This window comes from Lepidochelys kempii, chromosome 5, assembly GCF_965140285.1.
Source record: "Lepidochelys kempii isolate rLepKem1 chromosome 5, rLepKem1.hap1, whole genome shotgun sequence".
Lineage (NCBI taxonomy): Eukaryota > Metazoa > Chordata > Testudines > Cheloniidae > Lepidochelys > Lepidochelys kempii.
Genome location: NC_136384.1, coordinates 64791716 through 64935894, shown reverse-complemented (window position 1 = coordinate 64935894; position 144179 = coordinate 64791716). Strand labels below are relative to the sequence as shown.

Here is a 144179-nt window from a genome sequence, read left to right as displayed (position 1 = left end):
TTGTGACCGCTCTGGAGAGCACTCTCAACTCGGATGTACTGGCCAGGTACACAGGAAAAGCCCAGTAAACTTTTGAATTTCATTTCCTGTTTGGCCACCGTGGCGTGACCACCCAGAGCTCATCAGCAGAGAAGACCATGGAGTCCCAGAATCGCAAAAGAGCTCCAGCATGGACCCAACGGGAGGCACTGGATCTGATTGCTGTATGGGGAGACGAATCTGTGCTATCAGAACTCCGTTCCAAAAGACGAAATGCCAAAATATTTGAAAAAATCTCGAGGGCATGAAGGACAGAGGTTATCACAAGGACCTGCAGCAGTGCCACATGAAACTTAAGGAGCTCAGGCAAGCCTACCAAAAAACCCAAGAGGCAAACTCAGGATCAGAGCCCCAGACATGCCGCTTCTATGATGAGCTGCATGAAATTCTAGGGGGTGCCCCATCAACTACCCCACGCCTGTACGTAGACTCCTGCAAGGGAGTCTCACACAACAGGGATGAGGATTTTGGGGATGGGGAAGATGATAGCGCACACCAGGCAAGTGGAGAAACCATTCTCCCCGACCGCCAGGAACTGTTTATCACCCTGGAGCCAATACCCCCCACCCCAACCCAGGCTCCTGGACCTTGAAGGCACCTCTGGTGAGTGTACCTTTATAAATATAATACACGGTTTAAAAGCAAGTGTGTTTAATAATTAATTTTCCCTGAAGACTTGGGATGCATTCGCGGCCAGTACAGCTACTGGAAAAGTCTGTTAACGTATCTGGGGATGGGGCGGAAATCCTCCAGGGACATCTCAATGAAGCTATCCTGGAGGTACTCCCAAAGCCTTTGCAAAAGGTTTCTGGGGAGGGCAGCCTTATTGCGTTCTCCATGGTAGGACACTTTACCACGGCAGGCCAGTAGCACGTAGTCTGGAATCATTGCATAAGAAAGCATGGCAGCGTGTAGTCCTGGTGTTTGCTGGCATTCAAGCAACATCCATTCTTTATCTCTCTGTGTTATCCTCAGGAGAGTGATATCATTCATGGTCACCTGGTTGAAATAGGGGAATTTTATTAAGGGGACATCAGAGGTGGCCATTCCTGCTGGGCTGTTTGCCTGTGTCTGAAAATAAATCATCCCCGCTGTTAGCCACACAGTGCGGGGAGGGGTGAAGCAATCATTCCAGAGAATTGTGTGTGTGGGCGGGGGAGGGGGAGGGATTAGTTGGGTTTGTGATACACATTAACCCGAAAACATCAGCCCCTCCTTTTAAATGGCCAATGTGTCTTTTTCAATTTTAAACTCCCTTTTTTTCCTCCCACAGCCGCAAATGTTTCACCACTGCGACTAGCATCTCCGTCCCAGAGGCTAGCACAGATAAGAAGGCGAAAAAAATGCACTCGTGATGAAATGTTCTCTGAGCTCATGCAGTACACTCAAACTGAAAGAGCCCAGCAGAATGCATGGAGGCAGACAATGGCAGAGTCCAGAAAAGCACAAAATGAACGCGAGGACAGGAGGGATGCACGAGAGGATAGATGGCTGGAGCAACAGGAGAGGTAGCAGGATCAATAGGAAAGGTGGCGGCAGCATGATGAAAGGAGGCAGGATGCAATGCTGAGGCTACTGGAGGATCAAACTGATATTCTCCGGCGTATGGTTGAGGTGCAGGAAAGGCACAGATTGCCACTGTAACCCCTGTGTAACCAACCACCCTCCTCCCCAAGTTCCATAACCTCCTCACCTAGATGCCCAAAACTGCGGGAGTGGGGGGCCCCCTTTGGGTTGGATTGGTTGGGTGCCCAGAGGACTACCCAAGCAACAGAAGGCGGGCATTCAATAAGTTTTTGAAGTGCAGTGTGGCCTTGTCCTTCCCTCCTCCCCCACCCCTCCTGGGCTAACTTGGCAGTTATCCCCCTATTTGTGTGACGAATTAATAAAGAATGCATGAATTTGAAACAACAATGACTTTATTGCCTCTGCAATCAAAGGAGGAGGGGAAGGTGGTTGGCTTTCAGGGAAGTAGAGTGAACCAAGGGGATGGGTTTTCATCAAGGAGAAACAAACAGAATTGTCACACTGTAGCCTGGTCAGCCATGAAACTGGTTTTCAAAGCTTCTCTGATGCGCAGCATGCCCTGTTGTGCTCTTCTAACCACCCTGGTGTCTGGCTGTGTATAATCAGCAGCCAGGCAATTTGCCTCAACTTCCCACCCCACCATAAACGTTTCCCCCTTACACTCACAGATATTGTGGAGCACACAGCAAGCAGTAATAATGGGAATATTCTTTTCGCTGAGGTCTAACCAAGTCAGTAAACTGCACCAGCATGCTTTTAAACATCCAAATACACATTCTACCACCATTCTGCACTTGCCCAGCCTATAGTTGAACAGCTCCTGACTACTGTCCAGGTTGCCTGGGTACGGCTTCATAAGCCATGGCATTAAGGGGTAGGCTGGGTCCCCAAGGATAACTATAGGCATTTCAACATCCCCAACACTTATTTTCTGGTCTGGAAAGTAAGTTGCTTGCTGCAGCTGTTGAAACAGACCAGAGTTCCTGAAGATGTGAGCATCATGTACCTTTCCCGGCCATCCCACGTTGATGTTGGTGAAACATCCCTTGTGATCCACCAGTGCTTGCAGCATCGTTGAAAAGTACCCCTTTTAGGTTTATGGACTGGCTGCCTTCGTGATCCGGTCCCAAGATAGGGATATGCGTTCTGTCTATTGCCCCACCACAGTTAGGGAATCCCATTGCAACAAAGCCATCCACTATGACCTGCACATTTCCCAGAGTCACTACCCTCGATAGCAGCAGCTCAGTGATTGCGTTGGCTACATGGATTACAGCAGCCCCCACAGTAGATTTGCCCACTCCAAATTGATTCCTGACTGACAGGTAGCTGTCTGGCATTGCGAGCTTCCAGAGGGCTATCACCACTCACTTGTGAACTGTGACGGCGGCTCTCATCTTGGTATTCTTGCACTTGAGGGCAGAGGAAAGCAAGTCACAAAGTTCCATGGAAAGTGCCCTTACGCATGTGAAAGTTTTGCAGCCACTGGGAATCATCCCAAACCTGCAACACTATGTGGTCCCACCACTCTGTGCTTGTTTCCCAGGCCCAGAATCAGCGTTTCATAGCATGAGCCTGCCACATTGCCACCAGGATGGCCAAATTTGTGGGACCCGTGCTTTAAGAGAAGTCTGTGTCCATATCCTCATCACTCTCGTTACCACGCTGCCATCGCCTTCTTGCCTACTTTTGCAGGTTCTGGTTTTGCATATACTGCATGATAATGTGTGAGGTGTTTACAATGCTCATAACTGCCACGGTGCTCTGAGCAGGCTCCATGCTTGCTGTGGTATGGCGTCTGCAGGAGAGCAGAGTTGCAGGGGAAGCGGTGGTTGGATGACCGGTTTTGCAGACCTACTGCATCGTCCGCTGCCAGGACACAGCAGCTGAGTGGGCTGCATGCTTGCTGTGGTATGGTGAGATAAGAGCAGCCGAGCAGAGTTGCAGCGGAAGCGGCCCTGCGTGACCAGCAGGAGAGTAGGGTTGCAGGGGAAGCAGTAGTTGGATGACTGGTTTTGCAGACCTACTGCACCGTCCGCTGCCAGGACACAGCAGCTGAGTGGGCTGCATGCTTGCCGTGGTATGGTGAGGTAAGAGCAGCCGAGCAGAGTTGCAGCATAAGTGGCCCTGCGAGACCACCAGGAGAGCAGAGTGGCAGCAGAAGTGGTGGATGACGATGACTGTTAGCAGTCCTACTGCACCGTCTGCTGAAAGCAGTATGGCGCCCGCACGGAAAAAAGGCGTGAAATGATTGTCTGCCGTTGCTTTCACAGAGGGAGGGGCGACTGACGACAGGTATGCAAAACCACCCGCGACAATGTTTTTGCCCCATCAGGCATTGGGAGCTTAACCCAGAATTCCAATGGGTGGCAGAGACTGCGGGAACTGAGATAGCTACCCACAGTGCAATGCTCCGAAAGTCGACGCTAGCCTTGGTATCGTGGATGCACTCCACCGACTTAATGCGCTTAGTGCATTAGTGTGGGGACATACGCAATAGACTGTATAAAATCGCTTTCTAAAAAAATCAACTTCTATAAATTCGACCTAATTTCGTAGTGTAGACATACCCTAATATCCTGGGACCAACACAGCTTCAGCAACACGGGACATGATGGAGGCAGTAAAATAACTGTATAGAAACGGTAATTCAGCAACTTATATTTATCCTTGATAATAGTAAAAGAATAAGAGGACCTCTAATAACATTGAAAAGTCATAAATTTAAAACTGATAAAAGGAAACACTTCTTTTCACAATGCATAAGTAATCTGTGGAACTCACTGCCCCAAGATACCACTGAAACCAAGAGCTTAGCACAATTCAAAAAAGGATTTGATATTTATACGAATAATTAGAACATCCACAGTTGCATTAGGAAGAAGGAAGAAGGAGGATCCTGGGAACTACAGACCAGTCAGCCTCACTTCAGTCCCCGGAAAAATCATGGAGCAGGTCCTCAAAGAATCAATCCTGAAGCACTTACATGAGAGGAAAGTGATCAGGAACAGTCAGCATGGATTCACCAAGGGAAGGTCATGCCTGACTAATCTAATCGCCTTCTATGATGAGATTACTGGTTCTGTGGATGAAGGGAAAGCAGTGGATGTATTGTATCTTGACTTTAGCAAAGCTTTTGACATGGTCTCCCACAGTATTCTTGTCAGCAAGTTAAAGAAGTACAGGCTGGATGAATGCACTATAAGGTGGGTAGAAAGTTGGCTAGATTGTCGGGCTCAACGGGTAGTGATCAATGGCTCCATGTCTAGTTGGCAGCCGGTGTCAAGTGGAGTGCCCCAGGGGTCGGTCCTGGGGCCGGTTTTGTTCAATATCTTCATAAATGATCTGGAGGATGGTGTGGATTGCACCTTCAGCAAGTTTGCAGATGACACTAAATTGGGAGGAGAGGTAGATACGCTGGTGGGTAGGGATAGGATACAGAGGGACCTAGACAAATTGGAGGATTGGGCCAAAAGAAATCTGATGAGGTTCAATAAGGATAAGTGCAGGGTCCTGCACTTAGGATGGAAGAACCCAATGCACAGCTACAGACTAGGGACCGAATGGCTAGGCAGCAGTTCTGCGGAAAAGGATCTAGGGGTGACAGTGGATGAGAAGCTGGATATGAGTCAGCAGTGTGCCCTTGTTGCCAAGAAGGCCAATGGCATTTTGGGATGTATAAGTAGGGGCATAGCGAGCAGATCGAGGGACGTGATCGTTCCCCTCTATTCGACATTGGTGAGGCCTCATCTGGAGTACTGTGTCCAGTTTTGGACCCCACACTACAAGAAGGATGTGGATAAATTGGAGAGAGTCCAGCGAAGGGCAACAAAAATGATTAGGGGTCTGGAACACATGAGTTATGAGGAGAGGCTGAGGGAACTGGGATTGTTTAGTCTGCGGAAGAGAAGAATGAGGGGGGATTTGATAGCTGCTTTCAACTACCTGAGAGGTGGTTCCAGAGAGGATGGTTCTAGACTATTCTCAGTGGTGGAAGAGGACAGGACAAGGAGTAATGATCTCAAGTTGCAGTGGGGGAGGTTTAGGTTGGATATTAGGAAAAACTTTTTCACTAGGAAGTGATGAAACACTGGAATGCATTGCCTAGGGAGGTGGTGGAATCTCCTTCCTTAGAAGTTTTTAAGGTCAGGCTTGACAAAGCCCTGGCTGGGATGATTTAATTGGGGACGGGTCCTGCTTTTGAGCAGGGGGTTGGACTAGATGACCTCCTGAGGTCCCTTCCAACCCTGATATTCCATGATTCTATGATTCTATGATTAGGGATTATAAGCCCTAGAGGAAAATGAACCATTATTTGTCTGGCCTATAGGAAGCAGCTTTTCTTGTGCCCAGGTTAATCCATAATTGGCCATTTTAAGGATTCTTGTATGTCGAAAGAATCTTGTGCTGGCCCCTATTGGAAACAGATAACTGGATTACACAGATCACTGGTCTCATCCCATATGACAGTTTGTATGTTCTTGGTTTTGCCTTTAGATGTGTATTAATCGAAGATTTTATCTATATCTATGAACAAATACCTGTAAAATATTATAGGTTATATTGATTTGCATTCAAATTTTTATTTTCCTGCTGTAGCTTAGGCCACTTCTTTTGCTTCAGCCAGGCTGGGGACATCAGAACAACACTATCTAGCCTCCATTATTAGTCCTGTTCCTGTACAGGTGCTCCCTTCGCTTTGGGATTGAAGCACACAGACAGGGTGATAGTGGGGAGCCATGCACAGCAGAGTTGTTTTTTCTGTGGATGGAGGACTTTGTTCTCTAGGGCTCTTAGCCTGACACCTTTCACAAGTACTTAATTCACTAAAACAAGAAAGAGAGAAGGAAACAAAACAAAAAAAATGGTGGGCGGAATCATGTTTTCAGATACTTTGGCATTTTTATCTTGATGAAATATGACACTTCAATTTCAGTTCAGACCCAGAGGATTTGTGAGTGAAATACATCAATTTAGCTCCGTTTAATATTTTTTCAAAGAAAACTGTTCAGTACATTGTAAGTGCATTAGCAGCTTCAGAGCTAGGCATTACTATGTAAAAAAGTGACATACGTGTGGGAAATAATCATCTTCGCTCCTTAGAGCCAACACATTTTTTTTAACGGTACCAAAAAACCCCAACACACACATGGCCTGGAAAACCACCAATATCTGGAATTTCAAGTGGCTTGAAAAATATTGGACAAAAAATGTATTGTTAGCCCCTTGTGTACCACCAATGATGTTGATTGAACTGAAGTAGAGATAAATATGGTATCTTAACTTTAACAATATGTAACAATCCTAACTGAAAATATATGGACTAAAATTCTGTTTTGGACCACTCACTGATTCTACTGCCACTCCCAGGTTTCCAGAAGGAGGATGGAGTGCACTCTCCTAACTCAGTCCATGACTACAGTAGGAATGTATGGCTGGTCTACCTAATTCACAGCCATGAAAAACACATCACAAACTGTGAAATCTGGTCTCCCCCCAGGAAATCTGGTCTTTTGTGTGCTTTTACCCTATCCTATACAGATTTCACGGGGGAGACAAAGCGTTTCTCAAACTGGGGATCCTGATCCAAAAGGGAGTTGCAGGGGGGTTGGAAGGTTATTTTAGGGGGGCTGTGGTATTGCCACCCTTCTGTGCTGCCTTCAGAGCTGGGCTCCCGGTCAGCAGCCACTGCTCCCCAGCTGCCCAGCTCTGAAGGCAGCGCTGCTACCTTCAGCAGCACAGAAGTAAGGGTAGCAGTATTGCAACCCCCTACAATAACCTTGCAACCACCTCACAACTCCTTTTTGGGTCAGGACCCCGACAATTACAACAATGTGAAATTTCAGATTTAAATAGCTGAAATCACATTTACAATTTTCAAAATCCTATGACCGTGAAATTGACCAAAATGGATCGTGAATTTGGTAGGGCTCTATATATCAGTAAAACACTCCTAGTGTAGAGACATCCTATACCGGCAAAACTGCGCTTTTCCTGGCATCACTTATTCCAGTGCCACCCATACATAATCACACCCCTGTCCAGGAGAAGTTTGTGATGTAGATCTGGCCTCAGAAATAGCAGAACTTTTGCTGGACAATTCTCCTCTTTTGTGCATTTTTATACTAAAAAGGATAATCTAGTTCACAGAAATTTAGGACAGAGAGAATTTAAAGGATATATAGCCATACAGCACAAACTACTACTTGTCAGTAGGTACCAGGTGTCCCCTTGTACTGGTATTTTTACATAAGTGAATGTCTCACCAAAACTTGTATTAACTAACTGCACCAGCTCCCTAAATGATTTGAGGGAGCTCTATGGAGACTTTTGATTAAAAAGCCATTTTGCAGCCCTACCTCTTTGCAGAGACCAGCAAGCAAAATCAAGAACAGCCATCTCCCTTTCCCTTTCCCTTGAATTCCACCTGAATTTCAACAATTTCCACCCCATCAACCTCAGCCTGGACCAGTCCACATAAGAAATCCACTTTCTGAACACTACAGTACAAATAAGTGATGGTCACATAAACATCACCCTATACCGGAAACCTACTGACCACTATACTTACCTATATGTCTCCAGCTTTCACCCAGACCACATCACATGATCCATTGTCTACAGCCAAGCCCTAAGATACAAACACATTTGTTCCTATCGCTCAGATGGAGACAAACACCTACAAGATCTTTATCAAGCATTCTTAAAACTACAATACCCACCTGGGGAAGTGAGGAAACAGATCGACAGAGCGAGAACGGGTACCCAGAAGTCACCTATTACATAACAGGCCCAACAAGGAAAATAACAGAACACCACTGGCCATCATGTACAGCCCCAAACTAAAAGCTCTCCAGCACATCATCAACCATCTACAACCTATCCTGGAAAACAATCCCTCACTCTCACAGACCTTGAGATGCAGGCCAGTCCTCGCTTACAGACAGCCCCCCAACCTGAAGCTAATACTCACCAGCAACTACACACCACACCACAAAAAGAAAAGGAGTACTTGTGGCACCTTAGAGACTAACCAATTTATCTGAGCATAAGCTTTTGTGAGCTACAGCTCACTTCATCGGATGCATACTGTGGAAAGTGTAGAAGATCTTTTTATACACACAAAGCATGAAAAAATACCTCTCCCCACCCCACTCTCCTGCTGATAATAGCTTATCTAAAGTGATCACTCTCCTTAAATAGGTTACCTTGCATAATGACTTAGCCACTCCCAGTCTCTATTCAAGCCTAAGTTAATTGTATCCAATTTGCAAATGAATTCCAATTCAACAGTCTCTCGCTGGAGTCTGGATTTGAAGTTTTTTTGTTGTAATATTGCAACTTTCATGTCTGTAATCGCATGACCAGAGAGATTGAAGTGTTCTCCGACTGGTTTATGAATGTTATAATTCTTGACATCTGATTTGTGTCCATTTATTCTTTTACGTAGAGACTGTCCAGTTTGACCAATGTACATGGCAGGGAGCATTGCTGGCACATGATGGCATATATCACATTGATGGATGTGCAGGTGAACGAGCCTCTGATAGTGTGGCTGATGTTATTAGGCCCTGTGATGGTGTCCCCTGAATAGATATGTGTGCACAGTTGGCAACGGGCTTTGTTGCAAGGATAGGTTTCTGGGTATAAGGAGAGCGATCACTTTAGATAAGCTATTACCAGCAGGAGAGTGGGGTGGGGGGAGGTATTTTTTCATGCTTTGTGTGTATAAAAAGATCTTCTACACTTTCCACAGTATGCATCCGATGAAGTGAGCTGTAGCTCACGAAAGCTTAATCTCAAATAAATTGGTTAGTCTCTAAGGTGCCACAAGTACTCCTTTTCTTTTTGCGAATACAGACTAACACGGCTGTTACTCTGAAACCTGACACCACACCACAGAAACACTAACCCAGAAACCAATCCCTACAACAAACCCCGTTGCCTACTCTGTTCCCGTATGTACTCTAGCGAGACCATCAGAAAACCCAACCACATCAGCCACACCATCAGGGACTCATTCATCTGCACATCAAGGGTGGTGAAGCACTGGAATGGGTTACCTAGGGAGGTGGTGGAATCTCCTTCCTTCAAGGTTTTTAAGGTCAGGCTTGACAAAGTCCTGGCTGGGATCATTTAGTTGGGGATTGGTCCTGCTTTGAGCAGGGGGTTGGCCTAGATGACCTTCTGAAGTCCCTTCCAACCCTGAGATTCTATGATTCTGTGATTGACTAATGTGATATATGCCATCATGTGCCAGCAATGCCCCTGTGCCATGTACATTGGCCAAACTAGGCAGTCGCTATGTAAAAGAATAAATGGACACAAATCAGACATCAGGAATGGTAATATACAAAAGCCAGTAGGAGAACGCGTTGATCTCCCTGGACATTCAATAACAGTTGTAAAAGTAGCCATCTTTCAACAAAAAAACTTCAGAAACAGACTTCAAAGAGAAACTGAAGAGCTACAATTCATTTGCAAACTTAACACCATTAATTTGGGCTTGAATAGGGACTGGGAGTGGCTGGCTCACTACAAAAGCAATTTTCCCTCTCTTGGTATTGACACCTCCTCATCAATTATTGGGTGTGGCCCACATCCACCCTGACTGAATTGGCCTTGTAAACACTGGTTCTCCACTTGTAAAGTTCCACATATAGGTCCTGGCCCTAAATTAATAATCCGCTAGCAAAAAAGCCACAGGACCAATGGCAGAGAATGTGAGAGTGGAAGAGGAGGACTAGGATCACAGAGCCAGGCAAAAAGAGTGTAACAGTCTTCACAGCTTTTTGTCTTGGATTGTGTTTTACCTCATTCTCTCTGTGAGAGCACTGATATAATTCCCTCATATTAAGAGGGGATCTAACATGGAATAAAGCGTAAAGTGCTTCATAGCACAAGTCCCAGTTCATCTCTCCCATTTTTAACATACTTTTTATTTGAGTAAAGGAACAATCAAAAAGAGGAAATAATTATCAGGCAACACATGTCCTTGGAACAACAGTGGCACAGGAAAATCTGTTCAGCAGCTCCAGGGAAAGATGCAGAAGCAACCCAACACCAATGATGCTATGCAGAACCAGAGGAAAAGAGGGCAGAAGAATGCTCCAGCTGATATTGAAGAAGCTGTAATGGTAAAAATAATTTGATGCATTAATTAAAAGCTTTGGCCCTAAAACAATAGCTGCCATCTTCTCCATCCATGACCCTACGATTGTTTTTTTTCTTCTTTGCCTGCAAACAATATAGCAGGAAATCAAAGAGCAAATGGAGGAGTCATAGAAAAGGTCTTCTGACCTAGAGAACAAAGTTGCATCTTCATCAGTCAGCAACAGCTCCATAAAGAATTAGGATGTGACATTGCTGTAATCAACAACTTGGCCAGCACTTTTCCTTTTTTTTCTTTTCTTTTTCTGTCACTTTATAGCATAGCAGCCTCAGCATGTGAGGCCATGACCACCACCTACTGGAGTTTTGGCATAAACAAAAATCTGTATTCTCTCACCCAGTCCTGTATCCTTAAAAAAAAAAAAATACTACCCCACTTTCCTGTTACTCTTACCAATCCTTTTAGACTGTATTCTTTCACCTTGAGACATCTCAGTTCTTCATAAAGAATCTTTGTTTCTTTGTGATTCTTCCTGCAATGCCAGAGCACATGGTCAATTATTTCTTGGACTTTGCATGTGTTGCACAACCTGTCTTTGTGCTTGTTTAGTAAATATGAATGTCCATTCAGGTCACAGTGACCTGTTAGCACTCTGAATATAGCTGCTTCACTTCTTCTATCATAGCTATTAAAAATACCATTATCCTCAAGTTTAGGACATATTTCATAGAACCTTTGTCCTTTTCTTCTCTTTGGTCCATAGTTCTTGCCAGTCCATCTTAAATTCTCTCTTAACCAAATTTTGAATTTCTGTTTACTCAGAGGAATCTTTATATCAACCTATTCATTCATTAAGGCATTATTTGTTGCTTTATCTGTTATTTCATTGCCTGGTATCCTGACGTGCACCAGATTCCACACAATTACTATATATATGCCTAATTGAACTATCTCTGTAGTTAAGAATATTTCATTGATTAAGTGATTCCTGCTTTCCGAGGCTCCCTTTCTAACTGCCATTATACCCCATAAAGAGTCAGAGACGGAAGCAGTCATAGTATGGCAGACATCCCTTATCCAGATCAGTGCCAACTGTATGCCCATCAATTCAGATCATAATGGCCATAAAATTGGTTAGTGTCATTGATCTCGTAACTCCAAATTCAGCTATACAAAAGACTGTTCCTACTCTACCTGTGTTGTCATTTCTAGACCTGTCAGTATACATTTGGCAATGATGACCCCATTTGTCATATACAAATGCATAAATCTTAGTCATCATATTTGATGGTCCTGCTCTTCCCTTTATCATATAATTCCAAATCCACAACTGAAGATACAACTGTACAGCTATAGTCTGATTTCCCATAACTAAAGATTTTAATTTCTTCCAGATTTTCCTTTTCACCTAAGTCTTTTACTCACTTTTGGACCCCGTTGGCATATGGGAGTTAGTGGCATCCAATTATCTCTTGTCTACTTAATTCCCAGCTGTCCTCATATATTCATTTAGAGCTCTTATCACTATTTCCATTAACTTTAGCTGAAAAGGTTAAATCTAACAATTTCATCCTTAAATTTATAGGCATTTCTCCAGTTGCTATCTACAGTGCACACAATGGAGTTGTGTTACTTGCACCACATGTGATTCACAGAGCTCGGGCTTGGATGGGATCTAATTTTTTTAGTGTTGATTTATAAGCTGAATGAAAGGCTTGTCATCCTTAATCTACCACTAGTCTTATTAATGCCCTATACAGCATCTTCAACGTGTTCTTATCTGCACCTCAATTGTTCCCAGCAATACTTTTAAGCAGATTCATCCTTTCTTTAACTTGGAAGGGTCATATAGATAATGTCAAGACTAAAGGTAGTTTGTTCTCATACATAACTCCTAAGAATGTAAAATTTTGCACTACCTGCATTTTTTCTGCATATGTGCCATTTTCCCAATCTTCCTTTTTGTGAAGACCGTTCCCTTTGTTTTAGCAAGTGAGAACTTAAATCCCCAAGTATCTCCCCATTCTGAAATCCCTCTAAACACATCATTGGTTCTCTCCACAGCTATCCTAAGTCTTCCATGTTTGACCCATATAGACTATATAAGATACCCACCTCATTCTAAAACTCATGAATTCTGCTGATATTTAAAAGTAGAGCTGGGCAGGAAACAGCTTTCCAATCCCATGAGAATTTTTGAGTTTTGAAAAAATTTCCCTTCCCAAATGGTGACAAAAGTTAAAATCTCAAAAATGTTCTCAAACTGCAAATCCCCCTCAAAAAAATTGCAGATTGTGTCATTCAAAACATTTTGCTGAGCTTGCAATCTCTTGTTATTGTTTCACATTTTTTTTACTATAAGTTGGGTTATAAATTTAGGAGACAAAGTCATTTGGAATTGAAAAAACGGGACATTCCTCTTCAAAAATGTTAGAACAGGATGCTTAGAACTTGATCATTTTGAAACTTTTTTTTTTTCAGAAGTCAAGATACTCTTTCCTGTTAACAATTTCTGGTTCAGCAAATCAACAATTTCTGACGAAAACATGTTTTGTTGAAACTTTCTTGGTCAGCTCTAATAAAAGGAGGTCATGTTCATATTGCTTTACTCCAGAAAATTAAACCAATCAGTTAGAGCACTCTAAGCATGAATGGGTGGAAAAGACATTGTCTTCGTTAACATGCAATAACAAATCTGGGTGCTGGTGGGTGAGGTTGTATACCAGGGGTCGGCAACCTATGGCACGTGTGCCAAAGACGGCACACAAGCTGATTTTTAATGGCACGCTGCTGCCTGCCAGGTCCCAGCCGCCGGCCCCGCTCAGCCCGCTAATGAAACCAGGCTGGTAACAGGCTGAGCGGGGTCGGTGGCCGGGACCCCAGCAGGCAGCAGTGTGCCATTAAAAATCCTGCCCGCCCCAGCCTGCTCTTCTCCACCTTCCCCTCCCCCGGGGCATGATAAAGAAGCTAAGTCCTGGCGGCTGCTGCTGCAGGGCAGGCAAGCTCACCTTCCCCTGCCTCTTCCCCCAGCGTGCTGGGTTCCTGCCCCTCCTCCTTTTCCTCCATGCGGCCGATCAGCTGATGGCCCTTGCCAGAGAGGGGGAGAACCGAAGCCGCAGCATGCTCGCTGCTCCATGGAGGAGGCGGAGAAGAGGTGAGGACGTGGCCTTGGGGAAAGCAGGTGGAATCAGGGCATATCCCCTCCAGCCCCTGCCGTGAGCCGCTCTGGGCAGGGGGCTGGGAGCACCCCCATGACCCCAGCCCACCCCCCCATCCCTCTGCCCTTACTCCAGCACCACCCACACATAACCATCCCCCCACACCTCATGCACTAACTGCTGCACCCCCCTCACATGCCCCAACTCTCTGCCCTGACTCATGTACCCCCCCACATTCCCACCCCCACCCTGAGCACCAAACAGGAGCTTCTGCACCCCCCACACATTCCCACCTGCACCCCTCACACCAAATGGGAGCTGCCCAGGTAAGCACTCCACACCCAAACCTCCTGCCCCAACCCTGAGCCCCCTCCCTCATTCTAGCTCCTGTCCAGACCCTGCACCCCAACCCCCAGCCTGCTCCTTCACCCCCAGACCTGTGCTCAGTGCACTCCCACCCTCAGCTCAGTGCAGACAGAGGAAGAGAATGGGCTAGAACCAGGGAGAAGGTAGGTACCCACTCTATGTGCGCAGGGCCGGGATCCCAGACCTGCAGCAGGCTTAGCGGAGCTGGCAGCTGGGACCCTGGCTGGCAGGAGCCCGCAGATGGAACCCCAGACCGGCCACGGGCTAAGTGGCGGTGGGCTGAGCCACTTAGCCCACTGCCGGTCTTGGGTCCTAGCCGCTGGCCCCGCTCAGCCCGCTGCCAGTCTGGGGTTCTGGCTGCCAGCCCCTTGCCAGCCGGGGTCCCGGCTGCAAGCCCTGCTCAGCCTGCTGCCAGCCTAGGTGAACGGAACCCCAGGCCGGCAGCAGGCTGAGCAGGCCGGTGGTGTAAGATCAGCATTTTAATTTAATTTTAAAAGAAGCTTCTTAAACATTTGGAAAACCTTGTTTACTTTACATACGATAATAGTTTCGTTATATAATATATAGACTTATAGAAAAAGACCATCTAAAAAACGTTAAAATGTATTACTGGCACACGAAACCTTAAATTAAAGTGAATACATGAAGACTTGGCACACCACTTCTGAAAGGGTACGGACCCCTGTTGTATACTAACCTCATATTTACAATATAATTACAATATAAAGATCTTTTTCAGATCCTGAATGGTGCAATAGTTATTGTTACAAGATATTTTATAGAAAGAGGCGATTTCCCCAATAACCCAGAAACAAAAGCTTTTAGTAGGATGTTATTCTTTTAAGCCCCTTGGCTCAGTGGGTATATTGTCATTTGGGGGTGAGTTTAACTGTGTGATACTCCAGTTCTAAGAGTATTAATAAGAGACCTTCACTAAGCTTCTCCTTTCACTAGTGGACTTGTAGACACTACTACATTTAAAGGATCATCTGTAAGCAGAGTCAGGATGAGCTCTACCCTGACATCTGGTGGTGAGTTGTGGTGGGATGTGGAAAAGAACTTCAGGGGCTGATCTTATTTGCATAGGCAAACCCACCCCGCCAAGATGCTCACTTTGGCTGCTTTGGGATCCCCAGTTTCTCTGTTATTGGGGCAGGAAGAATAAAGTGTTATTATCCTGATTATGTGAATCACTGACAGTGGAACTGTACTTGGCTTTTTGTTATGATGGAGGGACTCGCCATCAACGTAGTAGCACTCGCTAGGCCAGGGACACGGGTTCCAAAACTCAGTGACTAGAGAGAGGCTGGGGACAGGCATTTGTATCTTGTGCTATGGGTCCCTTCTGAGGGTCCTAAATGCCAACTGCACCTCCTCCCTCCACTGTGTAATAGCAGAGCTAATTTTGACTCTACTAGGAGTCTGGTTACAGATTGCAGAGCTGAATTCACTTTGGGCTAATGGTACACCAGCATTGGGGCTCCTCTACTATGAGCTAAGATCACTGAGTACTATGTTAAATGTTGGGGGGACTTGAAGATATATTGGTGAGCAGCTCCCAGGATGGCTACTGCAGAGAAGCAGCTGGTGGTGAAGGCTGCAGCAGAAACCCACGGAGAGGTAGGGCAGTCGGCTGTTGGAGCACGTAAGGTGCCCGTTTACTTCCACACACACACACCCATTTCCACACAGGCTGGGCGGGGGCGGGGGCGGCATTAAAACTCTGCAGATGAACTTTTGAACTCTGGACTCACCAAGGACAGAGACAGAGACTTTTGGGTTGCTGGACTCAAGAACCAAAGGGAAAGGACACAGCCCAATTTGGATGGGGTGGATTTTTGCTCATGGGTTGTGTTATGAATCCTGTTGGTGGTGTTTCCCCAACATAATGCCACATTGTTTCTCTCTGTTATTAAAAGGCTTTTGCTACACTCAGACTCTGTGCTTGCGAGAGGGGAAGTATTGCCTCTTAGAGGAGCCCAGGGGGGGAGGCGGGGGATATTTGTCCCAGGTCAGTGGGTAGGGGCTTGAGCCAGCTTTGCATTGTGTTATTGGAACGGAACCCCTAGTTACTGAACCCAGCCTTCGTTGCTGCCAACTCTGACGGCAGAAGGGTTACACATCAATATATCTTTTTGCCACATCCTAGAATTCTTTTTGACAGATAGACAATATTTCAAGCATGGGCCAAGAGGCTGATGCTGACACTGGCAGTATTCTTATTTCAAATCATGCCACAGTTTCAACTACTTTTGAATAAGTTCCAACTCCAAGGGAGCAAGAAGCTCTGGAAGGCAAACAGAGCTTTATTTGAAGCTTCCTTTCACAATTTGTTTAGAAAATGAATACAAACCACTTAATGAAGGCTTGTCTTCACTACTGGGGTAAGTCGACCTAAGTTACGCTACTCCAGCTACGTGAATAACATAGTTGGAGTCGACATAGCTTAGGTCAACTTACCCTGGTGTCTTCACTGTGCTGCGTCGATGGGAGACTCTCTCCGGTTGATTTCCCTTACTCTTCTCTGAGAGGTGGAGTACTGGGGTCGACCAGAGAGCGCTCTGCCATCAATTTAGTGGGTCTTCACTAGACCTGCTCTATTGACCCCTGCTGCATCGATTGAAGCAGCATCGATCTCCCCGTAGTGAAGACCAGCCTTCAAACCTCATTAATGATAGCTACACTTTATTCTGGAAGACTGCTACAAAAGCACTTTTTAGAGAATCTATAATCTCATACAGCCCTTCAAAATATAAAATAATTAATCAGGTGTTTGGACCTTGAGGATAGCATAAAAAAACTTGCGCCATCACTGCAGGTTGGAGGATAAATCTGGTTTAGATGCTGACAGGTGGGCATTTAATGTTCTGGTTGATGAAAGGGTTCAAACTCCATTGCAATTTTTAAAGTACAGAATGAGCCACTGCACCCCCAAAAGTGGACACAGCTGCCTGGAGAGGTGGTATGGTAAGGTGAGCTCAGATACAGTAAGTCAGTAGCACATGCCTGAGCAGCCTTCATTGGCAGGGCACTGATGGAGCTCTTACTGTATTTCTTCACCATCCTCTGTAAGAGAGGGTGACCATGCAAACATTGCCTGTCCTTTCCTGAAGTACAGCAGTCCCTTTAGGCACAGAGAGACACAAATTTGCACCTCTTTGCTCTAATGGGATAAACTGAGTCGATTGCATTTAGATCTTGAAGACTAGCAAGGATTTCTCTTCCATACCCCAAGTAATTTATTTCTGTCCTCTGTACCCTACTATTTCATGTACTTGTCAAGCTCAGTAACCAAAACTGCATTTAGTACTCTAGGGGTGGTTTCTCACCAGTGCCTGCTCAAAAGTACGTGCATAAATTTTCACACGTCCAATTTAGACATGGAGTTTGGGGTTTCTGTACATGACTAAGGTTGGTTCACAGGATTTGTATGTGTATTTTTACACATATCTTTTCGAAATGTGGCCCCCAAATGTGACTTCTAAGCGATGGAATTATTATTGCATAACCTGTTTTTCAGCTGAACAGGATTGACTTGGGTCCTGATTCTGAAATTGAATCCATGTGGGCAGATTCCATGGCCCAGGCAGAGCCCTATTGACTTTGATACATTCTGGTTAATTTGTGGGAGAAAGTCTCCTTTTCTTCTTAAATTATTTATACAGATGGGGGAAGCTTAACTAATGTTATGACTCCCGTCTGAGTGCTTCACAATGTTTAATATATGTAGCTTTACAACTGAAAGCCTAAGCAATAAAAAGCTAGGGATATATGCTGCTGATTTTTAAGCAATATTTGCCACTGAAATCAGTGAGGGAGTTTTGCTTAAAACGTGTTGGTATATGCCCCTCATTATTTGAAAGAAGGTTTTACATTGGATTCAATAACTTTCACCTGTCAAATCATGGCCAAAGATATCTCAATGGAGAGATCTTACCCTGACATACAAAGAATCAACTTGAAAATGAAATGTCTTAATACACAGAAAAATCATAATTCATACCCTCTTGAGTAAACTCACACAGAAAATTATAAAGGACAAGAACACCTTATCATCCGTGGGTGAATATTTTTCACAAAGTAATCACGCCATATCTGACCTCTCTGTCTTCATCCTCAAAGAAAACCTGCACAACGCCTTTAAATGACAACCCTGGGAACTTAAATTAATAACTGGGCTGGATACTGAAAACCATGGACTTAACAGAGAGGTTGGTTTTATGGCTCATTTCAACAATTGGTAATACTCCATACTGTCTGCCAAATAGTGCTTAATTTGTAATGAAAGAGGTGCTGGGGCTCAAGCAACTCTTTTACATTCATAACTGATGCAGCAAGCCCAGAAGTGCCAGGGTTATGAACTCCCAAGCCTAGAGGTACTGGGCCTAAGCCCTGACACAAATTAAACACTGCTGCCAACCCTTAATTGCCCATTTCATTTGAAGTGGCCTCCTACAGCATGTGTGAATACCTTCGGCTTAACAATCTGTCCCACCTTGTATTTAGCTTGGATACTCTGGTTACCTTCTCCAGATCTGAGGAAGAGCTCTGTAAAGTTTGAAAGCCTTCCACCAACAGAAGCTGGTCAATAAAAGATATTACCTCACCTATCTTCTCTCTCATAGCCTGGGACCAATATGGCTATAACAACACTGAAAACAAATTAGAAGCTTTATCAAACAAGGGGATTACCCTGGAAAGAGGAAGTTAGATTAAAGATGCTGTTATCAGACGTTCCCTATCCATCCAGCAGAGATCATAGAATCATAGAATATCAGGATTGGAAGGGACCTCAGGAGGTCATCTAGTCCAACCCCCTGCTCAAAGCAGGACCAATCCCCAATTTATGCCACAAATCCCTAAATGGCCCCCTCAGGGATTGAACTCACAACCCTGGGTTTAGCAGGCCAATGCTCAAACCACTGAGCTATTTAATAATATAAATAGTTGGAGTGTGCGTTGGCACCTGTGTGCTCCCTGTTGAAAATTAGAACAGTCCAAAGAAACCTGCATCACGTGATTCTATGCCTACCTCATGAGGCATTGCAGATCCTTCCCAAAGCACCCTGTGGTAAGTTGCACAGTGGGATAGCTACCACAAGGCACTGCTGTCTTTGCCGTTGCAAGAACTGCTAATGTGATGTGCTCCAGCATCACAAAGAGCATAGTGTGGACACGCAACAGTGGCTTAATTCCAGCATTTTAATAAAAATGATATAACTTGTGGCACAGAAACTTGCCAGTATAGACATACCCTTCGTATATGGCTATTTTGCACCACAGGAATGATATAAAACAACCAGTGAAGGCCAGATTTACTGTTCCAAAGCCACAACAACCACTTTCTTAACTCTTTTCATCTGATTTATTCTCTTGGCATAATTTTATTTTCAGTACCTACTTCTATGTACACAACAGTTCTGGAACAAAAACAAGGCAATTTGTGTGTTTAAATAAAAGCAGAAAACCTCCTCTTTTACTTGAAAGAATAAAGACACTGGATACAAACAGATTTGTGGAAGCCAAAATAAATACAATGGGTCTGAGTAGATGCAAAAAAGAACATAAATTAATTTGAACAGCTGCTTCCTTTTAAAGTATAATAGAAACAATAAAGTGAGATAGGAAGCTGTTAGATGGATGTTTAAAAAAGCAGCCTACACTAAGAATTAGTGTTGAACAACTCTAAAAAGACACCTAATAATGTAGATAAAGGAAGTCAACACTTACCTTTGTTGTAATTCAATGTATCTTCGGTTCAGAGAATAGATTAAAAACCTCTGAAAGATCCAGTGTGGAAGGTATGTATGATTGATTAGAACAAAACCTGGATCTTTGATATAAACTCATTTATAATCTCTTTTCTTTTAGCCTGAGACCTTGAAAACACAGTACCAAGAACTTTTCATCTCAACATTTGCAAAACTGCAATCCTATATCAAGCTTGATAATCAAATCACTTAGTAGAAAATTAGAATACATTTTAAATAATTAAATGAAATCAGAGGTGCATATCAGAAGAACCGTGAAGGTAATATTACAGAACCCTAAGATCATTCACTTTGCTAGTCTTCATGAGTAGAAGAAGCAACAGCCATGCCATCCATTTACAACTTAGGACTGAATTCTCCACTCCATTACATCAGTTTTATGCTGGTGTACTCCACAGACTTCAATGGAATTAACTGGCAGAACTCTAGTGTAATAGAACAAAGAAAACGGGCCTTTGTAGTAGCAATAGGGTTAGAAACAGAACCATAAAAATGGCTTCATGGAGTTTTATATTCAGTTGTGATTTTTATATAAAATTTGCTCAATCTACAAGTCACAATACAACTTTCTACTTCTCATCCTTCAAACCCAGCATAGGTATCTGAAAAATCAAGCTGTGCTTTTTTCCTCTTATATCATCCTTCACAAATAATAAATATTCTGGGCCAGGTCCTCAGCAGGTGAAAATTGACCTAACACTATGCAATTAATGGAGCTATGCCAATGCACATCAGTATGAAAACTGACTTTGTGTATTTATTCTGTAATAATTTAATATGCTAACTAAATGGCATCCCACTCACTCTTCCATATTCTTATTGGCTCTGGGGTGCTAGAAGCATGTAAAACATTGGTTTTGGTCAATAGGTGGGCAGACGAGTCATACTGAGTTAGAAGGTGCCATTTTATTACTAAGGAATCTTTTATTGCATTTTATATACAGTACCTTGAAATGGTCTTATGAAAAGCATTTTAGAAGTAGTTTTGCCTTTGCATTAAATCTTTTTTGCTTTACAATGAATTTATTTTCTCCAAAAATAATGCATTTTAATTTTTAAACCAAACTATTTTCCCTCATTTGTTTGTACCACAGTTGAATCCATATTGAAATAAACCTGTAGAAAAAGCATTTATATAATCTAAATAATTTTTATTTAAATAATCTTAAGCAAGCAAGTTTAACTTATACAGATTTCCTTGAAACAGAATATAGACACATATAACTGAAACTATATAACTATTGTGACCACTGCTGTATGTGTTCTATATCTTAAAATAATTAATAGAAAGAATCATGTTTACTGGAACTAAACATTAAATAAAGTCAGGTAATTTAATTCACAATTGTACTGCACTTATGTGGTTGATGAAATCCCTTTGCTCAAGATGGCATGTTTTCAATACAATCAGTGCATTAGTTATAGCATATAATATTAAGGTTGCAAACTCTCAGAAGTGAGGAAATGCTGAAAATATGGTTGTCCGTGATACCTTAATTCAGTCCCCTTGTGAGTACATATTATGATATAGTCTTTAATGATATGATCACATACTATTTCTGCCACAAGAAGTCTTGGACAACCTTAATAATACAGTCTACCAGCCCCGCCTACAATAATATTGTTAATTCTTTGGGGCAGAGACTGTAGCTCAGATTATCTGCTGTTACCAGTGGAAACTGGTGGCAGTGGAGGGAGAGCAGGGGGGGATTATTGGGGAACTGGTAACGTTTTCCTGATTCTCTGGCTTGTCCCATCCCCAGTGGAGTTTAGAACAGTCCATGGACCACTTTAAATTCTGCCAACTTATAATGGTCCCAAAGGACCATATTTCAGCTGGGGATTGAGGGAAAACAGTATGATCCAGGGATATCCACTTTACCCCTTTCTCCTTGAAAAGACAGGAATCCCCAGCTAGACAGATGTGACTTCTTTCCTTTCTCTTTGACCCTCCTGAAAAAAGTACACTACCATAGCTATAGTAGGTACATACCCATACTGTATTTTATTATGATATATTATGTTAACTGAAATTAATTTGTCTTAACATCCATTCTAAGATAAGATTTGCACTGTGATCAAAACTCTGTGATTCATTCAATAGAACAGTTCTAGGTCATTTTGGTTAACTGTATATTTCACTTATGTGCACATTCAGGGGTGATCATGTGGCTATGACCATGTAGGGAGTGCAAAAAACATCATTTTGTTGTGAAAAATTGTAACAATTTCCTCCAAGAAACAGCAAATGTTCAGACATTTGCCACTGTGCAAATAGACAATTCCCTTTCCCCCAAAAAGTATCCATTCAACAGTTTTTCCTATAAAAATATTTTTTGTTTGAAATGTTTGAGTGAAACCTCCAGATTTTTCACTATTGCAAAATGATATAAAACATCCTGGCCAAATTCTTTATCCCCACTTTAGCCCCTTTGCACGACTCCCATGCTGCAAATGGGCCAGAAAACTTGCCTAGGGAAATTCCCAGCTGGTTTACAACCAGCATAGCTAGTTCTGTGACACCAATTCCCAATATTATTGGTATAGAGGGCATGTTGCAGATGGTATGGCTGCAGTAGACTCCAGTCTAGCTATTCTTGCTGACATAATTGTGGCTCCTCTTACTTGTGCCAGAAGCTGAACTGGTACTTATATCAGTACCTATTTCTAGACTGGGATTTTCAAAAACATCTAAGGGAGTTAACTTCCACTGGTTGTTGAACTCCATTAAGTGCCTATGAAAATCACATATCAAGACAGATCATCTAATTATTGTTCTTTTTGGTGGTAGGGAAAAATATATACTTCTGGATTTCAATAAAAGAGGGGTATAACTTATTCAGATTTCCTGAGCTCTCTTACTAAAAATCCTTAACTACTAACAAAAATATTTCCGAAGAGATTTTGCAATGTTTCGTCTAACTGTGCTACTTACATTTAAATATATGAAATTATGTAGTGTAGGCAATGACATTTCATGTTCTGTTAAATGTCATGTTAAATGTCATAAAATGTCATAAATCATTATTGTTTCTAGTTTCAGAATAGTGAGCTGGATGGTTGATAGAGCTTTTGTTCAGAAATATTTTTCTCTAACGCAACAACAGAGCTGGCTTTGATTTTTCTTATCAAAAATATCACCCTGGTAAGTTTTCTGTTGAATGCAAAGCTTGTAAAATTGCAGATGAATTAAGCTCTAAGACTTTTTAAATGTATTTGTATCCATTCACAAATATATAATAAACAAGGGCTGCAGGGGATCCCCTTTTTAGCTGCTGCTTCTGGATTTTTGTTTTCAGTGCCTCAGAAGCAACTTGATGATGAGCCATTTTGCATCTTACAGGCATTAAAAATGTTTTAATTTTTCATTTATGAAGAACAAGAATATTGGATAAGAAAATATTAAATCCAAAAGGAAACAATTGCTTTGTGCTCATTGTAGCGCAGAAATAGCACCACATTTGTGAGCAGGTTTTGAGATCGAAATCAGTTTTTATTGTATCAGCTGAGGGGCTGCTCTAACTAATGCAACTGCCTTAGGGTCTCAACGTCTCAAAAAAAAAAAAATTCTGCCACATCCTTTCCCTACCTCTGACAGCCCTGTATTCTGGGGATGGGGACATCTGGTGCAGGAGCTGCCTCCACCAGCTTTACACCAGCCGGGAGTTTCCATACACCAGGGAAATTCCTGCTGCCCACTTATGGCCAGATTCCATCCCCTTTCTGCTGTTTGAGTGGTGCAAAAGGGATGAGTCTCAGTAGAAAGTCTGACCCTCCTTCTCTACAGGCCACCCAGAGATGGACTGTCATATGTGAGCAGCATACACGATTGACTCCAAAACAGCCAACAAAATGCTAGAATAACTGCCCTCAATTAACCATAGCCATTTTTTTAAATTATGGGCCATACACTCAGCTGCTATAAATTGCAATAGGGTCATTGAAGCCAATGGAGTGACACCAATTTACACCAGATAAGGATTGGACCCTATGTGATTAGAATAGATTTTATTCTGTTATACCAATGTAAATCTAGGTAGATCCACTTATTTCATGGAATCACTCCAACTTTACACTGGTGTAAATGAGAGAAAAATTTGGTCCCTAGTGCAGATTATACACCAATAGTTTTAAAAAAATGTGGAGAGTTATAGTTGATTTTCATGGGCCATTGAAAAGACATTTGGCCAAATACAGCAGTGATGTAAATGATTGTGTAAAATATGTATCTGATATAAAGTGGTCGGAAAATAGGAGTAAGAAGGTGTAACTTAGTTGCTCTTCCTGTACTCTCCCCCAACTTTTAACCCTCAACCACTAACGGAAGGCTGCGAGATACACCACCTCCTGTTTTGGGTGGAATTTTCCAAAGTACTTAAATGACTTAGGAGCACAAGTCCTATTAAAAGCCAATGGAATATATGTCTCTAAGTCACTTAGATGTATTTGAAAAATATACACTTTATGTCTATAACATTCTAAAAACATGGTCTCAGGGCTAATGTTTTCTGGATGTAGTCAGCACTGAAGTGAATTATTTTGGGTTTTGCCATTTTTGAGGTAAGTATGTGGAAAACTATCAGGCTTCACTTGTCAAGACTAAAATACAAATAAGCAGTTTTAAAAGGTTTTTGTTAAGGTGTTTTTGTACACAGATTATTCAAATACTGTATAGCTTTAAAACATCAGACTTGGCATAGATATTTGTGTATGATACTTAATGTGAGATACTGGTCAACCACAACTCTGATTGAAGCCAAAGGGAAATGGCGTAGATACTCAGAACCTGGCAGGATCGGGCTTGAATGAGGACTGGAGACTTTGCCTTGTTGAAGAATTTTTATTTGACATAGCTATGATATTGATTTTTTTTTTAACAAAACACACCGCAAATTATATATTTTATTTATTTATTTTTCTGGACTAGGTTCCTGTCAGATAAGGATATTTCTTCATTTGATGTTACTGGCTTGTTTATCTTCTTATATTCTGCACTGTCATTGTTTTCTGCACTGTCCAATGGGTAACATTTTGTAATGATTTTTGCCAGGGTGCGCTGTTATATTAGCACTGTTTGTTTATTTTTAATGTAACCCTTGTACATTAATAACCTGTTGTGTGGGATGGTAAGGTGAATGGTTAAAAAGTGTGCTGGGTGAGAATGCTGAGAACTGGCCAAGACGGATACAAATTTAAACCCAGACTGAGGGCCTGGTTCCACCTGCTTTTTATTTGGTTGGGCAGGAAGGGAAAAGGGCATAAAGAGCCATCTGAGGTGAAATCCTGGCCACACTGAGATAAACGGGAGTTCTGCCATGGACTCAATGGGGAAAGGATTTCATTCCTCTTTTGTGGCATGCATAAGGCCCAGGCAAATTTGCAGTCCCTGTTTTCTGTGGAGTGCAGAGGCTTCTCTCTCTCCACTCCTGTGGAAACTAATACCCAGAAAGGATGTGGGAGGAGGTGACTAGATCATGACTTTGATCCCCTTTATGCACTGGCAAGAGGGACTGGCCAGCCATATAAGGCAAAGTGAGTTGTGTCCCACAAAGGAGCGTGATAGCAGGTGCACTCACTTTGCATGCTTGGAAGCTTCAGAAGTTTTTCCAAATGATATGGTATAGCCCAGGGTTTCTCAACTGGCAGGTTGCAATCACATTGTTGGGGAGTCATAAAAGGTACGGAACATTTTATTATAATTCTAAAACAAAAATGAAAAACATTCACAGAATAACTTCTGGGAGGCCAAAACCTTCAAAGATTGTGATCTCAAATGTAGTAGTAGCTCCGCTCCTTTCATGTCTGCCCAGGAGACCCTGCCGCACTCTCTTGCCCCCCCACACCTTTCTGTGATGGGGTTTTTCCAATACGACCTGCTAGAGAAGAAATGAAAACCCAATTAGAGACATGCTGCATACCTGTGGGGTGATTGACTGATTGATTTCCTTCCATCTGTAGGAGGTAGAGATAGGTCATGAGCCATCGGTCACCTGAGTCTTGTAAGGAGCCTGAGTGAACTCAGTTCAGACCGTGTATGGGAGGAAGTCTGATGGTTTAAGGGTGGCTGTGACTAAGTGGTAGGAACAAAGTTAATTTCTGCAGTGGGCCCCTGGAACAAAGGTGAGCTGTCTAGGGAAGCAGTTTTGGGATCTGTGTTCTGGAAGGGGAAAAGAAAATAAGAGAGACCCACAGGGAGAGGGTAGACTCCTGTTGGGGGAAGTCCTGAGCTAGGATCTGTAAGGAATGGGGGACTGGAGAGAAGCATAGGAAGAACTGTGATCTGAGCCCAGGAGGGGTAAAGAGCCTTTTGTTTGTTTGGACTTTGAGTACCCTGGAAGGTGTTGAATTTTGTCATAGGGCTGGAGGGCTGAGCTGTGGAAGACCTAGAAAGAGGCAGATGGCCTGCAGGAGGTATTAGAGTTGAGGATACTAGTGATATTATGTGCTGATGCAGGGAAGTTTGCTCTAAAGGTGAATGTGCCTCATAACACCTTCCAGGCAATGCTTTGTTAATCTCTCAACACACACAATTAAACTTCTATAACCCTTTCAAAGTCAGATTCAAGGCTCACAGAATTTGTCAGACCACTCTGTTTATTAACAAAGCGCTTTGCCAATGCACCCAGATATGTGAGCTCTCTGCAAAAGCTCAAGCTAACTTATTTATACAGATAAGCCAAAGCCAATTTAACATAAGAGACAAAAGGAAGCAGAAACTGACAAATATACATACATATCTTATTTGCATACTAACATTTACCAATCTCCTAGCTCAATAGGAGCTCTAAGTTAGTTAGTTTGAGGACCCATTGTCTCACACTCCTTAATGTCGGATTTCCCCTGTTTCTTTGGCCAGGGCTCTTAAACTTTCTCTGGTTTCATTTGCCATTATTTCAACTACTGCTTGTAACCTTAGGAGCCTTTTTGCATGGTGTATTACTCCCCCTAATGGTATGAAGGAACCGCCAATGGCCTCTTCCCAGGTTAAGGGGCTTATGTTATTTACATAGTATTGGGCATCTGTTAAGTCCCTTCTTTTTCGCCTGAAATTGTGGAGGCATTCTCGAGGGAAGGTTCCTAGCACTCGGAATTGTGGGAAGAGTTGGGCGGGATAACAGATTCCTGACCAATTAGCTGGTAGTGCAGTATAAGCTCTGGTACCACACACCCAGTGATGGCCTATTAAGGCCGGGAAGGGTTGGTTGCACCCATTTGTCATATAGGTGTTTGCAAAGGAAGAGGAGTATCTCCCAAAGGGTACAGGGTAATTCTCCTTATGAGGAGTGGTGTTATTTGCATGACTGTAAGGGTAACATGAGATTGATTTCTCTGTTTGATCCCAAGGTGAGAAAAAAATTCATGTCTCCATACCCGGCCCGCCACTTTTTAGTTTTGTTTGAATAATCCCATACACCATTGGCCACAATATGCTGAAGGCAATGGCTTTTCCCCAGATCCAGCCCTTTCCCATTACACACCCAACACCAATGACCCTTTCCCTCCACCACACTTATCCATTTAGATGTATTTATTCCCACCGCTTCCCAAGTGTCATTGCTGTTCCATATTTTGTTAAACGGATGAGGCCCTCCAGTGAGGTCTGGGGACTTGAGTGGGAAGCCAGGACAGGAACACCAGATTGAGACTGGGCTGGGATGTGGCTGCAGACCCAGCAATTAGAAATATTAAGGATCTGAGATATCCACACCTGCTGCTGGATACAAGAATTGTCACTGTGGTCTCCCCAGACCGTAAGATACCAGCAGCCGAGGAACAGGCAGAGGTGCATGTTGGAGGCAAGGCTCTTCTGGTTCTGACAACCTCAACTGAGGGAACCGCAGTCACGGTTTTACGCCCACCAGGTTTTATTTTTTTTTCTCGTCTGCTTCTGGCAACCCTTACGAGAGTGCAGACTGTTCCTCTACGTCTTCTTCTGGAATCAAAATTGACTCTGTGTTGTCCTGAGGTGATGACTGGTTCTCTGGGGATGGTGCCTTCTTACACTGTGAAGCATGTATCCATGCTGCGATGCCAGATAGTTTAATAGCCATCTGTGTAGTAAGCAATATTGATGAGGACCCTTCCACCGGGGCTCCAAGGCATGTTTTCGATGATGGCACGTACGTAGACCCAATCACCTGGCTCGAGGTTGTGGCAAGCGTCGGAGGTGGGTTCCATATGCCAGGCGGCTCGAACCTGTGAATGGAAGTGACTTACAGCTTGCATTAGTCCCTTACAATACTGAAGGAGCGTACTGTGAGTCAAGTTCAAATCTGGAACGGGAGTAATGGTAGTCATAGCTCGCATAGGGCGTCCCATAACAATTTCAAAGGGACTTAATTTATGCCTTTGGGATGGAGTGGATCTCATGTCCATAAGGGCTAATGGTAAGGCTACTGGCCAGCTTAATCCTGTAGAGTCACAAATTTTAGCAAGCTTATTCTTAAGTACACCATTTCATCTTTCAACTGCACCTGCACTCTGTGGGTGGTAGGGACAGTGCAACAGGTGTTTGATATGCAATATATGGTCCAGGTGTTGAACAAGTTGTCCAGGAAAATGTGTACCCCAATCACTGGACAGAGTAGCAGGAATTCCCTTGGCAGGCATAATATAATTTAACAAACATTTAGCAACAGACAGTGAGTCAGCCTTGCAACAAGTAAAGGCTTCAATCCAACCAGAGAATAAACATACCATAATCAATATAAATTCATATTGTTGACACTTAGGCATTTGTACAAAATCAAGTTGCCAGTGCAAGAACGGTGCCAATATTATGGCTTTGGCAAATGGTACAGGCTGCACAGTGGCAGGCTGCAAAAGAGCTAAAATGGGGGGCCCACCATCCTGTCTTAGTTACAGCAGAGACTATCCCCTCCTTTCCGACATGAGAAACACCATGTAGCAGGGCGGTCAGAGATGGGTAGAGTTAAAAGGGGGCTACAAAGGCACCAGTAGGCGAGTGCCAAAGAGAATTGGAATGTAGAGAGCAACCTTGGGCAACCCAGGATTCTTTCTCGGTTTCTGGGGCAGAGTCTTGGAGCAGGGTGAGGTCAGTGAGGGACCAGCAGAGTAAGAGGAGAGCGGAGAACAAGGGAATCAGACATTTAGACTAGGCGCACTGCAGCAGCCACAGCACACAGGCAGGGGGGTAAGCCTTGGGCAACAGGGTCTAAAGTGGCAGCGAAATAAGCCACTGGGCAGTTCTTTTCTCCGTGCATCTGAGTGAGAACTCCAAGAGCACACCTAGATTGTTCGTGGCAGAAAAGGGTAAAAGGCTTAGAATAGTCAGGCAGCCCTAAGGCAGGGGCAGAAGCCAAACCCTGTTTGAAGGAAACAAAGGCAGAATTGGCCTCAGGGAGCCACAGCATGGGGTCAGGCACAGAGAATTGAGTGAGTTCCTGGAGAGGTTTTGCAAGGGAGGCATATTGGGGAATCCATTGTCTGCAAAATCCAGCCATGCCTAAAAACTTTGGGACCTGGCGTGTGGAGCGGGGTTGGGGAAAGCTAAGGATAGCTTGGACGCGGGTGGGAGAAAGTGCATGGGAACCCTGGGAGAGGAGAAAGCCAAGGTATGTGACAGAAGCTTGACAGAGTTGTAGTTTAGAGCGAGAAGCTTTGTGACCCTTATTTGCTAGGGCAGTAAGGAGCACTAAAGAGTCAGTTTCAGAGGCAGACAATGAAGGGGAACAGAGGAGTAGATCATCTACATATTGGACTAGTGTGGACCTGGACAGGAAAACAAGGTCAGCAAGGTCTCGGGCTAATGCTTGGGAAAAATATGATGGGCTTTCATTATACCCCTGGGGCAGTGTGGTCCATGTGTACTGTTGCCCCTTGAAAGAAGAGGCAAACAGGAACTGGGAGTCAGGGTGAACCGGGAGAGAAAAGAAAGCAGAGCACAAATCAACAACAGTAAAATGAGTTGCATCTGGTGGGATAGAAGTTAGAATCTTTGAGAGAGGCAAGTTTTGATTCTGTCCACCTATGATTTGCCTCTTCCCACCACTGCATGAAACAATCAACGTCTCCTTTTGCCAATTTAGTTTTAGGTTGGCCAAGTTTGTCTTTTAAGACGTCTACTCGGTCTTTGTCCCAAGATCCTAACTGAATTTTGGGATTCTCCTGAGTTAGCCTAGACCATTTTTCCAGCAATTTACAGGAGTCTGGACCCTTCCTAAAATACATAAAATGAGCCGGCATTCCTTTAGGGAACTGTCCTGACTTAGACGTCTGGTTACCCATACAGGAGGACTTTACACACCAATCACACAAGAAGGAAAGTCGGGTTCGTCAGAGCGATGCCTGGTGCAACACACAAAAGGAGCCCAGAGGCTACTGCCTCAATCACCCTTGCTTTCATACCAAGGGTTTTATCCAAGGCACAGTGTGGCTGCAATTGTGCAGATTTCACTCACTCAGACTGTGTGGACAGGAACCCTTTGGTCAGCCGATCCCCAGATGGAGACGGCACCCAGACTCAAACACACCACAGGGAGGACGGATAGACACAGAGACAAGACAGTCCTCAGTCTGGACAAAACACAGAAATAATTACCTGACCAGATTCCTGATGTCAGATCCCGGGATCCCTACCAGAACAGAGTGGGAATCAACAGGTTCGATGGCGTAGACTTCACTGTGGTCATGCACCCTTCCGTTCTGGCGGAGGACCGCTTGGGCCAAATGCCCAGGTGCCGGCTTGCCACAGCCGTCCTAAGAAAGGTCAGGAGTCACACGGCCCCAGTGAAGATGGTTGCCATCTCAGTGGGACCTCCAAATTGTCAAAGTCAGATTCAAGGCTCACAGAATTTGTCAGACCACTCTGTTTATTAACAAAGCGCTTTGCCAATGCACCCAGATATGCGAGCCCTCTGCAAAAGCTCAAGCTAACTTATTTATACAGATAAGCCAAAGCCAATTTAACATAAGAGACAAAAGGAAGCGGAAACTGACAAATATACATACATATCTTATTTGCATACTAACATTTACCAATCTCCTAGCTCAGCAGGAGCTCTAAGTTAATTAGTTTGAGGTCCCATTGTCTCACACTCCTTAATGTTTCTCTTCCTGACAACTTTATTTCAACAAACCCACCAGATGCATTTCTTTAATGAATTATAATTTCAATATAATTCATTCTACTTTCCCAACCCTTATCACTGATATTTATTCCTATATCGATACCATCTGTAATGGGATAAGTTCCCTTAATTGAAGCCCAAAAAAGGGTTGCTAACCTGAAAGTGATAAGAAACATTGGTCGAGTCCTGCGTCTCTGTTGCTGGAGTGAAAATGGCTCTTCCATTATACTTTATTTCTGCTTTGTATTTTGTGGCTTTCTTGAATTATAAATATTTTCTCTTCCTTTAAACACATAAAGGAAGTTATTGGCAAATGAACTTTGAGGCAGCTCTTCAGCTGGGGTAAATTATTATCGTTTCCTTGAAGTCAACAGAACTAATAGAGCTCACCTGATGAACAGGCCTCGAGTGGAATATTTTCCAAAACATCCTTCACTGTGTCTCGTAGTCTGAGATACCAAATTTCTTTCTCAGGAAGTAGCTTCCTGGTTGGGAGTTTTGTTAATACTTTTGTTAGTAAATATAGTGTTGAAGAGAACTGGAGGGTTAAGTTGATTGTATTGTGCAATCTGATGGCTGATTGGATAGTTGATAGTTTCAGTAACTTAAACTGAGTATTGAACATCTGGGAATGTCATTATTATGTGTTTGGGAATGTATTTTTAACAACTGTGGATGCTTACAGGTGGGGATGGATGCTTTTGTAATAAGAACATCTGACATTGTTCTTTTGTGAAGTTTTGATGGAAAACTAGATTTAACAAACTTTTACCCCAGAAAAAAACGCCTTTGCTCAAGGTCCAAAGTTTTTTGTCTTTGGGGGAAAAAAAAATACCCCCAAACTGACATTTTGGCCAAATACCAAAAAGTTTCAGTTTGGCAATGATACCACAGTGCCTTAGGGGAGTTGCAATTTAGCTGCCTCATGTCCTTATTCTCCTCTGTCAGCCAGATTCCCAAAGTGGACTAATTTGTTCTCATGCACCATAGCTAGGGACTCCTATGATGCACTGCAACACAATGGGGAGCCTGTGGTGCATCATGGAACACGCTGCCCAACCAAGGAGCCTGGATCATAGAGAGAGATTGGAGTGGGAGGGGGCAGGCACAAAGCATCCAAACTAAAACTCCCATGAGGCACTGTGGTGGGCTTTTCCAACTTGTAATTTTTCTGTTTAAACAAAAAGTCTTTGACTGAAATGCTTCAGTTTTTGGACAAAAGTGTGTGTGCACGCTCTTCCTTCTCCCCCCTCCCCTGCCCTTTGTTAAGGAAAAGTTAGCACATGTGACTCCATTTTGGTTTGGGGCCCACCATTGTCTAAAAGCAAGCACATCATGCACCAGGAGGAGTGTTCCTTAGATACTGCATTCCTGTGAAAATCCTCCTCCTTGTCTCCAGCCTTCCTTGACTCCCGGTATCTGTTCTTTGTCAGTCCCTAACAGGAGCCTTGACTCCTGGCCTTTGATGTGATTTGATGTGAGGCCTCCCATCCTGATAATAAAAGTTACTAATGCATGGCTTTAGGACCATGCTGTGTAATTAACATACTAGTTTAGCATGAGGAATGCACCAAGCAGGGATAGGTGGTAGATAAGAAAAGAGTTTGTTTATTGGCTAAGGTTTCCGATGCACGAGGGCAATATGCTTTGCTAAGAGGTATATAACTTTTGTATAATCTGTATTCGGGGTCCCCTCCTGGTTAGCAGGGGGGCACCACGCTCAAGCGTAATAAAGTTGGTGTTTTTTGGGAACTCGGCAGTTGTGGACTTTGTTTATGTGCCTCAGCCTAGATTCGAACTGTGCGTGTCCTACCAGGTGTAATTCGCAGCAGTTGTGTGCATGTCCTACCAGGTGTAATTCGCAGCAGTTGTGTGCATGTCCTATCAGGTGTAATTCGTAACACCTTGAAGACTTCCATGGAAATCTAACACAACATCTTCCTCAGGAAAATGTTTTTCCTAACTACCTCTTGTTTTGACCATTCAAATGGTCATGAGCTCTGGAGCTGCAGATCTAAAATGCTCATTCACATCTCACCTCTAAAATAGCTTTTTTCCCAAGAAAAATAGCTACAGAACAGTATTAACTAGACTGCATTAAATTTGCTTTACTGTCACATGAAAACATGTCAATTAACTTGTCATAACTATACATCCTCTGAAATAACTCAATGAATGGTGTGAAATAAAGGTTTCTTGTATATCCTAGTCCAAAAAATGAATAAGATAAATAGGATGATTTGCCTCCTCTTGCTTGCATCTGAAGCAGTAATGAACAGCCACGGTTTCTTTTTTCAAAGAATAGTTTTTCGTTACTATTAAGGTACCCAAATAACTCTTCCCTGTGGCACAGGGAAATCAAATATATGACAAACCTCTAATGTGCCCTTAAGCATCTGTTTCATTTCATATTGGGCCACAAACAGTAAAATACCTTAATCATACTTGTATGCTAATGGGTAGTATCATTACAGGGTTGTTAACGCTGTTAAGGAGTTAACTATGCATTTCCATACCTTGACATGTTTGGATTTCTTATGTGTCATCTTAATTCTAAATTTCCTGTTTCTAATGCTTGGTTTTTGGATAATTGCAATGTCTCTGTAATTGTTTTACCCCTCTTACATGCATCCAACCTTAACTCCATTTTAGTGTAGACTTTTTGTTTGGAATGTTATTAGTAACTGTTCCAGTTATAGAGTAGAAGCCGTGTTAGTCTGTGTTCACAAAAAGAAAAGGAGGACTCGTGGCACCTTAGAGACTAACCCATTTATTTGAGCATGAGCTTTCGTGAGCTACAGCTCACTTCATCGGATGCGTCCGATGAAGTAAGCTGTAGCTCATGAAAGCTTATGCTCAAATAAATTAAAGTGAGCTGTAGCTCACAAAAGCTTATGCTCAAATAAATGTGTTAGTCTCTAAGGTGCCACAAGTATTCTGTTTCTTGTTCCAGTTACAAAATCTTTTAACTTTTTTGGATGAAGCATGAGCTGAACTAGCACCCGCTCATTCTCTGTAGCTGTATTAGCTATGTAGTGCTAATAGAAGTGAGGTATGTATTTTAGTAAGTCTGAGTACATCCAGGGAGCAGATCAGTTGAATTGTCACTTTTACATAGGGCTTGGTTCTCCAGGGTTGAATGTAGCTTCCCAATTCAATGGGTGTACTTTAATTCACTGCTGACCAGCCAGCTACAGCAGCACACTCTGCCCTAGTCCTAACCCAGTCTGAAGGGGAGGCACTGGGCAAGGAGATATTGGAGAGCAGGCCTGTCTGACACTCACCTTGCAGCAATGGCTCCTGTCCCATGGGGCTGAGCCCAGCTCCCTGGTCTGGCTGTTGAAAGCTGGTGCACAAGGTTGCAATGCCACCCAGGTTTGGCTTGGCTGTCCCTCTGTCAAAGGGGTGACCAGGCTGAATCTGAGTGAATGGAGAATCACTGCTGTGATATGAGTGCAAGGTGGGCTTGTTCTCCAGCCTAAGGCCTCCCTGCTCTATCAGACCAGGACCAGAGTATGTTCACCTGTTTTTTGCACTCTTGGTTTCATGATTTCTGTGGGTGCAATTGAACCTGTGAGCACACACCAAAGCTGCCTCATTTGTCACTTACGTTGCTGTTATTTCATTCACTTCTTTAGTGGAGTTGTTCCTGATTTAAATCAGTGTCCTATAAGGTCTAATCTGAAGTCCACCTGAGTCTTTCCATACACTTTAATGGACTTTGGATCAGGCTTGTGGTCACTTTACTTTAAATTTTTGAACTTTTAGCTAGTAATTCTCTCTGCTGCCAAGATCAAATATCAAGATCAGACATAATTTTCCATTCACTTACACCAGTTTACATTGGAGTAATTCTACTGACATCAGCAGAGTTAGAATTATTCACATATAAATGAGAGGAGAAACAGGCCTCAAGTATCTTATTTCATCTTAAACATATCTGCCCTGTGAACACTTATTATAGTAATGCCCCAGAAATAAATGAGACTCTGGCAATTTTAAAACAATTGGCCTCTTTTACTCATGTTCAGACCAACTGGTAGTATACTAACTTTACTGCAAGTAGAAACTTATTTTTATATTTTCTTTTATAGAGCACTCCTGAAAAGGTAAAAATGTCATAGTTGTGAATCAGAAATAAAGTTGGCAAAGATTTAAAATTACACTTTTTTTGTTCCATTTGTGGTACACATGTTTCTTGTCGTGCAGTAAATCTGGAGACATCTGACAATTTTTAGCTCATAGAAGAAGCAGAGATTTAGAGGACATATGGCACTAAGGACAACTTCTGTTTTGAAAATCGAAATAGAACTTCATTTGGAAGTTGCATAAAAGCCTGTTTAAGCATAAATCTTTGAAACAACCAGTGATCTACTTTTTGTTTTGTATTGCATCAAAAATAGTGTCCTGGATGGACTAGATAGCGAACCTTCCAGTGGATCAGTCTGAGTCTGTGACTGAAAAAATAGAAGGGGATTTCTTTTTTAGTTATGAGATTATTGAAGCTGAAGAATAGAGGTGGGAGCCCTCCCTCCACATTTATATTACTATTTTAAATATTTTTTCAATATCTGAAAAAATAACTAACTGTGCATGTTATTCAGACTATAAGGCACCATCACATCAGTACGCATTTATTGGCCTGTAAACTATGGATATGGTATATCAGCCCATGAAATGATGGGGGGTGGGAGAGCAAATGCTGCTACTCAATGAATGGCAGGTGTGTGTGTGTGTGTGTGTATATATATATATACATTTTATTCCAACTGGTGAATCTATGAAATTCACAGGCCCAGAAACATGAATCCATAACTTCCCCTCCCCCAGCCATTCTCATCTGTGTGCTCCAAGGACTGGGCTGCAATTGACCTCAACTCTATAGTGTTCAGGGTTCATAAAGATCTCCTACAGGGCCTCTTCACCACTGCAATTTTGCATTGTGGCCCTCGTGAAGCTCTGGTGGCAGGGTAGCATTCACACATGTAATACACACAGGGACTTAACCTGAATACCACAGCTCAGTTTTTGTGTTCCCTTGGTGGCAGAAATTCCACCATAAGTAGGGGTACAGTAGTACAGGTGTCTCAAATCAGGCCCAGAACTTCCCAAAATCACTGAAAGGGTCTATATGGGAAAGGCCATATCAGCAAATCCTATGAAACCTGGAGCATCTTGGATGAGGTGATGGAGCAAGCATCCAGGAAGGATGCTCTAGGCTGCATTCTGGTGCCTTGCCCTCCCACCAGCTGAATCCCCTGACACACAACTTCCCAAACAGGCATGGTAGGGTCTGGTTTACACACTTGCACTTAGTGTGAATCTTGCCCTACAAGTGAATCTACTGTAAAGCACACTCTTTTAAAACTATGTTATCTTCTCTTACTGACCTGCCAAAGGTTCAGCGTTATCTGCTCAGAGGTCTCTATTTTTGCTGTGAGGATTGTTGCTGTCTCTGATACCTAAAGCAGCAGGATGTGTGGTTCCCTGCCTACTCCAGTGTAATCCTCTTTTCAGTACAAGCATGCAACTCTGAGTACAGATTTTGGCAGGTAAAGTTTTATTTTTAAAGCCATTCCCTTTTACTCTATATTTGCATAATATAAGGCGACACATGTACCATTACTAATTTTAGATTCTAACTGGAATTTTTGCATTTTTAAAATCATCTCTGTCTGCTCTTAAATATATCCAAAACATGTAAATGAAGCTGGAGAAAACCGAAATGTACACTTACCACTGAACTCTAGCCACAGTAGCTGTTATCTCGTGAAACTCCTCAGGTTCCATGTGACCATAAAATTCCCTGCTTGCAGCTAACGTGCTGTGGTGGTCCTGCAAGGAAACCTGAGACTGGGTGAGGCTATCCAGGGAAACTGCAGTCCCAAGCTCTAGATTGGCTTGCCCTTGGGGCCTTGGGAGTGGCAGGGATCTATGAAGCGTCCACATGGCACAGGCTCCACACAGGGGTTTGGGAGATCAAAATGGGCTACTGCCTTGATTTCGATCCACACATTTTAGGAGCAGCCCCTCTGCACATGTGGCCCATGCACTGTCTGTGAACTGGAGAGAATATGGAAGTTCCCATGTTTGTCTCAAACAGAACCCTTTTACCTCGATTACACACAGAGGAGAATTTCACCAGTGCTGATGAATGAGTCCCGCAACCCCTCTGATTTGCTTATGACAGCTAATCCATAGTTAAAACTTAATTACAGTTTATGGCAGGTGTGCCCATGAAAATATTGTTAATCTGGTGCCTGGAGATTAGTAACGTGAAAGAAGCCAACAGAAAATGGCCTTGGAAGCTAGAATCTGTTTTATATCTCTCAGTAGGCTTGGAAAGTAGGAGAGTGGCATTGCATTTTTTTTCTTATTTCTTTATTTTAAATGAATCTGGAGTTGCCACTACCTTTAAGATAACAATTGATAGGTGTCTTAATGGGAATTGTAAAAGCCCTATGAACAAGGCATAACTAACTGAGAAAATGGAGATGGTGATAACATTCCAACTGCACCTGCGATTACAGTTCCATTTACTGCTCAGTTGGACAAAAAGATGATCTTGACCAATTGTAAAATAATATTCAAGAAAAATCTTTGCTTAGCAAGAGAGCAGGCTTCATTTTTTTTCTACATATGCCAGAGCAAACACAGGCATGGTAATGGTAATGTATTGTAAATTCCCAACAGGAGTTCTTTACAAATTGTGCTTTGTCCTTGAGCTATCATGCAGCAAACTGATTTATAACCAATTGAGGACAAAAGTATTTTGATGGGCTGTAATTCAGCAAAACCCCTCTTAGGCTAAAATCATGTTGTTATTAGCACTCTGAAGGATTGGTTGATAAAATAGACCAAGGTACTGGAACAAAACATATCCAGAAAGATGGTTTGGGGCTCAATCTTACAGGGTGTTGAGCAGTCTGGATTGGATCCAATTAAGCAGATGGTAACTTAAGCATATGCATACTCCTATGACTACACCACATTTAAGATAAATGATTTTTCAGTATCCTGCAGGGTCAAACTTTAATGTCTTATTTTAGGTTGGACAGTCATTAAGCTTGTACATGCTCACTTTGGGTACATTTTGCTATGTCCACTATCTATTTTGAAACATTTTTTATTTCCATTGGCACAAACCAGTCCATGGTTAGACATTGCTTTGTACATTTATAAAGAGACCCAACAAAGAACTTTTTTTTTTTTTTTTTGCAGATACAAAGAAATGTAGGACTGGAAGGGACATCAATAGGTCATCTAGTCCAGTCTGCTGCACTAAGACAGGACTAAGTATTATCTAGACCATCCCTGACAGGTGTTTTTCTAACCTGTTCTTAAACTTCCAGTGATGGAGATTCCACAACTTTCCTAGGTAAAATGCTCTGGTGTTTATCTGTCCTTACAGTTAGGAAGCTTTTCCTAATGTCTAAATCTCCCCTTGCTGCAATGTAAACCCATTACTACTTGTCCTGTCCTAAGTCCTGTCCTAAGGAGAACAATTTTTATCACCTTCTTTTTATAACAATCTTTTATGTGCTTGAAAACTGTTCTCTTCTCCAGACTAAAAAAAAAAAAAAATTTTCAATCTTCCTTCATAGGTCATGTTTTCCAGACTTAATTATTCTTGTTGCTCTCCTCTGGACTTTCTCCAGTTCATTCACGTCTTTCCCAAAGTGTGGTATCTAGAACTGGACACACTACTCCAGTTGACGCCTTATCAGCACTGAATAGAATAGAAGAATTACTTCTCATGTCTTGCTTACAGTACTCCCATCAATACATCCCAGAATGTTTGCTTATTTGCAACTGTATTACATAGTTGACTTTCATTTAGCTTGTTATCTACTCGATTCCCAGATCCTTTTCTACAGTACTCCTTCCTAGATTGGCATTTCCCATTTTGTATTTGTGTAGTTGATTATTCCTTCCTAAGTGTAGTACTTTGCATTTGTCCTTATTGAATTTCATCCTGTTCATTTCAGATCACTTCTCGTTTGTCAAGATCACTTTGAATTTTAATCCTGTCCTCCAAAGTGCTTTCAACCCCTCCCAGCTTGGTATTGTCTGTCAACTTTATAAGTGTACTCTCTATGCGGCTATTCAAATAATTTATGAAGATATTGAATAGAACTGGACACAGGACCGATCCCTCTCAATTTGTCCTTTCAGTTTGATTGTGAATCACTGATAACTACTCCCTGGGAACAGTTTTCCAACCGGTTATGCACCCACCTTATAGTAGCTTCATCTCGGCTATATTTCTCTAGTCTGTTTGAGAAGGTCATATGAGACAGTATCAAAAGCCTTACTAAAGCTGAGATTGATGCATCACATTTACTGTTTTCCCCATCCACAAGACTTCTTTCTCTGTTGAAGAAGAAATCCTTCTTTGCAAACCCATGTTGATTATTACTTATCTTATTTTCTTCTAGGTACTTACAAATTGTTTTGCTCCATTATCCTCCTGGGTACTGAAGTTAAGCTGAGTGGCCTATAATTTCCTGGGTTGTCCTTATTTCCTCCTTATAGATAAGTACTACATGTGCCCTTTTCCAGTCCTTAGGTATTTCTCCCAGCCTCCATGAGTTCTCAAAGAAAATCTATAATGGCTGAAATCTCTTCAGTCAGCCCCTTAAATATTCTAGGATGTATTTCATCAGACCCTGCCAACTGAGATATCTGATTTGTCTAAGTGATTCCTCACTTGTTCTTTCCCTATGTTAGCCTCAGATCCTACCGCACTTAAACTGATGTTCACTGTTAAAAGTTAGCCATGACTGGAAACTTTGTTGTTGTTGTGAAAACTGAAATAAGCCATTTAACGCTTTGGCCATTGCTGTGTTTTCTGTTGTCTTCTCACCGCTCCCCACCCCTTGAGTAATGGGCCTACCCTCTCTTTGGTGTTTCTCTTGCTCCTCGTGTGTCTGTAAAATGTTTTTTTATGACCCTTTATGTCCCTGATGAGTTTAATCTCATATTTTGTCCATACATTTTTTGGGTTTCTTATATTCATCCTTTGTCATTTGACCTAGTTTCTCCTCTGTATGACTTTTTTTATTTATTATTTATTTGTGGAAGATCTCCTGATTAAGCCAGGGTGGTCTCTTACCATACTTTCTAGCTTTCCTACACATCAGGATAGTTTACTCTTGTACTCTTAAATTGCCAACTCTCCTGAATTCTCTTCCCTTAGATTTGCTTCCCATGGGATCTTACTATCCATTCTGAGTTTACTGAAGTCCTTTGTCTTTATTCTGCTGTTTTCCTTAGAATCACAAACTCATCATTTCACGATCACTCATAGAAGGTGTCTTCTACCTTCAGATTCTCAACAAGTTCTTTTTTCTCAGAATCAAATCTCGACCCTAGTCACTGTCTTCACCTTCTGTAATAAGTGGTCTCGATGTGTTCCAAGAATTTGTTGGATAAGCTTTTATCTGAGTAGCTGAAGTCTCCCATCACCACCAAGTCCTGTGTTTTGGATGATATTTTAGGGGTTTTTGTTTGTTTGTTTTTTAAAGCCTCATTCACCTCTTCATGGTTAGGTGGTCTATGGACACCTACCATGCAGCACCTTTTTTTTTTTTTTTTTTTTTGCCACTTTTATCCTTACCCAGAGACTTTCAATAGGTCAGACTCCCACTTCTATCTCAAACTCAGTGCAAGTGTATACATCTTTGATATAAAGGGAATACCTCCTTCCTGAACAGGTTGTACCCTTCTAAAACAATATTCCAATAATGTGAATTATCCCAGCAAGGGTCTCTGATGCCAGTTATGTTGTAAACTTAATTATTTGCTAGTATTTCTAGTTCTTCCTGCTTATGTAACAAGTATGGGGAAATCGTATGCAGACATTTAAGATGTTTGTTGATTTCCCCTCTTCAGTCCCTTTTGTCTCTCTTTCATCCCTACTCTGATTGCCCATGTTCCCGTAAGATTCCAACTCCATATTTTGGATTTACTTGTGGGCTTTTGTCTCCTGCCCCATCAAACATAGTTTAAAGCTTCTTCATCAAAACCTTGTCCTCCAGATACATGTTCTTTGCTTTTTGTCTATCTGTATTGAGTTAAATACTTTGCGTGTACGGTGTTTTCCTGCCTATTGACACAACACCCTTTGTCCTAGACATGTTTGCATCCTGTTGTGATTATCTTCACACTTATTGCAAACAAATCTGGCTTCTGTCAGTGGTTTACCCTTGTATTTTGTTTACCTTGGTGTGCACTCTTAGGTAGATGCACTTCATTTTTCTCTGCTAGCTAACACTTGCATTTGGGAAGCAGTTTTCACTAGTTCTGCAAATACCCACTGTGCTTTGAAGTGAAGTTCATTCCTCACAATAACCTTGCTTTGACCTGCTATACCACATACAATCTTTAACTAGTTTCCACTGGTCAATTTCATATTACTGTGCTTAGCTTTATTACACATGTCTATAACAAATGGTCTTCCTTGGCACCTTGTAAAGCTGTCTTTCCCAAATAACACTTTTTCATGGATCCAAGTATTCTTGAAACTTTTGAAAGACTTTGTGCTTCTAATGGAATGTAGTATAGCTCTCCTGTACTTATGGGGCTCTCACAGTTGTGTGGAGGACTTTCTCATCAGTATCGCTTGATTAAAGACAAACCTGAAAGCACTGCAACCAGCTCCTAATCTTCCCTCGCAGGGGACCTTCCAAAATGCAGGGATTCGGGTGGCTTAATTTTACTCCACTTTTGCCACAGATTCAGGCAAGAAGAGTTTTAATTTCATGGTTCCTGTCACATAACAAGGGGCAGGGTTAAATCCCCTGATACCTAGCAAAGGCTGCTAACCATTAATCCCAGTGGCTATTCTTACAAACCCCACTACAAGTTTGGAAACTTGACTCACAAAGGCCACTAAGGGATTTCTTGGGCATTTGTGGGGGCGGAGATTGTTTCTGGTGGAGGCCAGGGGAATTTTGCTCCCTTCTCTCCCTGGTTGAGTAAAGCAGTGGCACTCCCAAGACCCTTTTTTTGATCTGGTGCAGTGAGAGCTCCCCCTCTTGTTTCAATCTACTTTAACCACTGGCTGAGAGTACCAAATGCACAGGCACAGTCGTTACTTGTGCCTGTTAGCGCTGCAAGAGTGAAATGTGGTGGATATAGTGGTGCTTTAGCCTTGCTCCGGCAAGTGTAATTACATTAGTGGTGTGAATGCCTTTGCTGTTCAATGAAGCTTTGTGTGTAGACAGTGACACTTTAAAAGAGATGTTAGTGCATGCAACACAACCACGCTGTAGAATAGACAGACACGTGGCCAGATTCAGAGGCTCAGAGTTCTTATGGGGAAAATGCCACCTACCTGGGAAGCAATCTGATAGCTGTGTTCACATAACTGTCTGCTATGTCAGAGCTCTGGTCTCCAAGACCTGGTCCTGACATAACTTTCAGGTGCTGCCAGGCAGCTCTAAATTTCACCAATGGGAGATCATCCCAGAGCATCTGCTAAACTCTCAACACTACCTCCCCCTTGCCTGACACACTTCTTATGCTGGAGACCTAGTAGAGAGGCTGAGGTTTGGCATATCTACATCCTGCACTAGAGAAATTTTCTCCTGGAATTTGTGACCACATTACAACACTCTTGTGCTACCTGAGCAAAGTTGCAGGTGAGTCTAGTCCTGTATGTGGGCACAGGACTAGATTAATCAGATCACATTGAGCTTTTCATTAGCCTGGCCCAGAGATACAAACTCTCCCAATCCACAATCTGCCAACCCAGAATGCTGCCTTGGTAAGAGGCAATTTTCCTCTAGAAGTGCTTTTAGCTTCAGATTTGACCCTTTCTATGTAACTAAAACATAGTTACAGCCTGCAACACTATATGTGTATATACAAAAATAATTTTCCTTCACACAATGGAGTTTACTCCAAGCAAGGCTCAAAACTGTGATTTCAAGATCAAACATCCCTGTAACTTTAACATTAAAGTTCACATTATCCTACAGACTTGGTAAATCAAATTTGCCTTTCAGAGCACTTCACTGAACTAGCAGTGCTTTTATTGTGCTACTCCCTTGTATCAAACATATTTGTATTTGATTGTGTGACCATTTGCTTTTTAAAGAACACTAAAGTTCAAAGGTTCTCAGCAAAAGAAGATCTGTGGCCTTTATTTAATGAAAAGCATATCTGAAGAGTCAAAAGAAAAATGTTGTGAAGTTGATACAGTACTTACATTTCCTCAGATGAGAGAGCCTTAGCACTGAAAAGCTTCTAAGGGACTCCTGTAACTATGGCCAGTTTAAAACTTTGCATGCTTTCCTGAAGCCATCAGAATGGGGGTGGGGGTGGTGGAATGCAAGTAATAGAATTAGATCATTAATGCAATTTTTTAAATGGAATTTGTCACTTATTTTTGGAAACTTATTATTCAGAAATAACTTTCACTGCAACATATTTTGTAAAACTGGTTTTCTCTCCCATGATATTTAGCAACACGGTCTAAGTAGATATATCATGGGACTGAGAGTCAGGAGAGCTGGGGTAAAATCCTGGCTCCAATGAAGTCAATGGAAGTTTTGCGGTTGACTTCAGTGGATGCAGGACTCCACAGCTAGATTTTCTTCCCAGGTCTACCTCTGACCAGTTGTGACATTGGGCAAATGACTTCACCTCTCTGTACTGCTGCTTCCCCTCCTACCCTTTGTCTTTTCTAGTTAGAGTATAGACTCTGGGGCAGGCTTTTTTTCTTGATTTGTTTGTACAGTGCTTAGCCCAATGTGGCTCTGACCTCAGCTAGGGCCTCTAGGTGCTATTTTCATACAAAACCTAATAAAATGTAGCTTCTTTTTTTGAGAAAAGCAGAGGAAGGCAGGTGTGCATTGTACTCTGCCTACAGACACTTTTAAACAGTGGTAAATTAATTGACAGTTTAAAAAAAATAGAACATCTTCCAGGGCAATGAAAGCCCCCTGCTGTTTTCCTGAATTCAAACACAAAGCTTACTTTCCTTAATCCACAACATCAAACTGGGCTTCCTGCAGGGAAGCATTAGTTAAAGGAGAGGTCTCACTGAAGGACCATTTGATCATTAAAAAGAAAAGGAGAACTTGTGGCACTTTAGAGACTAACAAATTTATTTGAGCATAAGCTTTCGTGAGCTACAGCTCACTTCATCGGATGCATGAAGTGAGCTGTAGCTCACGAAAGCTTATGCTCAAATAAATTTGTTAGTCTCTAAGGTGCCACAAGTCCTCCTTTTCTTTTTGCGAATACAGACTAACACGGCTGCTACTCTGAAACTTGATAATTAAAATACAGTAGAATCCTACTAATCCACACACCTGATTCACCAAAAAGACTGTCAGTCTTGGTGGAAAAATAATGCAGTAAAGCTCTCACATTACTGCATTCTTATTATAGCATGCTTACAAAACGTACTACTCTGCATTTACTAGTAGTCTATGAAGTCTCAACTCCTGCACAATTCTTAAAATAAATGGGAAATTTTGAAATGTATCTTTCTTGATTTTATTTAGTCACTTGCAAAGGTGCAAAATGCAGACATTTAAGCTCATTTACAGTGCCGAGTGGTCTCTTACATCATGTTATCTGTTCCATCTTTATCTGTATTTGTCTGTGACAGGGTATAGTTTCCAGACTGGAAGAAGAGATCTGTACAAGCTGAAAAGCTTCTCTTTCACCAACAGAAGTCAGTCCAATGAAACATGTCACTCGTCTGGACTCTGACACTAAGCTCCACATAATATCCATAAAGGCAGTACATTTTCTCCTTCAGATCCTTATAACTTATGTCTGCCATGATGTCTAAGAACTGTTGTTTTGGAGTCAAGATGAATGAGCTAATCTCTTTTATTGGACCAACTTCAGTTGGTGAAAGCTTTTGAGATACACTGAGCTCTTCATGTCTGGGGAAAGGTACTCACCGTATCACAGCTAATACAAGTTGGAAGAGATTGTTTAACATAAGAAACTCATGTTCTAAGAGACCATTCAAGGTGTGGTGGCTTTTTAACACCTTTGCATTCATGGGACAAAAAAGGGGAGGGTATTAATGGGCTATAGGTTGTTGTAATAAGCCATAAATCCATTGTCTTTATTAAAACCATGATTTTTAGAGTGTAGCAAAATTATGAATTTAAATTCCCAGGCTCATCTTCTGAAGGTGTTGTGCAGGTTTCCTTTGAAGAGTGAGAGGTTAAATATGGAATGATCATTTTCTGAAAAGTGTTTGCACGGTGTGGTGGTTGGTGGTTTTTTTTTGGGGGGGGATGTTTGGTGGGAATCTATCTGAAAGCATAGTGATTGTCTGGTTTCACCAATGTGGTTGTTGGGCACTTATTGCACTGGCTTAGTTACACTACATATTGCAATAGGCACATGTAGGACCCATGGATCTTAAAAGGTATGTTGTTGGGGTGCTGATCATCCTAGAAGTAGAGATATGCCTGCATGTTTTTCATCTGTTATGGCTGGGTCTGGTGTTGCCTTGAGAAGGTGGGCCTTGGTCTGTGGAGAGCTTATAATAATGAGATTATATGGGGTTGTTTGAAGGCCAGAAGAAGGGGTTCAAGAAAGGCTTCTTTCAGGATACGGGTGGTCCCTACTGAATACAGGTTGTAACTGTTTAATGATAACCCCATCTGGGTGTGGGGTGATAGGTGACAAGAGGGTTTGACAGTTGATGTGATGAGACCACTGTTCATTGCAATAATCATAGCTTTGCTGTTGTCTTCCACCCATTAGCCAGGGGTGGGCAAACTTTTTTGGGCTGAGGGCCACATCTAGGTGGGGAAATTGTATGCAGGGCCGGGGCAGGGGGTTGGGGTGTGGGAGGGAGTGCGGGGTGTGGTAGGAGGTGCGGTGTGCAGGAACAGGCTCAGGGCAAGGGATTGGGGCAGTAGAGGGGTACGGGGTGTATGAGGAAGCTCAGGGAAGGAGGTTGGGGTGCAGAAGGGGTGCAGAGTGCAGGAGGGGGCTCAGGGCAGGAATGCCGGAGGTGGCTCAGGGCAGGGGATTGGGCGCAGGAGGGGTGCGAGGTGCAGGCAGGGTGCTTAGCACAGGGACTTGGGGGGCGGGAGCAGGAGGAGTTCGGGGTGCAGGCTCCCGCCCAGTGCCACTTACCTAAAGCAGGTCCAGGGTGGCAGCGGCGCACACCAGGGCCAGGGCAGGCTCCCTGCCAGCCCCGGTGCCATGCCGCTCCAGGAAGCGGCCGGCACTACGTCCCTGCGCAGCCGCTGGGTGGGGGGGACACAGGGCTCCACGCGCTGCCCTTGCCGCGCCTCCAGGTACCTCCCCCGAAGCTCCCATTGGCTGCAGTTTCCCATTCCCATGCCTTTGGATTTACAACTAGAAAGAAATGTGTCACAGGTACAGTTGTCAACTAGGTAATATTTAAAAACCGGAGACTCCAGCAGGAGTGCTGGAACCTCCCTTGCTCTCCTCTTGCCTCCCTCCTCTTCCCCCCAGGCTCCGTCCCTTCCACTCCTTCTCTTCTCCCCCGATTCCCCCATAGCTAGCTGCTTTTCCCTTCCCACCTCCCTGCCTGGGTCAGGAGGAACTCTCCATTGGGCAGCTGCCGCTCCCAGCCCTGGCTCCACAGAAGGTAGGAGGCAGCCCCAGAAGAGCAGAAGTGGCACAGGTGTTGACCCAGCACTTCACCTGCTGACAGTAACCTCACTTTGGGTGTCCAGTCAGTAGAACTGACCAGATACCATCAGGTCCCCTTTTTGGCCGGACTCTCTGGTTGAAAACTGGGCACCTGGTCACCCTAGTCACAGGGCTGATGGAATGGCCCCATATGCAGTCTGTGGATGTGGGGCCCTACAGTATGTGCATCCTGCAGGGGCAAACTCCTCAGAGGTAGATGGGTTGTCCAGGGATGGTGTAACCCTGCCTCTGCTCATGTGATCTTGCATGAACTGTGTGTGCAAAGTCACACAGGTGTGGGCAGAGCAGTGCACTCCATTATGGTGTCCATATCTGGGTTTGTCCAGTATCAGATGGGGATTTTGTCTCACTACCAGATGGAGGACAAACATTACAAAAGCAGGATTGTCCAGTTTAAAACTGAGTGGCCTGCCTATTGGTAGACGACATGTGGCTTCAGTAGTCTTAGACAAGTTTGCAAAACAAAATATAGGCATTCCCCCTCATACACAAAGACCTAACTGACCCCTGTCTGTTATGATCACCCCACTATGCACAGGGCCAGCCTGAGGATTTGGAGAAGGGTTAGTAAGATTATTTGGGATACATCCTAAATTTTACTAATTCGCTTATAAAATGCATGCATGGAGGAAGGAGGAAAATGTTTACTTCCTACTTCCCCAGCTGCAGATATGGAGGTCAGCTGCTTGTGCTGGGGTCTGTGTTTAGCATTTCAAGGAAAATAATCATGGATAATCTGGGCATGTGGAAGCTACTACATCTGCAGGCACTGGAGTCTTTTGGGTGGCACCCAGCCAAAAGTCTGGCATGCACAGGTGGTTCTCTACAAACAGCAACTGTTTAAGTTTCATAGCCTTCTTCCTGTGTGGTAGGCAAGTATTAACTCAGTTTTATAGCTGAGGGAACACAAAGGTCAAATATCTTGACCCAAGCTTCAGAGGGTGTTAGTTTCAGAGAGTGTGGCACTCCTTGTTTCCATTCTCATAATCTAGTCCCTGGTGCTGCTCTGTATCTGGAGTGTGCTCACCACACTTGCCCTAAAGGGGTTAATGTAGGCCAGGTGGGCCAGTTAACCTATTGGGCTGTAAACTGGGGGATATTTAGGTTGGATATTAGGAAAAACTTTTTCACTAGGAGGGTGGTGAAACACTGGAATGCGTTGCCTAGGGAGGTGGTGGAATCTCCTTCCTTAGAAGTTTTTAAGGTCAGGCTTGACAAAGCCCTGGCTGGGATGAATTAATTGGGGATTGGTCCTGCTTTTGAGCAGGGGGTTGGACTAGATGACCTCCTGAGGTCCCTTCCAACCCTGATATTCTATGATTCTATTATATTTAGGCTGAGAAAATTCCTAATTAGGGGAAGTTCACCTGTGCAGGAACAGGCAGGGTTTCTATAAAACCAGGAAGCTGTTGGCAGAGAGAGGGTTACAGTCACTCTCCCTGAGAGAAGTGAGTGAAAAATTTAGACCGAAACAAAAGGGTTCAGCTAGAAGGGTGGAGAATGCAAGCCTGGGATAGGCAAGGTAGGAAGGTAGTCCAGAGGAGTGGCAGAAAGGGTTGTGATTGCCTGGACCTTTGCTGCTGGAGATACCCCAGGGTGGGCCTGAATTCACCTACTGGCCATTGTGTGGCCCAATCTTGGCAGTGTACTTGAAGGCTGTCTCGGACCATGTGAGAGAGTGGTCCAGCCAGGGCAGTGGACTTAAGGACTGCCTAGGAAGACATTGATATTACCCTGGAAGGAGAGGACTCTTGTGTGTTGGCCATAGGAAAAAGCCACAAAGATGAGGCACTGCAACTCCTGAGGAGCAAGAGAGGGGCCGCAGACTGAATGTGAGATGATAGGCCAAGGAATTGCAGGAAGAGAGCATCCAGTTCAAAGAGCTAATCCTAGAGTGACCAGAAGCAGGTGCTCCTGAGTAGTGAGTAGCTGACCCCAATAATCTCTTGTGTCCAAAAGTGTCTCAGCTGCCCCACAGAGGTACTTACTGACTCTGCTGCAAGTCTCTGGCTGGGAGTGATCTTACGGCTGTCATAATGCTGTTAGACAACTAGGTGATGCTGCTCCCCATAGCTGCAAACTAACCTTGGTCCCCACCAAATCTGAGATCTGATGCCATGGTTTCCATGGAACTCAAAGGTTAGTCCAGAGCACTCCTAGCATAGACCTGGCCTAGATAACTCCTTACTACTCCTTAATCCAACTTTACACTAGGATGAGTGATCATGAAGAAACACCTCCACCCACCCACCCCTGAGGGGTGAGATGAACTATGTCAGCAAACATGTAATTTTGCTAGTATAGCTGGGTCTAAGCTACATACGTTTGCTGGCACAGCTGTGTTGGTCAGCAGTGCGATTGCTCACCAACATAGCTATGCTGCCAAGAGTTTGTAATGTAGTTCTGGCCATATAAGGACACATCTGGATCAGGGAAACTTGCTCTAGTCCAGAGGCTCCCAAACTCTTTATTTGTATGTGTGGTGTGGCTCCCTTCAGAGATCTTATGTCCCTTGCATGCCTGCCCCCTTTTAAGGCCACGTCTATACTACCTGCCGGATCAGTGGGTAGTGATCGATCGCTCTGCTGTCGACTCCGGAACTCCACCAGGGCAAGAGGCGGAAGCAGAGTCAACAGGGGAACGGTGGCCATCAATACCGTGCTGTGAGGACGCGAAGTAAGTGGTTCTAAATCTATCTAAGATATGTTGACTTCAGCTACACTATTCTCGTAGCTGAAGTTGCGTATCTTAGATCGATTTCCCGCCCTCCCCAGTGTAGACCAGGCCTTAGAAACATTATTTCTGTGGAAACCCAATTCAGCCAGCTGCTCCTGACCTGCAAGTGTCCTCTTACTGGGATGTGTTCCAGACAGGCAGCCCCACCAGGACATAGGTTGCACCCACTCTCCACGATCCCTAAGAACCCAGAATCCCTGACAGACCACAGGCTCTGACCTTGACACAATCCCTAGCATACATGCACAAAAGCCTGGGAGCACAGGGAGGAATTACCACTGTGGGGCCCATTTGCATCAACCTCTGGAGAGGTTAGTGAGCTGGAACGGGGTGCCCCCCCACCTCCTGTACAGGGTCTTCCTAGCTTCTTGTTCTTCCAACCTGGCAGCAGTGGCTAGAACAGGTGACTTGGTGGCAAGTGAAAGGAATTCTTATTTTATCAACAATAGCTTGACGAAACAAGAGAATTCTTAACCAGTAAGGTCCCTCTGCCCTCCCAGAAACTCATTGCTCTGCCCCCTGGGGATTGCACTGGACAGTTTGAATACCAATGCGTTAGTGTAACTATACTGAGTTACAGTGGTGCAGACCCCTAAAATAAATGCATTGTGGCACCAGAGCAAGCTCTGCCTTACACTTTTACAGTTCAGCTACAGCTTGGTATAGGTGCTGGAACTGGGGGTGCTACTGCTTGTGCTTGAAATGGTTTCCATTATATACAGGGTTTACAGTTTGGTTAAATGGCTCTCAGCACCCTCACTATACAAATTTCCAGCACCCCTGCAGCATGGGGGTGTCTGCACTGGTTTAGCTACACCAGTGCAAAAGAAATACACAAGCAAAACCTACTGGAATTTGACATCAACATTATGCTTTACTACAGCACTTCTGGGGGAGGGGAGGAAATTTCCACCACACAAGAAATTGCTGAGAAAGATTTGGCAATACATGTAAGTTTATTGCAATTCTGTGTTGATCCTGTGGCTGTTCTCTCAGACTGTCGCACATAAGTCATTGTACTTTAAGCACAAAAAAAGAGGGGAAATACATGCTTTTTATGAACCCGAAAACCAAAAATCAACATGACCTGCCCATACTTCATGTTCTATATGGTGGAATAAATGACAAAAAGTTTACTACAACTACTTTAATCCTTCTGCATATAGCAAAGCCATTCCTCTACACTACTAATGTGCAGTATTTAGCTATTTGAAATGCTAGTAATTTTAAAAATACAAAACAGGATTATGCTTCTGCTACAAGAAGAAAAAGATTACATATCAAATAGCTCCTCTAGCACAAACATGCTGAAGGACAAGGTTTAATGGGGGGGGGGGGAAGAAACACAGGGAGGCAATGTTTCCTCTCATTTTTGACAGGCTATGTGTGCAAAAAATTTCTTCTGTGCAAATTTTTTGTGCACGTGGTGTTTCGCCGGGTGCACGGGGTTTAGGATCTGTGTGCGCGCCCACAGCTTAGAGGGAACAGTGCAGGGAGGTGTTAAGATTGGTGTTTTGTTCAAAGTATTGTCTCCTGAACATCAACACTAAACAACGTAAACAATGATAGTGTTAACTTTATGTTTACCTGAAATTATCAAGGAAACTGATGATGCATATTGAATCATGTCTCTGGGGGTGGGGAATCTAACCATGAGAAGTACTTAAACTGCTCAAAGGATTAATCATTCATCTAAGATTTTTATTACATAACAAAAATAGAATGGTTTGTAGTAGCAAATGTGGTGTGTAAAACTAAATCCGTTATAAAGGGTTGAGCATATATGAATATCTCCCTCCTCAAGAACAGACATCCACCTTGCAGTACATGTAGTTACAAATTCAGAGATATATTTTAACATGGAGATTCTTGTTTAAAAAGTGACTGTGTGATAAAGCCCAGAGAACTAAATTTTTTTAGGTTTCAGAGTAACAGCCGTGTTAGTCTGTATTCACAAAAAGAAAAGGAGTACTTGTGGCACCTTAGAGACTAACCAATTTATTTGAGCGTAAGCTTTCGTGAGCTACAGCTCACTTCATCGGATGCATACTGTGGAAAGTGTAGAAGATCTTTTTATACACACAAAGCATGAAAAAATACCTCCCCCCACCCCACTCTGATTATTACCAGCAGGAGAGTGGGGTGGGGGGAGGTATTTTTTCATGCTTTGTGTGTATAAAAAGATCTTCTACACTTTCCACAGTATGCATCCAATGAAGTGAGCTGTAGCTCACGAAAGCTTACGCTCAAATAAATTGGTTAGTCTCTAAGGTGCCACAAGTACTCCTTTTCTTTTTGTAAATTTTTTTACTTTGACTTCAGTGGATTTATATTAGTTTAAATGAGAGAAGAATTTGACCACACAAGATTGTTTGGGGTTTTTTTTGGCACAGATGCGTAGAATGAAATGTATTTAATGGAAAAAGACTTAATATGGTTTAACAAATGCAAATATTTTCAGTCACTAAATGTATTCAGTACAAAGTTCAGCCTCTCTCATGAAGTCTGATGTTGGAATGAATTAGCGCACAAAAATGTGAACTGCTTAAATGCACAATTATTTGTAGCATTCACAATTTTTGCTTCTCCATTACCCCTCTGTGAAAAATCTTACTTATCTGCCATGAAATAAGATTTTTTTTTTCTGAGCATGTTTCTGGATTAGTATAACTAGACTATTTAATTCATGTTATAAACTATATTTGATATGAATTCTTTTTATGTAAATGTCAGTTTTTATTAAAAAAACAAACCATATAATTTCAAGGCATAATTTAGATAGCTTGTTACAGCTGTGAAGTGCGGTTGATGGCCCATTAAAGAAAGGTAATTGGTGAAGTACTAGATAAGAATTTCAAAATTCTTTATACAGTAAACTCCTTTTGTGTTGTAATAAACTGTCATTAGAAATGTACCACCTGGCTCAATTAACTATATGCCTCTGCTTATTACTTGACTACATATGAGAGCTAGCATACAACCTACACAAGAAGGGGAAACAGGGGCAGAGCATCCAGGTAGAGGGGTCTCCCCGCATACTCCTAGTGGGCCTTGAAGTAGAAGCTTAGAGGTAGGTGCTGAAGAGACTGACACACAAGTGCTTTGGATAATGGACTGGGCCAAGTTGAGGAGGGGCCAATAGTTCACATTTGAACTATTCCAGTGGCCAAAAAATCCCTGCATAGTGCATACAGACAGGCTGCAGTCTCCTAACCTGGAATAGCAGCCACAAAAAGGGGCCAAGGGGACTGATAGTACATTCCTTATGCAACGAGAACACCCGGTGATGTAACTGGAAGAAAAGGGATGTTGATAGTAATGAACGTAAATCAGAAGCTAGGAATTGTAGAATATTTGATATGGAAAGCAAAAGGGCATGAGAAATCTATGGCCAGCAGAGTTCAGAACAATAGGGAGTTTAATATTAAAGAAACCTAACAATGGTATTGGTCCATTATTAGCCAGTGGTAATGCAGAAAAGGCTGATGTATTCAAAAAAATTTTCTGTTCTGTATTTGGGGGGGGGGGCACTTTTCATTTTGCTATTATCTCTGGAGATTATTAAACAGAAGCTACTAATGTCATATTTTTAGATCAGCAGGTCCAGATAACTTGCATCCAAGTGTTTTTAAAAGAGCTGGCTCAGGAGCTTGCTGGACCATTAATGTTGTTGACTTTTTTTTCCAGTAAGTCTTGGAGCACTGGGAAAGTTCCAGAAGACTGGAAGAAAAGGAATTTGCCAATCTTTAAAAAGGGGTAAATAGGATGACCTGGGTAACTTAGACCTCTCAACCTGACATCAAACCTGGGCGAGATAGTGGAGTGGCTGAGATGGGAATTAATGCAAATCTACATGGGTTTATGGAAAACAGATCTTCCGTAACTTGATTTCTTTTCTTAAAGAGATAAGTTTGGCTGTAAGGAATAGTGCTGACATAAAATACTTTTGTATAGTGTTTTGACATGGTACCACATAACGTTTTGAGTAAAGAAAAATACATCATCATTAAATGGATTACTAACTGCTAAGACTCAAAATATAATTGTAAAGGGGGAATCACTGAGTGTTTCTTCTATAGGGTGCTACAAGTTCTTGGCCCTATGGTAGTTAACATATCAAGAACCTGGAACAAAATAAAATAACTGATAGTTTGCAGATGACCCACACACTTGTGGAGTAGGGTTGCCAACCCTCCGAGTCTCCCAGAATCAGGCCCTATCTCTCAGAGGCTACTGAAGCCAAATGAGGAGATTTTAGGCGCTAAAAGTCTGGCAACACTAAGGCAGGATCCCTGCCTACCCTGGCACCCACTGCTCCCAGAAGTGGCTGGCACATCCCTGCAGCCCTTGGGGTGGGGGAGATAGGGATTATCCAAATGCTACCCCCATCCTAAGTGCCAACTTTGCAGCTCCCGTTGGCCACAGGGACATGCCAACCGCTTCCAGAAATGGAGTGGGGCTAGGGTAGGCAGGGAGCCTGCCTTAGGCTATGTCTACATTATGCAGCTTTTAGTGACACAGCTGTGTCACTACAGTTGTGCTGCTAAAAGTTGCCCCATGTAGCTGCTGTTTGTCTGCTCTCCTGTGGACAAAAAACGTCCACCCCCAATGAGCAGTATTAGTGTTGTCGGCAGGCGAGTTATCCTGCTGACAAAGAGCTGTTCACACTGGCGCTTGTCAATGACAAAACTTTTTTCTTTTGGGGCGGAATTAACACCTCTGAAAGACAAAATTTTGTTGTTCGGTTACCAGTGTAGACATAGCCTTAACCCTGCTGCACCATCACCTGGGAGCTGCCCAAGGTAAGCACCTCCCTCCATGTCCTGACCTTACATCAGTCGGGATGCCCTTTGTCCAGATATTGGGACCGTCCAGACCACAGCTGCTGCTCACCGATTCCTGGGGCAGCTCCTGGTGCTCACCCACCGGCAGGAGCACCCATATGCAGGGGCAGGGCTTGCAGGTGCCGAGAGTGGGCAGAGAGACTTCTGCCCCCCACCACCTGACCCGTGACCCTAGGAACCAGAGGGACCTGCCGACTGGATGTTTCCTGGGATGGCAGCAGCCCCAGGTAAGCACCGCCGGGACTCCCCACCTCACCCCCTGGCAGGTCCCTCTAGCTCTTAGGGTTGGGGGGCTCAGCTTGCTGCCGGCGCCTGCAAGCCCCGCTCCGCAGCTCTGGCAGCTCCCATAGTAGCCTTGGAAGATCTCATCTCGTCAAGGTGAAGTGCTTTCTTACCTCTGTTACTTCTGTTCAGATGGAGACCATTATCTGTTGAGTCTGGGTTATCAGAGCAGTAGTACACCAGTTTTCTTTGCTGTTTGATTTAGTTCTCATTAATGTCACTGGTACAACTTCTGTTGACTTCAATGGGTGCTGGTTCTGGACTGGGCCCCTTCTGTAAATAAATATTAGAATTTGTAGATTATTGTAGAATGTAGCAAATGTTAGAGACCCTGCAACAAGAGGGCTTCAGTCACCCATGCAAATGTGTGGGAGAAGGTTCTGCTGCAGTGAGGGGCTGGGGGGACACCTCAGATTCTCATGAGGGAGCTTAGGTATGAAAATTGTAGAGCTCAGTCTTGGAGAAGAACAAATTAACACATTTTAAAAGGTGTGATCTAGGGAATTATAGACCAGCAAGCCTTACATCTGTACTTGGTCAATTGGTTGAAATAAAATAAAAAAAAATCTGCAAGATAATATGTGATAGGGTCTAATATGGTTTCTGCAAAGGAAAATTGTCACTAATCTCTGATGTTTTTGAATGTGTCAGACTAATGGTTAAAGAAGAACTGCTTGATGTAATTTTGGACTTTTTTTTTCCCCCAAAAGGCTTTTGACAAGATTCTTCACAAGATTCTTCAGAAACTAGCAAATTGTGGGATGAGAGACAAAGGTTTATCATGTATCAAGTGTAGGAATAAACAGTCAAGTTAACAGTGGGGTGCCTCAGTATTCTTCACTAGATCTGGAAAAGGGGGTGACTCGGGATGTAATAATTTGCAGATGTTTAAGATAAATAATTGTGTGCCAGTTGAGAAACAACTGAGAGAAACTTTGAAGGAACCTAAACAATGTAGATGAATGGGAAACATGACAAATGAACATTGTTGATTAAATGCAAAGTAATGTACAGTAAAGGAGGAAAAATAAATTACTCTATATGCATGATAGGTTTGTAAAAGGAACTTCACCCATCATCAAGTCCAGTCTCCTGAACATAAATCTATTAAGCTCCATCTTAAACCTAATTAGGTTGTTTGACCCCATAATTCCTAGGGGGAGGCTGTTTGCAGAACCTCACTCTGACAGTTAGAAATCTTCTGTTAAGTTCCAGCCTAAATGTATTCACAGCCAGTTTATACCCATTTGTTCTTGTGCCACTATTAAGCTAAAAGACAAAAAGCTATTCTGCCTGCCTGGGGTTGACTCCTCCCTCCCCACCCTCATGTATTTACCCGGTCAAGCTCCAGGAATTCCCCAAGCAGTTGTCAAAGTAACAGCCGTGTTAGTCTGTATTCGCAAAAAGAAAAGGAGTACTTGTGGCACCTTAGAGACTAACCAATTTATTTGAGCATAAGCTTTCGTGAGCTACAGCTCACTTCATTGACTTCACTTATAATGTCTTCTGCAGTTTCCACAGTATGCATCCAATGAAGTGAGCTGTAGCTCATGAAAGCTTATGCTCAAATAAATTGGTTAGTCTCTAAGGTGCCACAAGTACTCCTTTTCCCCATGCAGTTGATGTGTCAATTCTATTGAGAGAGAGCATAGCAGGGCCATAGGAGAGTAAATACAGCCCCAAGTGAGCCAGGTTTTGACTCACTTTTGATGGTCAAGTTTTACAATTTTCTACTGCCCATGTCTTTTTGTTTGGTCTCCCTCTACCCCAGCTTTACTGGGTATTAAAGGGCCACTATCCATTTAATACCAATTGTTCCTGCAGCAGTCTGATAGTAACAGCCTGTTGAGTGCCAACCCAGATAATAAGTATATACAATAAAATTGAGCAGAGTGGGCTAGGATTTAACTATAGCCTCCTAAAATCTTAGCAGCTGCTGTCCAGTAAGCCTCTAGTCCTGCAGTGGCTTATGCACATACTTAACTTTATGCATGCCAGTAGTCCTCCTGACTTTGATGGGACTACACACATGCATAAATCTTTGCACGATTAGGGCATAAACATGGTCAGTTAATGTTGTTTCCTCTTAAACCAACTCTAGCCTGCCAAGGTGTTGGATCATATTAAAGAAGTTCTGTATTAAAATCACAAATGAGTTTGATTCCCAATAGTTTAAATTCCAGGGTATTACTAATTAAGAGGTCTTTTGGCTTTTGGTACTGTTTCTCTCCCTCTCTGTGTGAAACTTGCAAGCTGCTAATTGTGTTAGTACATTCTAAGACAGAGTCTGTTCTCAAAGCAATTCTTTGTAACAGCTACTCACACAGAGAGAGACTCAAAGCAATACTCTTTAACAACAGAAACAGCACCCAGAGATTCTCCACCCTTTTGTTGTATCATCTCGCTTTGTTAACAATTGTGATTAAAAGAGAGATAGAGGATTTATGTGGATGGATGCTTGGTGTGGATAATAACTGAATGATCAGGGAGGTGCCAGCCTAAGAAGCCAGTGTCCATTGGCTGAAGAAGGCGTCAAGTGGAAATAACTAGAGGACCCCCAGAGGGCAGACTGGAATCCACCCAACAGCCTCAAGAATGGGAGAACCAAAGAACAAGATAACATCTGGCAGCATGGAGCCATCAGGAATGTGCCATCTGTTGATTGATTCAGCAACAGCATGATGAAGCAATTCCCATAGACTGGCATAGGAAGAAATTCCTATAAAAATGGACTCTAGAAAGTGAGAATTTTGGGGGTCTGATTCTGCAAACCAACTTCCAGGAGCATCAGATGAGCATCTGACAAGGCCCTGCTCCCTCCTCATGTCCAGGCCACCTGGCCAGTGGCTTGGCATGAGCAACTCTAAGGCTGGTAACTATGATAACAACCTTGCAGAACCTGTGTGTATGAATGAATATGTGAATAAATATGAAATTGAATGGAATGTTATAGCTATAACTAACTGCTTACTATGATTCTCTCTGTATTCACAATAAATGTGGTATTTTGCCTTTTTCCCTTTAATAAGATCCTGCTGGTTTTTACTTTATTGGTATAACAAAGGTACAAACGTGGGTGCAATTTGTGCTATCACTGCCCCTCCTTTAAAAAAAAAAGTCTCTCCTACTCTTCCCCCCTCCTTAAAAGGGAATGTATTTTCCTACTATCTCATTGCTGCAGGGTGCTTGAAGTGATTTTACTGAAAATTCCCTCTCCTTCCCCTTAAAAACAAGAAAATCAAGTCATACCATCAAGGGCCTGGTTGGGGACATTGGGTCAGGGTGTATTTGAAAAAATAAGTATTACAAAATAAATTGTTTTACACCCTTGTGCCAGCTGTAATAAACACCTTTTACCCGCATCAAAAAAAGGAGTACTAGTGGCACCTTGGAGACTAACCAATTTATTTGTCTCTAAGGTGCCACTAGTTACTCCTTTTCTTTTTGCGAATACAGACTAACATGGCTGCTACTCTGATACCTGCATCAAAGAAATTGCTAACCAACTGCAGAGAGGATGACTGAATTCATGCCAGGGGTCAGTGCCAAGCGCTAACGGGATTTGCGAGTAGCGCACTGACCCTAGCGGTGCATGCAGAATACGCAGCTGTCCCCTTGGGGTTGACGGCTCATGCCTCCAGCTGTAGTCAAAGAGGCGGGAAGGGGATCCTTAAGGACTTTTCTGCGGGGCGCTCCCTCGGCGCCCTCCCCAGCTCTAGCGCGTGCAGCAGCATTAAAGACGCTCGGGGCGCCGGGAAAGGCTTTTAAAGTTGGGGAGGCAGCAGTCCCCGCCCCCCACGCCACTTATTGGCCGGGCTGCGCTCATCGTTTCCCCGCCAGGGAAAGGGCGGGGCTAGCGACGCGGCGGAGCCTGGCGCAGGCTGCTGCTGCCGCCGCCGCCGCCTGCTCTGTACACGGGGAAGAAACGTGAGAGTCGCTGGCGAGCCAGAGAGAGCGGCGGCGCGTCGGTGCGCACACGGGCTCCGGGCGGCGCCAGGGGAGAGGCGAAGGACTTACTCCCCCAGCCGAGGAGCAGCAGCCGCCCTCGCCGCCGCCTGGGATTTCTGCCCGTAGCAGCCGCATCTCTGCCTGCTCCTTCTTTTTAATTTTTTTTTTGGCAAATTGGCGTAGAGTCTTTGTCTTTTGTGTGTGTGTGTTTGTTTGTTTGTTGCACGCCCCTGCCAAACAAAGAGACGGGGGGTGGCTGAGGGAGAAGACATGCGTTCCGTCAGGAAGAGGTGGACTATCTGCACGATAAGTATCCTCCTGATCTTTTATAAGACAAAAGAAATAGCACGAACTGAGGAGCACCAGGAAACGCAACTCACGGGGTAAATGCAAAGCCTTGACTTGTAAGGATTTGACAAAGGCAAAGCAGCGTGTGAAATTTAAATGACTCAGGCTCTTTCTTTCTCTGTCCACCCCTCCACTCCCCATTTCCTTAGGTTTATAGTCTAGCATCTATTTCAACTTTGCGTTTCTCAGCTTGGGGATTGCTTTCATGGTCAAATGACAAAAGCAACCATAACGGCAGAATTGTCTCGCAATAAAGAGTTTGTCTTTGATTTGAGATTTCAGGAGAAAAAGTAAAGTGTGATCTGAGGTTTGCTGAATACCCCCACGCCTCACAAATGGTTGCCTTTTTTGCTGCGGAAAGGGGCAGAAGGAAGCCAGTTACTTTTAAACAGGAAAGGGTTGATCAGTGTCGTGTAGTTTTGAAACGGGTGGCACGTTAGATTTGTTTGTTTGTGATCTAGGCAAGAACACATTTTCTAAGGTTAGATGGAAAAGGCTTTTTACTGAGGTCTTGGGGACACCTTTCTGGTGGTTGCACTGACCATAATAAAATCAAGTTATTTTTCATTTTGTGGTTTGAGTAATAACAAGGAGTTGTCTCTTTCTGCTTTTGTTGCTTTTGAAGTTTGTACAGCAGATTGCCATAACTTTGGTGATGGTGGTCATTGCGTGTACGCTGTTTCTCGGGGATCTGAGAATAGATGAGAAAATCCCCTTCACTCTTCAGACGCTTCCTCTTGCAAACCTCTTCTTGGGCAGACCACCGCCTGTTTGTTTCTTCTCCCGATCCGTGATTAAGACAAAAAACTAAAAGCTGCTTGCTGTCTTCCTCTTGGGTTTATTTTTTTCTCTGTGGTCACTCCAGTTTTTTTTTTTTTTAAACTTGAAACTAACGTGAAGAAGCTGGTTTCTTAGCCAAGTCTTTGTTTCCGTCCACCAGAGATGATTGTAGAATTTTTATTCTTCCATGATTTTCTTTTTAAAGAAATGCGATAATGCAGCGGAATTTTATTATTTTTTATTTATGTCACCAGAAGCGTAAAACTCGATTTTTTTGGAAGCGTTCACAGTGGGGGGGTTTATTCATTAATGTTTGCACAAGCCCAGAGCTCACTGGGGTTGGAGGCGCAATATAAAAGCAGCGTCACTTATTGTGAGGGTTCATTGGGAGTGGGGGGGGGGGGGGAGAGGGAGAGGAAGAATCGGAGATCCCCAGTGAATCATTTACAGGAATGAGAACTCCTTAAAGGGCTCATGGCAAACCTCTGCCCCGTACACGTGCCCCCTACGAAGGTGCCATGTGTGAACGCGGCGGGGCTGTGGAGGTATTACCTAGAGAAAGCATGGACCTCTCCGTATGTGCCTTTCTATTCATGCATACAATATGGTTCCGTTACCCATGTGCGGCTGGCGTGGCTGGGAAGGAGGGTGTGTGCAGGGAGAGCCAGCCGGTGGCTGGTGTGCGTCCTTCTGCTTGCTGCCAGCCTGCCAATGCCTCGGAGCGGTTTGGTCCAGCCGCTGGCGGGCACAGCTGTGCTAGTGTGAAGGAGGCGAGTGCATCGTTCCCCCCAAGCTCCTTTCTATGCTAGAGGGAGGCGAGTGCATCGACCCTTCTCCACCCTCATCTCTCGCATCCCGTTTCCAAGTTCCTTGACCGGTAGCTATGCTGGAAGGAAGCCGGTGCATCGCTTCCCCCTTGATCCCGACCACGACCAGGGTCCCTGACAAGCAGCTGTGCTGCTGGAAGGAGGGGCGGACCCCGCACCGCTGGAGCGCCTCGCCTGCTCCCCCTATGCCTGGTTGCTGTGACCATGACAAGCAGCTGTGCTCAGCTGGTAGAAAGGTTGCTGCCGGCGGGCTGGAGCAGCTGCAGCAGCAGCTCCGGGCAGGCTTTGTGGTTGCCTCGTGCGTCGTGCGTCTGAAAATTTGCATTGCGAGCGTTTGTCGACAGGAAAAGCGCTGACCATCTCTTTCAACCGCCGAGCCGAGCCGGAGCCTTTGTTAGCGAAGACAGGTTGCGAAAGGAGCACCCACAGTTCAGATAGCAGGGCTCCTCCTCCTTCATTAACGCCACTAATTACAGAGCTAGGGTGCCAGGCAGATTGTTCTGCGCCTGCCAGGCTGCAGCGAGCTTGTTCCTTCCTTGCCCTGCTTTTTTTTTCTCTCCCCCTAGCATAGAGTTAAGCGTGGGAGCCCCTTTGTATTTTGTATCACCTTTATAAAGGGACACATAACTGGGTGTAACTTTTTCTGTCTTGCTGCAATTTGGTATATTAAAATCTCAGGTTTAGTATAGTTTCTTTGCAAATATAGGTATTATAGATACACACTTCACTCCTTTCCCCATTTACACAGGATCAGGGGCATCCACAATTCCTCCACACTCCATTTGGGCCACTTGCAGTTCCTTTCTCTTCAAAAAGAACAGGAATACTTGTGGCACCTTAGAGATTAACAAATTTATATATTAAATTTGTTAGCCTCTAAGGTGCCACAAATACTCCTGTTCTTTTTGAGGATACAGACTAACACGGCTGCTACTCTGAAACCTTTCTCTTCAGACTTCTCTTGATGTGTGTTTGTATCTATATAAAGTTAAATGTTTTAGTCGTGTGCCCAAAAAGACATTTAAAACTAGTTAGGCTTCTTCCTCACTAGCTTATTAAAGATAAATGTCTCCTAATAAATACGTGTTTATATTTATAAAACATATCCTAATAAATGTGTTTTTGGGGCACATATAATACATAAAAATATTTAAAATAATTTAGAAAGTAGTCCCTAACTGTTGTTATAAGACATAAAACCGACATTTCCGAGTCCATGATTTTTAGTGTCTAGCAAACTTATGAATTTAAGATTCTAGGTTCGTCTCTTTGAAGATGGTGTGTAGGTTTCCTTTGAGGGTCAAGAACTGAGAGGTCCGATATGGAGTGATCATTTTATGAAAAGCATTTGCCCATGGGTGATATGGTGTCTTTTTGTCTTTTATCATTTTTCTGTGAGTTCATTTGAGAGTGAAGGGATTGTCTGTTTTCACCCACATAGTTGTTGTGGCATATGATGCTCTGCATGAGGTATACCAACATCTTATGATAGGCATATGTAGGACCTATGGAACTGGAAAGGTGTGTTGTTGCGGTGTTGATCATCATAGCAATGGAGATCTGTGTTCCGGCTTTGCATCTGTTCTGGTAGGGTCTGGTGCTGCTTTGAATTGGTGTGTCCTGGTTTGAGGGAAGCTAGCTTCTGATGATTTTGGTGAAGTTGGGGGTTTGTTTGAAGGCCAGAAAAGAGGGATTGGGAGATTTCTTTCCGGAGTCATATTGGACCATATACAATATAATTATCCATTAATATCAATGAACCAAACAATCAGTATTTTACCCAAGATTGTTTGTTTGATTAATTGATAAATTTGTATATGACCAGAGAGTTTAATATATCTCCAAGGTCAGGAGAGTCAGCATCAAAGTTGATGCTTTCAGGCCTAAATTGCCCTTTGTCTTTAGGTGGATTTCACACTAACATCAATTGTAGTTCCACACAAATCTGGAGGGTAGAATGTAGCCCAAATTTGTTGTTGCACTTGCCAGACTATTTACGCAAAGAAAAATTTCTGGGTGTTTGACACATGCTTAGCTTTACGTAAATGTAGCTTTTTCTTCGGTGTATTTACTGATATATCGGGGTAAAGAAGGGATAAGGAGAGCACTTTTATAAGTAAGCAAAATTTTACTTCATTTGGAGTAGTAGAGCATTAATGCAGAACATTTGGGACTTTAAGCTCCTGAAAACTTGGTTTTTAAAGTTGTTTTATTGCATCATATTTGCAGTTTGTTGTAGCTGTAGAGTACATCTTGAAGACTAAATCAATCACATTTCAAATAGTAGAGTACTTTTTAGGTACAAGTAACTTAATTGCTAATTCTGTTATGTATGCCACTGTGTGAAAGTACTTAATGGATTACTCTTGGTTCAGTATAAACCAGAATCCTCTCCAATGTATTGTTATACAGTATACTTTCTTTGATTTATTTTGTTAATTTTCCTTTAGATGCATGTACTGTGTCGTGTTGCAAGGCAAATATATGCAGTAAATATGTTCACTGCAGTTGTAAAGAAATTTTAGTGCTTGTGGAGTTGCATGAGAATGGTTAAATGAATTCTGATTGAGATCTTTCCCAAAGAACATATGCAGATAACTTTCATTGACGCTAATAGGATTATTGCACGTGGACTTTTGCAACATCCTCCTACCCACTTCAAGTTAAAATAGAATAACTTGCATAAAGGTGAAAAGAAAAGGAGGACTTGTGGCACCTTAGAGACTAACCAATTTATTTGAGCATGAGCTTTCGTGAGCTACAGCTCACTTCATCAGATGTTTACCGTGGCACGGTAAACATCTGATGAAGTGAGCTGTAGCTCACGAAAGCTCATGCTCAAATAAATTGGTTAGTCTCTAAGGTGCCACAAGTCCTCCTTTTCTTTTTGCGAATACAGACTAACACGGCTGTTCCTCTGAAACCTGTCATAAAGGTGAAAATTACTTAGTTGGATTTCAGTTGGTGGCACCTTACCTCTGAATTAGTACTACATCAGTGCCTCAGCATGATAGCAATGGGGCACTGGGTTGCTAATAGTGTTCTCTTTTTGATAAGTTGTGAAACCATGTTTGGCCACTTATGGGCTATTTAATGACCATGCTTGTTTGAAGTGCTACCCAAATTTTAGTTTAGGTAATTACATCCAACCTAACTAAAATCCCACTGCCGTTTAAATTCGATTGGATTCATCACCATAGACTAATCTGTTTTGTACTGTTTGTGTGCTGCAAAATAATATTTTTTTGTAGTGCCTAGGAGCCCCTATCCTCAACCAGGACCCATTTGTTCTAAGCACTGTATAAACACAGAACAAAGACAGAGCCCCCAAGAGCTTACTGTCTGTCAGCTGGCATGTTCCATTTACCTGCTTTGAGATCTATTGATGAAAAGCTCTATACTGGAGCCAAGTATTAATTTTATTATTTATGTCTTATTTCAGAGGTGGATGCATTTCATTAGTAGGCAGAGAGATTCCTGTAGGTAGTTGATAAAGTAGTTTGAAATGCTATTGGATGAAAGGCACTCCAACCCTAAACTATTATCCAATAAGGATTAAAGCAGTGATTCTCAACCATTTGGGGATCAAGATCCATTTGTAAATCTTGATGTACTGTCATGACCCAGCAAATAGCTGGTTTACTAAATATTTCTTACAATATAAATACACATTAATGTAATAAGTACTACATATGTACGCCATGTGTACCATAGCAGCTGCTTCTGTCCTGTGGGACCGGCTTTGTTTTGCTTCCTGCTCTGGGTGTTGTGACCTCTAGAGTTTCAGTGCCGCTCATGTTTGGCTCAGCCTTCCTGATTGGAGGGGTGGGGGACATTTTGAGAGTGGGATTGTGAACGGGCACATGGGGTTGTAGTGCCAATCAGATTTGGCTGAGTTGGTCCCTTGTCGTCATGATGGAAGAGTGGCTGGGCCAACCGTGAGTGGCACTGCGATCCCATGCACTAGGACCAAATTTTCCCCCACCAGGCCTTGACACAACCTTTTGATAAATTCTCGTGACCCAATTTTTGAATATGACCCACAGATTGAGAGACTCTGGATTAAAGAACCTCATATTTGAATTTAGGGAGCCAAACTTTGTCTCGTGTATCTCTGTGCTGGAGTCAGTGGGATTACCTACAAGAGAAGAATTTGGTTTAGTGTTACTCTTGATATTTTTATTTGTAACTTTTTTAGGTGTCCTATTAAATTTGTGTCATTCTTTGGCCCTCAAGCATGCCACAGACCAGGACACCCCAATTCAATTCAATAATTGCAATTATTATTGTCTGATTTTAATTACAGTACCTCCATACATGTTCATGATCATCAGCCACCACTTCCTCTAGTGCACAAGGTTTTTCCACCTAAAAAATGTCCAGGTCTAACTCTGCTTAGTATGTAACTATGATAAGATCATTCTTTGATGCTGTATGGCTGTGTGAAGCGCATGTGTGTGCAAAAGTTCCTAAAAATCAAGCTTAAATTACTCTGGGCATATTCTCCCCTTTGTTTCAAGCATGAACTTGTATGGAAATTCCATGAGCAGACCAAGGAAGAATATGCCCCAGTAGGTTGAAACTCCACATATGGGGGACTTGTAGTATCATTGGGAGACAAAAAGAATCGATGGTTCCCAGCACATGCATGATAACTGAGAAACTGTGTTGGGGAGAGGGGCGGAAAGCTAATACTTAGTGCATCAATTACAGGTTCTGGCCCACATCTGGTCAGTTTGGGACCATATTCACAATAAAAAGCTCATAGTACATTGTTTCCCCTGTATTTAAGGTATATGATTTAAAATAACTTAAATACACTGCAATTAAAGAGCTTATATATTTTTCAGATTAAGTATTTCCTTGTATCTAAAATACCATTTTGTTAGGTGGAATTTATTTTTTTGAACATGTAAAATGTGTGAGGATGGGGAGAAATTCTTGCTGCTTTTCCTAATGCATATAAATAAAACTCCACTCGTATTTGTGATGTGTAGAAAAATCATCCTGGCAGCCCCAACCTTACCTTAATGGTGTCTTTTCCATATTACATTTCAGAGATGGTGAGTTGAGTTTGAGTAGATCAATGCTCAATAGCTCTGATAAAATAATTCAAAAGAGTGGCTCTTCAATCTTTCAACATTCTGTAGAAGGCTGGAAAATCAATTCTTCTTTGGTACTGGAGATAAGGTGAGTGCCTTGAATAACACACAGTTAATTTCATATTACTATAGCCTATAATTCTCTCCGTCTAGCAAACGTATCTAGAACTCCTGATTTACAGTTTAAAGGTGGCTGTTGCTTAACAAAATACTGTGCTAGTTCTATTTAATGTTGCACGGTGAATGACCTGAAACCCTGAAAAGAAGTAATACTTCCATCCTCAATGTATAAGAATGAATAAGATGTGAGCTTGAAATAACTGTGATTGATCTTTGTGAGGTAGTAAAATTGTAGTAGTATTGACATGTCATGCAGTTTCCTTTTTTCCGTTAAGTTACTTGAGGCCATAATGTGCCTGACACTAGGGTGGTCGTACCGCGCAGTAAGAAGAAGCCACAACCTCTCACTCTAGGTGGTTAGAGCAGGGCTTCCTGGACCTTGGGCCCAAGCCTGCGGGCTAAACGAAGGGAGACCAGAGGGCTGTGGGTATAGTACTTCCTCTCCCTGTCAAGAAAGCAGGGATCAGAAAGGGTAGGGAATGTGTGAAGCCTTCGCTGGCAGAATTGAGCCAGTAGGTGTGGTGGAATATGCTATACCCAGCAAAGGACTGTGGAAAGTTGCGTGCCTCCATGCTAGGGCAGCAGGGCAGTCTATGTACAGGCCCATATGTGGGGCATTGAGCAAAAATTCAGTCTAGTCCTTAAAGTGGGGCATCTGTGCCCTTTCTATGTAACCATTTTCTTTTTTAAGGGGCAAATCCTGAAGTCCTTAATCAGGTAAAACTCCTATTTATGCAAGAGTAGTTTGCCTAAATAAAGGTTTAGTGAGGCCTGTTGTATTGGGCCCATCGTTTGTATGTCTTGAATGCTAAAGCAAAGAGAATATATTAATAGCTCAATGATAATTAGCATGTGCAAAGTTGTGGTAAAAGGAATCTGTGGGATAGTTATGACTCTTGAATGTACATCTGAACATCCATATGCTCTCACCATCCCTTTCAGAACAACCTGAAATGTTTGCCATTATCTTGCTCATCACCATCATCTTCCTCATCACCAGTGGCCATCATCTTGGCATCTCCCAAGGGCTACTCCATCTCTCGCTTCCCAAGCACACAGGCTGGGATACAACTTTTATGTTACGCTGACACCACTGTCTCTAATACATATTCAGTTAGGGTTTCTCTCCTCTTCCTTATTTGTATTTCCTCACTCTACTAATGTTGGCGTGCCCTTCTCCTGTAGGTTAGTATATGAATGATCTCAGCTTACTATCATATATCTCAATTCATTGCCCATCAGCAGATGTCTGACCATCCTAAAATATCAAAAGCTGGTGTTGGCTCTGTGCCTGTGGTTGGCTGGTGTTATGGACAAACTTCCCCCTTAAAAGTACTCTATTCTGGGTTCCCCAAAACTAAGGAGTGACCCATTAGGCCATTTATCTGCACCCAAGTTCATAGGCCTCAAGCCTTATGCTAATTACTGAAGCCAGTGTCTTACAGGATAGAGGCCTGTAGGTTCCTTGCATTACTACTGAAAAAGAATAAATGCTAAAGCTAGCTCTACAGGCTACAGTGATTAGTAAATGAACTCTAAAGTGAGACCTTCTACCTTTAACAAATACTTGGTCCCATTCTTCTTTAAGTTACACCAGTGTAAATTTGGAGTAAGTCCAGTGATTTTACTTACTGCAGTTTTATGTTGGTGTGACTGAGAGCAGAAGTAGTTCCACATGTGAACTACTTCTTAATTTAGTCCAAATTTTGCTATTTTTGCTAGTGCTGAGTTGTACCCTTAATGCATGAGTGGCCCCACTGAAATCTGGGCGGGGGGGCGTGGTAATGGGCAGAGTAAAGTTCTGCTTACGTATAAGGGTGGCAAAATCAGACTCTTAAGTTACTTTTTGCTTCTGTTAGTACTCTGGAGCCTATATGGCTCATGCATAGTTAATTAATAACTAAATTTTGCTCTAATTTACACCTAGTGTAAATTAATGTAATTCCTATATCAATGGGATTATTTCGGGTTTAAATGGATGTAATGGATAGAACAACTTGAAGTGGGGATGGTGAGTGAGCTCAAAAGAACACTTCTTGACTTTCAAATCCTAGGTTGTTGGGCTGGCAATTAGCAAAATCATTGTTTTACTTGCAAACTGAGCATATTTGCTATGCAAGTCATTGAGAGAACGTAATTATGAAACCCAGTAATAACTTTTTTAGTCACTTTCCAAAATGTAAACATTTAAAACAAATCTATCTGGTTATGCAGGGCAAACCATAAGTGTGACCTTCAGCATTGTAGTAAGTATTTGGTTTACAGGTTACAGAAGGAAGCGCAGAATGTCATACAGTTGACAAACTTAATTTTCCCCAGTTTCAAGAAAGCAAAATATAACATTAAGACAAGGAGAACAAATGTTGAGGAGAGTGTCACATAAATGCTGCAAAGCCTGTTTCTAGAGCTCTATCACACACGCTATCTTTAAACTACCAAAAATCTTCTGAAAAGTGTAAAGAAAACTATTGTAGAAACAACAGTGAGTCAATGCAGATACAGCAGAAACAAAAATAATGTTACTAAGAGAACTTTTTAAAATACTTTGGGCGTATCTTCACTATGGAGCTAAATCGGCATTGCTGCAATCGAAGCAGCAGCATTGATTTAGTTGGTCTGGTGAAAATGTGCTAAATCGATGGGAGAGTGTTCTCCCATTGATTTCTGTTCTTCACCTCCCCAAGAAGAGTAAGGTAAGATGGTGGGAGAGTGTCTCCCATTGACACTGCATGATGTAGATGCTGCGGTAAGTGGATCTAGCTACATTGACTTCAGTTATGTTATTCACGTAACTGAAGTAGTGTAGCTTAGATCAATTTACTGCGGTAGTGTAGACCTATCCTTCTTTTGAATAAGTGTAAAACATTACATAATGGTTTATTAAAATGACGATGTAGGCTATGGTATCATCACAGCAACACATGTGAAGAAGATCACATGCTTTCTCTTAGTATAAGTAGGAAATATTCCACTACACCAGTGTGAAGACTAAGTGGCTCCTTGCTTTTTGAGCCATAGTGGTAATGAGCATGAGCATCAAGTCATGCAAGTAGCTTTTAGCTGAATAGGACTTAGGCCCGCATCCTGCCCTAGTCCTCAATGCAAGGGGGATCAGGGATGCTGACAGATGCTGAGGAATTGCTTTCCAGGAATCCTTGCTGCCAGGGTACATGCTAGTCAACAATGGTGGATGAAGGTTGGGAACAACTTCTACAGAGCTGACCATGCCTTTTGGAAACAGTCAATTGCTATATCTGGTCCCCTTTCTGATACTCTCTAAACGCTGAGAAGAAATCTTATTCTTCGGCTTCCACAACAGGCTCTCTGTGCAACCTTGCCAGCCCATGAACAACAATAAATAGGATCTATCCCTTAATATTTTTTATACTGTTGGAGTCATAGGGACTAACTTCAGAATGTCTCTAGCAAACTCCTAGAGTGTTTTCACTGCTAAAGTAATTGTTTAGCGTTCCAAAGTATGTTAAATGCACTATGTGGATCATGAAGATGATTCATGCTCCTATTATTGCAACTGTTAGTGTGAATAAAATGTTCGTACTTGTGGTATGAGGTATGCCATAGCAAATAACACAGAGAGAAACGCACAATAAAAAAAAGCTATCACCTACTGAATAATGTATAAAAAGTTGTCAGTTCTTTGCAATGGAGAAATAATTTGTGAAACCCTTAATGTATAGTGTACAGGCATTTTATAAAACACAATAGATGGCAGCGACTGCTGTGTATTACATCAGCTTGACACCACAATAAAAAGTTCAAATTGTGAAAAACTTCTGACTGGGATTTGCTTTCTACATGGATAGCATGTTTCATTGTGTGACTGGATCTAACCTCTAGGCAGCTGAAAGTCTATGGTTCATTTTGTACTATCTCTTGAGCACTCTCCATTACCATTTTTGACTTGCACAAGTAAATGACCGCTTTCCACCATCTACAGAAGTCCTAACTTTTTTTATTTATTTATGTATATTTAATCAGATTCTTGAGATGGTCATGTTCACACAGGTGGGAGGGTGAGCAGCTGCTAAGCTGTTCCATGATCAAGACTCTGTGGGCAGGTTTATATCTGAGCTCCTGTCATCCATCAACTGGCCCTTGTGGGCCTTGACACCTGTCTCTAACCTGGGAATCAGTAGAGGCGGATATGGTAGCCCCTGAGAACATGCCTGTTTAGAGAGGAGGGGGGGCATAATTAGTTAGTAATTGGAGATTGCAGCAAATCTGCTGCCTTCCCAGTTGTGACCGCTCTGGTGAGAGCGTGATTTTCAGATTGATGGTACCCTTTGCCTGCTGCCAAGTTAATTTCAGAACAGATAGCAGCTCCTGTGCCTGTAGGAAGGAGACTAGTTGGCTCCCTTAGTATCTGCTGGCTCAGTCATATGGAGGAGACTCCACCTGCTCATGGAAATTGACACCCTCCTCATTTTTTTTCCTCAGTCCTTGCTATACTGGATGACAATAAGGTTGTGTGGGTGGTAGTGTCGAAGTAGAGATTGTGCTGTCAGGATGGGGGATGTAGTAGAGTTGATGAGGAGCTTATTGTCCAGGGATGACTCAAGCACATCTGAGATACAACCTCCGAGGTCTTCAGAGTCCCACTCAGGGTGTGTGACCTTCTTTCACCTCCCTTAAACTCCAATAATGTATAAACGGTTGGGGGTTGAATCCTCAGAGGGAAAGCAAGGAGAAAATTACCCAAGTGTCTAGTGTGCTGTGTCAGGGAGCAATGAATGGAGATTCCTGTTAAGTAAGAAGAGTGGAAGCCTGCAAAGTGCCCAGCCAGGGCTTTAGTACAGGAAAAGTCAGTAGCTATTTTTTGTATGTGATCCTGCATCGATACTCACAATTAAAATGATCCCCTCACTTTTTTTGTCTTCATTCGTTTGTGAAGTCCATCAATTAGAGTGTAAGCTCCTCAGAGTAGGGACCTATTTTTTAATGTGCCTTCTGTGGTATGCCTCACACACTGATGTGCACAGTTTAAAACAAAAAATTGATTGGATTGGATATACTTGTGCTTGCTTCATAGGCTTTGCTGCAAGCCAACATGCCAAACGTACTGAATGATTCTGTAGCATCTTTCTAAAGGAGCAGTTAGTAATGTGTGAGGCTTGCTAGTTGCTTTTATATATTTAGATGTTTTGTTTATTCTAGACAAAAATACATACAAGGACCAAAACAGAACTAAAAAGCCCAAAGTTGGGCTCAAGTGAGAAGACATGTAAGGTTTGCTATTTTTGTATTCTAATTAGAGAAATTAGTTTACCTACTGTCAAAATGATCCATTTGATATTTAAAAATCAGAGACTACTTTACAGAGATGCTTTAAGGGCAATTAAAAACACGTGCAGATATTCTTAATAGTGACCATTTGCCTTTAAGTAATCAGCAACAATTCCTTGGAGAAGTTAAACATGAATCTCCCTTTATTTATAGCATGCAAAAAGCTCGTTGCAATTACTAAATATATATTCTCAAAAATGTACAGTATGTAAAAACTGTTAGAATTGCTTATCTGTCTGTCATGTCTGTTAGTGATCACTATGCATAGTGAGAGCATGAAAAGAAATACAGAAAAATAAAAATTGGTTAATCAAATTAAAGTATGCATTTTTTCACTGATTCAAAATTATTAAAAATCAAAATACACTCCCATTTATCCAGATGACCCAGGGGACAGAGGTGACGCTAGCCCATTGGGGGCCCAAAGCAGAAATGCCCCCCGCCCAACACAAACTAAAAAAGCAAATAGAGGGCTCCCTTGAGCTGCTCAGGACCCTAAGCAATTGCTTATTTCTGCTTATGCTTGGAGCCAGCTCTGCTGGGCAATATCCAAAACTTTCAGATAATTGGGCATTTGGATAAATGGAAGTGTTATTAACTAACCTAGGACTACATGGGGGGGGCACTGTGTGGATTTGGATAAATAGTATTTTCAGATAACTGGAATTATAGTATACTACCTTCTGTTTGGATGCACAGCTGAAGGCAAGCCCAGTTGTTCCCTGTGAAACAATAATATTTTTGGTTCTCCCTCTTAATATAAACATTTTAAAAAATCTGTATGAACATAAAGCCACAATCTGCTTTCAGAGACACGTGTGCAATTCCTATAGACTTCATTAGGAGTCAGTGGGAGAGGTGTGAGACTGGAGGGGGCAAAATTTGGTCCCCAAATGCTTATCTAAATCTATATTCAGCCAGATAAAGAAGGTGAGTTGGTAATACCTTTTCAGGGAAAGCACCATTTAATTGATAACTCATCGTTTTAACTAAATCTTCAATAACTAATTTTGAAATTAAGAACTTCCTCTGCATTCCGGGTGGTGTATGCTTAATGAATGGTATCTGGTAAAGCTTTGGTAAGAATTAGGCTATTGTCTTTGCCAGGGGAGGACCTCTCAGTGTAGTTCTAACACCTTTAACGCTACAGTGTTTCTGGGATTGGTCTGGCTTCTTAGATATTTATGGTGCTCTTTGGCAAGTTTCCCTCATGAGTTGTTTCTGCTAGAGACAAATGGAACATAAACCCTGACCCTTTCTGGAAACTAGAACTTCCAGTGCTAGCTACCTTGGGGATGTGAATCTTCCTGGGAGATGTGGTCTCTGTGGATCTTGCTGGGAGATTTGAAGTTGAGAGATTGGTCCATTTTCTTGAACAATCATCAGTGAGCTACAAATTAATCCAGAGCCTTTAAATTCAAAAAGTCTACCCACCCCACTCTTCTTCAGTGTACACAATTCCCAGGCAGAGATTGGAGAAGCTACCATTGTTTATGACACTGTGGCACAGTACAAATATTGCATTTTGAGTTTTGTAATGATAAACTACATATTCAGAGAAAAATGCCAGTTTATTCTATGGACTCCTTTTAATATCTCCCAAAAGCTATAAATAAGTGTCATCGCTAATAATTATATATTGCCTACAAAGTAATCCACAGTTACGCCCACAATTTTGATATAAACTGAAATCAGAAGCTCATATTAAGAGCGAACTCTCCAACAAATGATCATGTCAGCAACAGAGCTATCTTGTAAACTTGTCCTGTAAACAAAGCTGCAAATTGTGAATTACCTCTTATTCAAATTATTCCATATATGTGTATGAAAGACTTCTATTAATTTTAATGGGAGCTGGATCATGACCTTCATGCATTTAAAAATAATTAACTAGTGAATTTAGGTTGTGAATTACCCATATTCAAATTAATAAGTACAAGTCACAGTTCAAGCCAGGGCTCTTTCTATCTAATCTCTTTCATGTTAATTGAGAGAAAGTTATTCCCCACTTGGATGCTTTTACTGTGTGTCTTTTTAAATTTTAAAACAATACATGGGAAATCCTATTTATGTGCAAACATAGCTGCACGTTGGCTAACACACACATAATAGACCGGTCCTTCTTTGATATCAAAAGTGTGTATTAGGTATTGAAAGGGAATCCTCCTGATCCCCCTTCTCTTGTGATTCTTATTTCACTCAGGTCCTAGAGAGTCCTTTTGACATTTTCACCTATTCATTGAGGCTCTCCATTGTGGCGGCCACCTTCAAGCTGTAGTCACCATCTCCTTTAAAAAGCCCCAACTCTGAGGGCTGCATTCCTATGTAATGAACATTTTTACCAATCTGCTTAAATGTTTTTTTTCATTCATTCTTTTTCTAGTCATTTCCATCTCTATTGCAGGTACCCACAAAACTAGACACATCAAACCCACAGGGCTTTTAAGTCTATTAAACTTACGGGCTGAAGAAATTCTTTATCTTGCTTTACAAAAAACAAAACAAAAAAACCCTGCCTTGCCATTTACACCATTTACCAAAAGCTTAAAGCATTTAAGGTTTTAATATCTCCTATTCTGCTTCATTATTCTCAGTCCCTCATGCATGCTACATCATCAGATGTCCTTACTCTGATGCCACTTCATACATACACAAGAGCCCTAAAATAGAATTTGAAGGTTTTCTCTTTATTTTAGGTAGGTTTAAGATGTGTGAGGTAACATTAGGAAAAAAAAAATCTTACTATGTTTCACTTTCCCTTAGGCTTTTAAGGTAAATTCCAGTGTTGCAAATGTTTTGTAACCAGTTTCATTATTAGACATTCTCTTGTATCTTGAGGCAGTGAGACAGGATAGCTGACTGGCCTGCATGATGATGTTGTGTTTTTGTCCCTTCACATCTGGAGAATATTTCCCCCCTTTCATTTCCCAGTAGGTATTTCTAAATAGCTTGTACAGCAGTTAAAACAGCAGGGTGGTTTTCTGGTAAGTATTGATCCTGTTCTAAGGATTAGCAATGCAGAGTCCTTAAAGTGACTATAAGAAAATGCTATTTTTACACTCAACAAAATGCTTGTTGTGCATTCAGAGTCTTATCTGCTGACTTGAATGACAAAAATGTCTCTTTTTACAGCTTTTTTTCCCCCTCCTGTTAGAATTGCAGAGCCAATGCTGAGGTAGAATACCTTTTTAGGGAAATTTGCTAATTGATAACAAATCTGCTTCAACTAAATCTTCTTCCATAACCAGTTTTAAAATTAAGAGCCCTCTTCGGCCTTCTGGATGGCATATATATAATGAGCAGTCTCCAGTAAGCTTTAGTAAGAGTTAGGCTAATGTCTTTGCCAGGTCAGGACCTCTCAGTATAGTTCTAACCCCACTTCTGCATTCCATCCTACTGAGCACCTGCTTAACTTTAGACATGTACCGTAGTCCCATTAACAAACATAAGTACATAGCTGAATAGGTATGGACTTAAACATGTGCTTAAATGCTTTGCTGATTTGGGATTTGTAGCTGGTGGTATTTGTACAATTGGGCTCTATGACAGAGTGGACCAGATTCTTTTCCAACTCGTGCATTATCAAGTAAATTGTTTACTAAGGCCCAGTCTACATGTAAAGTTGCACTGTTGATTTTAAAACTGATGTAGCTAAAACGGTGAAACTTTGGCTGCAGACACTCTTCGACTGTTTTAAACCTGGCTGTTCGGCTTGCAGAGGTGCAAGCTAAACTGACATAAACCGGATTTAAATCTTTGAGTGTCCACACAAAGGTACTCTTAACTTGGTTTAATAGTGGCTTATTTTGGTTCATCTTAAACCCGTTCCTAACTGACTTAAGATAAACCAAAATAAGCCAATATTAAACCAAAATAAGTGTCTACATTAGGGTTTGTACCAGTACAACTGAACTCGTTTAATTAAACCACTGTAAGTTTGTGCAGACGAGGCTTAAATTGAACTTAAATTGTTTTAAGTTACAAAACTTCAATTTCTCTGTGTAGACAAGTGCTAAATTCTAATGAGTTATATATGTGCAAGCACACTGAATAATAATACCAACTTGGTGCTTAAAACTGAAGGGCATGGTGATCAGAGGAACTCTGCAAATCTTTTAAAAGTGCGGTTCCAACATGATCATGGATCTGTTTAAAAAAAAAAAAAAGGCATTATGGGGAATCCAGACTTCTCTCCTCCTGATTTCCATGACAGAGCTGCTCAGTTTACAGGTTAAAACAAGTTTTATTTCTCTGCCAGCTCTGACAACTCGACCAAGGCTGTGAGAGCCATGCTAGTTCATTCCTTGATTTTTGACACACGAGGCTACTTTGAAATCCTTTGTAAATATCTTTTAACTTACCGGTTGCTAATAAAATAAGATGATGCAGTTTATTTTGTAATCTGTGCATTAACCCACATGCCAGATAGTTTTCTAAAACACTACTCAAAACCAGTTACTGCGCATATGCACTGTCCAACTTTTAAAACTTGAATCCATCGTCACTTAATTCTTTAACACCTGGTGATTTAGACTGTCTTTGAGTAATTGCTTGTCACATTACATTTTTTAATCAAGACCATAAGGGTTTCTAATGGAGCCCTAACATAACTTTATAGCACCTGAAATGGCCATAGTCTAATATTATGGGAATGAAAATCTGAAACCTCACACTCTCTTTTATGTTATATGTTTTATACCATATTACTAAAAGATGAGCTGATTGTGAGGAATGAATACTGTCTGCCTGTTTCTTTCAAAATAGGAAGAATATTCTTCGGTTTTTGGATGCTGAAAGAGATGTCTCAGTGGTCAAAAGCAGCTTCAAGCCAGGAGACGTAATTCACTATGTGCTAGACAGACGTCGCACCCTGAACATTTCTCAGGATTTGCATAGCCTCCTTCCTGAAGTTTCACCAATGAAGAACCGTCGGTTTAAAACATGTGCAGTTGTGGGCAATTCTGGCATCCTCCTGGACAGTGAATGTGGAAAGGAGATTGACAGCCATGACTTTGTAATAAGGTGAGCTTTCATCTGCAGCTGGGGATAATAGCCTGCTATCTGTCACTTTCGGGGGGAGGGAATGGCAGAAATGCTTTAACCTGAGAGATCAATTTCCGGGATTATTTGGAATTACTGAGTAATTTATCTGAAGTGATATTTTCACTGTGTGATGCCTCAATTTAAATACATTTTGGTATGGAAAAAATAAGATTACTTCTATATTGAAAATGAGAGGTGTGCACATTAGGAGGTAGACAGATTCATATTACTTGTTGCTTGTGTTTGTTCATTTGTTTTATTCCAGATAAAATCATTACTCTGGCAGAAGAGTTGGTCCTATAAATGGAAAATTGTTCTTTTTCCAAAATCTCTTCCTGTCTCTTGGCCAGTAGATGTGGCCTAGCAGTAAACTACTCAATTACTTTATATACAGTAGTGGGGGGCAAAATTTCATTGTGATGCATTGGAATTTAGTCAGATGCTTTCTGGTAAGGTAACTGAAAGCCACACATCTCTCTCACTGCACATTGCACTGAAAATATATCCCTACAGCATGTACAAAAAGTTTATTTTCTTGAGTGTAGATACTCAAACATGTTCAACCGCCACAAAATTTTGTCTTAGGACTTCACAGATCAATGGCAAATTAAGAGCAGTTACTGGCTCCATTTGACAAGCTGTCATTATATGAACATACATAGATAAATTTGAACAAAAAAGATAGTCTGTGCTTTTTAGGCAAAGTCTCCATTGGTATGGAACCAGGAGGGTGAAATGATGGTGATAAAGAATTATTATCTATGTAGGGTTAGCTCACATCACTGCTCCTGTTCTTGTTTTTCCTTTTCTATCTTGTACAAAACTGGTGGTCAAAGAAACTTGAAAAGGATGGGGTCTGTGAAAGGAAAAATTATAGTTCTTTTCTTTTCATAAGCCTGGGAGTTTCAAAAGCTTTCAGTGGAGGTTGGACATTTAACTCCCTTAGGCAGCTTTGAAATGCAAGCTAAAGAAATACATCACCCTTTTCCTAGTAGTCACAATTGGCAGGAATTATTGAGTAGTATTTTCTTCAAAGGCAAGATTTTAGGCTTGAATAGGGAAACGCAGCAAGTTTTTTAGAAAGACTTAAGAAAACCTCATTAGTATATTGGACAATGTAAAATACATTTCATCGTTCTTCATCACAGCTAGATATCCCATTTTATGATGATCTGCAAAAAGAGCACTTTTCCAAAGATGCTAATAAAAATGGATACAGATCCTTTGGATTCTATTATGGAAAAATGCTGCATGTCATTTAGGGTTGCCAAAGACCTCAGATAGTCCTGCACCTTGCTAACTGAAGGGTCTGCCTTTTTTGTTTTGGACAGTGACACTGCAGAAAGCTGGGAGGACAGAGACAAGAAAATTATCAAGAGTTGGAAGCTATATTATAATGTCTGTCTTCATATTCCATTCTGTCCTACAACACGTGACCCAAACACTGCACATACAGATATAGGAGCTATATTTTATTTTTGAATTATTTCAGTGACTGGCCAGAGACTGCCCTTTCCTTTTCCATGAGTGTTCGACTTGTACTGAGAACGCTTTGATTCTGCCAAGTTGGAACTCCTGCTTATAGCCAAGAGAGTTCATTATAAACAGTCCACTGCCTAACTGCACTTAGCCTGTAGCTTCTTTGTTGATGTTATGCCCTCTTGCAGTTTTAATGTGTTTGACTTGACAAGCTGCATAATGATGCAGATACCAGACTTTCTGCAGGAAGTTCTTCTATGTGAAAGCAAACTCGTGATTGTCCCTCAAAAAGGCCTGGATTCAGCAAAGTACCTAAGCATATATTTAACTTTAATTGTGTGCTTAATTCCTATTGAAGTCAAATAACTCATCGCTAAGACCTCCTGTGCCTATCCCCAAAACACATCTTTTCTAGTAGTGAAACCAGAGAATGAGCTCTAATATTAATTTTGAACTAACAAAGACTTTGAGCTCTATGGAATAAAGATAAAGTACGTTTGCAAAGGTTTAATCTACAGAAATTAGCCTGTGAATAAAAGGAAAATGATAAAGCTCAGTATGAACATCAGGAAGCAAAATCTGCAATTTAGATTGAAGGCACGTGTATCACTTCAATGCAGTCCCATCACATCAGAGGAACTAGCCATAATAATCAATATTCCTAGTATTCCAGAATATGGTCAGATTAGCCAAGAGTGAATCCTTCATATGAACAAGAGGCAAGGAAGTGAGTGTGTGACTTTGGAGTATGTATGGTACAGAGATTTTATTCACTGGTCAGACCTTAAAACTCTTCAGAAGTGCACAGAACGTGTATGGCTAAACTGCATTCAGAGACCTTTCACTGCTTAAAGTATGTAGTAAGGAAGTCCTTTAGGAATTATGGGAGAAGAATGAATATATCTTTTTGCTAGAAGGAGGAGAGAAAGGAACCTAATAAAAGTAAACCGCACTCTATGCTTCCTTCATGCTGGATAATTGTATTGCTGTAAGGGCTCAGGTATGAACTCCATGAACTGACTTTGCTGCTGCTTTTGGGTGATGTCTCTGAAAATAAAATATACACATCTTATTCACCACGCTTCTTTGCTTTTCTGAAAAAGCAGTTGTATAGGCTATATTGGACTCACAATTGACCATACAAACTAATGAAGAAAGCTTCTGTAGACTCTAACATTTTTGTGTAGTATAAGCAAACAATTTTAGAGGGAGACTTATATTGGTTTGGTAAAACTAAATAATATTCTGTTAATTTTGGTAATAATGTGTTTTCCTCTTAAGAGATTCATGAAAGGAAATACATAACAAAAAGTATGTATGTGATTTATTAGAACAGGAGTATCTTGATCACACTACCCCTAGTATCAGTGGTCTTCTTAATTTGATGGTGGCAGCGATAGTGAAAATGAGACCAGAGTCTGAAGATAAGGAAGGTACTTCAGACATTGTACAGTATTTGAATTGTGATACAGTAAATCCAGCAATCTTGCATTACAGTATGATGGAATTGGATACTACATTAAGGTAACCTGAAAATATTAATAACCAATGAAATGACTTGGACACCCTAAAAGCATTATCAAGTGTAGAAGGAAGCATTCACTATGTAGCTTATTTAAATTTTATAGTGTCATATCTCTAAGGTAATCATCCAAGGTCATTAATAACTGGCCCCCTTTCTGTGAAACATCACAGTGTGTTGTATGCTGATGTGTCAGACCTATCATAGTCCCTTGGAGCATGTAGCTAGCTAAAGGAGAAAATAACTAGGTTGTGTTTAAAATGTTTCTTAAGCCAGATTTTTTAAAAATAGGTACCTAATAAAGAGAGACAGTGTATGCATACATGGGAACAAACAGGTAATTGTGCTAGTAAATTACAGTTGCATGAATGCAATTATCACTCCTCTTTACAGAGTGCTAAAAATATATATGTAAACACACAACTGTATTTGCAAATGCAGTTGTATGTTTTGTCAGTGTAACTATCTGTTTTTACCATATTTAGGGCACATCTTAAGCAGCTATTTTTGAGGTAAAGCATAACTCTACATATGCACAGGACTTGATTCTTTTCATGCACCAGTGTAAATCAGGAGTAACTTCTTTTGTCAGGGGCCGGATCTTCTGCTGGAGTAAAGTGGCTGAGCTCTGTCAAGTTCAGTAAAGCTACAACAGCTTAAGCATCAGAAGGTCTGACCCAGTTGAGTTAACTTAGTGAGAGAGGAGAATCAGGCCTCTTCTCTTAAAATGGTACTGATTGCAAATTGTTTTCTCTTCAGATTCTTTCCTCGTCACCTTTTAAAGCTAAGTGTATCCAAGTAAATGAGCCCTGATCCCTGCATCCACAGTACTGATGTGGTAAATCACAGCATGTAGCATTTCTGTATGATACCATGAAAAGGTTCCTTAACTCCAAGAACACCTGTCACTCTATGAAAGGAATCAGTGCTGTAAAAAAATAAAATACACTGATTACTTGCAGGCTGCTGAGAAGTGGCCTGGCTCAACTTGCTGCTGTTCTGTAGTTCTCTAGCTGTTGAATCAGACAGATATAAGATGGTGTTCTTGTCTAAGATTAAAACAGGTCAGGCTTGTTCCTCCACTGAGGATGTTTTCTAAACAATATTTCTACTGCTGTTGCTCTCAGGGAAAAAAAAAATACACTTGCAGTAAGATTCAGTAGATCTCTGCAGCTCTAAGGATTCCTTTCCTTTGTCTGCATAGTATGATTGTGCTTTTTCTTTAAAGATAAGTTGCAAGGATTTAGACAGCCAAACAGACAATAGCCATAGGACTACATGTGCTGAATGCCCCCAAATGACGAGGGTGAAATAGGCATTCAGGACACAAACGATTTTAACCTTAACCATTTTTCTGACCAGCTCTCACTGTCTGAGTTTTTCAAGCATGAACTCTGCTAGTGATGTTACACCCACTAAAGAGTATAGAGCTAACCTTAGTAGGGCAAGAAAGTGGCAATTTTTTTTGTTTATATGGTGGTTTTAAGACCTTTGTTTAAAAATATACAATTTTATATTTTTAGACATATATTGTAAGATAATTGTAACGTTTCCAGGTATCAAAAAGAAGAGCCACTTGTGTACGTGCCAAGAAATGAGTTCAGGATTCTGATTTTTCCTATAACAGCTCGTGATTTCATGAGCGCACACAAAAATTCAGTTTACTTTTAAGAACTCTGAGGATTTAAGAAAAACAGCTTTGTTTTGTCCACAGGACTTACGGATTCTGATATTCACTCAGGAAACCTTTGCACTGTCACAATAAACTATCTGCAGCTACACTGCAAAGTAAGGACCAGATTCTGCCTGCCTTACTGACACTGAGTAGCAACTTACTCCACAAAGAATCCAGACCTAAATATATTAGTGTGGGCTAGATGGAGCATTTAGGCTTATCCTTGAGTAAGGGGCAACGCCTACTCCTCTGCTTTAAGAGCAGCTCTGTGAGGAAATTGTAACTTGCCTGCTCCCATCTTCTTTGGTGAGGGGAGTAAGTTGTGAAGTGTCATCTGAGATAATGGTAATTACGACGTGTGTACTAAGCAAATTGTTGTTGTGCATAAAGCTACCAAATATTAATTTTGATAATAAACGTTCCATGGAGATGTCAGCTGAGCAGAGAAGGATTTTTTTTCAGTCTATCCCATGACCTTGACTCCCTCACAGCTCTTCAAAACTGTCCACGTAGTAAACATTTAATCAGTCTTGGGGTTCTGTCGCATCTTAAGTTACATTTTACCAGAATACTGTATTTATGCATATATGATGCAGTCCTTACTTGCACAAGTAGTTCCATTGGCTTTATATAGGAAAATGATGCATCTCTTGCAGAGATGGACAATAGACTTTCGGGCAAGTGTCTTTCATGTGAGTAAGGGTTTGTAGGATCACTCTGCATGTATGGTCAAAAACAATCTCTCTGTGTCTGTCTCCTAGAGATGTATGGACATACAACTTTTGTGCCTATTTAAAGTATTTCTAGTCTATAGACTAGATATGTCTTGAATAAAATGCCAAAATATGAGTCCCTACTTTTTTGAGAATCATTGCCTAAATTGAGAGATGTATAAAGTACCTGTCCAGGTCTGAATGGAGCTAATTCCGAAGAGTTTTGGTGGGCGGGAACACATTGTACTCATTCAGAAAATTTCTTTAGGTTTCTGCCAGCCATTTATTCTAGAACATAATCAGATCCCCTTCCAGTTTGCCCAGGATATGGAAGTAATTACTTCGTAATCTTGTCCACTTTCTGCACAGTCACACTTTTACAAATAGCCTCATTGAAGTAGTGAGGTGTCACCAATTGAGCCTCATTTGGTGTAGTTTAATTTCAGTTTCCCCCAAATGACCCACAGCAGATTCTTTTGTTTTTATGTTGGTTCATGATGATTTCTGGACAGAAATCCAGCATTTTGAGTAGAATACTGTTAATCATGGCTCCCTGGAAGGCCTCCAGTGAAGCCTAGAAGTAAGGGCTACCATCTTGTCTGTGTACTTGGAAAAGTCCTTTTTGCTCATGTTTTTGTGTTTTAGTGTTGTGATGTTATCCCCCCCCCCCCCCCATGGCAGGGAAGGTGAAACTTTTTTTATCTCAAAGGGTTTGACGAGCTTTTGATGAGCTTCTTTCAGTAGGCCAGCTAGTCCCACCAATGTTTGCCTTCCTTCCCCTCATTCATATACCCTCCCTATCTGCAGACCAGACCCATCTCTTTCCCAGAGAGAGTACTGTGACAGCACTGCTCAAACTTCATCCAGGCAGCTGGGGGTTCAGGAGGTGATTTTTCCTTTTTCTTCCCTCTGTAAAATAAAAATCCCAACAAATTTGTAGTGTAGTGCTCTCCTGGCTTCACAAAGCTGCTGCTGCTGCTTCAGCAAAAATAGTTCTGTCTCAGGGACACATGTCTTCTGTGTTCCTGAAGCAGGACTAGTGGGGCAGCTCTAGATGGATTTTGGCAGGAGATGAGTGGTTTCATATTACTACAGGCTGTGTAGCTCACTGGATGAAAAAGTGCACATTCCCATGCTAAACATTAATAAAACCCTAAAATATATACAAATAAGTTACTTTTACTAACAAAAAAATCAGTGTGTGGTTTAGGAGATTCTGGGATATGAAGCCTTTAAACCTGTAGGTTGCCATTGTGAATCAGATCCAAGTAGATCATGGCTAAAGTCCCACTATTGTAAATTGATCTGAGTGGATCGCCCTGAGCCCATTGAAATTAAGGGTCTGCACAGATCAGCTTGTAGGATCAGGGCCCAGATTTTGACCAGCTGACAACTGTGCTGGTTCTCTGAGATGAGTTGAATATCTCAGTCAATTTTACTAGAATGTGTTTGAATGTGTCAATTGATTTAAAAAACAAAGATGTGAACTACAAGAAGCAAAGGGCCATGTCTTCAGTGCTTTTCAGGTTGCAATATGAAGTGTGCAAACTTGGGGAAACATCAAAACATGAATTTAAGTCATTAAAAGGATCACTGCATACCAGTGATTTGAAATGAGTGAGTCATTCACATTTCTGCCAGTTGAGAAAGGGGAGGAAGGAAGAAAGGAGGGAATTGGGGAGTCACTTTCAGCCTTTTGGAAACATGAACTGTAATAATTTTTTTAAATCTGTCGTTATGAATGAGGGTGGTGTGGGGGTGTGTATGGTGGGAGGATGGGAGCGGGGGTTTGAGTCCTTTCCATGTTGGGGGAAGGAGTCTGGCTATCTTTTTAACCTGTACTTTGAATGTCTTATTGAACTTGTCTGAATCTGATTTAACGTATGACAATCCCCAAACATACCATTTCCGCATTCGTATGGCTTAATTTCCTGCTGTGCACTGGAGAAGTGAAATGGCCCCTGGTGTAAATTTAAAGCAGTCTCTAGCTGCTCAAAGTAATGGCAACCCATCTTGGGCTGCAGTGCTGCCCAGAATCCTCACAGTACCAGTATGGGCGCACACCTGATTTGTCTCTAGCCATGTCCTCAGCATGCCCCCTATACCAGGACTAATGGGGGGTGAGGGGAGCAGTATATACCTGCCCTACATTGTGCCTGTACCAGGGGAATGTTTTCATGGTCACTTGTGTGTGGTTCCTTTACAGCAGTTGTATACCTCCAGAACGGTGGATGGAATCTTTCTCAATTTTCAGAGAAATTCTTTAAATTTAGGGAAAAGGGATACCTTAATAAAGTTACCTACTGTACATTTTCATACCTCATTCTAATATATTATTATATTTACTAACCAGCAGATGTTTGTCTTGTATTTTTTTTTTTGTTTGTGTAGCTTCACTGGGAGTGATACCTAAAAGTTAGAGGAACCTACTCTTAGTGGTTAAACCACTTATATCTCTCATAACAGACAGGTTATATTTCCCATATATCATCTAATACAAAACCGTTTTAACCATAGTACTCTACAAAGAATAAAATTCAACACAAAAGCCACCCAGGAAGCCAAATAAAAATGAGAAATCCAATTTCTCTGTAAATCTCCCCAAACAAAAATTATGCAATCTTCATGAAACAATTTGCTGCTTCTGTAATCCAGTAGGTTCCCCAGATTTGTACTTCTGAGGTTTCTGGTCAGATGAAATTACATTGAAACAGTACTGAAAAATGTTAAGAACTTACTATTTCTCTTCTAAATCTCCAAACTCCTACCCTAATCTTTTTTTTTTTTCCCATGAGGGAAAAATATCTGACTTCTCCCAAAAAAGGGAAACAGTCACAACACTTTATCCCTTCTGTCTCCACTGAACTCTACATGCTGCTAATATACTATGTTGCAGAACTCTACTTAAGGTGTGGTAGTAGTCTCAAAATTGTGTCTGTAAAAACAGCATTTTCGGGTTTTATGTTAATTGTCTCAAAGATTTTTAGTGCAAAAGTGCACAGTTTAGAAGTATAAACATATTTGCAATTGCTCTTTCTGCTGTCCCTTCTTTCTAGGAAGCAGATGGATCTTTGTTGCCCACAGGGTGGATTTGATTTAAATCAAATTTAAATTGCTAGTTAGGAAGATTTGATTTAACCATGGATTTCTACATAACACCTTTTACAAGTTTAATACATGTTCTTCACAACTCGGAGATAGACACAGGTATCGTTTTTAGAAGTTACACTCTACACATTTTTAAAGTGATTTTTGAAAACTTTTCAGAGTAGTTTTACAGCTATATCAGAAAATGAATGATTGTTTGATTATTTTTTTCATTTACCAAAGGTAAATGAAGCAAATAGTTCATCTCCCAATGACTTCATAAATATCTCTAATTCAACAGGGTAATCATTAATATTTGGAGGATTTTCTTGCCATGCTGTATTAGGAGGAGAACATCACCAGACAGACATTTAAATTGTTTTATTTAACTAAAACAACAATGTTATGTATTCTGGATTTTTTTCTTCAATAGCAACCATAATAGTTTAACAAAACAAGTATATGAATTTTTGAATTTAAACATAACGTTTGATTTTGTTAATTGTTTTTTTAACTACAATAGTTAAATGAAATATTAAAAAAAATTAAATCTACTACGTCAGCCAGGTCAATACAAGAAACTTAAAATATTGGCTTCTGCAGCTAATTCTGTCATCTCCACCTTTATTTTCCTGTTTGTTCATAATCTGGAAAAGAAAAACAAGCTTTCCTGCTTTTTTAGGTCCCAAACGATTTCTCAATTTGGAATGAATTAGTCCAAAGGAAGAAAATTTTCTTTCTGCACCGGCAGAAGAAACTACTGCTGTTAAAAGTGAGATTATCACTTCAACAGTGTCTGAATCCCAGTGCTTAAGTGACTTCCACCAGTTCACTGGTGTGACTTTCTTTAAAACATCACCAGCAAACATATATTTCTTGAATGGTTCTTATTCCCAAACTGGGAGATCTCTTTTACGGCCCGCTACAATTATAGGTTTTCCCTTCTAGTGAGAGAATGGTATGGTAGATCTTAAATCAATGAAGGCTACACTCAGAAAGACCTCAAGACTTCTGGAATATGCTGCTCAAACAGTTTCACTTTGGTTTCTACTGCCTGTCCCTCCCTTCTCACATTTATCTCCAGACTTCTCCTTGTCTGGATCTATTCCACACCCAACTATCTTCTATTCCTTGAACTTTCTGAAACTTTGCACTTTTAGAGAGAGCTAAGGGATTGACTGTGTACACAAATTTGCAAAGGGACGATAGGGTTGAGGTCCGTTATTTCTCACCTCTAGATATTTATTTAAAACATTTTTGCTGTTAACAAGCATGTTATCTCTGGAGACACAAATGCACAGTTTGAGAACTGGAAAACTAAGCATCTGATGGTATCTTCTAGACTCAGCACTGAGTCCCCCTGGGTAGATAGAAAGATTAATTTAAATAATCTATACAGAAGCCCCTTGAACCGGATAAGATTGGGTCCCTAGTCCATGAACTATTGGAACTCATTTACAAAACTTTTCTTAAACATGACATGAATATATTGTCTCATACTATAGAATTAGAATTTATAATCCCTATTCCATGATGATATCTTTGAGCTATAATGTATCTTAATTAAAACTATCTTTAGATTGCTTTTTTCCCCCTTCAAAGCATTTTATTAAAAAAAATCAGATTTTTTTTTTAAATAATTGATTTTTATCCACCCTGGTTGCACATCAGCATTGTCAGTAAGAAAGATTATGCTAGTCAAATTAGGCCCTCAGTTTTCCAGTGTTCATTGTCTTTAAATTATTCCGTTAGGCCTGGTCTACACTACAGCATTAGGTTGATTTTAAGGCAGTTTATGTTGACCTAATTATGTCAGTGTACATACTACAGCCTTACTTCTGCCATTGTAAGTACCCTGCTACACTGACATAGTAGCTCTATGAGAGGCATAGGGATTATGTGGATGTAGTTAGGGTGATGCAGTGTCCTGTAGACACAGCATTACTTACATCTAGTGGCAGTCATTCTTGTCAATTTCTGGCTCCCCAGTCAGGCTGCTGCTCAGTCTCTGCTTCAAGCTAGGCTGCCACCCAGGCTCCCAACTCAAGCTGCTGCCGGGCTATCCACTCCTTCTGGGGAACCTGCTGTGCCCCAGATCCCAACTCTTTGCTCCCAGCTGGGCTGCCCCCAAGCTTCTGGTTTCCCGCTCTGATTTGCTCCCCACTGGGCACATGGCAGCTGACCAGACTCCCAGTGTGAGTCTCCCAGCTGCGAGCCTGGCTGCCCCCACCTCCCTGGGCTCCTGGTTCCCTACTAGCGTGACCCGATTTTTCCCACTTTCTATCTGAACAGGTTGGGTGGTGGTGGTAAATAGGCATCTGTATAAGAGAGGGCTCTGAATATCGTGACTGTCCCTATAAAATATGACATCTGATCACCCTGCTCCCCACTGGGAGCATGGCAGCTGACCAGACTCTGGGAGCACAGCTGCACCTGGCAGGGAGCTCTGTGCCCGGAGGCTGGTCAGCTGCCCCATTCCCAGTAGTGAGCGGGGAGCCAAGAAGCCCGGTGTGGCTACCCTGCTCCAGGCAGGGAACTGAGCTACTGGCGGGGAGCTGTGTGTGGAGCTAAGGGCCTGGCTCTCAGCCCCCAACACTGCCCCTCTGAAGTTGGTGGAAGCACTTCTGGTGAGGGGACACACCGCCATCAAAAGAAGGGCAGTGGTCATGAACTGCCACAATAATTACTGCGGTGGCTGTAATTTGACCTGAGATAGGTTGACTTAAGTTTACAGGGTAGACATGCCCTTAGTGAAACTTGTGTATTCCCCTTACCTTTAGTGAGGTTTGCACAGGTTTAGGTAATTGGAACTTTGATAAACAACTTTTGGTGATTATTCACCAGAAGGAATGGAATCCAGCTCTATTACTCTTAATTCTCCTGGCTTTGTAGGAATAAGAGGTAAGAAAGTTTCTACTACTTCCTTTTCATTGTGAAAGTAAAGTAAGCAGTTACAATGAGAGCACACAGGCAGCAGCACATCTGGTGAGAGAAGTTGCCAATTTTACAGACTCACTCTTCAGAGCAGAACTGCACGTGTGATAGACAATTTCAACAGAACCTTTAAAACTCTCTTCCTCTTTATGTTCTACAAATACTTGAGCCCATTGTCTGTCCTATTTCTGAAAATTGTTCTGTTGTGTGGTAAAATAGCTTTAATTACAGTATGTTAGCAGTGAGTGAGAAGAGTAGCGCCTAGAGCAATATTGCTCACTTCACTGAGTGTTTACCTATGCATAGGCCCCAGCTTGCTCTTACTTCTATTTTTCTCCCCCCTGTGTCGTAGCAAAAATTTGGCTGTAGACTTGTTAGTAGCACAAGATTTAGGGTGACACTTTACCCTTTTTTTGTCTTTGGATAATACTATCTCACCTTATGTTGTATCTTTTATTTATTATTTTATTTAAAATATAGAGTATCATAAATATAGGTGGCACTTCAAAGACAACTTTTCAGGTTCTGCTGACGCTTTCTCCATCCTAGATTCTGATGCTTCTCTTGTTTCTCTTCCATACATGACAATTACTATTTTGCCAGCTGATTAATCTTTTTTCTATTGTGTTCCCAATTACATTTGTCAGACAAAACAGTTGCATAAAAATAACTCCTATCTTCAGTTGTCGCTGTTCTTTATTTGGTGCCTCTGAGAAGTGGGGAGGGCAGAAGTGACTTACTACCACTACTCTGTTTCCAGTCTTCGGGACGGCTGGAAGCCCCTTGTATGAGTTAGAGCAGCTCTGAAATTATTCTTACTTTGTTGCAGCCAGAATGTTTCAATTTGAGTTTCTGCTCCAGTCCAGGATTTCTCTAGCTAGGCCTTTTCCATATCTTGGCATACCCACTGTGCCATAGGCCCCAGAGTAGGTAATGTAGATCCAGCTTTAGAAACTTTTTTCATTACCCGTGGGAATCATCAGTTCAGTGAGCACCTACCATGGTCATTGACTTCAGGTGCTCAGCAGTTTTGAAACTCAGGGCAGTTGTTAAGGGACCTCAGGGTTTAGAAGCCTAATTTAAGACACGCAGTTTCATAAATCTTGGCCTGAATGTGCAATTTGATGGAAGATCAGAGTCTAAATCAATAAAACAATAACGAGGGGTGATTTCAGCTGCACATATGAAGGCTAGTCAAATGTCACAACAGGATATTTAGAGAGACAAGGTGCGTGAGGTAATCTCTTTTACTGGATCAACTTCTGTTGGTGAGAGAGGCTTGTCTCTCTTACCATGAGAAGCTGGTCCAATAAAAGTATTACCTCACCCCCGCCTTGTCTCTCTAATGTCCTGGGACCAACATGACTATAATACTGCATACAACAGGCAGGATTTAGATAAAGTTTCTTGACATCAGCAATGACTGCTTTGTGGAACAGCTAGTTCTAGAACATACAAGATCCAGTCGGACTTTTTTTAATGGTTTTCCTGGGAGAGACACCTAAGTGCCTTAAACACTAATGGAAATTTTACCTACTCTTAAGTTAGTCACTAGCAAAGACATGTTCTAATGCAGAACATCCATTAATATTTTTTCCTTCAGAAGTTACAAAACTCTAAATTTACCTTTTAAAAATTGCCATAATTCCATTATTCTATAAAACTCTCCTAAACAAAAAATATACTATCAAACTGTAATCTGAACCAAACGTTACCAGTTCTGTAATAAGTCTGCTTCCCTCTAGCCCCCTTCTTCTTTTGGTGGGTTTTGTGGTTTAAAAACCAACAACTCCTCTCCGGTTAGTGCAGCTCCACCAGCATAAAAACTCTTCCTTTTGAATATCCAAAGTGCTGCTACTTACTATTCACAACCACAAAGATCCTTTTTCTGCATGACTGGAAAAGGAAGTTCCACTTAACCCTCCCAGAAGTGTAAATAATCATAATATTTAACCTCTCTTCCTCCAGTGAGTGACATAATGGCTCTAAAATTACCTATATTAAAACAGTATTAAAAAGTTAGTGTTGTGAGATCTGCCCTCTAGACTAATTCTCTTATATAGAGTAAGTAAAGCTACATATACGCAAGAAGATGGCGTTAGGGTGGAAACTACAACTTAGATTTTTCTGGCTTTCTGTGATTGAGATCTCATTCTTGATATTTCACTTACTTAGTTTTTTGCATATACTATGCAGCAACATTTCAGTGATATGAATTTATTTCTTTATAACCATGTCAGAAGAACTCTACTGGAAACAACAGTAGCTACTCAGTAACTCATGGGTAGCAGTGCAGCAAGGTCTGCTGCCAAATAAGTAAATAATGTGTTGTCACTTTTTCTAAGTATTTCATACTATTTAAACCTTCCCTGTCACTTCACTGTGTGGTCTCAAATGAGAAGAACCCATATCACAGTCACTGTAACTTCAGGAACAAGGAACTTAGTGGTCATAAGTTTAAATTCCTGTTTTGTAAACAACTTAAAAATAAGGGCACTAGAAATGCGGAAACTTGTTGGCAGCTGACTTTAAAGAAGGCAACGCTTTTTTTAATGAAATCTATTTTGTCTTGAACTCTGAATTCTTGCAACGAGTCTTACAGTAGGGAATAATTAACAAATGATAACATCAACATGATAGACCTTAAGGGGTAGACCTGGCCCCTGTACATCAGTGGCAGATAGGAGCTGGCATTGTGCTGCCACAAAGGGCCTTGGGAAAACTCCCCCAGCACAGGCACATCATATGACTACGATAGGAAGTTCTATAGTGGCTACTGTGCATACCCAGCAGATGGTAGAAAGTCTTAGGAGGGGCTGTGTAGGAAGTGAGACCATCACTTTCAGGGATTCTGGGCTGTCCAGACTGTGGAGTAGCCTAGAGGTAGCTGTTGGGAGCTTAAATTGGAGCAGCCTGTGCACAAGTGTATGGCACAAACCATGCTGGCTCCCAGACCATCCTACACGCCTGAGGGCTCCAAACCATAGGCTTTTCCAATCACTCCTATTGCCAGACCTCTTCTGTTCTTTTAGGAAGAAATACAAATTTATTTTTAAACTAAGGGCTGGGGGAAAGCCAACGGGTGTGGAGAGCACACCATTTGGATAGAGATGGCCCTTAGGGGAGGATCTGTTAAAGGGGAGTCTCTGTATCCTCGAAAAGAGGTGAGGATGGATGTTGATAAAGTCTAGGTAGGAACTGAAGACAAACAGTCAAATGAAAGAGTCCCATTCAGTAACATCACATAATGGCAGACAGCTAAAAGTGACACGTTTTATAAGTGCTTATGTACAAAAGCTAGAAGTAAGATGATGATGATGATGAAACTGGCATTACAGAAACTTGGTGGAATGATGATAATCAATCGGACATAGTAATACCAGGGTACAAAATACATAGTAATGACAGAGTAGGTCATGCTGGTGGGGGAGTGGCACTATATGTGAAAGATAGCAGAGTCAAATATAGTAAAAACCTTAAATGAATCAAATTGTACCATAGAATCTATATAGATAGACATTTTATGCTTGAATAATAAGAATATAGCAGTAGGACTATACTACCGACCACCTGACCAGGATGGTGATGGCGACTGTGAAATGCTCAGGGAGATTAGAGAGGCTATAAGACAGGGGAAAAAAACCTCAGTTATAATCCCCCATTATTATTATCTCTATATTGACCGTGTACATGTCACCTCAGGATGGGATGTGGAGATAAAGTTTCTAGACACCATCATGACTGCTTCTTGGACCAGCCAGTCCTGGAACCCACAAGGAGAGATTCACAGGCTCTGGTCCGAGAGGTGAATATAGATGAATCACTCAGTAATAGCAACCGTAATATTTTAAATATTTTTAAATTTAACATCCTTGGGAGGGGGAAAACATCAAAGAAACCCACCACAGTAGCATTTAACATCAGAAAGGGGAACTATGCAAAAATGAGGAAGCTAGTTAAATGGAAATTAAAAGGTACAGTCACAAAAAACCACCAAAATAGAGGCTCAAATTCATGGTATAGTCCAAATTAAAAAAACTAACAAAAAACGGAGGACCAAAAAGTGCCATCATGGCTAAACAACAAAGTAAAAGTAGCACTTAGAGCAGTGATTCTCCTTTCCCCAGTAATAGAATCTGTGTGCACCCCCTTCCATTACCACACAGTTGGCTCAGCAGAGGAGCTTAGGCTGCAGGCAGAGCTGGGTGGGTGGTGGAGCTGCGGCTGGGGACGGAGCAGGGGGTGAAGTAGAGCTGCTACATGGGGGCACATTGGGGCTGGGTGGCACTCCATTCCAGCCCCCCCAAATATTCCTCTGAATCTTCCACCCCCCCAAATGTTTCTCTGTGCAGTTTGGGGAACACTGAGTTAGAGGCAAAAAGGCATTCAGTAAAAACTAGAAATTAAATCCTATTGAGGAAAACAGAAAGGCGCATGAACTCTGGCAAGTCAAGTGTAAAAGTATCATTAAGCAGACAAAAACAAATTTTGAAGAGCAACTAACTAAAAAAACCCTGCCATTTTTAAAAAGTGATATCAGAAACGGGAAGCCTCCCAAACAATCAGTGGGGCCACTGGATGATTGCGGTGTTAAAGGAGCTGTCAAGGAAGATAAGGCCATTCCAGAGAAGCTAAATTAATTCTTTGCATCAGTCTTCACTGAAGAGGATGTGAGGGATGTTCCCACAGCTGACCCATTCTTTTTAGGTGTCAAATCTGAGGAACTGTCCTAGATTGAGGTGTTAGTGGAGGAGGTTTTGGAACAAATTGATAAATTAAATATTAATAAATCACCAGGACCAGATGGTATTCACCCACGTGTTCTGTAGGAACTCAGATATGAAATTGAAGAACTACTAAGTGTGGTTTAAATCAGCATCTGTACCAGATGACTGGAGGATAGCCAGTGTGGTACCAGTTTTTTAAAAAAAGCTCCAAAGGCCATCCTGGCAATTGTTGGCCAGTAAGCCTAACTTCAGTGGCAAACAAATTGGGTGACTGAAAATGTAGAAAAGAACAGAATGATCAGACATTGGCTGCAGGCCAATGGGGGCTGAGGGAAGTGGCAGCTGGTATGTCCCTCTGCCTGCATCCCCCATTGGCCTGCAGCAGCGAACCGTGGCCAGTGGGAGCCGCGATCGGCCGAACCTGCAGATGCAGCAGGTAAACAAACTGGCCTGGCCCGCCACGGGCTTTCCCTGAACAAGCGGCTTCCCAAGTTTGGGAAACAGTGGGCGAGATGAACCATTGGTTTGATCCAGTATGGCCATTCTTATGTTCTTTCCTTTTTTTTTTTTTTTTTTTTTTTGTTGCTTCATGCTACATGTAGTCCAAATGGAAGGCAGTGAAGCTATTTTCTGTTAAGTATGCAGACATCATAGTGATGTGCTTTCTGTAAATAGACAGATGAGCAGGCATTACTCTCTCTGGTACGTTCTGTGATATCATTGCGTTGGTTTTTTGTTTTGTTGCAGTGTACTTGAGCCTTGAAGTTCAGTTCCAGATTTAGATACATTCTAAAAGTTCAGGGACATCTGAATTCAGCATTCCAGTTTTGGTCCATTTCAGAGATCAGGACTTGTATTTGTATTACCAAAGTTTTCAGGCTGACGGGGAAGGCTTTTGGGGGTTCTTGGTACCAGTTTAGGCCCATCTGTAGAGTTTAGATGACATGAATACATATCAATTTTCCAACATCAGGTTAATCTTAATATTTTGGCTTCCAGAGTACACCTCTAGTTAATACCATATGGTGGGCATATTATTCTTTGATCCACAAGGAATGGTTTGCTAAAAGAGGAAACACTTTCACAGCAGTGCTCTGTGCAGGTTCTGCTTGATGCCAGCAGCTGTTGCCAAACACTTCTATGTCAACCAACAAGCCTGTATTCTACAAATAACACAGATTAGGCAGTCGATCAACACACTTAAAATGTATAGGGTCAAATCCTCAGGTCCTTACTCAGATTTTACCTGTTGCTTTACATTGGAATTTGTCTGAGCAAGTAATGCAGGATTTGGCCCATAAATACTGGAGTTGGATATGTACATTGGGTCGTCTAGCCCATTCCATTGCATCACTGTGGAATAATAAAATCTGTATTTGGCTGTGGCTTCCATGAATGTGATTGCAATACCTTCTTTGTAAGGTTATTCAGTTCTGCAACTTCACTCTGCGACAGGCTTAATTGGGCCATAAAACGAGCATAATGAGCCTGGCATGGAACATTTCTGTATAAGAATGTAGATCGTCTCATGATGTAGGTGACGGGGGGGATGGCCAAAGGAAAAGAAGTATGTGCAATGCTAATCTTTGGCACCATTTTTAATTCCTTTGGCCACTAGAGCTTAAGGAAACTAAGAATAGTCCTCAGGCTGCTCTGACATGGTATGGGGGCTCTTCCTGGACAGTACTGCAGGAGGATTGAGGGTTTAATCACTTTGTGTGCATGCACGTAACCTGTACTCTGTACATCTCAGGATGTGGTTCATTATATGGATTCCCAAATGACATGCAGTGTATTTCGGTACTTTTGTGGTGACAGCATCACATTGCGTGCTCATGTTCAATTTATTCTTTCATGTCACCCCCCAATGGAGTATTGTTTCCTGTGAAGGAAACAGACATTATACTTTAGAATATTTTTTCTCCCCAAGTGAACCAACTCATAATTTATCTGTTAAATCTTGTTATCTTAATTTCTGTCTGTCACTCTAATTTTTTTTTTTTTACAGGTTACTGAATTTACTTGTTCATTGTGCTAGTCCATCCATCATTTTATCAGCAAATCTGATCACTGTACTCTCTACTCCTTCCTCTAAGTCAGTGGTTCTCAACCTTTGCAGACTACTGTACCCCTTTCAGGAGTCTGATTTCAGCCCTGAGTGGTGGGGTCCAGGCTTTGGCTTGAGCCACAGATGGTGGGGCTTGGGCTTCAACATACATCTTAACTTCAAGGGGCACCTGCTTGCTACCACCTAATGGCAGTCCTGCACTTTTGACACCCCCCCCCCAACTCATCCTGTGACACCCCCCTTCCCCTGAGGGTTGCCACACCCAGATTGAGCAACACTGATATAGTATGTAGAGCAGTCCGTATGACATTTTAGTTTGTACCAACTTTGCTAATGCTTTTTATGTAGTCTGTTGTAAAACTAGGCAAATAGCTAGATGAGTTGATGTACCCCCGGAAGACCTCTGCATACCCCCAGGGATACACGTACCCCTGGTTGAGAACCACCACTCTAGGTCACTTATGAAGATACTAAGTAATAATGGATACAACACTGACCCTTCTTGAATGCTTCAAGATAATGGCAACATGTAACAGTAATAATTAAGCTCCTCCAGCCGGGGGTCTGTATCTATCCTTATACTTTTTGCATATTATTACATGAGTACTTTTATCGAAACCGCATTTTTGCTTTCTAATTGAGATTCTATGTGGACCTGTTTAATATCTTCATGTATTATGTTCACTGTGTTTGTCATATAGTTTAGTTTGACCTGAACTTGAACTTACCTTAACTATCTTCTTGCTGCTTACTTATCCTCCTTACTAGGTTCTTGAATCCGTATTATTCTCATAGGTTTTTTTTTTATATGATGTTGAGGTTAGATTTATTGGCCAATAATTTCCTGAATATCATTTTTATGGGATGGTGAACCATCTGAGTTAGGATTTTGGATATTGTCTTAATTCATCCAATAGATAGAGTAGTGAGCTGTGGAATCCAGGTGTGCTGTCTTGTATTCAATGGAGTGGATACTAGTGAACACATGTATTATGACCCTTCCCCACCTGTTTACTTTTTCCCCCAGATAAAGACTATGATAGTTTAAACTTTCTTCTTGGTCTGATGGTGCAGAATCTTTCTAAGAATTGGGAGATAAAAGGAATGAATATAGTTGAATTCTCTAGTCAGTGCAAGGGGAAAACAAGGAGCTAAAGCTGCTAAGCTGTTTAATCCATATAAAAATATTTGTTCTTTCAATCTCAAAGACCAGAATCATTTCCCAATGTGAAATTTAATGGATAAGAAACAAAGAACTAAATAAAACAACCTCTTTTTGTGTAACATTCTTGTTACCAGGGCAATCCCTGTTTACATTGCAGTCCCTTTATAAATAAGCAGCAGTAAGGAATTTGTGAAGACTGCTGTAGCCTTGCAAATTTCCGCAGGATGTGATGACGTTTTGTCAATGCTCATATGCAGAGGCACTCACCTGCTTCCTGAAGTCTGTCTTCTGTGTAGGATATAACTGATATTTCTGTTCTGTTTTCATGTTCCCAACTTCAGTATGTGACTTGAAGGATTTCTTATATTCAGGTCTGTCCTGCTTGGCATTGATGAGTTAGGCTTGCTTTCTTGCAAGTTGACTTAAGTAGTGGTGATATTGTTTTTGTTAAGATGGTCACATGCTTGTGAAGCTTAAAGGGAGTTGCTGAGATCTGGGAGAGAATTGTATTTGAGAGTGGGATTTTTAAACAGTAGTGCAGTAGGAAGAAAACAATATTGGGGTAAGTGGGCAGGAAATAGTCCAGTAAATGCCACTGTAGTATTTATTCTCCCTTGTTCAATCTGGCTGAGTGGTAGCAGGGACACTTATGCAATAGCCTTTTATTAACAGGAGAAATTAAAGTTTAATTTGAAGCTTGTCATTTAATGTCCAGTACTGGAAAATATAGTCATGAATCCACCTTCTTCCCTGGCTGAGCTGGAGTGAAAGGATCTAGCAAATGGAACACATTGTGTTATGCAGTTCAACGCCAGCCAGTAGAAAGCTCCATACAAACATCTGTCAGGGATGGTCTAGGTAAACTTAATCTTGCCTCAGTGTGGGGGGTGCACAAGATGACCCCTGGAGGTCCCATCCAGCCCTACATTTCTATGGTTCTATACTCCCTCCAGTGCAGAAAAGGAAGAGAGTCCCTGAGGTAGGGTGACCAAATGTCCTGATTTTATAGGAACAGTTCTGATAATCATGGCTATGTCTTATATAGGCACCTTATGCTCCACCCCCGACCTGATTTTTCACACTTGCTATGTGATCACCCTTTTCTGAGAGCAGAGGGGAACAGGCTCAGGAGGGCAGCAGAGGCTGTGCCTGTGTGTGAGCAGGAGCAGTAGGCCAGAGTCAGCAGTTGAGGGCTTTGAGGTAAAGGCTGGGTAGCAGGTGGCCTGAGAGCTGGGCAAGGAAGCAACATCTTGCCTGTGGCTGTCGGGAGCCGCACAAGCAGCAGTAGCAAGATACAGGATGATGGCCTGAAAGTATTTGACATGGGACTACATTACATATGGTTGGGAGAATTGTAGTTTGGAGCGGTCCCAGCAAGACATGGTTACTTTTTATACCCCTCTCTCAGACTTCCCCAAGGACTGGGTTAGGAATGGTTGGGTTGACACTTTTTTTTTTTTTTTTTTTTTGTGGTAACCATTTAAAGTAATCGTGCCTAGATTATTCCTCTCCCTTTATTTCCGGCAGCCCTAGTAAAGTAATCTTCAGTTACTTCCTCAGAATCCATGAGTGTTAATAAGGATTCACTGAGGGCTAAAACCTATTGATCCTAGTGCTTGGAGCACTTTCAGTGCTGGTCTCTGAGCTCATGTTACAAAGAACATGCTCCCAGACCTATATAGGAGTCTGGTGTATCATAGCAATACCCTGCAGTGGGGTTAGGTGTAATGCATTATGGTTAAATAAACAATAAGTGGAGTAAGATGCATACGTTTTTAGTGAATTGAACTGACAGCATGATAGAAATGAATTAGTTGGGCAAAAAGCTGTGGTGGTTTGAAATATGGTTAAAAATTGAATATGTGATTAAAATATGACATTTTAATTCAGATACCATTCCTTTTTCACATGTCATTCATCTGAGGTCCCAATTCAGGAAAGCAATTAAGTATATTCTTTCATGTATTTGTATTCTTTCCATGTATTTGTATTCTAGTACAGGAACTCCTCACGTAACGTTGTAGTTATGTTCCTCAAAAATGCAACTTTAAGCAAAATGATGTTAAAAGAATCCAATTTCCTCATAAGACTTAATGTAAATGAGGGGGTTAGGTTCCAGGGAATTTTTTTTTCACCAGACAAAAGACTATTTTATATATGTACACACAGTATAAGTTTTAAACAAACAATTTAATACTCCTACACAGTGATGATGATTGTGAAGTTTGGTTGAGGTGGGGGAGTCAGAGGGTGGGCTATTTCCCAGGGAATGCCTTACTGCTAAATGATGAACTAGCAGTTGGCTGAGCCCTCAAGGATTAACTCTCACACTCTACAAGGCAGCAGGAAAGGGGGGAGGGCAGGCAGAGGCACACACCCTGTGCGTGTTTGAGAAATAGAGATGCCCATTTCCCCTTTAAGTATGAAGAGTGGGGTCAGAAGTACACTGCCTTGTTAATTAGATCAGCAAGCTGAGACCAGACCTCAGCTGTTGCCTAAGGCAGCAGCTCTCTCCACCCCTGTCCCCCCTGCTCTATGGAAGATGGGGTAAGCAGGGTGCAGGAGTGGGGGAAAGGTGGACACCCTGACATTAGCCCCCCTCTTCTTCCCCTCCCCCCCAAAAGCAAGCAGGAGTCTCAGGGAGCAACTCCAAGGCAGAGGGCAGGAGCAGCACATGGCAGTGGGGGGGAGGGACAGCTGAACTCCTGGCAATTGATAGCCTGCTGAGCAGCTGCTGCACAGGGAACTTAAGGGAGCTGATGGGGGAGTGGGGGGCTGCTGGTCCACCCTGGTTCCAACCACCCACCAGCTAACTGCAACGGGCTGCTCTTCCTGCAAGCAGAGGACGAAGCAGGTGGCTGCCAAATGATATTAGAAGGGAGCTGTCAAGGTTCCTTCCCCACTCTGAACTTTAGGGTACAGATGTGGGGACCTGCATGAAAACCCCCTAAGCTTATTTTTAGCAGCTTAGGTTAAAACTTCCCCAAGGTACAAACTATTTTACCTTTTGCCCTTGGACTTTATTGCTGCCACCACCAAGTGTCTAATAAATATATAAAAGGGAAAGAGCCCGTTTGGAAACGTCTTTCCTGCCCCCAAATCCTCCCAAACCCTACACCCCCTTTCCTGGGGAAGGCTTGATAAAAATCCTCACCAATTTGCATAGGTGAACACAGGCCCAAACCCTTGGATCTTAAGAACAATGAAAAAGCAATCAGGTTCTTAGAAGAATTTTAATTGAAGAAAAAGTAAAAGACTCACCTCTGTAAAATCAGGATGGTAAATGCCTTACAGGGTAATCAGATTCAAAACATAGAGAATCCCTCTAGGCAAAACCTTAAGTTACAAAAAGACACAAACAGGAATATACATTCCATTCAGCACAGCTTATTTTATCAGCCATTTAAACAAAACAGAATCTAACGCATATCTAGTACTTACTAAGTTCTAAGACTCCATTCCTTTTCTGTTCCTGGCAAAAACATCACACAGAGAGAGAGAACTTTTGTGTCCCCCCCCAGCTTTGAAAGTATCTTGTCTCCTTATTAGTCATTTTGGTCAGGTGCCAGTGAGGTTATCCTAGTTTCTTAACCCTTTACAGGTGAAAGGGTTTTTTCTCTGACCAGGAGGGATTTTAAAGGTGTTTACCCTTCCCTTTATATTTATGACAGGAGCATTGCACAACTTTAAATGAGCATGTTCCCTAATTGATCAGCAATGTAACAAGGAAACAACCTTAACCGGGGCGACTTTAAGTGAAGAGTTCCTGTATGCATTAAACCTGTGCTTTTCTTTAAGTATGTGCTTAAGTCCATTGACTTCAGTAAGATTTGAGCCCATGCTCAAAATTAAACACATGTTTACTGCTTTCCTTATTCAGGATGCTGTCTTGAAACAGATCTGCAGAATAGACAGTAGAAAACAATTGACGCCAACTAAGAAAACAGTCTGTTTATTTAAGTACAGTATTGCAAGCATGATACATCACAAAGATCGTGCATTAGAGACTCAAAAAAGAGCTTAAAACAGATACAGAAAATTATCTACATGTACTTAGATCTGTGTGCAAGGGCAGTGGCTGGTTTTATAAGGTTCATGTATGTGTATCTGAAAACATGCTGTAGTTTCCATTTAGGACTTAAACTAAAAGCTTTAGAATCTGAGCCTTCCAGAAAGAATAAAAAATGACCTGATTGTGGATTCTTGAGAGTGGAAAAGTGGAAATGTGCAATGTAACTAGTTTATGATCTAGAAAAAGATCTAATGAACTGCAGAATATATGTGAATCTTAATGCCAGATATAAATACATATAGGCATAGGTAGTGATCATTCAGAAAATGCAGTGCTGAATTCCAAGAAAAATCCCAGTTGCACGAAGAAAGAAGAACATTTTGCTGATAATGTAAGAACTAAGTCTCCAAAATGCTAATAATTTTTTCAGAAACCAAAGCATAATGTATGCAAGTGCTGAATCTCTCTATGGAAATTATTCACATCCAAGTTTATAGAAAGGTACCTATTTTTAAGTATACTACTCTGAAACCTTCAGTAAGGCGGATACAGATATCTTTCTGTAGTGTGCTCTCTCTCTTGCTCGCTCCCTGTGACCCCACATTATTGTATTATGTGCGTGTGTCCAAAGTATTTAAAAAATAGATTCTGAAAGGCATCTTAATATCAGATTTCCAAGAATCCTCTGTAAATATAAGTTGATTGGTAGTGGCAGCCTGGTGTCAGAAATACAGTTGATGACTGTTGTGAACATAATCTTGGATGGGTCACTTAGAATGGCAGAAACAATTGTACCATAAGTTGCTTTGTGAAGAACGTGCTATTTTGAATTCAGAGATTTTGCAAGATTTTGCATTGCTTCTAGGCTGGGCTATAAGCTATTAAGCTACTGAGAAAACATTAAGTACTGCTATCTTATGTTCTGTAAGCCACATTTTTTGAAAAAAAAAATCTGTTAAATAGGTAGGAAGTGAGCAAAGTCTGATAATACTATTATAAAGCAATCAGCTGCTCTCAAGGTAGTATTGTTCGTTCTCCTAACACAATTCTATATTGCTGTAACAGCTAGTGTTACATTGGTATTCTACCAAAATAATAATAGTGTAGGCACCATAGCAACATTGAGATATTCTCATGAAATTAGAGTTTCACAGGCATTGTCATAACTTTTACTATCACAAAAGTTTTTCAAACCGAGTTCCTAAAATGATTCTCTTAAATTCATAATTATGCACCTAAAATAACTGACCAGATTCTCAGAGGACCAAGCACTAATATTGAAGACACACAGCATGTCTAACAATAAAACCACTTATTTAAATTCCTCTATCCATATAATGAGGCACCAAGGTTTGAAAAATTTGATTAAGGTGTTTAATAACAATGCAGGGACACGTCCATTACCAAGGAGTGAATTTGGGCTGGCTTATTACCTTTTCTAACCCAGGGTTGAAAAATCTCGAGATGCTGCCTGTTTATAAAACATGTACTGCCAGATACATTAGGCCAAGAAAGTACACCATTATAAAACATAACCTTTTGCATTAGGTATGTTTCTCATGAACTGGTGATAACTCACAAGATACTAGCCTTTATAATTATTTTTCAGGTTTATGGGGAAATTACATTTAGGCACCATTTTCTAACTGCACAAAACTTTTGGAATTGAAGCGAGATGATGCTACTCAAACAGTTGCCAGATCAGAAGAGGTTTGTCTTAAAGACATACTGGCCAAATTTGTGTCAGTGCAGTTTTACATAAAAAAAATTTCAGCACCATATCCTTCACATCCATGTGATTCTAGCAATTATATGTACAGGCAATAGAATTTGCATTGCAAATCTTGTGTCTTGTGAAATGAATCAGCCTCTATTATAATCACTATTATTTATATTATAGTAGTGCCAAGGGTCACGTTCAGAATTAGCCATTGTGCTGGCACCTGTACAAACTCTAGTTACTTCATTTGAGTTACACCACAGATATGAAGTGGATCCAGTATGTTTTTCCATTTCAACGTCTACTTCCCACTTAACTGTCTTCATTTAAACTTACATTGTTCGAGAATTATTGTGAGGAAGGCAGCTCTTGTGGTTAAAGCACTAGACTTGGATGGCAGTGTTGTGAGGATAAATTCAATGTTTTCCAGGGGCACATTTGCGATACTGATGAGCACCATAAAATGGTCACTACATGAATTTTTCTGACAATTTTTGCAAAATTTACATCCCATTTTTGTCACAAACAAAAAGATTACTCAGTAGAAGAGTAGGAAGATTTTGTTGCAAAGCAACAACTGCAGAAACAAAGAAATAAGTAAGCAAAACCCTACCTATTTTGATACTTGTTTGTCCTGTGCGTGTATATGCATTAAATAGATTCTCATATTGTTCTGTAGATATAATTTATATATTAAAAGTTTTAAATGCAATTTATTGTAGAACAGATTTTAAATATTGTCAGGTGTATAATATGTGGATGTGTTACTAATGATGAGCTTAATGGTCAATATGTTACGGGTAAAAATTTAATCCAAATCGTGATTGTCAGAATTTTTCAACCAGCTTTACTGAAAACTAAACAAACCCAAACCAGTTTGATTTTTCTGACAGTTGTTTGTGATTGGTATGAAATACTGTACTGTACAAACTGCATAATAGATAACAAAAATAAATGAATCTTACTTGATTGGCATGACTACCTTTAAGAGCTTGAGCTGTCCCCAAGGAATTTTATCAAGATAGATTATACAAATGCACACTAGTGAAAATCACAATAGTTGTCAGAGACATATTGCGATTGTTACGCACTTGTCTACGTTTTGACAGATTCTGTTTGAATACTAATTATATGAATTTTAAATGTACTGTACAGTATCTTCTTCACTGAGTTGGTTACACTTAATACCTTTCTTAGAACATGCTTGGAACATCCGGGCTGTATACAGCCCTAAGTAATATCATGCAGATTACCACTGGTACTTTTTTGCTCATGTAGTTTGAAACAGCCTTACATGTTCATTTTCAGCTTTTCCTTCATGCATACCCTTATCTAAGTTAATGGTTCATATTTATTTTCATTTGTCCATTAATTTCTTCCTCTTCAGGTGCAATCTAGCCCCTGTGGTGGAGTTTGCTGCAGATGTGGGAACTAAATCTGATTTTATTACCATGAATCCATCAGTTGTACAAAGAGCATTTGGAGGCTTTCGGAATGAGAGTGACAGAGAAAAATTTGTGCATAGACTATCCATGCTGAATGACAGTGTCCTTTGGATTCCTGCTTTCATGGTGAAAGGCGGAGAGAAGCATGTGGAGTGGGTTAATGCATTAATCCTTAAGAATAAATTGAAAGTGCGAACCGCCTATCCATCACTGAGACTTATTCATGCTGTCAGAGGGTAAGTGTCTGTAAAAGACTGGTCTGTCCTTGGCACAATGGAACTCATAACTAAAATTTCCAGTAGATAGAAAAAAGCTCTAGTAAACCTCTAAAAAGGTTTATGGTATATCTATTATTTTCATAATGGATTGCATTTGTTGATAAAGCTATTTGTTTGGTAATAAATGTCCACTCATTGAGTCTGTTCAAAGGTAAACATATGGGGTGTTTTAGCTCAGTAATTTTTCTCTTCCACCTTCATGAACACTTCTATTATCATAAGGAGGAATCAAAGCATGGGTGGAAATCTTTTGGCACACAGAAGGCAATAAAAGTGCTTCATGTCCTTTATTAGGCCAGGCTGTGGAGGACAAAAAGCATTGGTATTTCATGAGAAACGGTTAGATTCCATCTCCAGAAATGGTGTACCACAAAAGAGTCTGTCTGAAAAAACCTGAGCTCCTTTCAAAATGATCCCTGTTTTTTCCTGAATTGAGAGCCTTTTGGGCCATCAAAAACAGCCAACTAGTCAGAATAACTTAAAACTTAAAATTTGTTGTTGTTAAAAGCTATTTATGTGCCCAGTGGATCTAGGAGACTATTTTTTTCAACCAGATAAAATTGTGTATGCTTCTTGGATGTGGACCTTGTAACTGTCATTCATGGCTATCATTTTAAGATTAGATTACCATGATGCAGATAGGGATACACTTTAAAACTATGAACTGGAGTTGGTGCAATATTTCAGCTAATTTATTAGGTGCAATACCTTGCTGTGAACATATTCAACCCATGTTCCATGAACTTCACTCGTGACTTGTAGGTTTCCAGGTGTTGTTTAAGGTGTTTGTTTTGATTATAGAGCCCTAAACAGCTTAGAGCTTGCCTGTCTACCAGACGACTACAACTGAGATCAGATAAGATGTTTGAGCTGAAGTCTCACTAGTAGACCTGAGAAGGAGCTGCTGTGGCGTAGTGCTTTCCATGAAAAATGCTTTACAGTTTGCTCACCTCTCAAACCAAACAGGTTAACTTTGACTACCTTCAGATGGCAAACCTCATCTTTTTTTTTTCTTCAGTCATTTGGGAATAGGACGACAATTGTTAGAGGGAGAGGTAAATTTGGTATTGGATTGCCTGGTTTCTGTTAGTGGGTTGTTTTGAATAGTACTGCTACACTTTAATTACATTTGGGCACTGATTTTGTTGAATTTTTGGGTTGTGTCTCTAGTATGCCTGGAACATATGGATAGGTGATCTTTATTTAATGTGTATAAATCTGAATGAATAAATACATAACATAATAAATCCTTTACAATAAGTCCAGTTTCAGTTAACAAACAACTGCGGTCAAGTTCATCTGTAGTAGTAATAGCTTACATTCTCAAAAGTGGCTAGTGATTAGGGATTTAGGTGACCAATTTGAGGCACCTTGAAGGGGCCTAATTTTTTGAAAGCACTGTGCACTTAAGCTCTGAAAATCAGGCCCCTTTATTGTATCTTAAATTGGTAAACTATAAGTAAGTCACTCAAAATCACTAGTCAGTTTTGAAAATTTAGGCCAACAATTTAAAATCTGTTAGGATTACCCTATTTATGAGACCCCATATTTAGAAAAGTATGGGATTTCAGCTCCTGTGTTTCATGAAATCTGTTAAATCTCTTTCAAATCATTACTCTGAAGTCAGTTTTTTTTGTGGAAGGGATTAATCATCCCATTCATTTGGACTTGTAGCTACACCCCTGCAGCAGGTATGCAAGTCATCATTATTCTCATTTACAGTTTGAATAAAAATGAAAGTTCATCTAATGAAAACAAAAACTAAAAGTCCTGGGTCTGATTCATCCCTAGTCTAATTCCACTGACTTCCACAAAGTAACATAAGGGATTAATTTGGCTTCATGTGCAGATTGACAGGTAGCATACAGATATATTTTGATTAAATTTAGGAAATCTAGAAGGATATTTACTCTAATAAACAGGCTTTTCTGGCTTTTCAAAAAAAAAAAAGGTACAAGTCTATAGCAATAGGTTTAGTACTAAATACAATTTATGCCTCTGAAAAAAGTCCCATCTCTTTCATATTTAGAGATACATATTGTGGTGATAACTTTTGAGATTTATCGGGTCTATGTATTTCAAGCAGAACAATTTGTATGTTATGGCAGTGGTAGAAGTTGATAGGCAAAGATTAATCTTGAAGACTGATTTTATAAAAATAAAATTTATGCCTAAATTTCCGTTCCACATTCCCCAGTGACAAACATATAATGTGAAAACATGAAGTAAACTTTGCCTCCCTTCCCCCCCAGCATGCACTCCCAACTACTTTACAAGGTTAGTGTATATGAAAAGGTTTGTATAGTTACCTTGTCTGACTTAAGTAATAGCTTGAAACAAATACAGAACCACTGATTGCCACTTCATGTAGTAACTATAATTTGCATATTATGCTATAGTAGTTTTGAGGAACATTTAGTACATGACAATTCTATTTTTATTTTTGTTCCATTCATTTTTATTTCAAACCCTATGTGAATTGTGTGATGATTTGTGCTCTCCTGAGAAGACACATTCCAGAAGCAACACTCCTAAAACTCTCTTATGTGGAGGCTGAACTTGTCGTCTGTATAACAGTATTTTTTGCTATGCTTGAGCACAAATCTCCATAAGTTATTGTCTAATAAATAAACTGTGATAATTATTGGAGCCTTCAGCTACTGCAGAAGTGAAAGAAATAGCACAAGGACCACAAAAAGCTTGGAATACACACATGTGAATGTAATATTTAGAATCATTCCCCCAAATTAATATTTGCATTTTCTCCAAAGACATAGAAACTCCCTTTTAACCTTTAAACACATGAATAGTAGTTTTGTGTTTCCTCTCGATTGCATTCACAGTATGAAGGCTTCATTGTTTTACATTTTATTTCGCATTTAAATAATCATTTATGTGAAGGTTATTTTTTTTTTTTAATTAGACTTAATAAGAGTATCAGTCAGCAAAATCGTTAAGGCTCTTATGTTGCTTTTTTTTTTTTTTTTTTGTCTTGAAATCCTTCCAAAGTTATATTAAGTGAAACATGGAGATATTTTTATAAGACCATGCTAGAGACATACTAGGAGGATCTTCCAAATTAGTATCCTGAATTTGAAATGATAATCTAATGGGGATAAATAAAATATGCAATTTGATGTTTAAATGGCTCCATAAAGTTGTTCTGAAGGACATGATTTTTCAGCTCTTATAGAGAAGAGGCCCTTTATTGCTTACATTCACTGTTCTTTCCCTTTTGAAGGACAGAGCTCTTCCATAGTTCTGATTTGCAAACTGAGGCTCTTTAGTGAGACTTTGTTTGTTCGGATTTTTTTAGATTTGCAAGTACAATTCTGCAAAGGCCTGTAAAGTAGAACTGTGTATTATTTGTAAGATGGTAATGCTCAAAGGCTCAGTCAGCCTTATGTATGTCTACACTGTAATGAGGTGGCTGGCTCGCGTCAACTGACTCAGGCCTGTGGGGCTCAAGCTGCAAAATTGCAGTGTACATTTGAGCTCAGGTTGGAGCCTGGTTTAAGAGACCCTGTGAGAGGGGAGAATCTCAGAGCGTGGGCTTCAGCCCTAGCCCAACTGTCGACACTGAAATTTTATATCCCCGCAGCCCGGGTCAGTTGACTTGGCCTCTGAGACTCAGTGCTATGGTTTTCTTATCGCAATGTAGCCATCCCGAACACAATGGGTCTCTGTGGGTGCTTTACAAACACACATTAAGAGACCATCCCTACCCCAATGAGCTTACAATCAAACTATAAAATATTCATTTTTTTGTAGAACAAGCAAAACTTTGTCCTGTGCGACTCTATATTTAATTCAGTGTCAAGAGCCCTGTGGTCTGACTCACTTGAAATTTTCATGAAAAATTTGGCGCTTTAGGGAGACCTGTGGTGTAAAACAGGCTGGATGACTTTATGATTCTTGTTTCCAACTTGACATGTTGAGCAAGGGTTAAAGAAATTTCATGCTTCAACGTGTAGGCTGATGGCTGCAGGGTTCAGGAAGGAATCGCCCCTGTTCTCTGCCTACAAACAGCATTGCTAAGGCATCCAAGGGCATTGTTTTTCCTTCATCTTTCTGTGACTGTCAGGTGTAAGCAGTTTCCAGAGACAGGATATTAGTCTTGATAGACTACTGAGGTGATTTAGTATGACCATGTTATTTCTTCATGTATACTAGCGAATGTAATAACCAGACAGTTTTGCAGTGATCACACATGGCATTAAACCTTTCTCTTCTTACTCATTTAACTCTGTTGTCTTTAATAGGATTACTTTTAGCTGGATCTGGCCACTCTTCTTATTCAGAATGTATCCTAGTCTCCTTCCACGGTATGAGAGAATTTAAAGAAAACTTTTTTTTTTTTTTCTGGTCACTTGGGGGTTGTTTGGTTCATAAAAAAGGTAATGTGGTGTTTGAAAAAGAAATTGCTTTTTGCAGATTTCATGCTCTATTAAACTTCTGTGAATGATGGGTATTGCTCAGAAATCTCATGATGATTTAAAGCTTTGTATGCACATATTATGTAAATACTGGGTCCAGTATGATAACTGCATTTTTAAGCCATTGCATATTTTTAGTGACCTTTACATTCAGATTCTGACTTAAGCAGTTCTTGCCCAGGATGATCAAGTAGCTTTATGCTGTAATCCATTTCCTGTGGGCAAATACAAAGAAATTTCTCTTAAGCATTGTATTCCTTGCTCAGATATCAGTTTATATAACTACTTTACAATTTGGGGCACTAAGAGTTTCTTTGGACAGTTGTGACTTGCTCATGCATTATGTCGAATAGCTTTTACTGAACTTTTATGTAATTATGCATGCATTATTGACAAAATAATTGAGGTAATCAATATCCCATGGTATTGAAGATTAATGGTAGGAAGTAGAACCTCTAAATTAAAGGTTTAATTGATTAAAATGATTCACTTTCTCTGGCCACTGACAAGAAGGTTAATTATAGGGTAATTCCAGTAAGCAAACCACACAGCTTTTAAAAATAATTGAATTGAACAACAAAAAATTTAGAAAGATGAAACCAGGGTTTATTTATAGACCTGAGACTTCATGCTGAGCTGTTGTTTGCTTTCTTGCTTTTGTTTTGAATGATACACCATAAGACAGCTGAATAGGAAAGTAAGTGCAGTGTGTACATATAGGGTCTTCTTCAAGTACCTTGTTGAGTCAGAACTTCCATGGAAGCCACGTTAAACAGCAGACAAAGAGATGAGTAGAACTTACTAGGACTGGCTAGCATTGTGGCCCAAATGCTGCTCTTCATTTCCACTAATGCAAGGCAATTAAAACTAGCAGAGCAAGAGATGCTCTCTTCCATGGCATGCTGCTCTGCAGACCACATGGATAACTGAGCAGCTGTTAACAGTGCTCCAAAGATCATTAGCCTCCAGTGAATTCCATCTGCTGTTACATGGCCACAGAGAGAAGCAAACAGTGGCACCAAAGCTCCTGTAAGAACCATGCCGTCGGGGGGAGAGGAACCGGCAGGCAACATGGAGGGGCTGGACAGAAGTACACATAGCTCCAGGAACTGGAGAGCTGTGGCACAGTGATCCACAGATCCCTGGGTTCTGTGGGTCTGAAGGTCTCCTCCCCCTGCTTCCTCCACGGTCTTCACTCCTCATTGATGAGAGCACGCAATGAAACACAAAAGAGCCAGTAAAACAATTTTACTCTCTTTTATACTATTCTTCTATTAAGTGAACCTGCTGTGTCCAGCCCGCTCCCTCTCCAGGAGTCCAAAGACCATATCCTCATGTGCATCTTAATTTAAATGTAATGCATCATCCTGAATTTTCTTTTTTTAGTTGCAACAGTTCATTTCCTTGAACTGTTCTCCAGTCAACCTCCATATCGCTGGAAGTTTCTTCACGCCTTTCTAGTCCTTTGTGTAGGGGAAATCACATAACCATTCTTCAGGCTTTCCCTATATTGGGGAAATCACATAACCATTCTTCAGGCTTTCCCTATATTAAGATTTTCATCTTGCCACCTCTTGTGAAAGACAGTAATGAGCTTGATCTTGTACTCCCTACTGATGCAAAATTCCTAATGAAGTCTTTGTGAGTTTGTGCCTATTTATAGCCATTTTTTCATTGCAGAGCCCTTTTCCTTTATAAGTTGAGACAAACAGCTTATTTTGAAGGGAATGACCTTTTATACAACTTCACTATCTCTCTGATGTCCTTCACAGCGGGCAGTACAGAAAAATAATACTCTGTGAAACTCAAACATGCATAAGTCAAATTGTCCTCCTGTAGCTCTATGCTAAACAATTGCTGGAAGTGATCAATATTGCACTTTGTGGTTTGTCCTGCTAACATTCTTTCTCTATTTTTGCTGCACAAAATAACTATATATATATATATATATATAAATTAAGGGACACAATTGGTCTAAAAATCATATATTGTATATGTTTTAATACAGTAAATGCCTTAACCCGTCTTTCTAATCATCTCACAATGAAAGATTTCTTTTAAAAATTTCCTTACTGTTTTTTCTGTTTTTGTTTCCATTTTGTGTCTGCCTCAGGTTGCTAATGAAAATAGACTAGTCAGGGTAATTTGTTTTTTAATTGTCAGTTTCTCCACAGTGTCTCGTTTGTTTTTTATGCAGTAAGCTTGTAGTGCAATATTTCAGTTACAAGGATTTAACTTTTTATTGGGAATCATTCTATTGGGCTTTACAAATGCTAAATTTTTAGTTGAAATGTGATTTGCCAGTGTCTTTTTAATGCAGTAATGGCCTGATGATGTGAGGTGCTGGGCTGCAACTCACATAGGAAGTCACAACCGTCAAGCATCTCTGAGCCCACATGGATCTGACTCTGAATTTACTTATACCAATTTTACACTTGTGTGATTCAGGTTTAGTGGAGTTACTTCTGGTTTACGCTACTGTAAACAATGTAGTAATGCTCAATGCATTACAGGCATGCCACACTGGAAGTATAAAAAGGAAAATATCACTTTCCAATATAAAGTAATGCTAATATAGAATGTACTATTATATTTCCCTTCAGCCTTCACTTAGGATAGCAATACAACTGGCTTTGCAGAGAGCCCTTAAATGGGATACCAGATAGCACTGACTGTGAATTAACACATTGGGCCAAATTTTGTGGTCTTTACTCTGAGGTCCATGCTCCCTCTGCTGACATGAGTAGAAGAGAGGTGAAGCTGCTCTGTGGAGCTCTAGATGTTGGATGGGGTGGGATGGGGTGAGGTGAAATCAGGAATGAGAGCTTTGGAGGGTGAGAGGGTGGAGCTGGATGTCTTGTTTCTTCCCTCTTTGAACAGTAGGAGAAACAAGTACAAATCAATGATCTCAACATGTCCAATGGTTGCCGTGACTCTTTTGTAAACAGACATCTGCAGATGTTCCCATCCTAAAATAACAAAAGATAGCGTTAGTTCATGTTCCTGTGGTTGGCTGGTGTCATTATGGCCAAACTTCCCTCTTAAACTCTCTATTCCCAGTTCCCCAAAACTTAGGAGTGACTGTTAGACCATTTGCATCAAAGTTGATGGTCCTCAAGTCTTAAGCTAACTGCTGAAGCCAGTGTGTTACAAGATACAGGCCTGTAGGTTCCTTATGTCACTACTAAATTAAATAAATGCTAAAGCTAGTTCTGTGGCAGGGGTGGGCAAACTTTTTGGCCCAAGGGCCACATCTGGGTGGGGAAATTGCATGCAGGGCCATGAATGTAGGGCTGGGGTAGGGGATTGGCGTGCGGGAGGGAGTGCAGGGTGTGGGAGGGTGTGCGGTGTGCAGGAAGGGGCTCAGGGGGGTGCGGGGTGTACAAGGGGACTCAGGGCAGAAAGTTGGGGTGCAGCAGGGGGCTCAGGGCAGGGGGTTGAGGCGCAGGAGGGGTGCGGCAGAGGATTGTGGTGCAGGGTGCAAGCTCTGGCCCGGTGCCAGTTACCTGGAGCGGCTCCTGGGTGGTAGCAGTGCACAGCGGGGCTAAGACAGGCTCCCTGGCTCTGTGCCGTGCCGCTCCCAGAAGCGGTCAGCACCACATCCCTGTGCCCCCTGGGGGAGAGTGGGCAGAGGGTTCCGCACGGGTACCTCCCCCAAAGCTTCCATTGTTCCCAAGCTCCCTGTTCCCTGCCAATGGGAGTTGCAATGCGTGCAGGCAAGGGCAGTGCATGGAGCCGTCTGCCCTCCTGCCGCCCCGCCACCCCCCCACCGAGGCCGCAGGGACGTGGTGCTTTCCACTTCCAGCAGCAGCGTGGGGCCTGCAGCACCACGGGGGTGGCAATCCCACGGGCCATATCCAAAGCCCTGACGGGCCAGATCCACCATGTGGGCCGTAGTTTGCCCACCCCTGCTCTATGGGCTACACACCCAAATTGAGGGAAAATGTTGGGGAGAAAGTGCACATGGGGCTGGTGGGACGTTTCTGCCCTTAAAGGTGATTTGCAAAGGATTTAAAAATAATTGGATTTGTGTCATCTAGTGCTTCTACAGCAGTGGTTTTCAAACTTTTTTTCTGGGGACCTAGTTTAAGAAAATTGTTGATGCTCGTGACCCAACGGAGCTGGGGATGAGGGCTGTGAGGTTGGCGGGGGGAGAGCTCAGGGCTGGGGCAGAGGGTTGGGTGCAGGGGTGAGGGCTGTGGGGTCGGGCTGGGAATGAGGGGTTCAGGGTGTGGGAGGGGGCTCTGGACTGGGGCTGGGGTTTGGGAGGGGCTCAGGGCTCTGGGCTGGGGGTGCAGGCTCTGGAGTGGGAGCGGGGATGGGTTTGGGGTGCAGGAAGGGCTTCCAGGTTTGGGGTGGCTCAGAGCTGAGGCGGGGGATTGGGGCGTGGGATTGGGACTTACCTCTGGCGGCTCCCAGTCAGCGGCACAGCCAAGGTGCACTGCGGACCGCGCTGTGCCCTGGAAGCAGCCAACAACAGTTCTGGCTCTGTGGGACTCTTACCCGCAGGCACCGCCCTCACAGTTTCCATTGGCCGGTTGCCGGCCAATGGGAGTGCAGAGCCAGTGCTCAGGGTGGGGGCAGCGCATGGAGCCCCATGGGCCCCCTGCTTAGAAGCCGGACCTACTGCTGGCCACTTCCGAGGCACAGTGCGGTGTTGGAAAAGGTAGGCACTAGTCTGCCTTAGCTGGGCAGCACCGCTGACGGGATTTTTAATGTCCCAATCGGCGGTGCTGACCAGAGCAAGGCGACCCAGAGCCTTACCTGTCGTGGCCCGGTAGTGGGTTGCAACCCATGGTTTGAAAAACACTGTTCTACAGGACATATAAGAAAATCCTATAAGATTTGTTTGTGTTACCGTTTTAAGGTTGATTTTTACCTTAGCTATTTCAGGAGTATTAGCTCTGATGTTCCCTGGTTTTGTGGGAGGTCTTGGAAGATGTATATTGTCAGCTCTCACACATTATTTGAACTTGTAAAGTGACAGGATAGGGATTCTGAATATTTAACCAAGATTTTTTTCTCTAAATTCTTAGTTAATGAAGTGAAATAGGAGTAAAATAAATTAAGAGTTTTAGTCTGACTAAATATCCCTTTCTCTCTTACCATCTCAGTTTACCTTCTTTTGGCTCTTTTGTCATAATTTCACTAGTTCTCCAGTCACCGTTGAGTTCTCCAGACAATATTGGATCTGAATTTCTAAACACATAACGACCTTCCTTTTGAAAAAACAACTAAGTATACCACCACCACCAAAAACATTTTCAGGTCTGTATTACAGAGGATGGAGAAAAGCAACAACCACAACAAAAAAGATACAAGCCTGTGTTTCTTATTTCTATTGTGGTTCACCTTTACACTACATTCCTGGGTATCACTGTTTGACTTTAATGAGTTGGATCCAGCCCTTAAAGAACAATAAAGCATTATATGTATTTCTGCATAGGTAATCATGAGGAATAGATGATGTCACCACAGGACTCTGACTGGTACCTTTTACCTCACTATAAATCATAGGATTGCTTATTACTTTATATGGAATTTTAAAAATAGCCCAATCCTGTTGCCAGTAAATCAATGGGAATTCTGCAATTGACTATAGTGAGAATAGGACAGAGCCCTAACAATTTTAAGCTACAACAAATTGGTTTGGTTGTCCTACTGTTGAAAATGCTGCAAAAGTTCCAATCCAAGGGGGCTTAAGTATGCCTTCAGATATGACCCATAACTCCTCCTGACTTCAGTGGGAGTAATGAGTATATATTTGAAGGAAGGATTTGGCTCAGTCTTTTTTCTTTTGATAGCTCTAACATATAAGTCAAGTAATAAATAATCCATCATTCTTTGCGTAACACATTCTAAATCCACCTTTTTTTAGTTTACATGTAGTTTTTTAAGAATGGTCGTTTGAGGATCTGTTTTTCATCTAACACATATTAATTTGAAACAGTAAGAGGAGACTTTTTAAATGCAAGCTGTGGGCTTAATGCCTAAAAACAGAATTAACTGGTCATTTAAAAGTTATGAACATCACCCCTCTTTGAGACTGTGACTTCCATTTTTATTGTATTTCCTGATGAAATCACACTTGAAAATATACCCAAATTCACGTGAGCACTGTGTAGAGAATGGGAACAGGAGTTTTATCTCATGTAGTTTGCACCCATCAAAACGTAGAAGTACATCCATGACAAAGTTGAAGCATAGAAGTTATTGCTAGCACTTTTTTACTTTTTAAATTTGATTGCTGTTTGTGTGCTAGAGATGGAACTGTCGGATTGCCATTCAGAATTAGTAATCATTTTCCGCTGGACTGTTAAACACTATCTGTAGAAAGAATCTGAGATAAGATGCCATTTCTAGCAAATGCAGTAACCGTTTTCCACAGTGTTTTGTAGCAGCATGAGTTTGTGTCTGTTTCAATCTAAATGTGTGCACTATTGGCAGAAAAATTTGCAAAGAGGAAGTTGTGGGTGTATCAGAGTTTTGCCAAAATGTGAAACAGATACATCTTACACTCATATAAAAATCCATGTCTTCAAGTAAAATCTATAACACCCACAAGGATCTTAAGACGTACATGTGTGGTCTGAATTAGTATGACTTTTATCAAAGCAGTATCCAGTTCCTCATTACATTCCCACACATAAATCTACTTCTGCAAACCTTTGAAACTCTTTGGAAGGAGGACTTATAATCACAGGTTTCTGGTGCGTAGGCACAAAAACCCTTCTCATAAGACATGGTCTCAGTGGTTGTTTCTTTCTGTCTTAGCAGAAATGTCAGTCACAAAAAGATCTGTTAAGGAGAAACCTCAGAGGAGAATTTAGTCAAGATCCTTGTAAGGGTCTCCAGTTTCATAGTGAGTCTGAGATGCATGATGCACTGGTGAATGTTGGCTACCAGCTTCACTGACAGAACTCATGGCCTGATCTAGCACACGTTGAAGTCAATGAGTGTCTTTCCAATGATGTCAGTGGACATTGAATGGGGTCTTCACAAAGGAAGAGAGTCACTGGTTAAGCTGATGTCTCCCTAAATCCCTTGGGTCATTTCACAGCATGACCTAAGGTGGAGGGAGGCAATGTGTGGGAATCTGGGCCTGAATGACTTGTCCGAGGTCAAACAGGAAATCTGTGGTAGAGCCAGGAATTGAACTCCCTAAGTTCCTTAGCCATGAGACCTCTATAAACAATTGTGGGTATTCTGGCAAAATATTTGCCTACTAATATAGTTGAGAAAGGGCAAATAAAAAAAGCAGTACATTGATTTACGAGTGTTAGGCTTTTTCTGTTTTTGTTTTTGGTATTTTTATTTTCAATTTTTATAAACTTCTGGGCATGAAACATCTGGAAACTGTGCCAATATGTACACACACTTAATTTCTATAACAGTGATGACTTGAAGTTGAGTAGTTTGAATTCAAAATAAGGATCTCACTTCAAATTAGTATTAATTATATGGTTGTTGGTAAATAAGTAGGGCCATTGGCAATATGCAATGACTTCCAGCTTATTTATTCAACTAAACAATTTAGTATTTGCTTGAGGGGTATAAGAAACAAAGTGAATAATATTTGCATTAAAAATATATTTAAAATAGATTTGCATGATTTCATTTTTACGAATGTGACTTTCATGCAGTTCATTGGACCTAGTTAGCTAATTTATTGGAAATTAGTCATGACGCTGTTTTATTGAGTTGATTTGTAACATTTTAATGGGCATCTCTCTACTTGGACACCTTTGTTCTGTATTAAAAATCCACAAAACCTGCAATAACAAAATAAAACAAATGGTATAATAAACCACACACACAAGAGCACACACACCTATATTTGCCTGATAAGAATTAATAGTCATATAATAAAGCCCCTCAAGCATACTCCATTATCTCGATGTCCCAAACACCCAGCAGAAAAGATAGCTTTCTGTATAAACCCATCAAATGTGGGTTTTGTCAGACCAAGTAGGGAAGCTAGTCATGGGATCCTCATGGAGAACATGCTGCCAGTCGTCTCCTGGTGTGCATCACAGATTCTTTTGTGGTTAAGTGGTTGCTCAAGAAATTAATAACGGTATCTAGAGCCTTTCATCTCTGTCACAGATTTCATTCTGATCTAGTCCAGCAGTGATTGGCAGTCATTGTCAACTGGTGGCTATGTGGCCTATATAAAACAAGTTGGTGGTCTTGGCCTAGTTGCTGTTCACAATTGGTGCTAATTAGCACTTATGTTAGCTGAGAGAGGCCAGAGACTGAGTGGACATGGAAACTAGGAAGTAGACTGTGGCATTTTGGCGTGATAGTATGTGGAAGTTTGTGGTGCCTGTAGGTGTGCTGTATGTGTTTTATGGATGAATAGAGAACTTTACTTTACCAGGCTGTCAGTCTGGCATCTTTCACAGAATTAAATTCCAGTAGGTCCTGATTCAGCAAACAATGCCTTTTCAGAAAAGCACTTAAGCATATACTTAAGCATCTATTTAAACCCCATTAACTTCTGTTCATAAGGACTCTGCTGAATCTGGGTCCTAGATTGTAACTTGTACCTCTTTGGTTATTTAAGTACTTTATTTGTGCACATATCCACCCTGGCTAAAGCTGAGTGTCTTTCAGGGAGGTCACAGAAGTCACAGATTCCGTGGTTTTCCAGGACCTCCATGACTTTTGCAGTGGCTGATGCGGCTGACCCCAATGCCTCCCGAGCAGTTGGGGCGGCCCGGGGCCAGCCGCACTGGCCACTGCTCAGGTGGCCCCAGGCAGCTGGTTCCAGGTGCTGCCCAGAGCAGCAGTCCAGGAGCAGCAGCAGCAGGGCCCCTGCCCCTCTCCCAGAGCAGCAGTGGCAGGGTGGCCCTGGGTTGTTTCCCCTTCCCTCCCCCCCCAGCCTCCCCTGAGCAACAGCATTGGCAGGGCCCTGGGCCACCCAACCCCAGCAGTGACAGGGCTCGGAGCACCCACCTCCCAGAGCAGCAATGTCCAAAGGAGTGCACCCCCGATCCTCACACCCAGCACTTAGGATTTAGTTAGGTATATTTTTAGTAAAAGTCAAGGATGGATCAGGGGTTGTGACTTTTTGTTTATTTCTCATGACCTGTCCATGACTTTTACTAAAAATACCCATGCCTTATCGTAGCCTTAAACATGGCTCTTCTGATTGACTAATAAAAATACACTGACAACTGGGATGTAGAACTGCAAAATCCATAGTTTTATAACTGATTAATATGTCCTGGTTTATTATATTTATCAAAACTAATTGTCTGTAATGAATATTTTATATATAATAATCTCTAAAAAGGAGACCTTAAATTGTCTTGATTTAAAGAAAAAGTGGTCAAATTTCCAGCTGTATGATTGTAGTTGTTCTAATAAACAACACCAAATAATAATAAGCATGTGTTTCACCATATATATCTGGAACAGACCATTTATTTTAAACTTCATGATGTGTAGTTTTGAACTTCACATCAGATCTAAGAAGTGAAGGCTGTTAACAACATCCTTAATGTATTGAACATCATGCAGTGTATTTTAATTTTTTACATCTTTCCTTTTCATCTTAGTGTTGACAGTGTGCCCAAAAGGGAGATGTATTGGGATATTTTCTATAGGGAAAACACATTCCTTGGATATTAGCATAAGAGCAATTATCTGTGTTATTAGGAAAGACTAGAGCTAATGGTGGAAGGTAGAATCAGTGCAAGTGGTTAATTATACAACTCCAATGGTATGCGTTTGCAATTTAAAAAGAACAAAACATAGATAAAAGGTAATTTGTGATGATAATTGCATAAATAGTAAGATTCCCAAGTGTGGGTTGGGGTTTTTTTGCATTTTTTTTTTAATGCCTGTTTTAAAAATTACAACTGAAGTGTACTGTTTATTGCAAAGCACTTAGGGATCATGAGCTAATCAGACTTCTGCACTGGCAGAATATTCATAACACTATAATTTTGCAGTTCGATTACATCATGCTGTTTTCCTAACTACTCTTACTGCTGGGTTATCATCTCTCGTCTGCCAAAAGGTGTCTCTTTGTTTTTCACTAGGGGAGTCCAGATCTTCATTCTGTGTGACTTTTCCACAGTGAGTGGTGTATGGTTATGTAGTATTGTCCATTCAAACCAAATATTGTCTTGTTACAAATCATGTGATATCCTTGTCCCATTGTGTTTCACACCTCCCTCTCTTGCAAATAGAGATCCGCAGGAAAAGTCAGAACAATGGCCCCCGTGCAACAGAGCACTTAAGTCATGATTAACTTTAAGCATGTACTTGCATCCTATCGATTTCAGGGAGATTTGATACTTGCTGAAAGTTGAGCGCCAGTGCTTTTTTGAACCAGGACCTGAATTCGCGGGGGGGGGGGGGGACCTTTTGTAGTGATCATCAAGGTGGGCCATTTCCAGCAGTTGACAAGAATGTCTGAGGAACAGCAGGGGGTGGGGGTGGGGCGGGAATAAACATGGGGAAATAGTTTTAATTTGTGTAATGACCCCCCCCACACACTGGTAATAGCTCACCTTACCTGATCACTCTCCTTACAGTGTGTATGGTAACACCCATTGTTTCATGTTCTCTGTGTATATAAATCTCCCCACTGTATTTTCCACTGAATGCATCTGAAGAAGTGAGCTGTAGCTCACAAAAGCTTATGCTCAAATAAATTGGTTAGTCTCTAAGGTGCCACAAGTCCTCCTTTTTTTTAGGCTATTGTCTGCAGTCCAACTGAAGGGGTAACCTGCAGCTTGTGTAGTCATATGGGCTTTAAATCTATCTAGATTGCTAAAAACTGGGCTTCAGTGCGGGCTAGCAATGCCACTACGTACCCAGAGCAGCGGGGTGGGTTTGGACAGTCTTGTACACAACTGTAGTCTTTCATGCAATAAATGTTTGCTTGTCTTTCATGAATACGTTTCTATCATTTTGCTGTTACAGGTTTCAGAGTAACAGCCATGTTAGTCTGTATTCGCAAAAAGAAAAGGAGTACTTGTGGCACCTTAGAGACTAACCAATTTATTTGAGCATGAGCTCACTCTCTGCTGCCCCCCCCCCCAGATGTTCTGGTTTAACTTGGATTTAAACTTGGAGAGTGGTCAGTTTGGATGAGCTATTACCAGCAGGAGAGTGAGTTTGTGTGTGTATGGGGGTGGGGGGGATGTGAGAGAACCTCGATTTGTGCAGGAAATGGCCCAACTTGATTATCATGCACATTGTGTAAAGAGTTGTCACTTTGGATGGGCTATCACCAGCAGGAGAGTGAATTTGTGGGGGGGCGGGGTGGAGGGTGAGAGAACCTGGATTTGTGCTGGAAATGGCCCAACCTGATGATCACTTTAGATAAGCTATTACCAGCAGGACAGTGGGGTGGGAGGAGGTATTGTTTCATATTCTCTGTGTATATATAAAGTCTGCTGCAGTTTCCACGGTATGCATCCGATGAAGTGAGCTGTAGCTCACAAAAGCTCATGCTCAAATAAATTGGTTAGTCTCTAAGGTGCCACAAGTACTCCTTTTCTTTTTGCTGTTACAGATAGCTGGTATTACTGTACTTTAGAATGTATCCTTTGTCCACTACTTCCTTTTTTACTCTTTCACTCACTCTTTTGCATGTTTCTTTCCATCTTTGTGTGTATGTGTGTTTACTCACAGCATAACTTTTGCCATTCTTGACAAAATGAGGACCCGTATCTGAATAAATAGAGAATTGTACTTGCCTGATCATTTCAAACATTGCTATGAATAACTAACTAACCTCAATAAATTAGTTTCTGGGTAGAACGTGTTATCTATTTATCTGTCTGTGTGTAGATCTCTCTAGTTTCTTGCTTTTAGTCTGTTAACTTCAATAGACTAGAACCTCTTTATATTGAATTAAATAGGTTTTTTTGTTTTATTTTTAAGTTTTGGGGCTTTTTATGCAGGATTACCAACCTAATAATGAAGGCAAAGTATGAAATATAATTTTTTAAAGTTCGAAATAAAACAGATATTGCAATGATTAGCTACTATAGTCAATCAATAATAGTTTGACTGATTCCTCTACTCATGTTACTTTTGTTTCCAAGTCATGCCTATTATATTCATCTTTTCACAAGCATGTTTTGATGTCTGTCTCATTATCTCTTTGCTGTTCTCCCTTTTCCTTAGTCTTGTGCTGTTTTAATTCTCGTACAACTATGCTTACAGAAGGAAAATGAAATATTTAAAATATATCTAACAGAAAAATCTAAGAAGTGCTGACACTTACTCGTGTGAGTAGTTCCGCTGACGCCAATGGGAGTACCTAGCATGAAAAATGATTACTCAATGGAGTATGTTTTCGTGGGACCAGGCCCATTGTTTCTCCTAATTTTAATCATAACACTACTGTTGCTGCCAAAGAGATTGGCTTTATGCTTGTGCTGTCAGCATGCTTAACTGCTCTGACCTTGTGTTGAATTGGCGCTTCAGTGGACTAAGGGCTGTAGTGGTTCACTAGCCTTTAACCTCTGGAGATTTTTATTAACAGCTGACTTAGCTCACCAGTGAAAATGAGTTTAGAGGTTTCGATACAGTCTCCAGTGTATGTTTAACCACATCAAAAGGAACTGTACAATTCAGCATCGTTTAATGTATGTGATATGAGGAAACAAGGGCCTAGAACAGCAGAGATGTGTCCTAATTGAGGTGCATTGGCAGAGCTACGTGAGCAGTGTAGCACAGCTCCTTGTTCACATTATGCTATTGCCCGAGCTATTCGTTGGTCACTTTTTTATGAGCATCAGCATTAACCCGCATCTCCAGGAAGTATTGCTACCTTCTACTTGTGATTTACAGGAGGTGGCTTTTGTTATGTTGTGTTAGTTACCTAGTGCCATAAGAGTATGTGATGTGTAGAGTGCAGTTGCGTTCAGACTAACCAAACTTCTTGAAAGTTCCGCATTTGTTAAAAATGACATTTTTGCCAGTTGATCAAGTTGCTTCAAATTCTGGAATCTTTCACTAATTTTGAATTAAGATTTGGATAATCATTAATTTGATGTGACCTGATGTGATCAGACTAAAGAAAGCTCTTAGCTCCCTCATATCCCCATCCTCATCTACTCACACATACATTTTATCTGTCCTTTTTGACTGTTTGGCTGTTTTACTTTGCAGAGCTGTTTCTCTGCCTTAAAGAATTCCAAATATTTTCTTTCCTGGCTTTTTGTTAATAAATGTTTTTTAATCAAGTGTGATCTTAGGCCCTGATCCTGTAAACTCACACATGCTTAACTTAGCCTCTGTAGTATCCCTAGCCTCTGTTTGCCAGAAGCTGGGAATGGGTGACAGAGGATGCATCACTTGATTACCTGTTCTGTTCATTCCCTCTGCGGCACCTGGCACTGGCCACTGTCAGAAGACAGAATACTGGGCTAGATGAACCTTTGGTCTCACCCACTATTGCTGTTCTTATGTTTACTACCACTGGACTACTCACAGGAGCATATGTGAAAAGGTTTGCAGTATCAGGGTACTTAGCAAATATTGGTAGAGTAAGAAAACACTAACGCTGATAAGTTTCAACCAATGTTAATGCACGTTTTGTTCACTATGTGTAGGTACAGTCCATGTTAATCAAAAACAGATTCAGCTAATTTCTGTGCTTTAAAAGAGCAAACTTGCATTCTCTGAATAATCAGTGTTTACAAAAATATTTTGCAGAAAAACTTTCAGGACTGTGCATGCGTGTGTGTGAAGAGAATCGAGACCAAAAAATAATTAAATGGGGAACCTTTTGTAATTTCACAGTAACAACTTACCACTTTTAGGAACAAAAATATGATCTGATGACTTTCTTTGGACAGTTGTTTGAAGCCAAAACCTGAGGCAATGCCCAAAGCAATTAAAATACAGTTTTTGAAATGCACAGATAAAGAAACTTGTGAGGAAGATAATAATCAAGCACTACCAGGTTTATATGTACTTCACTGTACCCGTTAAGTGTGTGAACAAATGGTTGTGGAATGAATAAAAAGGACATGTGAGCAACATGGGCCTACAACTTACAATTTGGTATGTGCACATCTGAACTTCATCACTGATGGGAAATGCCATTTCTTTGGAGAAGCTAGCGAGGTGGGTACTTTCTTCAGAATAGAGTGACACTGCATTCAGGAATAGCGGTCACATTCACTGCCAGTGCTTACATCGGTGGATGACATTCGCCCGCCAACATAGCTTCTGCTTCTTGCCGAGGTGAAGTAATTCTGCCGACAAGAGAGCTCTCTCCTGTTGGCATAGTGCATCTTCACCAGACGCGCTACAGCTGCATTGGTGCAGCTTCATTGATGTAGCACTGTAGTGTAGATTTGCCCTGAGATCCAGACAGGACATAGGCCGAATCCACAAAGGGACTTAAGTATAGCAGTGCCTAACTTTTAGGTGTCTGGCCACGCAGTGGAATCTACAAACCCTGAATTAGGTGCTCAGGTGAGATAGACAGGGGAACATCTGGTTTCACCTAGTTTGAGGATCCCACGTGGCCCCTATACTGAGGGGTTGTGTGCATGCCCAGAGCCAAAAACATAGGTGCCTAGGGGACATCTACAGCAGAAATTTAGGCACCATTAAATTTTAGGCAACTCTGAGGGCTAGGTCGCAGTTTAATGGGGATTGTGAGGGTCTCAATGGCGCCTACTTTTTGGATTTTAGGCACCAAAATCCTTTTGTGACTCTGGGCTCAGTTGCTTCCTAGCTATTTTGTAATCTAGGAAATATTCTCCTTTAAGCAACTGTAATGAGCCTTTCAGCTTCTAACCATATATCTAATTGTTCTGCTGATATAAAATTGCATAATAATATGAGTTCCTGAATTGGTTAATTATTGTGATCTTTAAGGACAGGCAAGTTTTTAGAGGCTGGTTATGTTGGTAGACTAAGAAACAGGTATGTAAAACGAATCCAATATATAAAATGAATCTCCAATTTCACCCTGGAAGTAAAAGATCTTAATCAGAATAAATGCCCATTATGAAAATTAAAATAAGAACACAAAACCTGAAATTAATTTTGGTTAACAGTATACATCCTATCTAAATGGTACATTGAAAATGAAAGGTGAGATGAACCATCGAGAAATCTGTGACAGAGCAATGAACTCCATCATATTAAAGCTTTTCATTTTGATAAAAGCAACAAAATTGACAAAACACTTAGGTGGAAAAGACATAACAATGTTATCGGAAATCCTGTCTAGCCAAGGCACAATAGTATAATCTTGCTGAAATAAGTGAAGAATTTGTAGAGTATATTTGAGTCCTATATAGCTTAGAAAGGGGAGTTTATCCGCCTATCATAGAATCACAGAATATCAGGGTTGGAAGGGACCTCAGGAGGTCATCTAGTCCAACCCCCTGCTCAAAGCAGGACCGATCCCCAATTAAATCATCCCAGCCAGGGCTTTGTCAAACCTGACCTTAAAAACTTCTAAGGAAGGAGATTCCACCACCTCCCTAGGTAATGCATTCCAGTGTTTCACCACCCTCCTAGTGAAAAAGTTTTTCCTAATATCCAACCTAAATCTCCCCCACTGCAACTTGAGACCATTACTCCTTGTTCTGTCATCTGCTGCCATTGAGAACAGTCTAGATCCATCCTCTTTGGAACCCCCTTTCAGGTAGTTGAAAGCAGCTTTCAAATCCCTCCTCATTCTTCTCTTCTGTAGACTAAACATCCCCAGTTCCCTCAGCCTCTCCTCATAAGTCATGTGTTCCAGTCCCCTAATCATTTTTGTTGCACTCCGCTGGACTATTTCCAATTTTTCCACATCCTTCTTGTAGTGTGGGGCCCAAAACTGGACACAGAACTCCAGATGAGGCCTCACCAGTGTCAAATAGAGGGGAACGATCACGTCCCTTGATCTGCTGGCAATGCCCCTACTTACACATCCCAAAATGCCATTGGCCTTCTTGGCAACAAGGGCACACTGTTGACTCATATCCAGCTTCTCGTCCACTGTAACCCCTAGGTCCTTTTCTGCAGAACTGCTGCCGAGCCATTCGCTCCCTAGTCTGTAGCGGTGCAATGGATTCTTCCATCCTAAGTGCAGGACTCTGCACTTGTCCTTGTTGAACCTCATCAGATTTCTTTTGACCCAATCCTCCAATTTGTCTAGGTCCTTCTGTATCCTATCCCTACCCTCCAGCGTATCTACCTCACCTCCCAGTTTAGTGTCATCTGCAAACTTGCTGAGGGTGCAATCCACACTATCCTCCAGATCATTTATGAAGATATTGAACAAAACCGGCCCCAGGACCGACCCTTGGGGCACTCCACTTGATACTGGCTGCGAACTAGACATGGAGCCATTGATCACTACTCGTTGAGCCCAACAAACTAGCCAGCTTTCTATCCACCTTATAGTCCATTCATCCAGCCCATACTTCTTTAACTTGCTGGCAAGAATACTGTGGGAGACAGTGTCAAAAGCTTTGCTAAAGTCAAGGAACAACACATCCACTGCTTTCTCTTCATCCACAGAACCAGTTATTTCGTCATAGAAGGCAATTAGATTAGTCAGGCATGACTTGCCCTTGGTGAATCCATGCTGACTGTTCCTGATCACTTTCCTCTCCAAGTGCTTCAAAATTGATTCCTTGAGGACCTGCTCCATGATTTTTCCAGGGACTGAGGTGAGGCTGACTGGCCTGTAGTTCCCAGGATCCACCTCTTTCCCTTTTTTAAAGATGGGCACTACATTAGCCTTTTTCCAGTCGTCTGGGACTTCCCCCGATCGCCATGAGTTTTCAAAGATAATGGCCAATGGCTCTGCAATCCCATCCGCCAACTCCTTTAGCACTCTCGGATGCAACACATCTGGCCCCATGGACTTGTGCACGTCCAGCTTTTCTAAATAGTCCCGAACCACTTCTTTCTCCACAGAGGGCTGGTCACCTCCTCCCCATGCTGTGCTGCCCAGTGCAGTAGTCTGGGAGCTGACCTTGTTCGTGAAGACAGAGGCAAAAAAAGCATTGAGTACATTAGCTTTTTCCACATCCTCTTGTCACTAGGTTGCCTCCCTCATTCAGTAAGGGACCCACACTTTCCTTGACTTTCTTCTTGTTGCTAACATACCTAAAGAAACCCTTCTTGTTACTCTTAACATCTCTTGCTAGCTGCAACTCCAGGTGTGATTTGGCCTTCCTGATTTCACTCCTGCATGCCCGAGCAATATTTTTATACTCATCCCTGGTCATTTGTCCAATCTTCCCCTTCTTGTAAGCTTCTTTTTTGTATTTAAGATCAGCAAGGATTTCACTGTTAAGCCAAGCCGGTCGCCTGCCATATTTACTATTCTTTCTACACATCGGGATGGTTTGTCCCTGTAACCTCAATAAGGATTCTTTAAAATACAGCCAGCTCTCCTGAACTCCTTTCCCCCTCATGTTATTCTCCCAGGGGATCTTGCTCATCAGTTCCCTGAGGGAATCAAAGTCTGCTTTTCTGAAGTCCAGGGTCCGTATTCTGCTGCTCTCCTTTCTTCCCTGTGTCAGGATCCTGAACTCGACCATCTCATGGTCACTGCCTCCCAGGTTCCCATCCACTTTTGCTTCCCCTACTAATTCTTCCTGGTTTGTGAGCAGCAGGTCAAGAAGAGCTTTGCCCCTACTTGGTTCCTCCAGCACTTGCACCTATGTTCTTTATACTGGTGCACACCATTATTAGAATGCCTCCAAAATCTCATTCGACCAGTGGTCTGCTTTCCCTGCCTCCTGAAGCAGTAGAAGCTATTTTTTTTTAATGTATTTACTTTCTCTCTACTTACCTGTCTCCTGCTTCTTTCTCTCTCTCTCCCTTTTTGCCTTCACTGCTTTTTCTTTCTTTTCCTTTTCTGCTGTTCAAAATAGCAGCTGGGGAGTGATAGTTGGAAGTAAATTTAACGCTTTGTTCTGAGGGCAGAGAGATCTGTGGTCCTTCATTTCTGGTGCTGAGTTTCAAAGCCTTGGCCTTGTTTCCAAATAAGACTTTTCACCTACTCTCAGGAACTCCATCTTTAAGCTTGGCTGCTTCATAGTTCCTGAGGAATGTTGAGGGAAATCTTTGTCTTGGAAAGCATCTGCGGTGCATTGGGTCAGTTCCATAGAGGACCTTGAAGTTCAGCACAAAGATGTTGAATGCTGTCTTTAGCTAACAAATTTGGGCCTGCTCCTGATCACATTGCCATCAATAGTAAAACTCTCATTGACTCCATATTGATGATTTTGAGCATTTTGACTGCATTTATTTGACAGCTTCTTAAAAATACCTTCATGTTTCCCTTTTAATTGTATTTACTGTGGCACAAGCTCTGTTACTATCACTCCATAGTTACAGAGGAACAGCCAGCATACATTATTTAACTATTCCTGAAAAATACATGTTATAGCACAATTTTTTTTAAAAAAAGTATCTATTAAGAGTCTGTATCTTAATAGTCAAAACTACCCCCATAGCTTGCTATCCTTCTAATGTTTTTATCCAGGAGAAAACAGTTTTGCAGCTTTTTATATGTTGTTAGATTGTTTAACTAAATTCTTCTGAACATCTGGTTAGGTGGTTTTGTGATTTATCACTGGAGTTCTTAGGTTTGGTAGATTGTGGTCTAGTTTAAATGTTCACTTCTGGTATGAGGCATAACTGTTAATCATATGAATAGTTGCATGTAAGTCAGTAGAACAACTTCCATGAGGGAGGATTGCTTGCATGAAGAGGGAGGATTGCTTGCATGAGTAGGGGCTGCAGGCTGAGCCTTTATCAAGTCAGCAATCCGTGTTGTTTTTACAATGTGTGCTGAGTGTTTTTAGGTCTTTTCTGAGTTAAATAACCCTAAATTGAAATAGTTTAATGCATGAATGTTGATGATTATTAAGCAGACATTCTAAGCATATTAGGATTTTGCTCCCAGATCGTCTGCCTTTGGGTAGTTCTTAAAAACATTAGTAACCAGAAAAGTTAGCTTGGAAGTTTGAGGATAGAAGTATTGCTCCTACACCAAAAGCACAGCATGACAATTACATAACTTTTTAAGAGAATCATAATTTCTTATTTTGCTATGTTTATCATTTCGGAGGCTGCGTCAGTACTCTTTCCGCAGAAACATATGGATTAGATTTCTTATTAGTATTATGCATGGCTTGCAGTTGTAAATATTACAAAAGAAAAACATATAGAGGCTCCTTGGAATAATATGTCTAAGTTCATGTTGAGTATTTCACCTGTACATGAAAAGTAATATAGGATGGTATTTTGCCATTACATTTATGTAGTGTAACACCTGTGTGTTTGATCTTCTAAGAGAGATCAGTACATTAATTTTTCTTAAATTCATCTAAAACTTGTTCAGCAGTGAGGTCCAAATTGAATTAATTACTGTATCATGGGTCAGCTTGTCCATGTGGGATCTTGTCTTCTGAGCTTCTAACAGTCAATTTTAATAATTCATACTCAATTGGCACTTCAGCAGCCATTAGGGATATCAGTCTATTCTGGTTGTGTTTTATTCAGGGATATATATATGCTTATATTGTGATTTTTATTTATTTATGTTTTATTTTTATTTTATTTGGTTATCTAAAGTTAGCCATTTGGAAAACTTCACAAACAGATTATTTTTTAAGAATCATTGATACACCTACTCTTCAGTGGGATTTTTAATGTTAGTTTTGATTTAAACCCTACTTGAATATACACACAGTAAATTCTTGTGTGGGAGCAAGACAGTATACCTGAATGAGTAAATGAAAATTTTAGGCTTACAAATTTTTTTTAAAAAATCTTCTCTTTGATGTTTTAGATAGTGTACAGTTTTAGCTCCTCTACACATTCCTGAAAACATAGAGCTAAATTCTGTTCCCCATTAAACCATAAATTCTGCAGATCTAAATATAGACAGAATTTGCCCGAGAAGGTTCAGAACCACTTTAAAAGGGAAAAAGTGTTTTCAGGTGTTTCGTTTAACATGGCCAGATAAAGACAATGAGCCAGCTGCAGCTGAAATAAACAAAGTGCAGGTAGAGGTAGGTACAAAGGTTGTTTAAAGCTCACATTTGCATTTTCCCAACCCTGATGCTGCTCTGCACAGGGCCATCTTGAAGGCAGTTCTAACATATATGCCAGGTTATAAAGGCAAGTTAAACGCAAGTCAAAATACAGCGAAGGGTTGGTGTGGTTCAGCTGCATGGTAGTCGGGCCCCCTATCTTTTTGCCATGCCTACTTTTCCACAGTACACTGATTGCAGGGAGGGGTGTGTGACATAGGTGCCCGTACATCACATCTATGTTACTGGAGTATATCATCCTTGTAGTAAGGTGGTCTTCTCTAGATGATTGGCTAAATTTGCTCTCGACCCAGCTTATGCCCCTGGAGTGCTGTAAAGCAGCTACACTATATCAGAGAATTAGGCCATTATTTTTAAGGTTGTACAAACGGAGCTTTAATATATTGTTAGATGTTTTGTCAAGTCGCTAAAACTAACATTTGAAATATTTAAAGTTCTCAATAGTGGTGATTAAGATGAATACACAGTCTTCTTAGCACTTTCATGCTTATTCATAACAAGATATAGTGCCTCCTGCAACTTGATTGTCTTTACCGCTTCAATCACTGATTTTTTTCCCCTTCATTCTGCAGAAGAACAAAAACATTATTATCAAAGGCCATGCTAATGGTCTTTTCATTCACCATCTGCTTTATAAGCAGGAACCTAAATGTGCTTGAAAATATTTAGCAGAAACCACTTAGGCCCAAGTTGGTCAAAGAAGGAGGAAAGGGGGCGGTAGCATTGATTGCGCTCATTATTAAAGAGAGACTGACAGTTTGAGCAAGTGCATCTCCCTTTATTAAAGTGCATTATTACTTTGGATAAAAACACTTTGTCTCGTATCCTAACTGCTTAAGGATGCTGTACAGCAGTGGTTCCCAAACTTGTTCTGCTGCTTGTGCCGGGAAAACCCGGGCCGGGCCAGTTTGTTTACCTGCCGCATCCGCAGGTTCGGCCAATCGCGGCTCCCAGTGGCTGAAGTTTGCTGCTCCAGGCCAATGGGAGCTGCTGGAAGCGGCGCGGGCCGAGGGACGTACTGGCCGCCACTTCCAGCAGCTCCCATTGGCCTGAAGCAGCAAACCGCGGACACTGGGAGCCGCGATCGGCGAACCTGCGGACACGGCAGGTAACCAGCCCAGCCCAGCAGGGGCTTTCCCCGCACAAGCAGCGTAACAAGTTTGGGAACCACTGCATTATAGTAAATATTGCAAATTAGCTCATAGGTAAGCACTCAACAGTGCTTCCTGTGCTCTCATTGTACAAATGTAATTGGCAACAGTTTAACCTCTCCTGGGCATGGAGGAGGGAAGCTGCCTGATTCAAATGAAGAAGAGAACAAAATCTGTAGAGGGGCATAGGCTGGGACCTGAAGTCCTGTGGAAAAAATAGCATGTGGTCATATTGTAATGCCAAGTTTTTAAATTGGAGCCAAATTAAGTAGCACGGGCAACCTTAATTCTAGCATTTCCTAATTTTTGAGTGCTTGACTTTGCAACCCTGATTACGTTTTTTTAACATAGGTTTTGTGTGTGTGTAATTATATGTGTATACTCATTAAACAATAGGGAACAAAGTTTGTCTGTCTTTGTACTTATAAACATATTGTGTTATTTTTCATTAGCCTATAACAGCATGGGCTGTACTTCAGTGTGGTTTCAGAATGATACAGGATATGTGCCAAGAAAGTTAATGTGCCATAGTCTGATAGCCAACAGCTGATACTGTTACTTTTTTTTAAGCTTACTCTTGGTTTTTTAGCTATGCTGTATTTTCCATCCACGACTGAGTAAAATGGTGTAAAATATATGAAATAAAACCTACCCTCACCACCATTTTGCATTTGATTTCACCCCTAATAACGTCAGTTCAGATTTTCAGCTGTTTAACTTCTCAAGCAGGAATATGTAATGATATGGCACAATTTTTGCTAGTCACAGTACCTCAGCATCTTTTATCTTACTGAGGTGAAACCACTGTGCTGAAAGGCGGTCTCAAAACTTTGCCACACTTGAACAATGCAAGATGGTGAGGACATGAACCATTAGACAAATCCATCCTTACATCACCTTTCCACTATGATAGGACTTCTAAGAGTCTGTTGTCCCTGAAAACTTTATTCTAAGTGTGTCTGCAAGACTTGTTGCCACTCACTCCTCTCCTAAAATCTTGTACCTGGGACTTCTGCATCAGAAGTTCAATAGAAATTATGCATTAAGCTTGTGACGTAATAATCCTGAATGCTAAACACTGAAAATGTAAACAGGTCTCATTTACATAAATATTTTTGTTGTGTTCTTTCTGATACATAAATAATTTACATCACAAACCTTTTTAAATCTTAGTAGTACAAAATGCAAGGCTTTAATGGCTAAGTCAGCTTTCTGTGTAAATTACACTCAGTATACTGATCTCTGTTTAATGCCATTAACTGAACAGTATTTTGCTAATGACTTCTGTTTTAAGATGACTAATCAGGATATTTAAATTGGCAAATTGCTACTATATACATCCATTGTAAGCAAATATGCAAACACTTGCTACCATTGCTTTTTGAGAGGTAGGAGGGAGTTTGGATGGAAGTAGTTGACTTTTTCACTGCCTGTTGCAACTTTAGGCTGAGAATGGGAAAATTCAGTTTCCTGTCATCAGGCCTATGCCCGATCCATGCTTCCTAGGGCTCCAAGAGTCAATATTTGATTTGGATGACTTTCTCCAAGATCATACTTCTCTGATCATACTTCTCAATGAGAGTAGCTGAAGTACGCTGTTAACGAGAGGATTCACAATCTGTAATAATTCAATGGAATATGATTTAGCACCTGCTATAGTGGAAGAAAGGTGGGATTTCTCTGTTTCTTCAATAGCTAGGACATAAGCTTGTATTCCTTGTACTGGGGCATGTCGATATCTATTTATGTTTTTGGTCACTGATGCACTGTCTTCCTTTTGCCCTTTTTTTTTTGTCAGAGATAATCAGAAAACCATAGAAACCCTTGGGAACTTTGGGGAAGGAGCAAAATTTTCAATGCCAGAATGTCAGCCTTTGTGGTTAATGATGACACTAACACTGAATGGTCATAATGACCTACTTGGTCATCTGTTTTATAGCCTTTTAATGAGTTGAAGTACTATGCAAGGATGTTTTAGAATTTGAATCCAGGAACTTCTGTCTTGCCAGGAGACTTGGGAGGATTCTAATCTTAGTCTGAAGGAGAGAATAGTCTGTTCAGGACTGGTGGTGTTTCTTGTTTTTGCTAAATCCACAGCCAGTTTGAAAATCAGGTCTAGGATGTCGATCACCATGAATGTAGGTCCAGAGATAACCTGTGGAAAAACTAAAGATGCCCCCTGCATTTTCCAGATCCTGAATAGAGCTGTCTTTTCCTTTGCTGCTTACAGGGAACTAATACATCTCAAACCATACTCCTAAAAATAAATAAAAAGAGGCTGTCATTATAGCTTAGATTTAACTTAATGTGTTCACAGACAGGAAGGGAAAGGTGCAAAATGGTTATTGGTCAAACAATTACTTGCAACCTTAAGGAATTTCCAAAAATTAAACCTTAATTGATCTCATAGTGGGGCAGTTATTCTAGTCATTAACAATTTTAGTCATATAATCCAAGACTAAATGACAGAGGCCAGGTAGACGAAAAGGTCTATTTTAAAATCAATTCAAACAGTGATTGGGATCTTGGCTTTGCAGAAGTGAGCTGTGTTCATTCCTGATTAATTACAAATCTTATTTCTAAAGAATGCCTTAAGCTTCAAACTGTTTAAATGCCTCTAACCATTTTATTCATTTCACATCTTGTGTCTTTTGGATCTGTATTTGAGTTGCTCTCAAGCTGCAAACTTCAGCTACAGATTTAAACCAACCCCATATTTTGAGTGTGAAGTTTAGTTTGGGCCCATGTCTCATTTGTATGAGTGGGTGAACAATTACATTTTTCTCAGAATGATTTGGATAAGAGTTTTGACAGGTAGAAGAAAAGTTTCCTTGCAGGTTTTTAATTCCTACTGTAAACTCTACTCGTGATAGATTTTGGCATGCTGGGGGTGTTTTTCATCGTAGCTGTAATAGAATATTCATCTCTGTCTCTTGGAAATAACTTGTATTAATTCCTTGTGCCAAAATACAGAACTTTCTGTATATTGCAGTTTTATTTCTTGAACACTTAACTCTCCCAGTCTTTCTAGAGTCGCCAGGCATCCAGTTTTTGACCAGAACACCTGTCGAAAAGGGACCCTGGCGGCTCCGATCACCCCCTCCCAAACCCCTATCCCTGCCTGGAGCCCCCTCCTGCTCCCTGAACCCCTCATTTCTGGGCCCATCCCACAGTCTGCACCCCTAGCTGGAGTCCTCACCCCCTCCCGCACCCCAAATACCTGCCCCAGCCCAGTGAAAGTGAATGAGGGTGGGGAAGAGCAAGCGATGGAGAGAGAGGGTCTGGAGTGAATGGAGGGTGGAACCTCAGAAAAGGGGTGGGGTAGGGACAGGTCCTCATGGAATCATTGAATCATAGATTTTAAGGTCATAAGGGACCATTATGATAATTTAGTCTGACCTCCTGCACAACGCAGGCCACAGAATCTCACCCACCAACTCCTGTAACAAACCCCTAACGTATGTCTGAGCTATTGAAGTCCTCAAATCGTGGTTTAAAGACTTCAAGGTGCAGAGAATCCTCCAGCAAGTGACCCGTGCCCCACGCTGCAGAGGAAGGCGAAAACCCCCCTGGCCTCTGCCAATCTGCCCTGGAGGAAAATTCCTTCCCGACCCCAGATATGGCGATCAGCTATACCCTGAGCATGTGGGAAGACTCATAGAAGGAACGGGGCAAGGGTGTTCGGTTTTGTGCAATTAGAAAGTTGGCAACCCTAGTTCTTACATGAGTAAGGGTAAGAGGAGGCCATATAAGGTTCCCAACAACAAAACAATGGAAGCACCTGGTTGGGCTTCTGAGGGAAAGGCAGCAGTATAGTAACCTGCAACCTCCTGCATATGGTGAGCCTGCCACACCAATTCTGCATAGCCCTACAACACCTGTTTCGGCTGAAATATCCCTGGGTTTCAGCTTCAGCCTATGTTGAGCAGGTATCTGTATCTCTTGCCTGAAGTTCTTGAACTGGCTATCGCTCAGTCTGAAGTTGTTTTCAGCTCAGGGAGCCTAGCATTTGTTAAAACAAAACACGACAAAAATCTTACCAGTTGTAAAATGCTGGATCAGTTTCTCTTCTGAAAGCAGACAGCAGAGGGAACATCTCAGAGGTCTCTCCTGCCTAAAAATGCAGGTTAATGAAAACATTCAGAATAACCCATAGTAGTATTGTGCAATTATCATAACTTCATACCATAATATTTGCTTTTTTAATTTGCTTTCATTCATAGGTCTTTTAAACGAAACAGATTCCTGAGTCTTTCTCTGCTGTCTTTAAACTGTCAATGGCTCAGCCTGGAGCTGCTTTCAGCTCACAGAATCTGTCAGCTTTTTAAAACTTTGTGAATGCAACGGGAATGATTCGGGGAGGAGGGGGGAAGGTTCTTTTTCTTTTTAAACAAAGGTCAGTTTTTTTTTCTGAGCTGAAAGAACCACTGTCCAAGCCACAGCCATTTCAGAGACTCAGACTGCAAGACACGAACTGAAACTGAAAAGGTCAGTTTTAACAGAATGGATATTTTTAGGATTTTGGGGCTTCTGATGCTTTTAAGACACTTCTGATATTAAAGGCTAAATTTTGCTACTCTTACTCATGTCTGTAAACACATATATTCACACGAGGTCCCAATGTTGCTCTAAATGAATACAATTTGTGTGTCTTAAAAAAACCCCAACCACACGACCATAAGTATGCACCCCAAACCAACATTTCTCAAATGCGGCCACCAGGGGCTTTTCATGCAGTCACGAAAAGCTCTTGGGTGGTGATGGGGGAGGGGGGCAATTATCGGCCATTCCCTCCCCCCTCCCTCCCCCTCCGCCCCCCCGTTGCTCCTGCATGCACTGCCCTGCACCACCTGTGGAGGGCAATGCATAGAGCACAATTTTGATTCCTGGTCCCACGGGCTCCAACCCCAGACTTCAGGTGCGCAGCCCCCAGTTCTGACCACACATTAAGTGTGCTGACCCCTGGCTCCGGCCATGCAGGCTCAACCCAATCGCCCTGGGCCCCCACTACCTTCCCTTGCCCCATATTCACTGCCCCTGGCCCCGCTGCCACTTCCTGTGCCCCCCAGGCTTAATTTGTCCTGGGGCTTGCTGAGAAAAGAGATATTAACAAACATACAAGTATCACTTTTCACAGCAGACTTAGTAGCTAGCTCAGAGGCTGTGATAAGTGGTACTAACAAACATGCAAGTATCACTTATCACAGCCTCCTAGCTAGCTAGTAAGTCTGCTGTGAAAAGTGATATCAACGAACATACAAATATCACTTTTCACAGCATTATTTTTACTACTGAGTCTGCAAAAAAAAAAAAACTACATAAATAAATTATAATGATTTGAATGTGTATATGAGCATATTTATTTGCTTTTCCTAAAGTAAGTGTTTTAGGGAAAAGTGTCAGCATGACCACCAGCAAGAGCTGGTGGCCACACTCTGAGGCCACCAAAAAATTTGTTGTGAGAACCCCTGTTCCAAACAGTGATAATACTTAACATTTACAGAGCTTTACCTCTTCAAAGTGCTCAACAAACCTTAACTAAGTGTTTGAGCAAGCATGAGGCCAGTCCTTACCAAACCGCTAATATGCCAAACCTAATTTAATTAGTATGGCCATATTTTTCAGAACTAGGTGCCTGAAGATAGGGAGACGGTGAAGATTTTCAGTTAGATGCCTAACTCCCATTGATTTTCCATGCAGTTTAGGCACCCAACTTCCATTTGTGTCTTTGAAAACTCCCCCTGGTTCCTAAATTCATATTTAGGTACCGGTATCTATGTAAGAGTGACCTCATTTTCAGTGGAGCGAACAAACATAATCCCATTAATTTCAGTGGAGTTTATGGATATTCAGCACAAAAATCAGACCACTTTTGTTTGTTTCAGTTAATAATAATAATGATAATAAAATTTAGCTCTTTGTTAGCACTTTTCATCCAGAGATCTCCACATGTTTTGCAAAGGAGGGTAAATGTCATTATCCCATTTTTACAGATAGGGGAACTTTTAAGTGTGTATATATATACTTAAAGTATATATATATGAGCAAGACAAAATGTAACTCTTGGCCTGCAGTTATGAGAGCTGTACATTACTGTTATGTCTTGCTCTTCATATTCACTTGTTTTTTAGGCACGAATGATATGTGAAATAGCCTCTGTGCTTGACAGAGGTTCAGTGTGAGGCCAGTCTGCTTGGGTAGTAGAATGGCAAGCTAGTTTGGAGGCAAAGGTTTATCACTAGAGAACAACATGCTGTCTTCCTTGTTCAATGGACGGAGCAGGTTATCTGCAATTTCTTTCAGCACCTGCTTGCCTTGAGAGCTTGTTAGAATTGGGAACTCAAACTCATGTGCCTGGCCTCTCTTTAACCTGGTGTTAATATAAAAATGAATATATCTTAGAAGAAAATAAGTTGAACTAATGAGTCATTGTGTATGTAGCTGTAGCTCTATCTTAATGTTATGTGGATTAGTTCCATTGGCCCTAACAAAAGTGTTTCCTTTTTCATAAACCTGTGAAATGCTAGCACATCCATCTCTTAAAAACAGATTTTGGCAAACCTGAATAGAACCAAGAAAACAAAATTCTATCAAAACATAGTTCAACTCAGTGCTTCCTTCCAGAATACAGTTCCCTAGGTTTATTCAGAATGTACCAGAAAACAGATGTGAATGGTCTTCCAATGGATTGTCATCAGTCAGGATTTCTTTTTGGCAGGCAAGAAAAAAGCCTAAATTTAGCAGATTCTTCACATCTTTGTGTTTCTTTCTCTGTCTGTCATTCTTTGCATCATCTTTTTCAGTTGAGAGGCTCTAAGTCATTGCCAACATATGCTTAAAAAACCTGAGAAACCTGTGATTAATGGAATCCAGAAAAAACCTGCTAAGATGTATGTTTGTCGTTGTGTCTGGAAGGAGAGCTTGCTGCAAACCAAAGAAACAGTGTAACTACAACACTGCACAGTATTTTAGATTAGCAGATTAGATACATCTCTTCTTGGTAGGTAGCACCTTGATTTCGCATAGAGATTTGTCTATCAAGTCAACAAAAGCATGTTCAGGTTTATGGGGGTTTTGTTAGTAAGTATAAAGATATCAATCAAGGATAGAGCCAGTTCATTTTAATGGTGAATTTCTAAAAAAGTTGCAATCCTTGTGATGGGGAAAAGGAATAGTCTCAGATTTGTAGTAAACATGCAAACAAGTTAAAGGGTCAGATTACTTTAATAAAAATGTCCTTTATTTTTCAATGAAACAATTAGGTTTTACAAAAATAAAATTTTGCCTTCATGCGTTTTGTTAAGGGAAGCTAAAGGTCATTACACAAAAGTGTTTATAACTGCTTCTGCTTTTGCACAGCAATTAATTTGCATATTTGTGTGTATTAAATTGGCTAATCAGATATTTATTTATTAAACTGGATTGTTCTAAGTACAAATGATCGGATATATGTCTATGTGGCCAGTTTTGCCTATGAAGTTACCTGATAATTAGAACAGCTACATGCATATTTTTGAATAATAGTCTAAAAGACTTTGTCCCAAAGAGTTCAACTTATTTCACAGTCAAAATGAACTATTTAGACATTTTTTTTGGCACAGATTCTTCCCCCTATCTTAGTGTTTAACTATAGCAAATTATCCTGATTAGTAGGTGCTAATCTTGAATTAGTGGCTCCCAATTTTTTCGATACTATGACCCCATCTCACAACAGAAGAAAACTTAAGACTCTGTCCCATTAAGAAAGAGGGTGTAATTGTTACCCTTGGACCTGTTAACAATGCCCCGGAGGGTGGCAGTCCCCATCACTTAGGTAAACTGGTATTCTAGGTGTTTCCTTCATCTAACGTCTACAAAATAATGTAAAAACAGTGTCTTTTCAAGATGGATGAAATCTCCTTTTATAGCTTTTGGAGCTGGCAGTTCCAGAACTCAAGTGGTTACTTCATTTTCTCTTGGAATTCCTAACTCCTAGTATACAATTGAGCCAATGTAAAGCTTCAGTTCAGGGGCAATAACACGTGTTCGTCAAGGCTTCAACCTCCTCCTCCAAAAAGAAAGTTAACCCCTGTAAAAACTTGTGAAACCCTTTCTCACACAAGTGAGCAGTTACCTGCACAGGTCATACTACTGAAAATTAATGGAACTACTTTTGCAAGTAACTGCTCACCATCTTGCCCTAAAGAAGAAGAAAACCAGCTAATCTGTATATATCCATTCCAAGGAAATCAACGAAGCCCATAAAAAACATGCATGAAAGAAAAATAATGTATATAATGAAGATAAACTAAGGGCATTTTACACCTTGCGTTTACATGGAGTTATATGTATGTTTCATGACTTGTCTTTTTCTTGTTTGCTTTGTAGTTACTGGCTGACAAACAAGGTCCACATCAAACGACCCAGCACCGGTCTCCTCATGTACACGCTCGCTACCAGATTTTGTGATGAAATTCACCTATATGGGTTCTGGCCGTTCCCAAAGGATTTATATGGAAAACCAGTCAAATATCATTACTACGATGATCTAAAATATCGATACTTTTCTAATGCCAGCCCTCATAGGATGCCATTAGAGTTTAAAACTTTACATATGTTACATAACCAAGGAGCACTGAAATTAACAACAGGGAAATGTGTACAGCAATAAAGCACATGTAAAGTACAATATAAAGTACAGAATAGTAACTTCATCATAAAGATGTTGTGAAGGCAATGGGATCCAACAGAGGATATATTTCAATACCCACTAAGCCATTGGGAAAAGGAAGCTTACCTGAAGTCCATGACCAGCTGATATTATACCTGTAAAGTGCTATAAAACTAAGATAACTTGACTGCAAGGGTTCAAGTAAGTGCCACTTTCACTAAGAACAAAGCTTGAATGTAAAATCAGTAGTGTTTACAAGATCCAATGATGCATTCATCGTCAAAGAGGAAGCAAATATCCATTTAATGCTGACTTGCCACCACAAAGTTGAGCAGCTTATAGAAGAAATACCCAGAAGATGGACTCTATCCTTGGGGAAATAAAACAGCCTTTGGCATCAGAAATCATGGTGGAATTAGTGGAGAAAGTGATGTCCATAAGATTAAATAGATCAAGTAAATGCCTTCAGTCAGGGGACTGTCTGACCTTGTATTATAACCTCATTGTTTTTGTTGGTGTTTTTTCTGATTGCTGTTTTGTTTTTTTTTTCTTATTTGGGTATTGGAATCCTTAAAGGATTTTATGAGGATGATAGGAACAGTTAAAAATAAAATCTTCAAAGAGTTGTATTTGAAGAAATAAGTTCTTATTGGGGGGAAATCAAATACTTAAAAAATATTTATGTTGTATCCTGCTGTTGCACAACTCTAAACCTCCAGATTGCTTTTTTAACTGAAATTGTCAGTGCCAGCTAAACAGAACCACTATGAGATTGGTAATTTTGAGCCATTCTTAAGGAAAACGTTCTGTTACTTGCCAACTGGGAGGACGTACTTAATAAAAAGGTGCCCTTACATTTGGTACCAAAGATTACACTGATTTTTTTTGTATACATGGAGAAAACGTACATTTAGTACTGTGTTGCTGTGCTGCTGAAGGAAAAATGTTTCTGGGTATTGTTGTTCACTGGAATATATGTTCCCTATTCTGTTCGAATGAAGAGCCTCAAACAAATTCCCTAAGCTGACTTTGCCTCAAGTGATTTGTTCTTCATAAATATCCAAATTGTTTTTATTCCATGCACTTAAACATGTGAGTGTGATTTTTATTTTCATTGGAGCAAAATTGATATTTTCAGTTTTTTAATTATTGTAATAAAAATATTATGGCATAGTCAATGGGAGGTTTTAATTCTTTGGAATCTGTTTGTTTTCTTTTAACCAAGATGACAAAGAATTAATGTAGCAAAATTTTGCTACATGTAATATCCCTGCCATATTGGAATGGGTAAAAAACTGAATGGAAAATAAAGCATAAACTGAACAAAGTCCTTTTTAAATCTAAATTTCTCATGGTGATGGACAATATACCTGTCTTGTATTAGTCCAACTTGCTGATAAGTAACTGAAAATAGCACATTGCTGTATTATTCCCATATCAGTTCTTTTCTTCCAAACCTCATTCATTCATTTTATTACTCAGAACAACTGTTCTTGTCCTGTACTTGTCCTTGTCCAAGAAAGAGATTTAGAAGCGGTAGAAGGAGTATCGTCAGGATCTAGTACAGAAGAGTCTGAAGTACCATTTCTTAGTCTGTTCATATGACAGACTTGGGTAATTAGAGTGATTGAATGCACTGGAGTTAAACAAAATCAGAATACTTCCTTTTTTAGAATGTGTATGTCAAGAAACTTAACACCAGACACATGAGCAAGGATGAACCTATTTAAAAGGGGGAAGAGCTAGTTTAAAGAACTTTACTCACACCTTGGTAGAGGAATGACTGTAGCCAAGTGAAGACCCCTTGATCCCAACTTCTGGTCTTGGACATGATGGTTCTAGTGCAATGAGCTCCGTATCATATTTTCACTCTGATTGCCCCCTAATGATAGTGGAGTCTGAAGCCTGATTATGTCTCCAGTCACGTCAGGCTCCAGAACTAGCACTTAAGAAAGTTCTAGGAGAGTATCTTTGCCCTTTTGACTAATTCCTCCTTCCTCCCCCTGCATCTATACAACACATGGTGGGTTTTAGCTGTAAAGGACAAATCTTGTTCCTGATTCGTGGGTCCAGAATTCATTATGCATGGCAGGGGAAAGTCTATGATCATGCAAGTCCACTAACCAGACTCCCTTCAGAGGAGGCCACAGAACTTATTACTGCAGCCAACAGATTGAGGTTTGAAAGCACAGCTGTCCATCTCATAAACATAGTCAACATTTCCCCCTCGCCCTCCACCAAGCTCTCCTGCACAACACTTGTTTGCTTTGGCTTTGTGCTGGGGTCCAAGATTTGGCCTTACATGATCAAGGATTAATACCTTTTTTGGTTTTATTCCAGAAATCGTAAGGGAATCACTTAGAGCAACTTGGCAGCACTGAATGTAACATTTAAATTGGGTTTGAAAAACTGCAAAATTGTGTAGGGTAAATATTAAAGGGTTGCATTTTAAAACAGATATGGGTGATACCTTATTAACAGTAAATATGCATGGAGGTCGTCTTGTTCCACCCATTATTTTTTATAGAATGATTGACTGTCCACTGAGAGATTTACTGATACCCAGCTCAGAGCAGCTCAGAGTAGTGCCTTGTTAGCTTATTCACCTACCTTTATTACTACATACTTCATGGTCTGTGAATTTGGTCTCTGTGTTGAGATGGCAGAGTCTACAGTCAAAAAAGGGCTTCTTCGTGGATTAAAACTGTGTTTTTCTGCCCCATCTCAGGGAACTTTTTAATACTCCAATATGAGTTCAATCAAGATAGAAAAAGCTCACAGTAGATGGACGTGCTTTATTTCCCATTGCACAAAAAAAGAAAAATAAATGGCTTTTTTAATAGACTTAGGGAAACCAGTGAGACCTAGAAATAGAATGGTAGATGAGATTTTTCTGTTCAGATTTAAAATTCCATAGATGAAGATTGGGGGAAGTAGGCAGAATATGAATGAGTATTTAAAAGATATGCATGAGTCTATTTTGAAGTGTTCATATTTATTTCTGTTGATGAAACTGACCCCAGTGCAAAAATCACAAATAAACCCAGTAGCTCAATGTAATGTAGGGAGATTCTTTGGTAAACGGAAGAGGGTGATTTCCAGTCCTGTGGCCATTACTGCAACCATCTTCTCCATGGTCCTGTATCTCCCTTTATGGAGGTCAATATCCGGTAAATCTTCTCCACATCAGCAGATCCACGGATGCCAGCCCATCCCTGGCCTGCCATGCCCTGCTCCTAAACACTGCTGCATGGGGATTTCAGAGCTGGTCTCCATAATGTACATGGCTGCCCCTGGACCTCCATTCAAGTTCCCCAAATTCTCCACTCCCTTAACAGTGAAATCACACTGTTTCCACTATTTGATCCTCTTTTTCCTGTGGAGGTCAGTGAAGGATTGGCCTCATAGAACCTATATGGAGGTTAAAATAGGGCATAGGACCTATGCAGGGGAGTGGATTTCACTGTGTGGTTCTTCAACTCACAGTACAACAATCTAGTTCAAATCTGCAAGGCAGCTTTGGATGAGTTCTGTTGTTTTCATTTCCCCATACTGCTTACAGAACTGCTAGTATAAACATCCATTGTAATAATTAGTGCCCAACACTTATCGCTGACTTATGGTAACTAGATAAAATAAAATGAATAAGTAGCCCGCTTGTTATAATGATGCCTGATTTGGTGGGGATATGAAATAGGGCATCAGATTAAGCTGATTATGAATGAGGAATGGTCTCAAATGACTGACTTCTTCCTACACAAGATGTAGCAATCACCAGTAATGATTCTTGCAAATATGTTTAAAAAAATAATAATTGAAAGCAAAATTCTGGAAACAGTCTGTTATGTTGCCTGAATCTTGAGGCAGATCTACAGTGAGGCAAAGTTAGCAGAGGAATTTGTTTTCATTCAGACACATTTGTTGTAAATGATTTATAAACTAGTATTTTCACATTTCTTTGGCAGGGACCCTCTCTCCTTTGGTTTAATGGAGAATAATAGATAATATATTTTCTTGTTAAGTTTGCAGCTTTGGGACAGTTCTCCCTCTCCCACCCCCCACGTCTAACATCTACTGAATGTTTCAAACCTTGAAGGGGTTTGGGCAATTTGACTTGTTTTGCAAACCGAACCACAATTAATAAATCCCACCCTGAAATAAATGTCTCATTAAAAATAAAATCAACACACTCGTGAGGATGACGATTTGTTTGAATTGACTGCAATTTGCAGATAAATACCTGTGGGCTCAGTACAATTTTTTTCTTTTAGGGTCTGATCCTGTGAAGTGCTGAGTACTCGTTACTCTCATTGAGTTCACTGAGAGTTGAAGTGTTCAAAACAAATAGGCGCCTAGCCTCTTGCAGGATTTATGCTTTATATTGCACATTAAGTTTTATTGTTTTTAAGATATGTTGCTTTGTGTAGGGAAAAGCACAATTGTTCTAAATGTGTATATAATAAAGGAAGAGAGTTTATGGAGTAGAGCATTTCTGCACAGTACTATTGCTACTGAGCATTCACAATACCATTTGTGTAGTTTAAAGTGTTAAGATGTATTCTGTCAGGCTTGTCCTCTAATGTTATTTTGTGTACAGCATTTGGGTATTACTGTTTTATTATTTGTATAACTGTAAAATAAATTAAACTTTTTTTTTTCATGTTTTCTGTTACTTTCTTATACTGTGTTCCTATGTACTACAATCAGCCTTGAGTTTTATTTTCACAGGTTTTCAAATTAGTCTTAATATGTTTCAATACCTTTAAAATATATCATATGTCAGGATTTAAGGGTTAGAGAAACTAATCAAACATGGCCAGATTTAATATTTACAGACTCTTCAGAATGTAACAGGGATGAAATCCATAGGGTTATGTAGGAATTAACGGAGTTCTATAAAAGTTACTGTAAAAACCCACAGAGTTAATAGCAAATGTTATCATTTGCCATTTGTAAGTTATACTATAGAATCAAATAGAGAATGTATATCCCTGCTATGGAATTGTATAGATTTTTTTTAAAAAAATATTATAAAAAATACTGTTCTGTAATAAATTTGATCTGTTTCCATAATGGTAGATTCAACTTACACACACTGCTGAAACCTGGGCATATTTGAAAAAGTCATGAAAGTCAATATTTTGCAGAGCTCCACTGTTTTCCACTGCATAGAAGTCAGACATCCTGTTTTACTGAATCCAGCCCATAGTCCTATAATATTACTGGGATTGTTTAAATAATGGTAAGTTTTTATAGGGGCAGTGTTATTGCTTTAATTACCTTCCACTATGAAGATGTAAGCATACCAGATTATATACAACTGCACCATGATATATTCTTGCACTATAATGAAGGGCTACTTATGCTGAGAATTCTGATCTGTTTTCTTGCATAGTTCTCAACAATGGCCTTGTCATCCTCATCTTTTTCTGCTCATTGTATTCCTTCTTGTCCTCTATTTTCTCATTCCAAAACCTATATATATGTATATTTAGCATTGTTTAATTGCTTCCTCAGAATCCTAAGAAACCCTGGTTAGCAAGAATATAAAAGACTATTTCTAAAAGAATAATGCAAAAGGGAACATAATTTTCATGTGTCTTTTTTATGGCACCCAGATACCATGGTATTAGATACCAAAGTGGAAAAGCTGTTGGTGAAGAGAAAAGAAATATTTATTTTCTAGGGACTAAAATTTGCCTAAGGAAAAGTGTGATGAGGAACAAACAGAATGACAAAGACACCCCCTTTGTTGATCCACAGTTTTTTTTTACTCTGGATCATATGGAGGACCAGTCTTACTCTCATTGAAGTAAATACAAATTTTCCCTGAAGATCAGTGGTAGAATATGGTCTTACTGGCCAAATTCTGCTCACAGTTACACCAGAATAAATCTGAAATAACTCCCATTGACATAAACTCCATTGATTCTAATTAATTGACTAATTCTATTGTTGTAACTGAGACCAGAATCTGGTGCCATGTGGTTACTAAAATGAAGAAAGTGCCTATTAATTAAAAGTCTGCCTCTTCATGGAGAACTCGTCATGTTCTAGTGTAGTGCATGGTCTAAAGGTTATTGGGACTGCTCACTTTCACTGGTTTTATACCAGTAAAACTGCAGTAGAAACAATGGAATTGCTCCTGATTTAAATTAATGTAAGTGAGTGTGGAATAAGAGATTATGTTGGTCTTGAAATAGATTGGGAACCAGAATGCAATAGCTTTGGATTAGGGCAACATGTATATCAAAGACTCTCAAGAACAAATTCAGCCCTAAAACAGATCTTTTGACATTAGATCTGATTAGAGATCCTTAGGAATTTTCTTTCTAATTTTTTTTTCCAGTGAAAAATGAGGTTTCCACAAAGTTGATGTTTTCCTGAAATGGATACATTTCAAGTCAGTTTGACATTAAACTGTGTCCATCTGAGTGGCCACACTTCCTCATGGGAGTTGTAGTTTAGGTACCTCATGTCCCCATTCTTACGTATGGCCTTGGCCTGACACATTTCCCATGATGTACTGTGACTGCCTCTCTCACTGAACTGCCTTGATGCGTCATGGGAATCCTATGATGGTGGTATATCCTGGGAGATGTAGTCCAGACAGAGAGCCCATCAGGAGAAGGGGGGGCATGAGGTACCCAAACAATAGTTCCTATGAGGCAGCTCAGGCAGATGTAGTTAATGAACCAACCCAAAATAAAATATTTCAATTTGGGAAAGTTGAAATGATTTACTTTGATCATAAATATGTATTATATTTTTAAAACTAAATATTTCAACATTTCCAAACTGAAAAAAATCAGAACTTTTCTTTCTGCAAAAAGGTTTGGTATTTTGACTTTTTCCATCCTGATTTAGGAAAAAACAAATGTCAAAATATTGGATTTTCTCATAAAATGGCATTTCTAATTTTCTACCAGCCCTACTGCACACACCAAGGTTGATTGTTGCATTTAGAGAGTTCCTTCTGTGGGAGCATCCT

General features: G+C 41.2%; 1 protein-coding gene across 1 annotated transcript; it reads left to right on the top strand.

Annotated features, from left to right (window-relative positions):
* The first annotated feature begins 58453 nt into the window (after window positions 1-58453).
* ST8SIA4 (ST8 alpha-N-acetyl-neuraminide alpha-2,8-sialyltransferase 4) lies at window positions 58454-138697 on the top strand. Its single transcript, XM_073344594.2, has 5 exons — window positions 58454-58925; window positions 65556-65687; window positions 75788-76045; window positions 102556-102849; window positions 136906-138697. Exons 1-5 carry the CDS (start codon window positions 58813-58815, stop codon window positions 137186-137188), a joined length of 1080 nt encoding a protein of 359 aa, XP_073200695.1. The 5' UTR covers window positions 58454-58812; the 3' UTR covers window positions 137189-138697.
* The last annotated feature ends 5482 nt before the right edge of the window (window positions 138698-144179 follow it).

What these genes read in the sequence shown, in the direction of transcription:
- ST8SIA4 (XM_073344594.2), top strand. Translation starts at nt 58,813, where the DNA reads ATGCGTTCCGTCAGGAAGAGGTGGACTATCTGCACGATAAGTATCCTC. An exon ending in CAGGAAACGCAACTCACGGG is followed by an intron (nt 58,926 to 65,555) that starts GTAAATGCAAAG and finishes ATTACATTTCAG; the next exon opens with AGATGGTGAGTTGAGTTTGA. An exon ending in CTTATTCATGCTGTCAGAGG is followed by an intron (nt 102,850 to 136,905) that starts GTAAGTGTCTGT and finishes TTTGCTTTGTAG; the next exon opens with TTACTGGCTGACAAACAAGG.